A 111,004-nucleotide genomic window follows, 5' to 3' on the forward strand; every position below is an offset into this window, starting at 1 on the left:
GCTACAATAATGGAAGCTCTCTCTTCACAAGAAGACGAAGCGCAACAAGTGTTAAGTTGTACCAGGAGAGCTTTCCTGTTGATATAGGGAACTTTTGCACAGTGACAACAATCAATCACTGCAAAAACCTCTCCTCAGGGAGTTCCCATTGCATGTTTTCAAGATGATTGGACAGGATGTTGGGTCTCACCATGGTTCCCTTTACTATGAAATGTTGGACCAGATGATCTTTCAGCGCCCTTCCATCTGGTGCTGTTCTATGGTTCCATAAAGGTGTGTGCTATATTATGGAGTCTTCAGTAAAACGAAAGCTGGTCAGGAACAGAGAATGCCAGTAGCACTGTTTTACTGTTTTCCATACTATTTATTATAAAAGTGTTAATTATGAATGCTTTGAAAAACTTTCTATATGAAGGAAGGTTGTAGCCAGCTGGGGGTTGGTCTCTTCTCCCAGCCAGCCAGGGAAAGGATGAGAGGACTTAGTCTTAAATCGCACCAGCAGAGCTTTAGGTTACTTTTAGGTTAGGTATCAGGAAGAACTCTTTTTGTTGTTGTTTCACAAAAAGAGTGATTAGACATTGGAATGGACTGCCCAGGGAGGTGGCGGAGTCACCATCCCCGAAGGTGTTTAAGTAAAGGCTGGGCATGGCACTCAGAGCTATGGTCTAGTTTACATCGTGTTCAGTCGTAGGTTGAACTCTGCGATCTCAGGACTTTTCCAACCTAATTGATTCTGTAACAATAAAATGATGATAATGGAATTTAGAGTTGCCTCCCTTGCCATTGTGTCACGTTCTTACACAGCCCAAGCCCGTGTTGCTGCGCACTTCCCCAATGAGACTGTCACTCTGCACCTTTCTCTCGAGGTGCGGCATTCCCGCACCGCAGCATCCCGAGCCGGCAGGGTCACCCGAGGCAGTCTGCAACTTTAAACCACCGCCACACCGGCTTTCTCGCCCTAACATCCCCGCGTTATCCCCCGCCGTCGGTACCGCCCCCGCGGGGCCGACGGCGGCCGAGGACCGTCTGCAGCCGGGCCGGGCGCTGTGGGCGACGACGCCGTGTCACCTCCCCGCCCACCCATGTGACGAGCGCTGCCGGGTCACGCCCGGCCAATGGTTCCCGCCGCTCCGCGAACGTCACCGACAGGGCGCGCGCCCCGCGGCAGAGGCGGAGCGCTGCCGGCACTCCCGCGTACCGCCGGGCCACGCGCGCACTGCTCCTCCGCTCTATGGTCAGCGTAGAGATCCACGGCGGTGGCGGATCAATACTGGGACGGCGGCGGCCGTGGCGCCGTGGGGAACATGGCGACGCTGGTGCTGGATAACGGCGCCTACAACGCCAAGATCGGCTACAGCCACGCGAACGTCAGGTGAGGGGACGGGACAGGGCGGGGCGGACGTTGGGCGTCCCCTCACGACTTCTCAGCCGCCGCCGCTCTCCGCCGGCCCCGCGCCCCTCGGCCGCTCACCGGCGCGCGGGCTCGCAGCGCGCCTGCGCTCGCCGCGGAGAGGCGCGGCCTGACCCCGCCCCGCCCCTGCGGCGGCTGCGGGCCCCGCCCCTGCGGCGCGCGCCGCGCCTGTGTCACACCGTGTCCCACCTTGTAACTCCGTACCCTCCGTGTCACACCGTGCCCTGCCTTGGTCACACTGTGCCCCTCTGTGTCACACCGTGGCCCACCGGCCAGGGTCGGGGGAGAGCCCTTGGCGCTCTCCCTGTTGTGCCGGCGGCAGGCAGTGGAGGTTGTAGCTCAGCGCAGTGTGCGGCGGAGGTGGGGGGTGGTATTTGATTTTCCAAAAGGTGTCTTGTCTGCACTGGAGTTGTCAGAAATTAAAGATTTCCCTCATAACTGGCTCCAGTTAATGGACTAAAGGCAAAATACAGCAGCAAAAATATTACTGAAAGTACACTGTTTATGAAAGTGGCTTAAAGAAAGCGTCTCATAAAGAAAGTGTCTCTTGAGTGTGTCCCACACCATGTTTAATAGGAAACTTCCTAATCTTTTCCAGTGTTATTCCCAACTGTCAGTTCAGGTCAAAGACTGCACGCTTGAAAACCTTTACGGCAAATCAGCTGGATGAAATTAAGGATCCCTCTGGTCTTTTTTATATTCTTCCCTTTCAGAAAGTAAGTAAGATATGTTCAGTTTAACATTAAAGCCAAATTTAAATGGTTCTGAGGAATAGTTTTCATACTGTCTGTCCCAACTGCAGGATTATATGTAGTATCATACAAGAATCAGTGAGCAGCGTGAAGCTTAACAGTCATAGAATTGTTTAGATTGAAAAAAAACCTTTAAGATCATCAAGTCCAACAATTAACCCTGTGCTGTCCAGCCCATCACTTAGCCATGTCCCTGAGTGCCACAACTACAATAGTGACTCAGCTAGTACCCTGGGCAGCCTGTGCCAGTGGGTGACAGCCCTGTTCGTGAGAAAATGTTTCCAATCTAAAATTCTCTGGTGCAACTTAGGGCCATTCCCTCTCATCCTGTCACTTTTTACCTGGGAGAAGAGACCAACCACCACCTCACTACAGTCTCCTTTCAGATCATTGCAGAGAGTGATAAGGTCCCCCTTGAGCCTCCATTTCTCCGGGCTAGACAGCCTCCCTCAGCTGAGTTCTCATAGGATTTGTTCTCTGAACCCTTCACCAGCTTTGTTGCCCTTCTCTGGACTTGCTTCAGTTCCTCAATGTCTTTCTTGTTGAGCATGAGCCAAAACTGAAAGTAAGATTCAAGGGATGGCCTCACCAGTGCCAGGTGCAGGATGGCAATCCCTGCCTTGGTCCAGCTGGCCACACTATGTCTGATACAGGCCAGGATACTGTTGGCCTTCTTAGCCACCTGGGCACGTGCTGGCTCATGCTCAGTGGATGCCAAGCAGCGCCCCCAGGTCAGTTTCTACCTGGCAGCTTCCCAGCCACTCTGCCCCAAGCCCGTAGTGGTGCATGGGGTTGTTGTTACCCAGGTGCAGGGCTCGGCACTTAGCCTTGCTGAACATCATAAGATTGTCCTCAGCCACCGTCAATCCAGCCCATCCAGAAATCTTCACAGAGCTTTTCTACCCTCCAGCAGTCCAACAGTCCTACCCAACTTCATGCATTCTGTGAACTTACTGAGGGTACACCAGATGCCCCTGTCCAGATTGTCGGTAACAGGGACCCCAATACTGAGTCCTGGGGAGCACCACTGGTGACAGGATGCCAACTGGATATAGCACAATTCAGCACCACTCTCTGGCCTGGACATCCAGCTAGTCTTTTACCCAGCAAAGAGTTCACCCATCCAAGGCATGAGCAGCCAGCTCCTCCAGGAGAATGCTGTGGGAAATGGTGTCAAAAACTTTACTGATTGTGGTAAAGTCCAGGTAGACAACATTCACATCCATTCCCTCCTTCACTCAGTGGGTCGCCTTGTCACAGAAGGAGAAAAAGTTAGTCCAGCTTTAATAAACCCATGCTGACTGGACTGATCACTTACTTGTCCTGTACATGCTGGGTGGTGGCACTCCAGGTAATCTGCTCCATAACCTTCCCTGGCACTGAGGAAGACTGACAAGCTTCTGCCAAAAAGAGTAATGTGTACAGAAAACACAATGTACATCGTTTTTGTAGTGCAGTAATCAACGTAATCAATGGGGAATATTTGTAACATACCTTGATCCTATGTAACATTTACTCCTTACCCTAAAAACGTACATTTAGACATTTTAACTCTCAAATTTTTGATATTATCAGTCTCAATTGTTTGTTGTTTGACTTTTTTTTTAAAGTACAATTTTATTTTTTCTACATAGTGTAAATTTGTTTCTAAATTCCTACAGGGTTACTTGGTGAACTGGGATGTTCAGAGACAGGTTTGGGATTATCTCTTTGGAAAAGAAATGTATCAAGTAAGAGCCTTTTCTCGGTTGCATATTTTGTGTAGATTAAATACTGACTAATGGAATTAACAAATATTAAGTAGAATGGGTGATCTTACTGTTCTCTTTGAAAGTGCCTTCAATTAGAAATCACAGAGATTTAAGTTTTGGCCAATGTTTTTGAGTTCTGGTGTAGAATTTTGAAAAATATTTAAATTTTTTAGTTTTGTAGGTATATACTGATACTGAGTGCAGCTCAGCAAAGAAATTCATATCAGTATAATTAAGAGTTCAAGTTAATAAAAAATAATCACAGGCAATGTAGTTAAGAGATCAAGAAATAGTTAATGTGAAAGGAAGGAATGAGCTGGGTCAGTAGGCCAAAGTATATACACATTTAGTAATTTTCTTTGGCTAGCCATTTTCTACCCATTAATAACGTAAATGTATAAAATATAAATATCTGATACTTTATTTTTCATATCCCACGAACTTGATTTATCACAGGAAGTGTATTAAGACTTCCCTTTAATTTTTTTTTTCTTTTAAAAATATTATGTTCTCTGGAAATTCTTGAGTTTCTTCTAACACCTGTGTACTGAGAATGAAATAATGCCTCGAATTAGCTTATTCTCTGTACATTTTTAAATTAAAAATAAAAAGTGCTGGCTTTTGACTCATAAATTTCATTTTAGTTTTGGAACTGTATTTAATGTAGTCATGGTTTTGAGAATATGTTTTTAATTCTTCTTCACAAGTGAAGACTACAGAGAGATACAGCTGGTAATGTTTTTAGGGCCATATCCAGTTATGACTGAAGTAACCCTATGAAGTCCTCTCTAATGGAGTGTTTGAGATGCTGGTAAACGTGAAAAGCCCAGAATCTTTTGCTGGCATCAGCAGAAGTCACAGGGAGTTTTATTATTGATTCTTCACTGTACAGGACTTTGGTTATTAGACAAGGAATTCTGTGGTGCAAGTGCTGAGCTGTCAAGGAGACTTACTTTTCTGTAGTTGACAGGATTAATGGAAAGTATTTTACATTAAAATTGTAGTGTTCCTTTGTGGCTTCTCTTTAAAATGTTGGATTACAATTTGTAAGGATAGGAACAGAATCAGGATATGTATGAAAGTGTTCCCATATATTACGTTTTTTACCCGTTAATTAGATAAATTAGATACATTAAATTTGTATCACTGCCCATGAAGCCTTTAAAAAAAGCTAAAACATTTTAAGTCTAGCTTGTACAAACATATATGGCAAGTGGTAGTCATGTCTTCAGATTTACATTATCTTCCACTGCTGCAAAAGATGGTAAGGGATTAAAAATTTCTACATTTTATGCAATGACAATCTTAATGTGTTTTTCATAGGTGGATTTTGTAGACACCAATATTATTATTACTGAACCTTATTTTAACTTCAGTTCAATCCAAGAATCCATGAATGAAATTCTATTTGAAGAATATCAGTTTCAAGCAGTTCTTAGAGTAAATGGTGAGTATGTCTCCTTCTAGTTTGCATTTATGTATTTTTAAGCTTAACCCATTAAATAAATGAATAAGCTAGCACACATACACACACATATATATATATATATACATAGTAAAAAAATTACTTCAATTGCTTCCTGGCTCTTGAGTAAAGGTGGATTGAACATTTAAAAAATTACTTATTTTACAAATTCCATCTGTACTCTTGTACTATTTCCTAAGTAGTGTCATGGTATATAATTACAGGAAATTTGAGGAGAGTAAGGGTGATAGAAATAACAGATGGATTTTGAAACAGGATAGCATTTAAAGAGTTCTACCAAAAATTTGCATGAGGTCTTTATCTGATAGTTTTCCTTTTTTAAGGGGGTAGGACTGGTTTTTTGTTTGATTTTGTTATGTGTTAGCAAATAAAATGCAGCATTACAATTATGAAATGTATTGTGTCTCACAGGGAATGTGTAAACAACAATACCACCCTTCTGAAAGATAACTGGACATATAATACTCCTTTAGATAAGTTTGATAAGTTTGTAGCATGATCAGTGTGATTAGACTTTAGAGGAAATGGAACATGGACTGGAATTCCTGAAAAAGATTAAATAGGGCCACATATAACACCTAATTTTATCCACTGCCAAAATATATTAATGCTTGGCTGTACTATTATGTATTGAGGTCTTGAAAATCTGTCAAAGGCATTTAAAATATGAAGCAAGTGCACCTTCATATCCCTGTAAATTCTAAATGTTCATATAAAAATGGAATTTAATTTTCTGTATTTCAGCTGGAGCTCTTAGTGCACACAGGTACTTCCGGGATAATCCATCTGAGCTCTGTTGTATCATCGTGGATAGTGGATACTCTTTTACCCACATTGTACCTTATTGCAGAAGTAAAAAGAAGAAAGAGGCAATCATCAGGTATACTGCAGTATATATTTTCTAGAAGAACTGTTTGCTGTGCCTGAAGTTAATAATGACAGAATTTCTCATGTTACTCTTTTTTCTGTAGGATTAATGTTGGAGGGAAACTCTTAACCAACCATCTAAAGGAGATCATCTCTTACAGGTAAAGCATGCTAATTTTCATTCTGAAACTTGATATGAAATGAGCTAGAAGTTTATCGAGTATTCTTACTGGTTCTGTGAAATTTACATTAATTGCTTTTCAAAGGAGGAGGGAATTTTTTGTCTATTATAATCTGCTAGCTACCATCTTGCCCTTAAGATCAAAATGAATAAAGAAGAGTTTAAACCTGTTGAAGAATTAGGCTGTTATTTTTCAAAGTGCCAGTGCTTTTGAAGTTGTTGAGGTCACCTGTGTGTTTACACTTATACAACTCAACATATTTTCTGAAGTGTCTCAGTAGATCGTCAGTTTTCTGACTGATTGTATCAATACTGCAGATAAAATGCAGTAGGATCAACTTTTCATTGGGATCCTTTAGCTTGGAACTTCATCTAGGTAAAGATCTTTACCAAAGAGCTACTGGCAGGATTACAGCTGTGCTTGTTAGCAAGACAATGGGCACATGCATGGGAATGTATTTAGTGAACTGTGAAACAGCACAATACTAACTCCCAGTAGGCCAGGAATGCTTCTCTAAAATGAATACAAGTTTAGATATTGAGACAGTAGCTTCCTGTGACTGAAAAATAATGGTTGCTCAGTTCCAGTGGAAAACTGGACAGGAAATGGAACACTTAATTATTCTCAAACTTCTGTGGTTTTGGTTTTTGTTGTTCATAGGCAGCTACATGTTATGGATGAAACACATGTAATTAATCAAGTGAAAGAAGATGTGTGTTATGTTTCTCAAGACTTTTACAAAGACATGGACATTGCCAAGTATGTATGCAATGGTACTAAATGTAAAAGTTGGTACTTTTGAATAATCTCTTTGTACAAACAAAACTATACTGTTAATCAGAAAATTTTCCAGTTAAGTTAAAGAGGTCTTGTCAGTATAAAATAGTTGGAATTTAGAACTTGTTCTTTATTCTGTTGAATTTTACATTCTTTTTCAGATTGAAAGGAGAGGAAAATACTGTAATGGTAGATTATGTTTTGCCAGACTTCAGCACAATCAAAAAAGGATTTTGTAAGGTAATGATAATTCTGAAGTGTTTTTTGATTGGTCCCTGCACAAGTCTAGTGGAGAGGTTAAAAATACTCCCTTTTTGCTAATGCTGTATTGTAACATCTTTCTGTGCTATGCACTAATTTGGAACATTTTTCCTCTGTAAGTTGGGATGAAAAAAAAATACTGTTTTTCCAGCATAGCATTTTATGTTCTATTATTTAACAGTTTTAGCTTTCTCCGTTTGTGCTCTGTCATATAACTTATCCATGTCATTATTAAGTTTTTTTAACATTAAGTTAGGAAATGTTTTCTCTGCTTTGATTTTTTAACAAGTTTCTCTGAATTACATTTAAACACCCAAATAGGTTGAAAGTTCAAAGTCATGTTACAGAAAAGCCTGAAATACCAGTGAAGATAATTGAACAGTTTCATCTCATTTACTGAGCCAGCCATAGTTTTGAAAGCAGTCCTATATTTTAAGGCCACGCTTGTGAATGCCAGTTTTATTTTGCTTTGGACAAAACTGCACTTGGTAAGAGCAAAGTCAGCTTCAGATTTAACACCAGAGTATGCGTTATTCTTAAAAGATCTGCTGATAGATAATATGACAATGGCAGCATACACTGCCTACCTCTGCAGGACCTGCAATAGATTAGCTGAATATTCTAGGATGTGATTTCTTTTCTTAAGCAGTGGGTGCTATTCATGTCTTTAATTTAGCCAAGGGAAGAGATGGTGTTAAGTGGAAAATACAAGACTGGTGAACAAATACTTCGTCTAACAAATGAAAGATTTGCAGTTCCAGAAATACTTTTCCATCCTTCGGACATTGGTATTCAAGAGATGGGAATTCCTGAAGCCATTGTTTATTCTATTCAGAATTTACCTGAAGGTATATCCTAAAAGTATTTTGAAAAGGACAGGGGGGTGGGAGAAGGAGGGATGTTGTAATGGCTTTGTTTCATTTGGTGTGAAACTGACCAAAAGTCACTAATTTAAGCATCAAACTGTAAAACCTTTGTGACTGCTGTTTGTCAGAAGTAATACTAAGGCTTTCATTTAATAGATTATGTACAGGTAATTATTGTTATTATTACAAAGAAAACTTTCATAGGTTTTATTATGCCATATAAGTATGGCAGCATTTAGGCTATTAATGTACTGTTAAAAAGCTTGTGTCATTTTAAAATCCCTTTTGAAAGGGGAATTGTGTTGGCAAATGTGAAGTTTAATAAATAAAAGAAAACAGTAGTTATCAAAGCCAAATTCTGAAATCAGGGAGAACACAGAGTGATTGATCACCTTCTCATATTTCTGTTTAACTGATCTGCTGATTAGATGATCATAAATTTTTTGTATGCATGTTTCTTATTTCTGTTCAAATTCATAACAAAATTGGAAAAATTCACCACCTTTAATCTGTAGATGTATGTTCTGTCTCTTAACTTCAGATTTACTTAATTATTTTACAGAAATGCAGCCTCATTTCTTCAAGAACATAGTTCTGACTGGGGGAAACACCCTTTTTCCAGGCTTCAGAGATAGGGTTTATTCTGAAGTTCGATGTCTTACTCCAACTGACTACGACGTTTCTGTTGTTCTTCCTGAAAAGTAAGTTCTAAACTACTAAATAGAAGGGGCTTTATCTTTCTAGCAGAACAAACAATAAACTAGTGTTTCTTTTGCTGATTAAGAAGGTAGATTGAGTAAAGGCATTCATTTAAATATTAAGTGAACAAAAATTGTGCAAGAAGGATGTTTTAAATCAGTGTATTTTCAGACAAACCAAAGAAACTAGAGATCACCTGCTTGCTCTGTAATTTAGCTAATAAAGTTAAGGAAGTGTTTTTAGGGTCAGCCTTTTTACTGTAAACAGATAAATAAGACTGTGTTGTCATTAGGTGGGTATGTAAGATTAGAACTTAGTCGCTCACTTAGAATTTTCAGCATCTGAATGCAGCCATATCATTATAAATGTACCACTTCAGGGACTAGGAAGTGGTAACATCTTTGCAGAAGGAGTGGAGACAAAACAAGTATATTTTGAATATATAAAAAAAATCTACTTTTTAAAAAGTACTCTTGTCAGAGTATTTTTAAATACTATTAAAGAACTATTATCTATGCAAAGTAAATACAAAAACTTTTTAAAATACACTGACATGAGGGAACATGTCGTTCCCTCATCACACCTGCCTTCAAAGAGGTCCTTTTTTAAAAACGAAGTCAGCTAGCCCTGCTAAAGTTTCAAACTTCGTCTCATAGCTTCTCTGGAGCTGAATGGTTTAATTTAGTAATCAAAAATGTAGTTTAAATAGGTATGGCTAAATAAAAGACTCATAAATCATCACAGCCTATTTCTATTTTAAATTAATCTATAGAGGAGTAACAATAACTTTGTTCATTTTCCAGCCCTATTACTTATTCTTGGGAAGGTGGGAAGCTCATTTCTGAAAATGATGATTTCGAAGACATGATAGTAACTAGAGAAGACTACGAAGAACATGGACACAATATCTGTGAAGAGAAATTTGATATATAGGTGGCATAGTTGGAACTGTTGTTATTCCACTGATTTACTTAAAATGGAATTCTTTGAACTACAACCACTTTTCCATCAGCTAGGATTGTGTTTTAGCTTTCCTGTATTTAATTGGGTTGAGAAAAAATAATTTCAAGAGTTTAGAAATAAAGTTTTACAAGCGTAATACTGTGAATATGGTCGTTGCAATTTCATTATGTTTGCATCTTTTCTGATGGCTTCATTGTATTTTTATTGCGGAACACCTCAGTGCATGAGGCAATAAAAATATCAAATGCTTGTACGGGTGTGATGCTAATACAATAGTGAGAAGAAGTAGGTTTTTTTCTTCCAAAATGAGTGTTATTCTAACTCACTTATTCCACTAAAAGGACATTAAACAGATCTCAAAAAGGAGCCTTTGATGTTGCCTCTCCTGAAAAGAAATATATGAGTTTTATTTTTGGTTATTTTAGTGAGTAGCTATGAGAGAAATACACTTGAAATGTGACCACTGCTACTGACAGTATGCTTAGGCTTTGAGAAAAGAGTAATTTGAAAAATTCCTTTGTCTAAATGGTTTTTAATTTAGTAGTTTGTGGGGATTTTTGTTTGGTTTTTGTTTTTAACAATGCCTGAGGAAATAAGCTTCCTGCCACTCCCCTCATCTTTCTGAAAAGAAGGTGCCACAAAAGTGAACAAAGCTTGCAGCTGCATTCTGGGTGATGACCCATCTGTTCCTCTCCACGATCAGATAAACACGGATACCCCAGTACTTGGTTCAGGCATCAGAAGCTGTGTTCCTTTGCCATCAGTCTGTGCAGCATGGCATGCAGGAGGGGGAGGAGCCATGAGCCAAGGGCCAGCTAGAAGGCTGGGAGGGCCAGGCTAAATGGGGGTGCCCCAGTTGGGTTGCTTGCTTGCCGAGACAGGCACTCAAACAGGGTGGATAATGGACACTGGAGTACCCTGCTGTGTCTCATATTCCCTCTCTCATCTGCCCTGACATAAAACCGGTAAGTATTTGTAAGCAGTGCACTTACCTGGCTACCTTGCATAAAGAGCAACATCAAAGAGCAGCCAGTGCTTCTGAGTGGGAGATGATCCTTCTTGAATATGATCCTTTTTACTTTGGGCTGCCAGCTCATAATTGCTTTCCTCTACTCCAACCTGCTAAAAGGAATGAAAGGGGTACCTTTCTCCTGTTGTTAGCAGCTTACGTGAGCCACGCAGGAGGCAGCTAGGGTATGAAGGCATGAGACCAGCACCTACAAATTGTTGGGCCCAGACTGTATGACTTTGTATAGGACATGAGTAAGTGTGGTACACTGTCACTTTGATAGCCACATGGAGAAGCCCTTGTGTCCAAGCTCTAGTTTTTTAACTAACTGCTTCATGAAAGTATCAGCATACTTTAGCTGGGACTTAAAGAAACATACATGTTCTTGTGAAAGCACTAATGAAATTTTTTGGTAGGAGCAAACATGAATGCTCTATAAAGAGAAGCAAGCCTCCTTTGATGGTGGCATCACTTGTGCTTTGATAAGACTGTACTGAAAAGTAACTCAACTAAACTCTTCACTCTGAATATTCTCTACTTCAAACAAATACATACTGGCAATTAATTTGATAGCTCTATGCTAGAAATCATAAACAGAAAGGAGGGACAGGTCCCAGGTTTCCCTACCACAATTCTGTGTCAAATACTGTTAAAAACACATGACAGAACTTTCTAAAGTCCAATAAAATTTTTCTAATTTTGGAATTTAACTGAAAAACAGTAGTCTGTAGTTCACCAAACCTGTTCTGTTCAGCGAGCCCTTAAATGTAAAATAACAGGCTTCTGTCAACAGGAGATTAAAGGTGAGTAGATCCTCCTGTCAGGGTATGTAAATAAAACAGGGCTCTTAAGAGCCATTCCTTTCCTTTTCAGAACTAGATCAATCTTAGCTTCTTGTCCCATTAACTAAAGGGAACCACAGGGCAGCTATAAACTGCTGCTTGGAACACTTCCTTACTCTCTAATACCTGGTTCTACACCCCCTGAGCTGCATCTTCCTTATGAACATATTATGAAATGAAAGACTCATCACTTTTTGTACAATTCTTTATTAAATTTAAATTAGCACAAGAAAATTCTAAAGTCACAAAGTGCAAGTTTTTTTCTTAACAACACAGTTTTTTCCCAAAACAATTCCCAGCCCACCCAGTCCACAAATTACCATGTTACCACCTCACCCTGTTACCAGATTTAGTATTTTGAGTAAGACACAGTAAAGGGACTGAAGACAGAGAGAAAGAGATTAAGATAAAAAACCAACAACTAAAATCTCTTGCTTCTACTACTCAACACCAGAAGCACTTAGTCAGGAAATATTTTCCTGTTTACAAGTCTCAATAACCTGCTTCTGTATATGCTCCCTCTTGTGGGAAAATGACCAAAACCCCACACAGGGCTAGAAAAAGAGTACATGGCCCTGTGCTATGGGAATTAGGGCACTCACCTCTGAAAGAAGAAACTTGGACATTTTTCCTCCTCTAGAAATTATTCATGTTACACTGGTGAGTCACAGTGAAACAGCAAGTGCATAAACAGGGATTCATGGACAGATTTCAACTACTTTCCCTGACTTCTAATAGGGCCAGGTAATTTAAATAAGGCTACTTCAAATACCCAAGTTAACTAAGTATACAGGAAACAGGTTGTGTTGTTTATACCTTACAGTGTAACTATTTCAATTTAAAAATAAAACAGCACTTGTCTTAAGAAAGCTTTGGTATTCTGCTGACTTGACTATGTTTGAAGTCTATAGGAGGATGGAAACACGAAAAGCAGCACATTCACCAAAAAAAAAAAAAGAAAAAAAAAAAAAAAAGAAAAAAAAAAAAAAAAAGTCATGCTTAAGAGTGGAGCATGGAGTCCAGCACTGGGGCCAAGAAAATCATAGGGAACTAGAGGATCTATTGTGGGAACTGACAGTGGTCAGAACATGGATTTGAAGCTCCAGGCAGTGGCTTGAAACCTGTGGGAACTTAGTGTTCTCTCAGTCTTGCCTGGGAAATCATAAGGAGGAACCCAAAACAATCTTTGTAGATATCCTCCTCCCAACACCTGTGTTTTCCAACTTGTTTACTGGTAAAGATGTTTACAAGAAGGTGTTGCTCCAAATGACCAATCATATTGATTGTAGCAAGACACTGTATGAAAGAGTCTGTCCTTCAATAAATCTTTGCTATAAGCCCTCCAAAGAAACAGAGTTCTACATGTCATTAATTAAGCCGTAATGATAGAGCTGTCACACAGGGAAGAGGCTGAGAGTGCTGATTGTTTAGCCCTGAGAATGCTCATGGGAGGGAGTGAAGAAGAATAGACTAGACTCTACAGCAGTGACAGTGAAAGGATGGCAGGCAGTGGAAGAAATTCTACCTAAGCATAAGGCAGTTTATTTTAGTTGGTTTTCTTGGTTTTTGTGTGGAGGTAGGGCTTGTTTGCTTGTTTTTAAATACTGTGAGACTGATGAAAGTCTGGACCAGAATCATCCAAGAGGCTGTGGCGTATCTGGTTTTAGAGATATTCTAAACTCAACTGGAAAAGTCCTTGAGCAGCCTGCACTAAACAACTCCACTTCAACCCCTTGGTGGGACTAGAGCAGAGGTCCCTTCCAATACCAAGTCTTTGAGTCTTTGTCCAATACATGACTAAATGTCTGTTGCAAGGATGAAAGAAGCAATGTAACTCCTATCACACTATAGCACATATTTATTTATTATAAAAAAAGGCTGAGACAATTGGGATTATTCAGCCTGGGAAAGAGAAAGCTTTGGGGTGATGTAATTGTTGCCTTCCTGTACCTTAAGGGAGCCTACAAAGAGACCTGGAGAGAGACTTTTCAAAAGGGCATACATAGTGTAGTGACAAGACAAAGGCTCCAAATTGAAAAAGAACAGGTTTAGATTCAATATTAGGAAAAAATTCTTCCCTGTGAGGATGGTGAGGCACTGGAACATGTTGCCCAGAGAAATTGTGGATGCCCCCATCCCTTAAAGTGTTCAAGGCCAGGGTGGATGGGGCTGTGAGCAACCCGGTCTAGTGAAAAGTGTCCCTGCCCATTGCATGGGGTTTGGTAATAGATGACTATTAAGATCCATTCCAACCCAAACCATTCTATGATTCCATAATTTAAATCAACAAATCCTTGTTGATATAGAATTAACCATAAACGCGTCAAGACAGGCCAATATACTTTCTAGCTTTGCCCTATGAATTCATAAATATTACCAAAGTATTTATGATCAATAACTGGACACTATCAAAATATCCTCATGTTAAAATACATTACTTAAGTATACTAAGATCTAAAACAAGATCATTTTTTCTCAAGTTTCTTCAAAATGTAACTTTTTACTTGAATTAGCAGCAGCTCAGTCTGCCAGAGTGGGGAGGCAGTAACAACAGGTTGTAATTACTGACTTCAATCACGCACTACTCCCCTACCTAATAAACCGTTCCTGCTGCAGATTCAAAACCCACTGACCTGCTTCCAAAATTTTATACACACTTTGTACACTTTTACAATACCCATAGGAGCCATAACATACAGTTTAAGATGAGATTAAGTTATTATTAATTAAAGATAGAAAAGATTAAAACCCCACTGATTATCAACCCAAGCATGGCTCAGAACATAGATGTGGCTCACAATAGAAAGCCATGGGGTTGTGGGATAGATGGAAAAAAGTGCCAAACCCTGAACTCAAGGCCGCCCAAGCAATGTGCTGTTATTACTTAGAAGTAATTAAGTGTATTTTGTTGAAAAGATTAATTAGATTTAATGCTTTTTAGCAGCATAGCAATTTTGATAGTTGTAGCTTCCTGAAACTGAAGAAGTAAAGACGTAAGAAAACCCCATTTTTTTTACGAACAAATTTCATATGTCTCCTCTACTCTTTCAAAAAAAAATTAAAAAAGGCTGTATTGAAGTCTAACCATTTGGAGTACAAAATTCACAGGTAGTTTTACATCCACTACAGTAAACAAGAGAGTGGTATTTTTGGAATTCTTTGATTAATTTCTTCTTTTGCTTGGAAGGAACAGTAGGGTCATTGTCCATCTCTTGAATCAGTGCTACAAGATACTGATTGGTTTGTTGCTTTTGATCTTCGTATTCTTTAGCTGTAATGCGCTCACAGAAGGTGAAGCCTTTGCAAGAAATCAGAGGTTCAGGTTAAGTTTCATGCATCATGTAAAAGCCGTGTTAAAAAATATGATAAGAAATATAGGTATGCTGATATTCCAGTTCAGATGTGATTACATCTACAAGCAATGTGAAACATAGAGCTCTCCATTGAGAATGGATGGAAATCTAAACATTAATTGCAAAAATAAAGTTGAAAAGCAGTGTAACAAGTACAGTATCATAGAAGATTCTGGACTGCAAACAGGCCTGCAAGACAAAGAGCAAATATAGTTCTCACACAGAAAACACAATGAAGAACATTACACAATAAGAATGGCACCTTGCATTTGTCAGAATCCAGAGATTCCCTGTGAGTAAATCAGTGTTGCAAGATATTTTTGGCAGCAAGGCCAGAAGAAATGTTAGCTCAAAAGAAGTAAGCTGAAAAGCATTAAATCCAAATACAGAAGGGTAATGTAAGCTAAAAGGAAGGTATTTGACACTTGGTAAGCCCTAAGATCTTAATAAACGTTATGCTTACCGAGAAAAAGGAGAGAGTCCTTCAAAACAATTAACAGTCACAACACTAAACAAAGTCTGTGCTCAAGTCATCTATCAGAACCTTGAACTACTGAGTTCTGTGAGAATTTGTAGGTGCCTTATTGCAAAAACAAAAGAATGCTGTTCCTAAATACAAAGTCCCATCAAAATTCACGAACCAAATTAGAAGCAAATCACTTCAGGAAGCACATTTTGGACTACTATTTCCAGAAGTAATTATTTGGTAAAAAATAAGTAAATAATTATAATGTATCCAAACTCGATTATTAATAGAATCCTCATTTTCCAATATTCACACCAGTTTTGCAGACAGCATTTATTTAAATTATATAATATATATAGTGCATTAGCTACTGATCCCCCTAATGCTTCACTTCTAACGAAGGAAAAGAACAGTCTATGCACAATTATAGTCAACTGATGATAAACCAGTTTGTATACAATAATTTATTTAAAAATTTATTCCATCATCTACCTGAATTGATATCTGGATCTTGCCCTTCTAGCAAACTCTCAAGTCTCCTACTCACTAGTTCCAGAAGAGTTAAAGGAGCCTGAAAACACAACCCAACAAATAAAACATTACAAAGGCAATAGTTCTGTATTTTGATAACCTAAAGCTTTCAGATAACCAATTTAAAAACACACAGTTAAATGCAGAAGAATCTATGCCCAAAACGCATAGTTTTACTAAGATACGTGTGTTTATTTCTGGTATCTCTGGCCAAAGAAATAGGAAGCAAAAAGCTCTAGATGTTGTTTTCCATAGCAAAAACTACAGTGTAAAACAAGCTGATTTCAGCATTTGCACAAGGCTCTCAACTGCAGCTGTCAGAGTGAACCACCATCCACTCACTGTCCCTGCACATAGTTCTGGCCCTAACTCCAGTGGGGAATCAAAGTCCCAACCCTCATGTCAGAACCCTTATACAAATTGAAAAAGGTGGGTTGGCTGTGTACTAACAAATAGAAAACCCTCACTAACCACTTAATGTTTCCAAACTAAACTGGAGCTAATTAAAAAAAAATACATTTCCCATGTCTCAACCTGAAGTCAGAAGTGGAAATTGATGTGTTGTATAAAAATAAAACCCAATATTTTACTGAAACCAAATTTCTGTGAAGCTTATTTTCATAGGGTATGGTCAAGTTTCGTCTTTTCACATGTGACAATATGATGGAGCATAAATTAAGGAGATTATAAAAAGCCTGCATATTTACACAACTCATCAAGTTTAATAGAAAGGCTACTAGCATTTCGTGGTTCTATTTGTTTTCTTAAATTTAGAAGTTAGCATTCCAAAATACTGAAGGATCTTTTAGAGTTGCCATTTTTCTACCACTCAGAGTATGCCAGTGAACTTCTAAAGGAGAAAGACACTAAGATGTCCAAATATTCAGTAGCCATTCATTATCAACAAGGTGCCAAAATGACCCTATAAAAATTATTAATATTTTAAATATTTTCCTAATAAAAATCATGCAAATGAAGAGAGAGGACATAATTTATAAAGGATTGCAAAGCTCTCAAAAATCCGTCCTCCAGAGTCAGGAATAGATTCTCATCCTGTTTGGCTGTACTATTAAACTGTAACAAATGGAACATTAAACACTGTTCCTCAGACTTGTCATACTCCAAAAAAGCCAATTCATTGCATTTAACATTTAAGATGACAAAGCCAATGATGTAAGGAGAATGATACCTTGAAGAGCTCGGAGTGATTGTCCATCAAAAACTGAGTCAGCAGTTCTGCCTGTGGTTTTGACAATGTCCTGTTTTGTAAGATGAACTTTGTACAAGTCTTGATGATCACAAATCTGTTCTCAAACTAGAAAAAGCAGTACCCAGATTTGGCATTAGACTGACTTGCAGTGTGCTAGCAAAGACGAAGTATAACAGGATGCTATCAGTGGGAAACAGATCACACAGAAAGGCAGTAAACAGAATACTCCTAACTGGACAAAAATGTTAGCTTTACAGTGAGAAAGTGCTATTTTTCATATTAAGCAGAACAGATAGTTACCTGTTTTTGCAATCTGTAGCCCTCAGAATCCGATGCAATAGCTAGGAACGTAAGGAGCCTGTGAAGTTCTTCACTAATATTCGGTGCCAGTAATTTAAGATAAAGTTGTAACGCCTCAAGAGCTTGATCTGTTTTTCCTTTTTCTGCCATGGAGTAAAACAGTATATCCAATGTTACTACTCATTTTCAGAGTGATGAATACTTATTTAAATCCCAATAATAATCCCACTTTGAGGGGGGGCGGGTTCCTTCTAGACAAAATTTCATGTTGTTCCAGTTATTAATGGATTCTTTCCTCAACCCACAAATTTTAATTTTCCCTCCCCCACCAGGGGCAGGGTGGCAGCAGGCAGTGAGTGAGCAGCTTTGTAGTACTTAGTTGGCAGCTGGGGTTAAGGCACAGCAACCCAATAGGACTGAAGCAGCAGCAAAAAAAGGCTATTTAACTAGGATTAATCTTAAACTTGTATTTAAATGAAACCCTTCTGGTTTACTTGTATGCATATGATGGGAGGGTTCTCAAGAGTCCCTCTTATAATTTTAATTAACCTCTATTACTAAAAAGGACCCTACATCCCTAACTTTAAAAACCTTATTCTGGTTAACATGAAAAACTTTATAGCAATGATTTTAGTTTTATGTTATTACTGAGTGGTAGCAATAAGGCACAATGATTTTAGTTTTATGTTATTACTTAGTAGTAGCAATAAAGCTAATTCTGACTTGGGATAAGTAACTTTCACAATAAGAGTAGTTACATATTGAAAGAGTTACCCATAGAGGTTGGTGAATCTCTATCCTTCCAGATTTTCAAAATTCAGTTGGACCAGGCCCTAAGGAAATTGATCTAACTTTGAAATTTGTCCTTGTCTTTAGTAGAGGTTCTTAGTAGTGATCTTGAGCATTTCCTTCCAACCTAAAAAAGTGCATTTGCAATGGCATTGCAAATGGTGTCATGATTCAGTCAATTGATGCTTAGTGACATCCTCTACACAGCTTTCATCCATTATTTTGGTCCAGGTTGCTCTTACCTATAAGTTCTATAATTCCTGAATGAATATCAAAATCGTGAGTGGCAAGAAGAGAGTCCTTTTTTTGACTGTAATACTTAATTATAACATCAAAAAGAATCTTCTTGTATGTATTCAGACTGCTGGGGTTGTTAGTGCTTTGAGGTAACTGCTGACTAACCATCACTAGGAACTGGTCAGGAAAATACTCCAAGCATTCGATTGCAGCATAGAGCCATCTGTCAAGCCTGTAGAAGGAAGAGGTAGTTTTAGTGCTTGCTTCAAAATTCTGTACCTATTTTTATTTTCACAGATTCATAGAATATTCTGAGTCAGAAGGGACACACAAGGATTATTGCACCCAACTCCTAAGTAAATGGGATGGAATCCATAACCTTCATGTCATTAGCACCATGCTCTAAACAACTGAGCTATCTCAGGGTCCATTTAATCCTTTAAAGAAAACTAGACAGAAATAACCATGCAGGTATAACGACATATTTGAACCACAATGCTGAACTGGTTTATTAAGCAGTTTGTGTAACTTATTTCACTACAGGAGTTCAAGAACCTGCTCAAAATGAGCAACTCCCATGTTCTTCCTATGCTAAAGGCAATACACCTGAGATAAAGCCAGACCAAAACAATCTGCAATCATGCCAGACTGCCACTGACACCAGGAATTCAGCTAGTATTTAAAAACTAAACATCACCCCACCATTACTCCAACACACACATTGAGAACCCACCAGGGCTAACCAGTGTGAAAAAACATGATCTTTACGGAAGGGGGAAAAAAAAAAAGTTATTTGGAAAAAAGAGAAAAATAAAAGTAGGTTAAATCCCAGAAGACTACAGAAGCAGTTAAATGTATAACCTACTATAAAGGCATGAGTTTTCACAACCATCTGTTGTCTCTATGTCTTAACTAAGGAAAGAAAATGTAACCTAATTATGCATCTAAAATTCGGGTGCATAATTTATTGTTGAAAGAAGCCAGAAGATCAGAGGAAAAATCTCAACCATTTTGTACAGAAGGAATTTAAAATCTTTGAAATGTGTGGGGCAGAGGGACAATCGCTTTTATCTGATTCTGGATGTAAAATAATTCCATCTGAACCAATGACAAGTTGCAAATATTACTTAAGATCCACAGAATCTTATTTTTATCATGGAGAACAGAAACAAAGATTGTCTTAGGAACAACTATTTTTGTCAAATTCATACGGTTTTTAACTACAACTTCACATTCACATGAACCTTGACATACTCATTAGAAGTCTATGCAAGACAGAGATCAGCCTAAGTACACCAAACAGGAACACGACAAAAGTAAGAGAAGATCTAAGGAAAAGAGCACTGACAACATGCAGCCACTTTTACTATTCTCATTATATAGGCATCCTTCAGAGCTACAGCTTAGTTTCTCCTTTTCTCCTGCTAACAGTAGATGCCTTATTGACTTTGTGTCTTCACACCATGGCCACCAGGAACTGTGACAGACAAACAAAAAGCCTCAGAATAAAATTTTTCAAGTTCTGATATCTGTTACACAGACTTAGGAGTAAAGAATCTGGTCTAGAAACCAGGAGTGCTTACAACACTCGAGGTTAAAGTTTTAATGTTTACTTAAAATGCTCAAGTGTCCAACTGTAAACAAACAGTTTTTGTGAAATTACTTACCACTTCTGTAAAGAAGTCAATCACACTAATGCCACCCCGGTCTACAAGTATACAAGCATAATAATGTCTATTTGTTCACTTTACACAAATCTTTGATCAAGAGTAAAATAAAGCCTTTACCAACAAATTCATTTCATAGATACATAACTTACTCGGACAAGTTTAAGCTACACGTAACCTCTCTGTCCAGGAAAGTATTTGAGATAATGATGTCTTCTTCTTTGCCAAAACTGTCTGATTTTGTCTTCACTGAAGACACCAAGATATCTTCTAGAAGGGGAACATCAATTAACTGCAGCAGTCGTAGCAGAGTTTGCTGTTTCCAGACATCTTCTATTACTGATACCATAAACGAACAAAAACCCCTCAGAAACAAGATCTTATGTAAACAACTAAACTTTGTTTTTACTCAATCAAGAATCTTTTAAGTGTTCAAAGAAAACACAATAACAGCATAGTGTGAAGTTGCTGAGCTGGGTAAGAAGGTAACAAAATAGGAACACTAAAAACATGTCTCCCCCATCATATTAGAATCCAGAATAAACTACTCTAATTAGTAGAAGAAAAAAAAAGACAAGTGAAAAGCAAAGGAATCACATAATAAAGATAATCTTAAGACCTACTTCCTTCAGAAGTAGTATTTTCATAAAAACCACCATTATGCAAAAAGAGAACCCTGTTGTGTTTCCTTCTGTTTAGTTACTACACCCTTTAACACTAATTTAGATATTTTGTCATTAGTGACAGGTTAAATTTAGGTCTCTTTGGAGCACTGTTTAACAGAAATGAGGTACTCACTCCAAGATACAGTGAAGAACAATCAAGTTTTAAAAAGAAAAAAGTCAATCCTCACCTTCTTTTGAAAGCAAGTGAACCGGTTCATTAACCATGATCTTTGGAGGTAAAGATGCATGAAGATATATTGATTGAAGAAGCTCCTCAACCTTCTTTTTATCAGCTGCTCCCAGTGCTAAGGGGTTTAAAAGTGTTGTGCCACACTTTGTTCTGCTTAGAGAGAGGAAAAAAATAGATGTATAACAAATACTATTAGAACGTATTTGTCTTTCTGGTACTCACTAAATTGATCTCAAATCAGAACTTTAGGACTTCATTATATCTGGAGTCTATCCTGCTACTAGAATTCCTATCATCCACATCTGGCTTGTGGAAAGGGCAGCAATATTGATTCCAAAAATTGTTTGCTAATTCCACTTCTTTTACCAGTTTTCAGTAACCAGCTCGTTCATGCTAACTCTCAGATTTTAGCACAATTGATAGCAAACCCAAATTATTCCTAGGCTTATGCTACTGTGCCAGACTCTATTCCAAATAACAAAGGGCAGATGAAAACACTTTACCCAAAAATACCTGGTAGCATCTACAATTTAGACATGACATTTCTCGAAACTGGCACAGACTTTTCAGAAGTCTCCAACACCTGGTTTAGTCAGACATAACTTCATTTAAAGGTAACCCTCCTGAACTTACTAAAAAAGAAAGAAAAGAGAAAAACTAAAATAGTTCAGAGTAACTCACTTAGAACATCTTTTTGTTTTCTGTTTGCAGATTTGCTCAGGAGATAAGCTTTCGTTGTCCTTATTCTTTCTTGGAAGAAGAGGATCAAGACTGCTATTTACAAATCTATAGAGACTAGTGTCTGTGTCTTCAAACTCTGTTTCTCTCCCGTTCCTGAATAAGTACAGCTTGGCTCCAACTGGCTCAAACACTTTGTGATCCATCAACGCTTGGCATACACGGACCCCCTTGAGCCGAGAAATATCACTGCAGCTTAGGTACATGCTTTGCATAAGATGGCTCAGTACCACATCAACAGCATTGGAGCCAGTGAAACAGTTTCTGTATGATTTCAAGAGTTGTCTACGTCTTTTGATTTCCACTTGATTGTGAAGGGCATGTATAATACTGTTCCACAGCTGAGTTGCTTGAAAAGGACCATCACAGTCTGCAAAATATTTGTATGAAAGTTTTACAAATTAAGAAACCTTTACCTTAATACTTTAAAAAAAATTACATTGTGATTTTGGTTTAATATCTTTTTAAAAAATATTCAGAAATCAGCTGGATTTTACTAAAAGAAAGATAATGTTTCATGACTCAGTCCTTGTAAGCTGACTCACACCCAATATGGTAGAGTCAAGAGAAGAGAACAAAAATCCACTAAAAACAGGCGAGGAAAGGTTATTTTTTTTGTCACTGTCATGATCACACATATTGTGTATGTGCACTGTGTACATGCACATAAAATTACTAAAGAATTAGAAAACAACCGAGGCTTGCAGGGACCTCTGGGGTCTATCTGGTCCAACCTCCCTGGTCAAGCAAGGCCACCCAGAGCTGGTCGCCCAGAACCCTGTGCAGACAGGTTTTGAATATATCCAGAAGCCGAGATGTCCACACAAGACATCACAACCTCTCTGGGTACCACTGAAGAGTCTGGCTCCATCCTCTTTGCACTCTCTCTTTAGATCCTTGCAGAGACAGCCCCGAGCCTTCTCTTCTCACGGCTAAGCAGCCCCAGTGCTCTCAGCCTCACTAAGGGAGGTGCTCCGAAGCCCCCAGTCAATCTTCACACACCGAGTCCAGCCAAAACAAGTGTTTGCAGTGCATTAACGGCGCCTGCCTCCCGATCGGAACATCCAGCCCAGCTCCACGCCCAGCCCTCCCAGCGGCGCCCCCCGTAAGCTCAGCTCCAGGGGTACGGCCAGGGGAAGCTCCTCTCCCCCGTGTTCAGCTGCCGAGCCTCCCTAGCCCCGTTCTGCCCGCCGCCCGACCATCGGCCCCTCCCGCGGCACGGGCAGCCGGGAGTGCCAACACAAACAGCGGGCAGGCCCCGGCCCCTCGGAGCCCGCTCCGCTCCCCGGCCCCTCCGACACTGCGGGGAAAAGCTGCCCCAGCGGAAAGATGGGGACGAAGCTCTTCGCCCACCTCGGCGCCGCCCGCTCCCCCGCCGCGGCCGCAACTCGCTCTGGCTGCGGATCCTCCTGAAGCGCGGAGTCAAATACCCCGCCATGGCCGCGGCCGGCCCGCTGGCGGAAGCCGCCGGAGCGCATCACTTCCCGCCCGCCGCCCCCGGCCGCGCCCAGCGCCGCCCCTGCGGGTCGGAAGTGAGCCGAGCGCCGGCCGCGGCCGCCCCAGCCCCGCCGCCGAGGCTGCCGCCGTCACTATGGAGTAGCCGCGGCAGGACGGGGCCCGAACGAGACACGGAGCCGGCGTGACAGGACGCCCGCCGGGCCCACAGGGCGACGGGCAGCCGGGCGCTGCGCCGGCAGCTTCCCGCGGGCTCAGGTGAGAGGCCGCGGCCCGGGTCGAGAGCGGCTGCCCGTGGCCTGGTGGCGCTGCGCGGGGAGGGCGAGGCCGGCCGCCTCCTTGGGGGCGGGGGTCTCGGGTCCCGGGTGCCCGGTGCCGAGGGCTGGAGGGGAAGGGCCGCCCCGGAGGCTCGATCGCCGTGCTGGCAGGGTCGGGCGGGGAGCGCTGAGCTGCCCAAGGCGGCGGGTCGGGGTCACCTGCCGCCTGTGGCCGCGGCCGCCGCCCGCCCCCCGGCGCGCTGCTGCCCGCTGCCCCGCGGAGCAGGGAGCGCAGGCACCGGCCCTGCGGAGCGGTGCGAGTCCGCTCTGGCTGTAAAGAACAGTAAATACTTCGTCCGGGAGGACTTGCCCGCAGGACGCTGACTGGGGTTTGCGCAGCGCACAGGCTGAGTTTCACCTGTCACCAGTCGACAGACAGAGCCCTGTTCGTGGGTGTCGTTCCGTAAGGTTTTGGTTGGGGTACCGCTGAAGCTCAGTACCGAAATGGTGTACGAAAGTTAGGAAGGTGACGTGCGGCGCGAGAATCCTTTCTCAGTGCTTCATTGCACTTGACACTCTCGGTGTTTTTGTAACAAATGCAAAAGATTGGTTGTGCCTAAAAAATGCTGGCGTTTTGACCTTTTGTTTGCTGTGACTCGGTTGTTCCAGCACTTAAATCTGTGGATTGATCCTGGTTTGGGGCAGGTGGATAGGATGCGGTCTGTTGGCGTGAAGGAACTGTGCCTTGGTTCCTAGAGGGGAATCCCAGCTTGTTATAGTTCAGAATAGTAGTAGCGTATGTTGTACTGCTGCACAGTGTGCACCCACAGCCGTACATCAGATGAAGCTATGAGTTAGTTTGAGGATAAATTGATGGGTTTGCACGATGCAGTTTGGCTTGGTTTTTTTTCTGTATGAGTGAGAATTGAAAAATGGTGGGCAGTCTTTGTTTTGAATTTCAGCAGCCTGTATTTCAACATTTTGAATGTTTTGCCTCCTTTCTGAGTTCAGTGTTGGTTGTTGCTTACTACCTTGCTAAGTGACTGTTCTCATCATGCTGCCGTATGATTGCTGATGTACATCAGCATAAAAACTATTACTGATTATGAGGGGCATTCATGAAAAAAAACATATTGAACGTTCAGAATTTTTAGGATTAGATCCAGGTTTTATGGACTCAGAATCAGTAGCATTAATATTCCTGATGAAATTCAAACAGGAAGAGTTCTTAAACATTTATTGCATGTCCTGTGTTGCTTGTCCAAACACTGTTACACTTCAGATTTTGCTTTTGTCTCATTTATTACCTTTTAACATGGAATGCAAATATCATTGTGGGTGACTGACCTTATTTCCACTTGGTTATTAATTTTTTTTAGAAATACTCGACCAGTCTTAACTGAACAAACGAGTTTTCCTACAGTTGGGAACTAGACTTGCGTATTTCAGATGTGGTTAACATGTCATGATTTGTGGTATTATAGATACTATCCAAAACAGATATCCTTGGTGGAGCATGGATTTTCTAGGTACATTGTTCCTGTGGATATATATAGATTTTTTACTGAAGTTGATAATAGCAATTGTTTTTATAGAGCAAAATACACTCTTTTAGCTTACATTCAAATGTTGATAAGAGGATTTCTACAAATTTACAGTTAGGTGGATATAAACTTTAAACCCCTTCTGCTTATTGAGAAATAAGTTTCTTGGTACTACTTGCTCAGAAGCTAAATTAAGCTATTGTTTGCCTACTGTCAAGCTGGAGGGTAACAAGTTGGACAGGGTCTACCAGCTTGAATTTTAAATTCTAGCACTTCAGGTACTGGAACGCTGTTGACATACTCACCTCATCTAGTGGCTTTCCCAGGCTACTCACTGCAGTTAGTCTGTCACCCATAGCAGAGGGCACTTCTGATTTAATGAATACTACACCATTTTCCCACCATCTGTGTAGAGAAGCTTCCTTTCAGATTTACACAAAGGAATTTGAACGTGGACGCACATGCATTTTCTTCGTAATATTCTGCAGTTAAATTTGCAAAGTGTTTATTAGTTTTGAGAGTCCTAGCACAGGATGGTGTTGCATTGGTACTAGAGAAGATCTGATGGCTGGTAGTGAACAAAACAGTGGAAAAAGCACATCTAAACCCAAGTAAATTAGATTTGGGATTATCTTAAAATCATTAGGATTGATTTTGTAGTCTTTTAGCCTATAGAGTTTGCCCACAGAAAAGCTGCTGAATAAAATTGCTGAGAGCTGGAAATGCCTAGAGCTCCTTTTTAGAATAATCCATGATCCTTTTTTGTACCTATTTACCAGGTTAGTGAAAAGTTCCTTTTTACAGGAACATTAGCCGGTGTCTTCATAGCAGTTTAATCTAGGCCTGCACAGTTAGGCATGTGTTTTTTCCACATCATGAATCATAAAGTAAAATTAATTTCTTGTAATAATAAAATTTCAAATACCGAAAAAAAATCAATAAAAGAATTCTGTGTTTCCATAATTTATTCACAGGTTTGTTCTTAACAAAACACTAAGTAGATACCAAACAAGTTTGCAGTTAAGATTGTCCTGTTGATTTCAGACACAGCTTCTCATATCTAAAACTCACAGTCCCCATAATTGAGACAAACTTCACCCTTAACATGCTTGTAGTCACATCTGATTCTGCTCCTGAGTTGCCTTGTTGAAGTCATAACTGCTGTGTCTGATTTAGATCTGAGTATTTGCAAGATTGAGATCTGTGCAGCTAAATTCTTGTCTTTTTAAAAATACATTTTCTTATAATTCCTGGTGGGGTTTGTTGTTTAGTTGCATGAAGTTGTGTCACTTCAGCTGACACGGAAATTGGAGAAATAGCTGTGAACCATGGCATTAGTGTGTTCCTGCATTTCCCTAAGGTAGAATTCTGAAAGTGGGTTATAACTGCACCAAGAGTGAGGATAGAGCAGCATCCCTGTTCCGCATGCAGCACTGTGCCAGCCTTTGCTTGGGGCTTGACTGATGCTGTTACATGCAACTGCACTGGAGTGAATTGTTCCATAACACAGGGAACTTTTAAAGAAGTTTTGTTTAGCATATTTGTTACCTCCTTTACATTTACAGACCTCTATTACAGGTCTGTCTTTGGAATTGAAACCTAATCAGATTATTTGTCCTGATTTGTAATGGAATCAAATCTATAATACCAGAGAGAGAAGGAGTGCATGTGTAGGTAACTTCAATGTGATTGATTCTGCTTAAGTTTGACTGAAGCATACAGATGTCTTTACATCTTACTTGAAAGAGAGACTGAAGTTGCTTTTGAGTATACAGCATAGTACTGATTCCAGGAAATAATTTCTTCTTGCATTCATTCTTTTTCTTTAGTTACACAGATAGGGAAGATGAATGTCTATCTCTTTTTTTTTTTCAGTTTGTTTTCTGCCTTCATTCTTTCTTGTGTATACATTATCAGAGAAACAATTGTATAAATGGTGCACAGGATTCAGAAGTTGTATCTGGCAGAATAGGGAAGTCAGATTTATTATAAAAATATAGAAAACTCTGAAATACACACTGTAGGGGAGGATGAAGTGAATTGGAAGCTGCCGCAGTCTTTTAGCTCTAAAATTTGAAAGGTGATGTGTAAAAAGCTTCATTGTACAATTTTGGTAAAGCATAAAAAGATGATTTCTTGTTTCTTTCCCCTGCACTTAATACTTGAGTTCATTAATAGCTGGACCATACAAAAGGTAATGTCGGCAATCTGATGGGCAAAATACTGAATTTTGAGCTTGTAGTTTGAAAAGCACTGTAGGAAAAAATACGTTTGTTTTTAACTTGCTGTCTGTATAATACACATCCATTATTTTGCTGGCCTGGGATCTTAAGCTGTCCTTTGCTTCAGACAAATGAGTAGTTCTGTGAGCACTGAAATTAAAGGAGTCTGTTTTCCTTCAGATTTGTTTCTCTTTTTGTTGGATACTAATACACAAGGTGCGAACCTTTCCTGTCAGGGGACAGTTTATAAATCCTTCACATTATTCGGTTACTGTTTTCAAGAAATGGTTGAATTGAGAGGACTGTGAAGCCTTTCTTTTCTTGTCTTTGTAGGATAAGCTGTTGGTGCAGATTGCAATCATGGAGTCCATGCTGAATAAGCTGAAGAGCACCGTCACGAAGGTGACGGCCGATGTTACCAGTGCAGTCATGGGAAATCCCGTTACCAGGGAGTTCGATGTTGGGCGGCATATTGCCAGTGGAGGTAATGGTCTTGCTTGGAAGATATTTAACGGAACTAAAAAATCAACAAAGCAGGTGAGTTATCAAGTAAAAAAGTGACCTGACAGGAAAGAGGAAGTTTGCTTTAATGTGGATCGGTTCCCCAGTTTGTTGCACCTTGCAACTTTTTTTTGGTAACAATTCTGGCTTTTTACAGTTTAAAATAACCATGAAGTATGTCATCATTTGTTGTCAGAAAAAGACACTGTAGTTTTTTGCTCAGCTACCATACAGAAATTGAGCAGTTAGAAATGTTAAGTTACGAGATACTGTAACAGGAAGGCATGGGATTGAGGAGGAGGTTGTGAAGGAAGTTAGTTATGCTTTCCATATGTTGCTTTCAGCTCAGTATTGTTCCCTTTTAGTTTCCTTAAAGTATTAGGGTTTGGAGCACTAATACTCCAACTTTTGACTTGAAGTCACATGTATAAATGAATATGGGACTGACTTCAGAAGAAGATTTGCCAAAAACAGAGTTTAAGAATTGTTATTACAGAAACTTATTTTGTTACACTGGAGAAATATGAACAGTCTTTTTTCAAATTTGGGAGGGGGAATATAATTTTCAAAGTGTAAATAGAAGTGTTAATAAATTACGGTCTTTAGTTACTCGTAATGCTGTGTGATGTGAAGTCATTTAGACAATGCATCAGCTTGCTGCAGATGTACCAAAAAGAAATGGACACAAAAGAATAACTTTGGAAAATGTTTATACAGTCTGTTAGATCATAGGCAAATAAGCAGTAGCGAATAGATAAATATAATACACAGAATAAATAATCTGCAAAGAATCTGTGGTCTGATTCTGTATGACAGAGTTTGAATAATGCTTAATCAGGTACTTTTGCCACGTTTCCATGCATTTTTTTAGGTGTTGCAGAGCTCTGTGCATCTTTTATTTACTGATTTTACCCAATATACCAGTTGACTTGGGCTTTGTTTTTTGGTTTTACTCAGCTATACAAAGAAGTGATAACATTGGAAGCATGGTAATTTTGATAGGTTTTATACAGTCTATGTGCCCAGTAAGCATTTGACCTGTAGCATGTGTATCCTTAAGGTCTGGAGAGTTGTAGCAAGTTTCTTTCACTGTATAGTTGACAGAATATATGTAACTAGGTTCCTGTTGATCACATTTTTCAAGCCTTGAATGGGTGTTCTAAACAATAATTTTACAGAGTTTTAGTTCAGGTGCTCCATGTTGTAATGCAGTATTTCTGTAAACCCTGACTAACATCTGTGCAGTTGTATGCCATCATAGTAATTAAAAATAGAGCAGCAGTTCAGTTGTACTGCATGGAATTTTAGATGGCTGTTGTTTTGACGTGCAGTTACCATTCATTATTATTATTACCAGTTAGGTAACATCATGTCAACATTCACTCTGCCATTGCAAAACAAAACTCTGCAGCAATAAAGCTTATGGTGTGTTGTATTGCAATATATGTTAACATTGTTTTTTATTTCTCTCCTGTGTATCTTCTGAATGTTCTTTAAGCTGGCTGTCATTTTCCAGGTGATAGCAGTCACTTTTGTGAAGTTGCACATATTTCCTGTATTACAAGTGTGTGTATCTAACTTGAAGCTACATGCTTTTTTTTTCAGTGTGTATTGTAATCAGACAAGCAGGATGTAAGGGTTGAATTACCCCTGTCGTTGTCACTTTACCACAACACAAGAAATAGTTTAAGTCATTGTAGCCAGATAAAACAGCTAAATTTGGAGGTTTTAACATTACAGCAGTAGATCCCATTAGAAATCTTTGGTATTGGGATCATTTTTATTCCTATTTTAAGTCAATTGGCAGTTACAAATATTCCATCTCTGGTGACAATAGATATCTATAACTTTATTTTTCTTTTCCAAGTTCTGCCTGGTTACTGCCTGAATGTTTTATCTGTTACTATTTTTTTAATGTACCTTGTCTTTTCTTGCTTACTGTGTAGGTGACTGAGTAACAACCTAACAGAATGTAAGGAAATTGCTTACCTGTGTGTATGTGTTTGGCTGGTGCTATTTCATGGCTTATTTGCTGCTGTTTGTTTGGAAGATTTATGAGTCACTCTGGTTATAAATAGGTGTATAATTTCACAGTATGTATTTCAGCTCATCTAAGATTTATTAACTTAGACTTTCTGCACTTAAACTTTTTCTGGCATAATTTGGCACTTGTCCTTCTGCTTAGAAAGTGCAATCATAAATAGATAAGGTAAAGTCACAAAGTACTTGCCAGCTCTGATGTAAAGCTAGCAGAAGTCTCAACAACAAGGCTACAGACAGTCAAGAGGGACATAATGGCCTTGAGTCAGCTGGTTAAGGCTCTGGAGTACAAATTGTGTTCTCTTCTCCCCGGTACAGGGGATTATGAGTTTAAACAAACCATGCAGGATTGCAGCAAGCACCTATAGAACTTACTTAGACCCATCACAAAATACTCAAACCATAGCTGATTTAAATACTCACTTTCTGATTCTTTTCACTTGTCATCAAACAAGTTTTTTCAGAAGTGCTGTCTTAGTTTGAAATTTTGTTATTGGTCATGTACTGCTGAGTGCATGTCTTCCATCCCCTGTCACTGCTCTTCTCTGCCTTGTGTTGATGTTTGATCCATCACACTTTAAAGCTGGAGCAGGGAGCCAGTATGGATGGAGGCAGGAAAAGTGTATTTATTTGAGATAGTTACAAGTATTCACCTGCTAATGGTTTAATGAAAATAGCTGAAAAAACATTTTTTTGTGTATTGGGCTGAATTTCATGTTTTGGATAGCATTTTTCTGAAAGTTTATAGTTTGTTTGTGGGTTGGTTTTTTTGGGTTTGTTTGGTTTTTTTTTTTTTTTTTTTTTTTTTTGTAAATTAATAATGTAGCTGTTCCTGTGAGTGTTACTTAGTGTATTGGTTATAAAATGTGCAGTAAAAGAGCAGAGAGTTCCTCCTGGGACTGAAAAACTGTATGTTCATATTATTTTCTACTGCTTTCTAACCTTTATTATTTTTCAAAATGCTGTTGTAGCAGCATATAGAAGTCTGTTTCATGACAAAAGTTTTTAATTCCTTTTTTTATCGGTTGATACATTTCACATTAAGAGCTTCCCAGATGGTTGATGTAATCTAATTTTTTATTTTACATCAACCTCTGTAATTTCAAAGTTTCATAAAAACTTCTTAATTTTCTCCTGCTCCAGTTGCAGAAGTTGTAGATAATTTCTCTGTTTTTGACAATTTTGTGGCTATTTTTGCACACCTTTAAGCATTACAACATTCCTAATGTTTTATCATGTGAATGGTCTGATCAGATTAATAGATTACCGTGACTGTTTTGTCAGGTTGTACTGGTTTGGAGCAGAACACTGAGACAGCACTTGATTTAATAATGCAACACTTGATATATACTCAAAATATTTTAACTGTTCATAGTTGGTAAAAATGCTTTCGTCTACTTAAAATCAAGCTGATTTCTGACTGTGGATTTGATGCTTTGTCACTGTGTAGGTAGGGGTTATAGTTTATACTTTACTGTTTATACAATAAAGGAGCATTAGTACCTTAACTCAAAATGTGTATTTCAGGGTTTATATACAATAACCTCTCCCATGACTGGGACTAAATAAGAACAAGAAGTCTGTTTCTTTGTTTGGTTATTGTATTGGTGGGATTGTACTGTTGATTCAAAAAAACATGTTTGAGTATACTTGTGTATAAGCTTAGATTTTGGCTGTGTTATATATACTGAGTGAATTCTATTGCTTATTTTCAGGAAGTGGCTGTTTTTGTCTTTGATAAGAAGCTAATAGACAAATACCAAAAATTTGAAAAAGATCAGATTATTGATTCCTTAAAACGAGGTGTTCAACAGCTAACTAGGCTTCGGCACCCTAGACTACTCACTGTTCAACATCCATTAGAAGAATCCAGGTAAGCTGTAGTAAAGTAGAGAGCAGCTATTTTTAATCATTGTTTGGTATTGGATATAAACTGTCTGGAACATTCAGTACATACATCTGATGAGATTCAAGTTTAGTGTATTTATTCATATGGCAAGGTATTCACCCCCATATTTCCCCTTACTCCCCCCGCTCCCTCCCGCAGTTCTGGTGTGAATCTAAGTAATAATCTATTGCTTGATTTTGGTCCGGTTGCAGCTGTAAGGCTACACATCACCATTACAGCATGAAAATTTGGTGCTTTAATTAATTTTGCTTTTAAAGAACTGTCTTAAAATGTTTTTCTCTCAAAAACCTACTCATACATTTTGTTCCATGTATGAGATGTATTTAGTACATGTGAGATTAGGGGTTTTTGGTAAATTGTACGTGTTGTAGCTTAGTATCTTGGAAAGGCCCTCAAGTGCCAGTTGAGGGAGACAAATTCAGCATGTTCTTCTAGTGCTTATTTGATTTATAAAAGTTGGTCATTAGGCACAATAACTGGTTAATATTACAGATTGATTGTTCAACTGTAGGGATAATAGCACATTAAAATCTAACAAAAAAAAAATTAAAGTTTCATGTTAAAATAGGAAGCTGATCCTGATACTACCAAAGATGATCACGGAGGTTTTAGGGTTTTTTACCCAAATAGGTCAGGGGTTGGACTAGACGATTTCCGGAAGTGCTTTCTAACCCCAGCCGTTCTGTGATCCTAAATGGTAGCCTGATAAAGATTCATTATATAATGTCCTTCCTTTCTGTGTTCTCTTGAATTTTTCCAAATGGCTTCTAGGAGCCAAGAATACTGTAGGAATGCTTCTTCATCTTTGCAGTGTCTGCTTTGAGACAGGTTTATTTGATTAAATTGCACTTGCATATTCATCTCTATCTTTCCTCCAGTGTTAAACACATTTCACATTAACAGGAGTTCAAAGCTGTCATTGTACCTATGATCTAGTATGTCCTTTACAATGGCCTAAAGAAAATCAGTTAGGTAGTTGAAGACAGTTCTCAGTACTCTACAACAGTAAATAAGCTATTACATGCTAAATGGCCTAGCATCTTCTCAAATTATAGTGTATGCATGTATACCCGGAGTATACCTCAGGCTTCTTCCTAAAACTGTCATAGTTTTCCAGTTGACACAGCAACTGTTCCCCTGAACTTTGCCCTTCAGAAGAAAAGGAAAGCTTTGGTGGTGTTCTTGGGAAGCATTTAAGCTTTTTGAGTAAAATAAACTGTAATTACATCAGAGTTCTTGTTTGTGAGTTTTTGGGAATACCTTACACTTTATTTCTGCTCTTTTCGCTTCCATACTCAGCACACTCAGCTGCTGGTAGAAACACCAGAAGCACAAAATTTGTACAATTGTTTGCTGTGCCAGAAACTGATGTAACAGTTTTTGGAGGACATTAATAAAAAAAGGGTTTATGTAGAATATGTGTGTGTGTAACCTTGTGCAAGCATACTGTAAGATTGCTTTAGGATTTCAGGTCTTTCCAGAGTGCTTATTCTTGAAGAAATATCTCTTGAGCTTCTGGCTAGACTGTAGCTGATCTTTTTTTTCTTTTTTTTTTTCATTTTTGTGTTTCCCCAAAGTAACATACAGTTGTAATGAACTGCTTGCAGGTCAGCCATTATTCCTCCTTTATGAGACAAATAGGTACTTATGTATCTGGAGGGCTGAAGTAGATACAGAAAAAAAGGCCATACCTTTTCCGACCCTGGAGTGTGGATAGTTTTTCCACTATTAATAGAATGTTTCTACTACAAATTATTGGACTCCAACATAGTTATGTTTAATATAAATGTACATAATACATATAATGATGTATACCTCTTAATATGCATTTATATGAGTAACTCCTTATTTATAGTAAATATTTAATATTAGTATATTTATTTACAAATGGTCCTGAATTCCGTTAACAGCACTGGAAAGCAATATTAATTTATATTAAGCTTGTTATTGAAGAAAAGGATAAAAAAAGAAATTGTGGGTTAACTCATACTATCATTCCTACCCTTTAGCGTGAATTGTCCCTGATTGCATTGTTACATTGTTTCCCTGTAGAAAGCATATGTATTTTTTTTTAAATGTTCTTATCTTATTACTCTGAATTTCATGTTGATATTATTCAGAAAACTATTGAAGCATCTGCTGCACTGTGTGGCAGACATCAACTTCTGCAATATTCTATTTTAATTAATTTACTTCATCCCTCTGATACTGTGGGTTCGGCCCTTTTTTTTAATTACCTCCTAAAGTACCAAATAAACAGCCATCTTTTTATTCCCTCAAAACAGCAGTAATCAGAGAGTTTGTTATGAAAGCCACCAAGTAACTGTTCCCTAGGTATTTTGTATCGTCTGTGCCTTAGCCGTAACTAAATGGTTAAGCTCTGTGGTAAAGCTAAAGTCAGACTGAAAATAAAGGACTTTCTGTGTTTTCATTTTGACTTGTGTTTATAACAGAAACAAGTTTCATAGCTCTAGTCATATTAATAGAAACATGAAAGATATGTCATTAACAGAATGGTAGGGAGGAAACCAGGCAAAAAAATAGTGTCAGGTTGGCCGACACTTAGCACTCAATGTATTTTACTTTTCAGCTGTTTTTCTTTTAGAGAGACAGTAGATAAAACTAAAATCTGGATGAATAATAAGAGGTTTGCATATTTCAGCGGTCTAATTTTACCTCAAAGGTCAAGCTTGTTAATTATTGAAATACTTAAAAAAATATGTGGTAGTTTCATGCTGAGATGTGTCTTCTGATGCGTTTATGGAGTGATCGAAAAGACTTTGTCTTCTTGCCTGTACTTTATATTCAAAAATCTATCTTTGTTACTGTTACTCAATTTCTGGTTTCTGTGTTCATACTGATGCGGTATTTAGTGTTCTCATGAATTAATGATCCTTAAAGCAGGTATGTGTGCTACCATCCATGTAGTGCTTTCTCAAAAAAAACCCCTTTAAAACAACTAAGGAGTGAATTGCAGTGGCTGTCCAGGGCCTCCAGCACTGTGCAGAGCAGTATGAAGAATGTGGATGTAAAGAATGACTCTGTCTGTGTTGCATGAAGTTTGTGAAATATATTGGTTTCGAGGCCAATTTTGAAATTTGAAATTTTGACAGTGTTACAGCCAGTTCTTATTTGTGGAAGTTTTCTTCTTCTGTGCTTTTCAAACTCAATTGACACAAAAAAGCATAAGCAAGACCATTAATTTTCATCAAGAAAAAAAAATCAATAAAATAATTTAGAGAACAGTCACTTTACATGCAAACAGCAGTTCGTATAAAAAGTGTGTTTGTGTTTGCAGATTTTCTCTTACCAGTTGTCAAAGTAAAAGAATATTCAGGTGCTCCCTTATATTATATTAATTTAGTTTCTGATCATTGTCTGAGCTCATAAAGTACTGCTTCAGTCAGGGACATGTTGGTTTTCGGCATAGGTAAAAGTCTGATTTTTCAAGTTTTAATAGTAGTAAGAATTATTCGATTAATTTTTCCTGGATCAGGACAAGAAAAGCATGGTTTTTAAAAAAAAATTATGAAGCATTATGTAAATCATTAGTGATTTATGTGAATGTTGGAGAGTAAAAGAACCTAATTCTAGTATTTTTTTAAACTCCAGACATTTATGTATTTCTCTTTGCTATAATATTAAGAGAATTCAAAACCTGAATTATAACATGGCTTTTGGTAGCACCAGGTGCTTTGGCAATGTGTGATATGGTGTTTGTATGGTTCTTTATTTGCAGTCAAGAGATATATTTTATTTTATTTGCAGTCAAGAGATCTATTACGTTTATGTACAAGAAATTTTTTAATGCATTTCCTATACAGGGATTGCTTGGCATTTTGTACAGAACCAGTCTGTGCAAGTTTAGCTAATGTTCTTGGCAGCTGGGACAACCTACCTTCTCCTTTACCATCAGACATTAAAGAATACAAACTTTATGACGTGGAGACCAAATATGGTTTGCTTCAGGTATGGTACAGGTTGTCTTTATAATTTTTTTCTGCTTTTAGTATTTATGATTTTTTTAATGAAGTCAGTGCACTGCCAAAGTTTTGTCTGCCTATAGTAAATCAAATAATAGTGAGGTGAGAGATATTAGTACCCTGATCACTCTAAGTGTAAGAGAGGATAAACACTAGAAGCTCTAGGGTGCTACACTTTTTCTGATTGTTCTGACATGTAAAATAGAAAATTCAATTAATTTTTATTTTCCATGTAAATGTCTATGCTACAGCTGTATCTTCCATATGTGGATCTTTTCTTAATGTTCTGTGAAGAACCACTAGCTCCTAGGTTTTGTTTGGTGGATGTGTTGATCAGCTTCATAAAGTATTTTTTTTCTTCTTAGATGATGTGGCCTGAAGGGAGAGGGCAATGCACCATCACACATGTGCTGTGATAGTTAACTGACATTAGTAATCTCACCTGCTGATTACCCATTTGTGTTTAATTTTCTTCATGCATAATTTTTAAGGCATAGGCTAAAATAGTGATGAAAAATTGTTTCTTAGTTAACATAGGAATTTGACTGTGACCATAACTACAGAACTTTTGGAAATGTCTTATAAGATGTTTGGGGAAATAATTAACCTGAAATAATGATCTTTTATGGACAGGTTTCTGAAGGTTTGTCATTTTTGCATAGCAGTGTCAAAATGGTCCATGGAAATATTACTCCTGAAAATATAATTTTGAATAAGAGTGGAGCATGGAAAATTATGGGCTTTGATTTTTGTATCCAATCAACAAATCCATCCGAACAGGAGGTAATAATCTTTATATTTATCATCATTCAATTCCAGATTCAGGTCTTTGCCTGAAACCAGTTTCATGATCCTCCATTCCAGTATAGAACCACTCAGTTTGATATTCACCTCTGTATTTTGTTAGCCAAAAGTTACAACATGTGGCACAGGTCTGGATTGAAGTGCTGTGTTTGATCGTCTTAGAAAAAGAGTCTGAGAGGGCTCAGTGGGGTCACAGTAGACGAGTGATGGTTTCACACAGAGGCTGGAGCTTGTGCCACTTCTGCCTCACCTCATGTTGGATGACATGCAAGGCTGCCAGACTTAGTGTGTTGCATCTACTTAATGCCTGGTTGCTGCCTCTTAAAATGAATTCCATCGTAGCTCGTGTTTCCCCATTACAGCAGTGCTTTGATTTTACATTACACTTCCCAGCTCTAGTAGTCAGATAAAACTGCGTCAGCTAATCACTCTAAGCTACAGACAGAGATCCTTAACAGTTTTGCCTTATTCTGTTTCTGTTTGATTCATAAATGAATTTGAGTGGTTTAATTATTTTTCTCTGCTTGAGTTTCTTTTTGAAAATGGTCTTTAAAAATCCTTGATAAATGTACTTCCTTTTACTTCTTATACTTCTCTTGTAGCCGAAGTTCCCTTGTAAGGAATGGGATCCAAACTTGCCATCCTTGTGTCTTCCAAATCCTGAGTATCTGGCACCGGAATATATTCTCTCTGTGAGCTGTGAGACAGCCAGTGATATGTACTCCCTGGGAGCTGTTACGTATGCAGTGTTTAATAAAGGGAAACCAATTTTTGAGGTCAACAAGCAAGATATTTATAAAAGCTTTAGTAGACAGCTGGACCAGGTATTTATTCTTTCTATGACTATTGTTTATTGATTTTCATATTTGAAAGTTATTTTTGTATTTTATACATATAATTACTGTAGAAGGTTTAAATATTGAGAGCACTATCAGTGCTCCAACATAAGTCATCTGACAATGGTATCTTATCCTGCATACTGTTGTTATAACAAGAAAAAAAATGGCAGCAAAATTTGAGAAATGCAAATATGTTTAGAGGAGGTTACATGTACCAACTTCATGAACTAAAAATAGCATTTTTCACCTGATTTCTCTGTAAACCTCTTGAATGCTGCTCTTGTGAAATAATGCTTACCTGTGGGCGTGAACAGTATGGAACACCTGGCAGTGAATTACCTATGTAGGACCATTGAAAAGGGCTGGGTTTTGAGTGATTTGTTCACTTGACATGGCAGTTGGTATCCACTTAGCTATCACTGTTTCACACTCTGTGTGGACTGTGAATATTAACAGAAGACAGTGTCACAGTTAATTGGATTAGCTGACATAATGGCTGTTCATATGCAGGTTTCCTTTGTTGTAACTTCTTTGGGTGCCCATTGCCAGACAGTATGTATTGTGTTTTAATGTGTATAGACAACACCTTAGATAATGATATTTGCCTGTTTAAAATACAATGTTTGTATTCTCTGATAACCTGGACTACAATGGGAAGTTGAAAAAACAGGAGTGGGCCCTAAAACAGGTAGGCTTCTGGGAAACGGGAGAAGGCTGTGAGCAGGAAGGGAGGGATATCAAATGCGTGGATAGAGAAACCATCAAGAGAACAAAGTATAGGCCTGTTGTATATTGGAAATAGTTACATGCAGGATTTCCTGACTTGATGGTGTACATGCTTGAATTACTTCCACAGCTGAGCCGTTTAAGTTCCAGTACTCTCCAGAACATACCTGAGGAGGTGCGTGAGCATGTAAAGCTACTCCTAAACGTAGCTCCGGCAGTCAGACCAGACGCAGATCAAATGACTAAGGTCAGTCCAGGGAAAATACGTTAGCCACAGGAAAGAGAGAAATTAGTGTTTGGTTTGTAGAGCTATTTTAAAATCTTTTTGGTTAATCATTTTTGTTGAAATGTTAAATATTTTTTAACCTTTTAGATGTAATGTTAGTTGATGCCGAAAGTTATCCCTATGCTGACATTTATTTTTATGGAAAAAGTGGGTGCTGAGACAGAATTTTGAAAAATTAATAAATTATTCAAAAATTATTCAGTGCAACACTGTTTTATTCCTTTCCATACCGTTGGAAGCTTTTCTGTGCTATGATTTTATACAAGTCAGTCTTTAAAATTGTATTGGAAAGATTTGAAAGTGAGAAAATGATAAAGGGCAATATGCATAAGGATTAACTTTTGGCTTATGATTTTTGATGTATTCTTAAGTATGCCGAATGACAAACTATATTCAGAAATTAATTGCCCAAAAAAAGCAAAATTTAATTGCAAGTAGAATATAATTTTAGGTTTTAATTTGGCAAAACTGTTGCTCCGTTTTTTCTATCTGGAAGTAGAAGTTAAAGCATTGTTCTTCCGTAGTCTTATGTCCCATTTTCTCCAATCTGATAGCCTTTCAGATTCCTGCTTATAGATTTGTTTTTCTAAATGATTTTATTCTTTTGCTGTGATGTAAAAAGATGGTGTGCAGAGATGGAAATCAGTGTTTTAACTGTTGAAAGAAATAGCGGGTGACGAAGGGAGAAGGAGCAGGTGATGGTTTTAGTCCAGCTGTATGCTGAAAGATTAGAGTGAGGGAATTGGCAGATATTTCTCGGGTGCCGACTCATTTGTCTGAAGGAGTACAACAAACAGTCCGTAAATGGTTGTGTTGTAAATGGTTTTATAAAGACATTGAGTCTCTTTTACCATATCTGCACACTGCACGCTGAATCATAGCGTAGAGATATCAGAGCTTCCATGGGTTTCTGGAGTTTCCAGGGTTGGGAGCCAGATGTGGATGACCTAGTAGGTAATCCTTTGTTGTAATATAATACAGCAGAATTATTCCTAGAAGAATGTTTATTTGAAGTTTTTAGTTTTCATTACAATTTTTTTGTAAGTCACTTACTGTATATGAAATAATGTTTTAACTTAGGTACACTTTATATGCATTAGTTTCTGAAAAATGCTAGGAAAATTCTCTCTTAATAACCAACCTGTACCTTAACATTATACCATTTGATATGTGAAAATTTAATTTTCTAATTTTAGTTGCAGACATGTCACTGTAAAGGCTTGCTGTCATGCATTGAAAGGGTAGATAGATGATTATATTTTGGAATTATTGTAGCAGTGTCAGTGTTGTCCTCCTCCAGATCCCAATCTTTTAATCTTATTTTTAGATACCATTCTTCGATGATGTAGGAGCAATGACGCTTCAATATTTTGATTCATTATTCCAAAGGGATAACCTCCAGAAATCACAGTTTTTTAAAGGACTACCGAAAGTTCTGCCAAAACTACCTAAGGTATGTCTGAATGATGATATTTTAATGACTCGAAATAGCAAGTTTGAAAATATATGAACATCTGTAAGCATTTTGACTCTTGGAATGCTGGACTTTCTGTAGCATTGTTCCATAATAGACTGCCATGAGACTGTCAGAATAGAGTAGAAGGAAATAAAGAGAGTTTAGGACATACTTATTCTGGAAGTATTCCTAAGCAGTCAATAATACTTTAAATGGAAAATGGCAAATAAGCCAAATAAAGAAGCATCATTTGCATGTCCTGTTGTAGTTCATCCCAGTTTGAAAGGGAGTTGTCTTCTCTCCATTTAAAAGGCTTTCTGTGTGTTTCCAGATGCCATCATAGCTCTTTGAAGCCATTTTGCCACCTTTTTTTGCTATAAGATTGCTTCAAGATTTTTCATAGCAAGGCAGTACTTTAATGTTGAATGATACAAAGCTTCCTTCCCTCAGTAGACTAAGTGCTGTCTTGTGCTGGCAGTGCTCAGAAATCTCAAAGGCAAATGCCTGTCATTACATATTTCTCCTGTGTAGTGTTAAGCATTATGTCTAGACTTGGCTCCCTTTCCTTTTGTGGTATACCTTAATTTATATAAGCTGTAATGTATATGTGATAGAAAAGTAGTATTAGTTTAATACATAATAGAATAACTGAGCTTCTCAACCAGTGCATGAAATTTCTTTATTTTTAATTCTGTTTTGCTCTACAAAGTGCACCATTTAGACTCCATGTTTGATACTATATTCTTTTTAATTTAGTAATTTTTCCTTTGATCAGAAAAGGTTGCTGGTTTGAATTTGGAAATGGGCGGCATGTATTTCACCTAACTTTAGACAGCCACTGATTGACCAAATCATCTTTAGAGCATTCTTTTTATTTTTTTCTGTCTTGAAAGTATATTTTATGAAGGAAGTGACTGTGCCCTTGAACCAGATATTTCTGTTTATTGACTTCAAAAGCATTTAAGGATGTCCAATGCTGCAGTTGACATCCACAGTTTAAATATCTGTTTCATCAGCAGAATCCTATTTAGGGAGTGTATCTGGAGTTTTACAGAGAGGTATAGTAGAATTATGTGTTTGTTCAGTGCATGGTGGGGTACAGAAAAAACCTACTAATTTGGAGGGTTTATAGGGTATTGTTAAGCATCTCGTTAGGGTCTTTTTAAAGAAGACATGCAGAGTATGGTTTTCATAACTTGTGTGTGGCTTGAAGTCCTATTTTCTGTACAGTTTGTTGCTTTTTGTTGATCTTCACAGTTGTTAAAGTCTTCATTTATGTTTTGAGTGCAAACAGTGAAAATTAAGCAGAGTAGCACAGTGTAATTGAACGACAGTGTACTGTGTAAATAAGAGATCAAAACTGAAAATTATCTGTCTACTTTACTGTCAATATCAGGCTAGTAGAAAAGCTATTGAACTGGCACAATGGTAACTTTCTTCAGTGCAGTACATGATTCGTACTTGGTTTTCTTTTTTTTTTTTCTTTTAGCGTGTTATAATTCAGCGAATTCTGCCTTGCTTGACTTCCGAATTTGTGAATCCTGATATGGTACCCTTTGTCTTGCCGAATGTTCTCTTAATTGCTGAGGAGTGCACCAAAGACGAGTATATCAAACTCATTCTTCCTGATCTTGGTCCTGTTTTTAAGCAGCAAGAACCAATCCAGGTATGTTAATATCATTCATATTACAATTTTTCTCTTTGGGTTTGTTTTCTCTGAAAAAATTACTAATTGTTGTATTTCCCTTTTCTAGCTTCACACACATTGCCCAATCTGCTCTAGAGTTGTCCAGGCAGTCAGTTTTTGATTCATTCAAAATAGATTTTTCCAGGAAATTCTCAAAGCCTCTACCTCTTCTTGTTTAGATGGGTTCTGAGGGTATATTGCATTTATAGATGAAATGAGATTTGCAAGAGAGGTTTAAGTTACCACTTGGTTTTGGTTGATTGTAGAAGATATATTTGTAAGCATTTTAACACTTATCTGGGCAATCTGAGCAAGGTTGAACAGTACAATGTTTGCATATATTCTACCAGTAGATGAACCATGGGTTTTTTCGGTTGGTTTTTTCTTGTATCCAGTTTGCTGACATTGGGATCATGGGGTGGAAAAATTGTAGCTTTGACTCTCTTAAGAAGTGCTATTTATTCATATTAAGAGTAGTATTTATTTGAGGACTGTGCAAAAATTTGTGAAATTTGTTTAATTTTTATTTGACAGATGTAATATGTGTGTAAAATATGCTGTTTTCCCAGCTGTTTAAATGTATTAAAGTATTAAGACATAATCATTACTGTAAAGGAGCAAAAATTTGCATCCTTTTGTCATCACCATGATGATTCCTAGGATACCTGTCACAAAGTGGGGCATTGTGCCTCCACAGATGAGAGACAGGTATGCTTTCCTTCTAGCTCACTCTTGTGCCATTGTTTTTCTGCGGAGCCCTTAAAGGGCAAGGTAAACATAGCAGACCTTTTATTTCTGGGTTTCAGAAAACTGGATCAGAGAACTGTATTATACTGTGGAGGTGGGGAAGGGGACAGTTGTCTAACTGATAATACCTCAGGAAATTTGAACTACTTAATGCTGTTTATACTTGGTACACTGAAGCTTTATGTTAGCTTTTTTGTCTTGAAAAAAGTCAATGTTTAACCAGCCAAAAGCCAGTGAACATCTCATTTGTGCTGTGTCATCCTAAAAGGTAACTCTGTGTTCTGCTGAGTTTAAAATTAGATTTGTGACAAGGATTTGAGACACAATCCTTGCTGCAAAAAGTTTGTAGCAAAGTTACATCTGAAGCATAATGAACACAAAAGCTGGTTTTTATCTTGAGAGATGAAAGAAACAAAATACGGATGGAGTCAACTCATAAGAGACAGAGCTTTGTAAAGTTTTTCTGTGACTATCTAGACACTATTAAATTCTTAAGCTGGTATTTTTAATGCAAAGTACTACATGGCTTATTCAACCATTATTTCTATGGTCTTTTTAGTATGGCAAAGTATAAATAATCTAGGTCATGTTTTCAAAGTTAATATATCAGGAATTCTGGAAAAAAATACAAAGGTTCAGATTTCCAGAGGATAGAATTCCAGGTCTGACTATCTTAGTACAAGGCAGAAATGTGCAGTTTCTTTGTGCTGCTAACTCCCGGAGAGGGGCATTCAGGGAAGATAACCAGTATTTCGTCCAAACTCTCTTTCAAGATGTTACAGATTTGTATGAGGGGCCTGTTGCTTGACTTCAGTAGGATATTCAAATTAGGAAATGAAAGTATCATAGGAAAGCTGCTCTAATTCAATATGAGGAAATTGTTAGCTAGTGCTCACAGTGTCTTTTTTGTGAAAATCGAATATTTAAATAAACTTATTCTTGCGGTTAGTGTGGAGTAACGTGTGCTGTACGTTAACATCCTAGCTTATGCTGACATAGCTTCCCAGACAAACCCTTGATTTGTATCTACAGGATTCCATAGACAGTTAGCATAGGATGTGCTGTAAATTCATCTTCTAATTCACTACACAGATGTGTTCTCTGACAAGTACTGGGCTCTGCATTAATGAATGAAGCATTATTACTTTGAGTGCAGCTGCTGTTAATTGCTTATTAAATGGTGTGTGTAAATATGTGACTGTACCTTCTTAATTTTTTACCTAATTAGATAAAAAGTATCAAGTAGGATCCTAGAAGCTTAAACATAGAAACTGTAATTCCACAATATTACATTATTAGAGTTGCTAGAGAAGAACAAGTGTTTAGAACATGTGTAGGTCTTAAAAACTAAAGTTTAGGACAAGGATTGTATATTGAAGAAAATTATAAAATCTCGCTTTAAAACTGATCTCATCCATTTCACCCTGATTGTCCCAAATACAGGGTTATTGCATCAGAATCAGTGTTCATGGAATGAATGAATGATTTTGTGTGTGTGTGCAATTTGGGAAGTCGTAAATATCCAATAAAAACCCACATATTAGCTGCACTATAAAATTCTATTTTTCTTCTCTGTAAAGAGAAGGGGGAATAAATAGGAGAGGAAAATTTTTAATGGGATCTTGGTGCATTTCTGTTTCTACGCTTCAATACTTGTGTTTATTTGGCATAGAAGTACTGATTGCCATGTATTTTTAGACAAAAATTTAAGTCTTCCTATAAAATACTTTGCTTTTTGTTATCAATGTGATACTTTAAAACATAATTTATCCATCTAGTTTAGCCTATTTTCTGAAAGGAGTACTGGTATCAATGGATAATCACTGTCCCCTCTAGCACCTGTCCAAGCTGTGATATGAATCTTATGAGTTACGTAGTGCTCTGTGTTTGAGACTGAGCTGGGTGAGTGATTTAGTGTTTAACTTTTGGATGGCTAATCTTAAGCAAGATGGTTCCCACTATGCATAGGTGCTATTCTAATGTTAAGTTAATGTGATGTGAATATTTTGTTAGAGATTTTTTCATTTTATGATACACAATTTCCATGTTAAATAGAATAAAGGCATTTTTTGTCCATCTAGTAGCCATAATATTATTTTTTATTATGTCCCTATTTTGATTTTAGGCACGTGGAATACAGCTTGTAAATGCGGAGTTGTGATCAAGTGCTTTGAGGACAGAGTTTGAGTTACAGTTTTTTGGAAGTTTAGCTTTTGCAACAGTGATATGTGTATAAAGATTTTCTGTGGGTGTGTTCTAACAAAAGACCATAAGAGAAACAAGAACTATTTACAAGTTCTTCTAAGTAGAAAAAGGAACTCCTTACTGAGTCATGATGATTTGTTATTTCAGAAGAGTCTGTCTAAAATGTGCATATTTTGTTTGATTTGTATTTGCTGTTTTTAAAATGCAGTAACATGTCAAAGTGTTTTTTGTCTTCCATGCCTTCAGGCAAGCAACATGGTAAGTGATCACATTTACTGAGTTATAAGAAAACTTCTGAAGTTTTTTTGATATGATACAACACACTTTAAATTGTAAATATATCCTTTGCGGTTAAAACTTTTGGCTTCTGAATTGTCTTTCTTTGAATAGATATTGTTAATCTTCCTGCAAAAAATGGACTTGCTTCTAACCAAAACTCCACCAGATGAAATAAAGAACAGTGTTCTACCAATGGTTTATAGAGCCTTGGAAGCACCCTCAATTCAGATCCAGGTATAGTAGTTGCAGCCTTTATTAAAAACTTTCTTTTTTCCTCTTTCAGCTGACATGCCAATTTTTCGTATACTCATGTGTCTGTTGACTATAAAACTGTATAATGTGCCTGAATGTTGAAAGAGATGAATGCTGTAGTAAAGAACGTTTGATTCTGGTAAACTAAAATTTAGTTCCCTTGTTTTCCGGGAGGGTAACAGCTCGATTGTTGGTCTGATACTCTTATCTTAAATTCTTACTCGTCACCATAGCAGAAAGTAGGATGTACATTTATATTTCACTGCCTGTGCAGCAGAAACCATGCAGGCATGCGTGTTCTTACCAGTCAGTGAGAGCTGGCTTATTCTGAGCTCCCACTGCTGAGAACATCTGTGCTGACAGTTACCTCAGGAGACCTGATGTGCTGTAAAATCATATTAATATACATTCTCGTGACATTTTTATGTATCCATAATTTTTTTTTCCTTATGCTTTCTCTACCTTTCTAGGGTTCTTCTGGGGATTTTTTAATCATTCAACTGCAATTAACTTCCAGTTACCCAAAAATGTTCAGGAGTGGAAGATAATGAAACAAAGTATTTCTCAAAGGCAGTTTTGGATAATCAGATGTGACTTCTGCCTTTGCAAAGCGATTGTAATATTAGGGACAAAGGTTTTCATTTCTCAGTACCTGTCATGAGTTTCTTGCTGCATCAGTACTTTGGTTACTGAGGTGTTTATTTGCGACATGTATACTAGTGTCTCTTATTTTTGAGATTGGGCTGAAATAGTGTTTATTTTTTCTCTGTTGCTAAAATATGGTTAATCTTGACATGATATTTTATCATGCAGTCTAAGATTGTACTGCAGTATTATTGGTAGTACTCATTGAAATTTTCTTGATTTATCTAAGTTTAATAGTTTGTAGTAAAAGCTGGCTTTTACATAAAGGTGCCTCGTGAAAATTCAAGATATTCTTGCTGTTTAAATATTATGAATTTATGAATGTTCTTTTTCCTAAAATCCATTTTTGAAGGTTCTATATACATATAATGGTGCTTTATTCTAGCTATTTTTAAGTGAGTCTGATAGATTAAGGGCAGCTTAGTTGAACTTACTTCCTTAAATATTTCCTCAACAGGAAATGTTAGGAAGATATTTCAAACTAACTGGTATTGAGTTATATTAGTACTAATTCTATAATAAATATGCGTGTTTCTTTTTAAACTTGTATGGTTTTTTTTTTAGGAGCTTTGCCTAAACATAATTCCCACGTTTGCCAATTTAATAGATTACCCATCAATGAAAAATTCATTAATTCCAAGAATTAAAAATGCGTGTTTGCAAACTTCGTCTCTTGCTGTGAGTATCATAGTAATGTTGTCTAGTGTTCTAGAGCATGTTCTAGAAAATGCTGTAACCTTTAGTTACTTTGGGTTTACCATGTTGTGTCTTCAAAGGAAAGCCCATCAATGTGTTTGGATTTCTTACTGATTTTTTTTTTCGAAAAACTTCTTAAAAGTGCAAAAGCACCATTTCTTCGTTCTAACATTTTTTTAAGTTGTTAACAACTTACCATGGTAATAGTACTGTAAAAATTACTTAAGTGGGTTCCACAGTAATACACATTTACAATGTTTGTCATGCAGAAATGCCAAGTTTTTGTGAGCATAAAAACAAATGGTTTTCTTTCATGATACAGAAGCATTTTTTACCTTATCTTGAATTTTTCACTACAAAGATTTTCTTATGAGTTTTGTAAAGTTGTTTTGTTTTTCTGCTATAAATAAAGAGTTTGTTTAATTCTTATCATTCTTCACAGGTCCGGGTAAATTCACTAGTGTGCTTGGGCAAGATTTTGGAGTACTTGGATAAATGGTTTGTGCTTGATGATATTTTACCTTTTTTACAACAAATTCCATCAAAGGAACCTGCAGTGCTCATGGGAATTTTAGGTAACTAATACTTCCAACTTTCTATTTTGTGCTTTGATATTATGAATCCAAGAGCTTTCTGTGTTATCACTGAACATGTTTACATAGTGTATCCCTAAAATGACTATTAAAAGCTTTCTGCTTCTTGAGTATGTCCCTGTTCAGTTACCTTATGTATGATATTTGAGCACTAGTACATATATTTTTGGTCTTCAGGGCCTGGTGCAGTTCTCAGTACTCACTGCAGTTCATGGGCTGTGGCACTTATATGGACTGGGTGCTCCACAGAGTCAGTGAGGTAGTTTTCTTCAGATGAATATATGAACTGTCATTTTCAGATGCTGGAGCTTTTGAGATGTTACTGTTGCTGCCTTCTACCAGTCTTGCATAGCAAACAAGCATGCTATAAATGACAGTGTACAAATCTGCTGTTCTTTACTGCAGGTTTTGTTAGACTCATTTTGTTGGATGTTTAGGCACACAGTTGTGCCTGTGTGCAGAAATGGAACACAGTCTGGGTGAGGTCTCACAAAATGTCTGACAAAACCTAATGGTGTGGTACTTCTGGAAGGGGAGACCTCACTCCCACCTGAGCTTACCTACTGCCACTTGGTGCTTGCCTATCTCAGGGTGTGTGATTTTAGCAAATTGAATGGGCTTAAGGAGTCCAGCTGACCAGAGCCACTGCTAAGAAAGAAGTGTGACTGCTTGGCCAAGTCTGGAAGACAGTGACTATTTCTCCTCCTGACACCAAAGTTGTGTAGACTAATTGTAACAGCTGAGCTGCACTGCCTGTAAGCATCATTAAACACTGTACTAAAATGCAATGGCAGAATTATTTTTATTTGCTTAAAAGCAGCAAGAAGGCATCCTATTTGTACCGATTTAAAGCTGCCTGTTTCCCTTAATCCTTGCAGCTTTGACTTTTATTTGCTATCTAAGAATAAGGGATGCTATTTTTTGCTCTAGTTGTGTTAATTCTGAGTTCTACTCAGATACAGTGAGTAAGTGAATCCTAGTTTGGAAATAATGGGCTGAAATCGGTTTTATATACTCAGGCTCTCCTTTCTTCCAGAATCATACTACCATCCTTCATCTTCTTCGTCTTGGTGACAGCTCTGTTCTACTACCATAGAAAGTGAGGAAAGCTGCTGTGTCTTTTATGCTAATATGTTCAGCGTTTGCCACCAGAGCTGGGCTATTTAAGCAGAGGACTCTTCCTGTCAGAAGCACTACAGAACATTTGGGCTTAATGCTGGGTCTCTCATACCTGTCAGGATTCTTTTTTTCGTGGTTTTAAAACAGATAAAGATTATGCATGAGTTCTGATACTATGTGTAACAGCCCAAACCTTCTAGTTAACAGTGTTTGTAAAAAACCCATCAGAGAGCAGGATGATAGTCCTAGTTACTTGTGGTGTGGCGGACGAGAACACATCCTTAGTTGATGCAGCTTGATTTCTCCAGTGGCACTGTGTCAGTTTGTGGCAGATCACTTGCACGTGATCTATTCAAAGATGCATTTTCTCAGATAATTGGCCAGAGCAATACATTGACTAATACCAGGTTTCATAACTGCAAAGTATGACCATGGACATCCTCTTGTTCTGAACTGTAGCAATGCCTCTTCCTGTTCGTTGTGGATCAGTACTTAGCCTTTAAGATTCTCTTGGTCATGTTTGTCCTTGCTTGCACACAAACACAGTGGTTGTTCAGATGATCTATACATATATGAGTGTGCTACTTCAAGTTTGTTCGCAATGTTTATTAAACTTAACAATTTCTGCTATTTTTGTGTTCTGTGTTAGGTATTTACAAATGTACATTTACTCACAAGAAGTTGGGAATTACCAAAGAACAGCTTGCAGGAAAAGTATTGCCCCATCTGATTCCTCTTAGTATTGAGAACAATCTTAATCTCAATCAGGTAGGAACATGACTGTTTTACATGCTTTCCCTTGATAGTTGTCAAAGGACAAATTTAAACAGTTGTCATAAAAAATTCATCTATTACTGCATGTCTGTGTCTATTTTAAAAATAAGCAATACCAAAACCCTTCCCAATTTTACTGTATTTCTGTGTTTGAAGCTTGTTATTTTTCAGTGTGTTTAACTGATCTGGTGTAAAATTTCAAAACTAATACTGTCAACCTTCCAAGTATCCTGCAAAAGCAGTTAGCGACTAACATAATAAGTATTCAAATAAAATGCTATGTTGCTGTGAAATACTGGGAAAGAGAATAATAGGCTGGTTTGTTTGTTTGAAAATGAATCTGGTAATACTTGTATGTGGAGGTTTTGTCTGCAGTGCCCCATTTCAATTTTTTTTAGTGACCTGTATTTTTCCCCTGTTTCAGTGTGCACTCTGCTTGTAATTTGGTATCTAATGCACAATAATGAAAGTGGAGTATAATTGGTTAAAAGTCTGCACTTTATCTGACACTATGTATTGTAGGTTTATGAGGTATTACCTGCTAAGTTAACACCTACCTGAATTCTATCACTGCAAAATCCAAACTTCTTATGTATTTCTTTTTCAGTTCAATTCTTTTATTTGTGTTATAAGAGATATGCTCAATAGATTGGAAGCAGAGCATAAAACAAAACTTGAGCAACTTCATGTCATGCAAGAGCAACAGAAGTAAGTGTTAATGTTTGTGTTGGAGAAGTAGTAATTTTTGGCAGGTGTTAGAGAACTCTAGCCATAGCAATTAAAAAATCAAGTAATTCTAAGTTCAGTAGTTGAGAATTACCTCAAATAAGCACAGTTGTCAGAAGATCTGCTTCTACATGCAAATTACTTTCCTGTAGTTACTGAGAAACAAACCATACCAGAGAAACATAAACAGTGCAGCCTTTTAGAAGGCTGTGATATTTTAAAGTATTTGGAGCTATTTTACGGAGCCTGATAGGAGGTGAGATTTCTGAGACAAAATAATTCGGGATATCTGAAGTCTGGGTTACCCCGCTCAAAGGGTGAAGACCACAGAAAATTGCTAGGAGACGTTTACTGTTTCTCAAAGAATATTTGCCAGTCTCCTGAAGACATTATATAAAATTAGTTGCTCTCATAATGCAATTGTTTGGTATTATTTAAATGCAGAAGAGTGATCTGCATTGCTAGTGTTGTGGATGTGATTGCAAAGTTGTCTTCTTGTAATATACTCTCCACTGCATAGATCCTTGGACATAGCCAACCAAATGAGTGGGTCTGAAGAGGCAAGATCTAGTGGTACAGGCAATCAGGTAAGCAACAATATGTAACTTACACATAGAACACTGAAATTTAAAATCACTTAGTTGATACTGTAATTCAAGGCTATGTAAATATTTCAAATAATGAATGTTTTTTTCTTTGAACTTAAACAGATTGACAAGGTGTTTAATAATGGAACTGACCTTCTAACTAGTGGATCTGATAGTAAAGAGAATGAGATGTCATCAATACAGAGAAAGGTGTGCTTTATTTTATTTTGTAATTCTTCTTTGTCCATCTGTCTAATACAAGGCTGATAGGGTTGCAGAAAACAAGTGTGTGTAAATATGTACCATATTTAAAGCTTTAGTAGAAAAACTAACTGCTTTTATATACAGCACACCACCATACATAGTCACATGAGATGGTCCATGAAAAAAGTTCACACCATATCCTTCAATTTCCATGTAAGCCTTTCCTTGAAAATAGCTTTGTACTAAGTAGGCTGCAATTTGGTTTATAAATCTGTGGTCATTTTCTTACTTCTTAATTATAGATTTAAATGAAACTAAAACTTCACCACTGGATTTAGGTAGGAAAAGCAAAATAGGGATCCTTACGATAAAATGGCAGAGAGAAACGAAGATACAATGAAGAATTTTAACTAGTAGCAGAAACTAACTTTTACTGTACCTTTCAAAGTTAAGTGTAAACAGTCAGTATGTGGTTAAATACAAGACACAAAGGAAAAACATAGCTTAACATAAAATATAAGCAGTAATACGGTAAACATAAGCTTTAAGTATTGTAAAATCATTTTCATACTAATAATTATGGAAATGGCTCCCCAGAATCCATATATTTTATAATTTCTATTTCTGGTTATCTTAAATCCTCGCACTAAGGGGGAATGATTTAATTAATTCCTCCTTCATTATTAACAAAAATGGAGTTAAAATCCTCAAAAGACTCTTGAGCAATTTCAAAATGAAATTCCCTTTTCACCTCCATGGTCATTTGCATTTCTAGATCAAATTAGTAGCCATATAAAAACGAAAACTGTGAAGAACACTTTTTCTTATGCCCAGTTTAAGGAAATTAAATTTTTTATGCCAATAAGGAAACAAAGCTAAAGTGACTTTGTTGATACATCTCTTTTATTTGAGATCTGCCCAAACTTCTCATTATGCTGCTCTTAATATTATATTTATTTGCTTAAAGTACTTTCTAGCAATATAATAAATATTATAATATATTTTGCTTATTGCCTTTCTCTTTTGTGTAAATAATTGTATTGTTTACCACATATTATTGAAATGACAGTGCTAGTATGAAATGAAAATATGAATGTCAGAATAACCATTTTGTGCCACTTATTACCAGTACTTTCCCTTTTAAAGGCCTCACTTACACTGGAAGAGAAGCAAAAGTTAGCTAAAGAACAAGAACAGGCACAGAAACTGAAAAGCCAGCAGCCTCTTAAGCCCCAAGCAACTACAGTAACACCTCCAGTGAAGCAGGTGAGAGGGATCAAACAACTGCACTGTTTCCATTGGAGCTCTGATGCTTTTTCAAGGGCTATATGCCTTTAGCATTTTTTTCCTCCTGTGACTTCTGGTTTTTTTGGTGGTACAGTGGCACAGCTGAGAAAAGTTAAATTAAATTTTCATGTGCCTTACATTTGCATCATTAGCAATATTCCCACTTTTTAAATTGCTGGAGTTGCCAAGGGTATCGTTATTATTGGAAGGTCATTGTTCTAGGTAAGGGGGAAGGACCTATTAAGAAGTTTTTCTCTGAAGAGTTTATTAAGGAAATATATAAAAGTTTTGGGGATAGGAATGGGGCATTTAAGCAAATAGTCACAGTAGTACTTTGTGTGTGGTCTTAGATGTCAAATTAAAGCTGCATAACCATTAGTTCTAAGTAGCAAAGAACACAAATAATTTCTCTTGTGTATTACTACATTTCATGCCCAATTCGGTGCAGTGAATTTTGATTTCTGAAAAATTAATGCCAGGTCTGCAGGGGTAATGATAAAATACTGTTGCCAGAATGTCTGTAGAGGAAAAACATTTGACTGCATTTTATGTGTTTTGCAGACAAAAGACTTGACAGATACCTTGATAGATAATATGCCATCTTTGACCAGCCGTCCTATCAACCAAGCTCAGGTTGCATCTTCAACCAGCTTCTCTTCTGTTCCTTCTATGGGTGTTGGAATGGGATTTTCATCACCCATTGACAGCACAAAGAGAAATATGACAAACGGACTAAATACAAATATGGGGTTTCAAACAGCTGGATTCACTATGGGAGCAGGTCTTGCTACTCAGAATTTCTTCAGTGGTCCAAGTGCAACAGGAGCAACCAAGATGAACATTGTACCACCTGCCAATATGCCAAATTACAGTCCTATGAATGCTGCATCTGCAATCTCTCCACTGACACAACAAAACAGACCCCCAGATATGTCTGCTTTAGATAATCTTTTTGGTCCTCAAAAACCCAAAGTTAGCATGAAGCAGTTGGCTCAACAGAAATCAAGCCAGTGGGTTAATCAGTTTGTGCCACCGTCCGGGTCCCCGAATGCAAGCAATACAGCCTTGGGACCTCAGATGAACATGATAGCACAGCCAGGCTTTGGTATACAGGGTAATCCTTTCTTTTCTCCTCAGAACTTTGCACAACCAGCAAACACAATGACAAACAGCAGCTCAGCTAGCAATGACTTAAAAGATCTTTTTGGGTAAAATGTTTTGTTTTCTTCTTTCAAAGATTGATGAAATTTGGATCATGGGTAAGCTGATTAACATCTTGTTTTGATTAATAAAAACATGACTTGGGGAAACTTTCAACCCAGCAAAATAAAGACTTGGACAGGAAAAAAAGCTTATGTTTGATTCACCTGGTACTGCAGTGGAATTGTGTAAGTGCAAAGTCATCTTACATGCTAAAGGTCTCCTGTCTCTTTACCAACATGAGAGTGCTGAAGGCAGGATGCATATATTCAACTGAAAAAGAAGAAATATATCAAAATTATTTAGAGGTGAACTCAGTCAACTCCTATGAATTTCCTACAAAATTTTGTTTCTTAAGTTCAGCAAAAGTACTTAGGGGATAATGACGCTATTGGATGAAAACCTAGAGAATTACTCATGTTGCCTGAATTTGTCTCAGGCTGTCATTTTGTCCTATGACAGTTTGCAAAAAGAAGATTCTTATGCTGGCCCAAAAATTGATAGTCAAATTATGCAGAGAGGACTCTAACAAATAACTGTGGGCGAGACTAAGAAGACAGCATATTTTGATTTTATTCTCTCACGTAAACTAATGTAATTAATGTGGTAGTAAACTATAAAAAGATTCATCAAGCATAAGAAGTTGTTCTAAAATTTGATTCAAGTTTGGGACAGAGTAAGAACACTGCTTCAAAGGTCATGCTGGTTTACAATCTCTTTTATAATGCCAGATCCTTGTTACAAGCCCCATAGCAAAAGCAACATACCACTTAAGCAGGATTTTAAAATATGTGTGGTGATTTAATCACATTTACTCTATGTTCCATTGTTTTGGCTAATATGATACTGCTTCTAACTTATGTGAAAAAAAATTGAAATTATGGAACCTCACAAAATGAATGTAAATGTAAAATTCACATGTTGACTGCCCCAGCTGTGTAACTAAATGCACATTATGTAGTTACACAGAAATATCTTGAATTAATTAATAATTTTTGGCTCAGTTGAGACAATGAAAAAGGATCGCCTTATACAATTTGCACAGGGTTGGGTGAAAAAGCGGACTGCCATAAATTGCCTTGACTAGAAGGAACTATTTCATTTTAATTTTGGTTTAAATCAAGTCTATATGAAGGATAGATTGACATGAAGTGATTTCTCAAATATGGATTTGTGAGCTCTAGAGTACATGATAAATACACAGGTATTTCAAATCCTTTTTATTGTATTACTCTAAATTCAATAAAGGTCTCCAGAATTCCAAATAGTAGTTTCTTCTACTTCCAGAAGGTGTGTGTTCAGCTTGCCCATGGTGGAATCTCTGCTCTGTCAGATACTACTGTTGGGTTTTAACTTTTTTTTTCCTAAGAATTTCAAGAGCTTTCTTACCTAGTGTTTTGAAGACTGTAAATGGTAATTTTGAGAAGGAAATGACTAGTTACCTTTTTTATGGAAAGCCTACCTGCTTAATTTTTCAAAACCTTTCACTGAAGAAACTCTTATTTCATTTGCTGCTTAAGAAACCAAAGGGCCTTATGCTGTAAATACGACTTGTATTTTGTTATACTTCCACAGTTCTAAGCGGTGATAGCATTAAGCATATTTCTTAGAGTCCTTTATGTATTATAGCTGCTGCGTTCGTCATACTATTTTAAAATACCTGGGACCAATAAATTTGTGGTCTAGAAAACAATACCTAGTACATTGTGATGCTTATGTGCTGTTAATATTCATGGTAAGCATTGTAGGTTATGTTAAAATATCTGTGTAAATTTAGGTACAATACTAGAACTGTTGAACTATTTAAGTTCATTTACAGTTGCTGGCACTCCATACTTTCAATCACACTAATGTCTTCTTTTATGTCAGCTCTTGGAAGCTGTGTTTTATTAGGGTAACCTAAGGCAAGCTTTTGAAGAATTACTTGAATCTATCTGTATTCCTCTAAATTATTTGGAAAGTAAGTTTATATTAAAAACAACATCTCATAGGACTTTACAATGTATTAAATTAATTCATCTATGGCAAAGGCAGTCTTAAAAGTCAGTGTTCTGATCTGGGGTTTCAGTCACTGATCTCTGGACTGGGAGCTTTTCAGAACTGGATTTAGTTTAATCTGTTACAGGGAAAGTTAAGTGAAAAAAAATTGATCTGATTTCATATACTAGACTTCCTCAACTGTGTGGTTTGGGGTATGTGCTTTTGGCATGGGCTATACCAGAACATAATGTATTTTGTAAGAACAAAGTAAAAAAAAATCTTACCGGTTCAAATTCCAAGAGGCTCTTTTATGAAGTGGTGATGCAGTGGAGTAAGGTCTTTATCTGACTCAAGTAATAGGACTTTTTTCCATTTATATTTGAGAACATAACTTTGATTTCTCTTGTTTGCTGCAATTTTCGGAATGTTCGGAGTAGAGGAATAACAAAGAAAACTGAAAAGGGTGCTTATGAAAGCTCTAACAAAACCTTCCATATATTTAAAAATTAAATATATATATATATATACACTGTATTTAAAAGTCGTGAGTCCAATCCCTTTTCCACATAGATGCTTTCTGCTTAGTGTGTGAGGAAACCCAGTGTGTTTGAAGTTCTTGAATTATTTCTTCTTAACTTAAAGGAAAGAGGACTTGCTAGAGGTAAGTCACCATGGCCACATGCCACTTGGCTCCTGCTACAATAATTTTTCTTTAGGAAGCCTTGGCCAACTGGTCACTCCACTTACAAGTCGTTGTTCTGAGGCCCTGCAAGAGGCTGGAAGACTTGTTTTGTGGCCAGAGTGAATTGTTTGAGAGCAGCAATTGTGCTTCACATCCAAGTTGGTTTTTGGGAAAGACAAAGGGGAAGGGATAATATTACAAAATGTGGGTATTCCAGGAGCCTCCTATGGCTGAACTTGAATGGAAGGCAGTGCTACATCTAGCTTGGCCTAAGCAGAGAGTTTACCTAGTCTTCATGTAAAGTAAAACAGAGAACACAGGTTTGAAACTGGTACCTGATTAAGAAACTGCAAATGCTGTTAATGAAATAGTAACCTGATAATAAGTTATTCCTTACAATGCCTTGAGGAAGACTGTAAATTACAGTAAATTTCTGTCTTTCATATTCAACCTAATTTAAAGGAAAAAATGTGAAAGCCTGTCAGGTTATATCATCACAGCACCCACTGTGCACCCACTGTGCTCACCCACTGTGAGCATGTCTTCATTCTGCGGTGGAAATGAGAACAGGGTCTGGGCTGAAGTGTCCAGCCTGTCTAGTTTACATTCATTTGTAAAGGGGAGGAAAGGGAAGGGAGTAAGTTCCTATTCTTTAAGTGATTCATCTATATTTTTTTTACTATTAAAAAGCTAAGTGAAAATAGCTGCACACCTTCCATCAGTTGTGCTTTGGCTGTATGCTAAATGAACGTGACTGCACTAAGACAAGGTTAGAGCTCTTGGTTCCGTTTGGGTTTAAGTATGAAAGTGTTTGAAGCATCCTCTCAAAACTCCGTCATAGAAAGCAAACTAATCCTGGTATAGGGAAGGATTGTATTATAGAGGCTTGAAAAACCTCTGTTTTGGCTGATGGAGAACCTTAAAATACTGAGTTTCAGATTAGCTTAGAAACCCCTAGTTCTGACTCTTAAGAGAAACTGGGAATGAAATGGCACAGGTGTCACTGGAGGAGGAAACCGATCTTCTGTTCCTTTTCATCACACAAGTACTGTGAATAAGGCACAGAACAGCCCTTGGAACTTGCTTATGCAGGAGGGCAGCAGTACCAGAGAAGTCTTTCAAAAGGTTAAGGAGTCCACCAATTATTTGGGAGATGGGGAGAGAAATTTTACTGGGAGCATGGGTACAATACCCTAGTTTGTTTTAATGAAGATACCATGTTCTCCTCACTGTGAATAAGAAATGTTGTGGGGAAGTTGTGGCCTTACACAGGTGTTGAGTACCCCAAGTAAAAGGCTGAATTTTTGTATGTGTAGGTGCACAACATTTCAAGCCTTATTCTTTAAAACTTTCCTTTACTGTTTTGTCTTTTTAGCAACAACTTACAAACTTAACAAATACCCTGATTGCCTTTTAAAGTAAGAAAAATGTATATTGACTTTTGTATTATAACCCCTGTTGTAATGTTATCTGTGTCTGTAGGTAGATAAGTGTGATTATATTCTAAATTACAGGATTTTTGGATTTTTCAGTTCAACTGCACCAAAAAACAGACTAAATGAGAACTTAGATTTGAATATAATTCCATATAGCTTCCATACTGACTAAGAATGACATGATACTTGTGTTATCTGTTATAAATAATACATGCTTAGTTTGCCTACTAAGTCATCTGTGTGACTTGAACAGAAAAGGAAAGTTTTTAAAACATAAGTTTATGAACACTGGATTTTGGATTACTGGATCTTGCATTGCAATTAAGCGTTTGGACTTTGGAGTGACTTTTGCTTATTGATTAGGGTTTTTTATTTGGGTTGGGGGGGATATTGCTGATTTGTGCCATTTCCAATGAAAGAAGCATGGGGGGGGTACAGAAAAAAATTATCCTGTTGTATATGTAACCATTCTTTTTCTTTGTTAAGAGATATGCTGCATTTTATATATTCATTGTGAACTCTTCCTTTGGAAAGCTGTGAGGAAACCCATCTGGAGAATTTCAGATGAGTTAGCTGATTTTCAAGTGAGGTTCTGCCTTGTACCTTACCTTCCATTAGGTTTTGACTGCTTTGCAAGAAAATTACACAAGGCAGTAAAAATACACCAAATCCTCTTGCCTTTCAGGCTTCACCCTTGTATCAACATAACAAATAAGCCCTGCAGTTGTATTGTCTTTAAGTTCTCTGAAACAGGTCTAACTGCTGTACAAATTTCTGAAATGAAGCTGTAAATCAAAAGGTGTTATAGTGAACTCAGGCCTTGTGCAAAATATTTAATACTTGTTTATATGTCTAATTGTACAGTCTATGTATTAGTGACAGTTTTATGTTCTGATTGTAAAACATTAAAATTCTCATGAGATTTATAAAGTGATATTGTTGTTGTGTCAGCCGTGATTCCTAAATAGAACTGTCATAGCATGGCATTAGTGTATATCTGGTTTATTGGACAGCTCTTCAAAACCAAAATTATTCTTGTATCAACTTGTAGATCAGTTACTTTGAAGCTATGTAAAAAGTGCAGTGACAGTTCTGAGAAATACACATCACTTTGTACTCTGAATTAGGTTGCCTATGGAAATAAATGAACTTTTCATATTTTCACATTGGAAGATATTTTTATTGATAATTTTCATTAAATTAACTAATATTAACTTCTGCAGGAAACTTTTTCCTTGTACATTTTGTTTGAAATACATTTTGTCCCATCTACTTTTGAGTTCATTTCTTAGAGATTGCTGCCCAGACGTTTGTAAAATGTCATCACATATTGCCTTCATGCAGTTAAAAGTTCTGGGGAAAAACTGCCACACTAGATGCCTCTAAAATTAGCATTTAGTTTTTCTGATGACACATAATGATCTCAGTTTGCATTTTCACAGCTCACTGACCCAGAAACCAGCCCTTTCTCTAAACCTGAGTTTCAAGGATACCCTGCTTTGTCAGGTTAGAATTTGCCAGCACTCTGAAGGACTGTAGTACTGAGGTTTTTGTATGGTATGAATTGTTCAAGTACAAGGCATCTGACATACAAGACATCTGAGTCTGATCTGATTAGAAGCATAATTGTTGACCAGAGATGGTGTGGGGGAAGAGAATAAAAGAACAAAAAGATAGGTGAACATGGGCAGGTAGCATCAGGTGGCTTCTATTGTCTCTTCATTTTCACTTGGTGAGGATGACAGCAGCCCCTGTCCTTCCACTACTGTATACATCAAGTGAGCACAGTCCTGTCATATGTCAGCCCTTGCTGAGCAAATGCCTGCCTTAATTTGCTCAGCTAATCACTGTCCTGATCTGACTGTTATATCCTTCACCTTGGTAATGTTCTCTTTGTCTCTCCATTTTTGGATATTGGTAGGATCCATAACGCCTACCTGTTTCTTAAGCAAGAAGGTTTCAAGTGCTGAAATCCAGATGTTCTGGATGGGTTTGTTGTGGAGTCAAGTTGACATCTGTATAAACTCTTTCATGAATCCAGATAGCCTAAATCTTCAAACAGGGAAGCTGGAGATGTTCGCAGTCGGTTTTTCTTTGCCTGGAACCCTGTGATATTGGCAGCTAATTGTCTGTATTTCATCACTTAAATATCTCTAGTCCTACCTTTGGATTTGTCATACACCTGAACTTTAGATTAATCTTTTTTATGTCAGCACTTGTAGAGCTGTGTTACCAGCTGGAGACCACTGCAGTTGCTCAGTAGTTTGGAAAATGGTTCATAACAAGGTGGATTCTCATTTCCTGTGCCAAACTGACAAGCAGGAATTCAGTTTATCCTCCTACCCATGCACAAACCCAAGAGCAGCTCAATAAATACTAGTTAGTCAAGCTCTAAAATAATTTACTAAGTATTCTAGACATAAAATTTAAACTCTAGACTTTTAATTTTTTTCCCTATGTAAGACACCTCCCTACACACTGTACTATTACGGTTCTATTGCATTTTCTTCCTGCAAATTAGAGCAGTTGAGGGTATGGAATGATGGGAAACTCAGAAATTGTAGATATTTTAACGGTCTGCCTATATTTACATACCAATTTTTTAAAGGGGGGATTAGTTTCATGATTTTTCTTGTGCCTTAATTATTATTTGGCCTTTTAGGATGGAATTTCTTAAAATGTTTTACCTTTTGCGTAACATCAAAAGCCTAGGTTTTACACTCTCCTGCAATAATTAGCCAAATAATCGAAGAAGAACCTCTGTTTGTAACTACATCAATGAGAACATTGATATCTTTTACTTGAGAGCCAAGGGGTTTGGGAGCTGAACTTATGGCACAGGCAGTCTTTGCTCATGCCAGTCTCTGTCTGCTTGGTGCGACCTAATACTTGTAAGAGTAAACAAAATCAAAACCTTGAAGAACTTGCTTTCCAGCAGGTGACTTTTGAACCGGACACCACACAGAAGTATAACTGCTTATTTTCTGAACAGAAAAGTCAAATATTAGAGCAGAAAACTAAAAAAAACCTAGAATTGCAATTCCTGCTGTCGCCGTGTTGATGAAATAAACATTTACCTAAGGCACAAAAGCTGTGAATAAGCATTTTAGCCAATGTCTTCAATGGCTTCAAATATTGCAAATAAGAAAAATGCTAATGAAGCAACCAGATGCGTCTGTAATTACAGCAGTAAATTTCATTTGAAGAATCAATCCTAACTTGGCACTGATAGATATTTTTATAATCGTGTCTTACAATAACTGTGACTTACAATGATTGTATCTTAGAAAATCAAAGCAGGAGAATCAGGAAAATATAAAATTAAACTAGAATATAGTTTTCATACTTTCGTTCTTAAATGCGAACTTCAATTGTAGACCTTCCTCAAATAGCCTTATGCTACAAACCCTGGCTTTACTTGGCTACAAAATAGAAAAAAAAAAATTTAAATATTTGTAGAACTATATACAATTTTGATGCAAGATGTACTTAAATTCTTGATCTGTTCTATAAAACTAGCAACAGAAGTATTTTCTGTGTGATTTTCTGATTTGATAGATACTAAATGTCATTTCTGCAATTGGAGTGATTTCAATATAACATACAAACATATTTTCATTGTTATTCTGTGCAGGATTAAATTATTGCTTATCTGTTCTTTTTTATTATCTGGCAAACAGGAAACTGTTAAATTAGCTATTTTTTTTTTCCAGTTTGATTGTCATCCTTGGTTTTATGTTTCCTAAAGAATTCATTGCTTGAGTCTTACTGATTTACAACTGTTGCAAGTAAAAGATTTGCAGTGAAATAGCAAATTCCTCTTGCAATATCCTCATGGCCCTAATTTGCAACTAGAGCTATACAGCTGAAATTCTTTGATTCAGGAAACGCTAAATATTTCTAAAGATAACCAGATCATTAACTGGCTGCTGGGTAGGAGGTGTTTCCTTATTCTATTCATGATGTAGATAGGACAAAGCTGTGATTTCCTGCACATTGCAGAAATTAAATAAATGTGTCTTAAATTTTGTGTGTCTCTTCACACATGATTTCCAAGTTAACTGAGCTCAATCCCACTTATAGCACTTCCTTTGTCAGAATTTTCCTTTGGACCGTGTGCCTGCTACTTTTCCAGGCCCTTTCTGCTGAAGCCATTTCTTGCATTTACTTTCTCTTTGATTTTTTCCTGCATCAGTGCTCCCAAGCAGTGCATGGCTGTAGAAGCAGACAGACAAAACAACTCAGGGGCTTCTGACAATTTTTTTTTTCTGGTGATGCTTGGTAAGGGAATGCTGAATTTATGACAGTGACAGTCTCAATTTTGTGCTTGTTGCTTTTCAGCTGGAGATTGTTGCCATGCCATGAGGCTCTGCATCTCAGCTTGATGGTCCAGCTCTGGCAAGCCAATGGAGTGGGCTGATGAGTAGGCATCGGTTTCCCTTGTTACCTATTCTACAGGCAGTGTGAGCCTGAAGTAGAAATGTTAAAAGCAGCTGCAGGTGAGTGATCCAAAGGATTACTGAATTGTGATGCCAGAGTGATAGAGCAACCCTTCAGTGCAGAGAGGCAGAGTTCAGGGAATTGCAGTGGGGGAAAAAAAAAAGAAAAAAAAAAAAAAAAAAGAAAAGAAAAGAAAAAAAAAAAAGGACAGTGGAAACTGTCATTTGCAAAATACCTGAATATCTAGTGCCTGCCCCACAGGGTTGGACCTTTTTTCTTTGAAATTGTATCTCCTGCCCACCTGCTCTTTTCACATTCCCGGGGCCTTTGCAGGGAGTGCTGGTAGATGCTGTTTCATGAAAGAGCCTGACTGGTCCTGACAGCTATTGCCTCTGCTGATAGGCGGCTGTTTGAGCTCTGATTTAATCTAGTCTTAACACTCTTATTGGAATGTTTCATTTCAATGTTTTTTTGTTGGAAATTACTGCTTTGTTAAATTGAATAATTAACAAATTAATAATTAAGAAGTTGAATAACTCACTTTTTTTTTTTCCCCACTCCCTGTTTTGCTGTAGCATACATTTTCTGGTGAAAGGTAGGTCAAATATTTACTGTGTAAATATACATAAAGATCAGAGACATTAGAAAAGAACTTTATTAAATCTGTATGTTTTAAAACAAAATTTATTTGAACAAAAGTAATAGTAATTAAAAGTACTGTCCTGAACTGTGAGTTACTGGTCACCAAGCTACAGTTTTTTTAAGTTCATTTTTCTTCAGTTCTTTTTAATGCAGGCATTGTGAGGGAAGAGATTTTGCTTTCTGCATTGCTCAGTTTCTTAATTTTGAAAAACTAGTGGTTTTAGAACTGATTTCCTTTCCATTCTTTCAAAAGAGATGCAGGTGATGGTAGGTGTTTAATCAGTGATCTCAGCTATTTTAGCAACAGAAATACCTTTAAAAATATGGCAAAAGCATGTGAGTTTTAATTTTTTAATTTATAGATTGTAAGAAATTTGATATATTGAGTCACTGACATCTGTTAAAAATTTGAATATTAATTTTAACAAATACTTTGCTCAAAAAAATGTTTATCATTATAAGCCATCTCTATGTCAATTTTTAAACAAAAAAAGGTTACATGAAAGGTATTCTGGAGCTTATTTTATTCTAACATAACTAAGCCCTAACTGCAGTTCAGCATAAACACAACTCCCCTTTCAAGTCAACTTGAGTATTTGTAGATTTTCATCTCTTTTTTTAAGATTAATGTGACTTCTCCCTTCCTTCACCCTCATTCCTTCTCAGCCCTTTGCAACTTCAAACCTGCTGCCCACTTTCAACCCTTGTTTGATGAAAGCATTATTAAAATACCAAAGATAAAGATGTATGTATAAAGATAAAGATGTATGTTTTTTGGTTACTGTTGCCTCATTGGAGGGACCAACTTTGCACTTCAGGTGAGGGAAGGGCTGTAGGTAGAGATGGCTCTGGTTAGACAGTAGAAAATTCATGTAAGGGAGAATCCCAGGAAGGCAGATTTTATAAATTCTGATCTTCATGTAGAAGTGAGTTTTATTTTCGTGCCCCACAGTTTTGGTTTCCAATAGTATTTAAAAGGAAACATTTTTTTCATTAATTTCTATTATGATGTTTTCTTTTAAAGTGTTCAGATCTAGGATTAGAGAAACACAATGATCTACCTGCTATAATTTAGTGAATCAATCAAGTAAGAGACTATTCACAAATTGGGTATCACCATAGGTAGTTATGAATAGTATGTTGTATGTTATAACTGTACTGACTGGCATAGATTATCTGTTAAATGCGAAAGAAGATAATACCCTTTAAAATGTATTTTTCTAGTAAGAGGAAAAAGGAAAACACAAATTTGAAGAGGTGGAATGATCTTTTAAGTAACTTATAAATAAAAGATTTCTAAAAACATCAAAGCAGTTCCTTAATAATAGTGACAGGCGACAGGCTGTAAAATGTTATGGTAATTTCAAAACGAACTGTAAGATACAATAAAACTGCCATAAGGTGTCACTATAACCCAAGAAACTTTCAAATAAAGTTCAAACATAGAAACGTTCTTGTCCAGGTACAAGATTTTCCTTATACGGCTTTGTGAAAGTATAAAAGAACCTATTTTTAATTAACAAACTGTATTCCTGTATGCACAGGAATCATCATCAAATGTATCTGTATTAGTGCAATGGCGTAGAAACTCTGCCCTTTTTGCTTTTTGCGGGGAAACAGACATACTTCACATAGGAACTTTCCACATAGAAATGCTTTAAAGCCCTCTTACAGTGTAAGGTAAGAAATGAGGACCTAATTAGCAGCTTTCAGTAAGGAAAATTATAAATAAGAATTCTTATTTCCATGGTTGCTTTATGTATTATTAGCATCCCAGGAGCCACTATTTCTATTTTGTGTCCAACTGTGATCAGATGTCTTTCCTACCAGTGATCTGATCGCGAAGCAGAAACTAGAAACTAAAGAGGAATTTTTTTAACCATTTGGAATTAGTGCTGGTTTTGCTGCAGTTATCAGGGAAACAAACATAACATCTGAAAATTTTATTTGGGCTTACTCAACATGGAGCATTTTAATGCGGCAGGAAAGCACTCAGTTCTCATATATGGTAAAATAGAAGTCAGGATTGTGAAGTCTTTGAATCCATCTTTGTTTATGGCAGAAAACTGTAGATGTAAAGCCATAGGTTTCAAAATCTGAAGGACCAGACTGATCATTTACTCTAAACCTTTGTATAACTTGGGATCCCAGGTCACCTCTTTTATTTTTGACATCAGATGCTGTAGATCTTGAAGGGTGAATTCCTATAGTACCCACTCTTTAATGTAACGTTACAATGACTTTTACAGGTGCCAACAGAAATAGCGTCTCTACTACGCCAGACACTGTACAAACACAAAGGAAGAATTCGATTCAGCCCAAAGTTCCATGCCTAAGAATAAAATAGACTTGTCATCTGAGTGGACCTCTTAGGCACCACCTAAGGATATGGTTTAGTGGTGGACTTGCCAGTGATGGGTTAACAGATGAACTCGACGATATTAAAGGTCTTTTCCTGAAAGAATGATTCCATGATTCAACGAAATCTACCAAACAACTCTTACCAAGGCCTTGTTCTTGCGCAAAGCATTGTCAGTCTCATGGGGCTGAAAATACTGAAGCCAATCCTAAGACTTATGTGCAGATGAAACCAAAATTCATTATCTCAGCTTCAATACTTTGCTCCATTTGCAAGAAATGGAGGCATTTAAAACTTTCAAAGAGACTTAGTTTTGAAGCATCAAAATGTTTTATTTCAATTTAATTTTAAGAAATCTTCATTTAGGAAGAGAGGTCACTCAGGACTTTCTAGCTTTTGAGGTCTTGGTGAGAGTTAAAAAGGCAAAGTCATCTCGCCTTAACAAAAGAAGGTTCCTCCAAATAACAATAATAAACTGTGATCCAAAAATCATCTCACAAGCACCATGTGATCACATTGGCCTTGAACTAAAATGAAACTGATTAAAAATTGACAAAGTTATTCTTGTGCATTGCCAATGGAGGAGCCCAGCAACCTTTGGTTATTGTTAAGGTGGATCACTTAGCACAAAGTGTGGCATCTTTATGTTAATTCAGCAGAGACACCAAAAAGTTAAATTTACTGCCTCAGGATGTTAGTGTCAGAGTATCAACTACTGTGATAATTAAATATTTGTAAAGAGATCAAAATTTTATATTTTACAGGCATTGAGAGAAGTGGCTGCTTGCAAGACAACCAGCACATGAAATGTGTATGCTATCCAGTCTGCACTGAAACCAGTAGCAAAAATCACTTTTAAATGTGGCGAAGACTTCACCCCATCCATTAAGTTGAAGAATCATTGGTAAGAGCAGCATAAAGATGGTACTTCAAGGTTTTTCAACAAAAGAAATAACTGTAACAAATTAGATAGCCTCTACGTGTACATTTACTTGTACCTGTAGAAACTACTGTTCCACATAAGTTATGTTTATTGCTAGTTCTGATATTTGCAAGCTTGGTTTTCTTAAGGAGTTGCTATAATTCTGAATCAAGCCCTGTGTCTGCAAGGCACAGCTCTTGTTAGGAAGACACATCTCCTGTATGTGCACTTGACCAGTTTCAAGTTTTCTTGCAGCTCACTTTCCTCTTGAACACCTGACGTAGTGATGGTATATGAGCACGCAGCAGTGGCTGTATCCATGCTGGTTTACGTCTGTATTGGGTCTAAAATATGGTTTTAATACACTTACTAATGGTCTCTGGGGTTAGGAGTCTGTAGTTTCAGTAGTATCTACAAGCTGTGTGAACCATATAGTTTTAATTTTGCAAAAGATTTCCTTGCAAGTGCAGGCAAATGCTATGTCTTGGACTTAACCTCCAGCTTGCAAACAGGAGACTTAAAATGAAATTGTATAATACATTGTGTTTTAAGGAGGTCTGAGATAGCAAAAGGAGAATTACAATGTGGTATAATTTTTGAAAATGAAAATTAGGGCATAGGTGAAAACAGGAAAGAAAAAAGCAGTAACAATGACAGCTGGGTCTATAAGGGCTATCATGTTAGGTCTTATTAAGGAAGACTTCCTCAGCTGATGCTCCGAAACGTGTGCTGGGATTAGTCCTGTAGGTATTGCCATGGCCTCATCCAGCACATTCTTGCTGGGAATTGGGTACTGCCCCTGTAGATGGTGCCCCAGCAGGAGCAGGGCACTGCAAAGCTGCTGTGACAGTCTCTGCAGCAGTGTTTTGGAATCCAGGCAGTTTGCTACTCTGTGAGCCTGAGGAGGAGGAAACAGAGAAGGAAGAGTGAGTAACACACTTTGTTTAGACCTTAGAGAAAGGATCAGTGAATTTCAAAAGGCGCTACTGCTGTAGCACTGCAGAAGTGCAGGCTGTGATGGATTGCAAAGAGTAAAGAGGAGGGAGAAAGGAAACCTGCTGTGAGAAATGTGTAATTTTGTAAATGGTGATGCAAGTGGTATTGCTAGTGAGAGACCCGTACGGCCTTAAGGGGAAGATACCTTGCCAGGGGCCAGCCAGGGTAGATCTCTGAGGGATCCACTTGAATCAGCCCCAAATGCATGGAGGACAGACTTCAAACATCTGTGTTAAATTCAGCTAGAGAAGGTGTGGATACGTGAACAAAACACTACATTTTAAGCATAACTCCTTTCTTGTGTCTGCTCTGTGTTCTCTTTATCCAAACCAGGACGAGAAGACCAGAAAGATGGGCAAGATAAAACCTGTTTTTTCCACAGCTGCTGGCAGGTATGGGTTTTGAACACCACTTTCCAACCTGAGTTCCAGTCTTCCAAAGTGAATTCCTTGCACTGGAATGTGCACTATTTCCAGTTTGGAGCTGGATTCTTCAATGATTTCAGGTGTTCAGCTGCCATAAGAGCATTCAGAATACAATCTCAAATGCCAGCAAATACACGTTTGTTTACAGGGAAGACAGTTTTGTTATGTAGTTTCACATGTATATATTCCCAAACCCATACATACCTCCGGTGTCTGGCCATTGGCCTGCTGGGCTTCATTTTCTGTGTGCCTGGTGAAAATTGGAGAGGCTGCTTTAAGGCACACATGTGATTGTGTTGGGCCTTTCCATTGTGGTGACCTTCCCTCTTGGCCTGTCTGCACACCCCAGTGGTAAACCAGGATTAGAGGTCTGGAGTGAGAAAACAGGAGGAATTTCTTCCTTTTGTTCAGTTTGGATGGGGCCAGATGCAAGCCTGAGCAGTGTAAGGAGGAAGAGGAAGTTGAGGTGCAGCTGCTCCCAGGACAGCAGGATGTGCTGCAGGGAGGGTTACTGGTCAGTCCTTGAGTTGGCAGTGAGAGCAGTTGCTGTTCAACCCAACTAGAGAGAAATACACCCAGAGAAGCCCTGCTGGAGGCATGTGGGTAGGTAGTGCTGAGATCTGGAGGTACCCATGTTCTAAATGCTTGCTATGGAAGGACTGTTCTGCAAGGACAAATGTGCCCAGCCAACACTTCTCTACATCACATGAATTATTGATAGAGGAGAATGAAACTCTAACCCGTGCTGCAACAAAAGAGACTGCAGCAAAGCCAAACTCTCAGCTCCTAAGTATGCTCCCTCTCCCTCTCTTCTTCCCTCCAGGTTCATACTAGGAATAAAAGATTTCAGTGAAAGCTGCTTGCCTGCTTCACATAACCCTGAGAAAATGTATCTTCCAACGTCACCTTCCTCAAAGTGGAGCTGGGATGATCCAGACATTTGATGTTCATATTATGGAGTGTTCTAAAACCGAGATTGGGGGTCCATGCAAGGAGCTAGGAGAGGAATGGAGTGGTGGATGGATAGTCCTTGCACAGCTTTGACCCAGATTTATATCCCACTCAAACCCTCACTCCATTCAAACACCCAAAGAAGGAGTTTTTAAGTGAAAAGAACTCAGATCCAGTTTGTTTCTCTGGAGGAGTCGCTTTCTGCGTCGCTTTTTTTCTCTTCTCTCTCTCTAGACCTTGGATAGACCTTCTGTTCAAAGCTTGGGTAGATCAAGCTCTGAACAGAAGTTAGGGGGAAAGTGTGGCCCGTGAGCCTGGAAGGATAAGGACAGTGTAGGGCAGGAGGGAAGGTTCAGAGCCACAGCCACTGCCTCAGAGACACCAGGTGGCCTGTGGCAGAACAGGAGCTTGGGTTGATGGGTGGGCAGCTGCCTGCCCTCCACATGGCAGCTCTCAACTGGGGACTTCGAGGGAAAACCAGTTCTGGTTGTGATGGTGGCCTGATGAGGTACTGACAGGTTCCTCATTTAACTTTCCTTGTAGGAGTGAGGTAATGTGCCAAACACAAAGATCTCCATTTTTCTAACAATCTACAGAGTTTCTGCCTTCCCCCTCACCTAAAGGGAGGGACTGATAGGGGAGGGAATATATGAAATGGTTTGTGGCTTTGGGTTTCTTTTCTTTCTTTCTTTCTTTCTTTCTTTCTTTCTTTCTTTCTTTCTTTCTTTCTTTCTTTCTTTCTTTCTTTCTTTCTTTCTTTCTTTCTTTCTTTCTTTCTCTCTTTCTTTCTTTCTCTCTTTCTTTCTCTCTTTCTCTCTTTCTCTCTTTCTCTCTTTCTCTCTTTCTCTCTTTCTTTCTTTCTTTCTTTCTTTCTTTCTTTCTTTCTTTCTTTCTTTCTTTCTTTCTTTTTCTTTCTCTCTTTCTCTCTTTCTCTCTTTCTCTCTTTCTCTCTCTCTTTCTCTCTCTCTTTCTCTCTTTCTCTCTTTCTCTTGTCCATAACCCAAATCCAATATCTGAGGCCTTGCCAAAAGCAGAAATTCTTCATTTGACTTCAGCCAATGTGCAGGCATGATGAGTGGAGAGGCAGGGTGCATTTCCACAAGAGTTTTCATTAAGTACTTTCTGCCATGCTAGGAAAAGTGTTTTGTCGTCATGCAGTCACATTGAGTTGGACTGGTTCACTTCTTTGAGCCACTTTGTGTTTCAAAAATGCAATGGATTCAATTTATGGCTGTTCTTCCATTGCTTATTCAAACAGCATTGCACCAATGCCCCTCCATGTCTGTCTGCCCAAGGGCCCAGCAACATCAATAATAAATGACCAGGCACGGGAAGGCAGCTTTGGATTCAAACCAGCAAGTGTGTTGGGGCAGGGGGCCTCTCCTTGGTGGGGGATACACAGTGAATAGGAACTGTAGCTTGCAATAATTCCCTCCCTGCAGAAAGGACTGGTAAATATTTAATTAACTTCTGGCCCTTGCCATAGATGTGGTCTTATTAGCGAACTGGAGTGGCTTGAGGACAGGTATTGTGTCTGTTACTATAGCACCACCTTGCACAGGATCTCAGTGTGAAAGAGGCAGGGGAGGGAGGGAAGAAGGGAGGGAGGGATGCACTGAGGATGAGCCCCAGCAAGCCAGGCTGAGGTTTGCCTGTGGAGCAGGCAGCACGTCCTGCCCAAGGACGCTGGCCCTCGGCAGCACCTGCAGCTCCCAGCTGCAGCCCCCGGACCAGTGCCCCGCGCAGGTACCGACCAAGCGCAGCAGAGCTGCTCCAAGGGCCACGCCAAGTCCCTGAGTGCCTCTGAGGGAGCTTCGCTCCACAGCTTTTTCCCTTCTGGCTTTGCAAGATCTGACTTTTTTTTATTATTATTTTTTTTACCTGCTCCTGTCTTGAGCAACTGGTTGTTGTTGCAGAGGTCACTGAGGACTGGTGGAGGCTTCTGACTCTGGCATTGGGAAATATGACAGCAGAAGTGAATGCTCCTTAACATAAGGGATTTACTGAAGAAGAAAGACAAAATGCCTTTCAAGGGGCTTGGTTCACTGAAAGAAAGATTTTTTAACCCAGGAAAGGAAGAGGTGAAGAACACCATCAGTGACTCGCTGGGGAATCTGAGAAGGTAAAACCCAACAGAAAATTCCCAGACAGGTCCATTGATTTAATTTATTAAGAGAAATGCAGTATAGAAAAAGTGCATAAACATAAAACAGAATATAGAGTTGCAAAATTAATATCCGAGTACAGAGAGTGAGAAAGCTTGCTGTAAGACAGAAGATGTAAAAGGAGCAGTTACAACAGCATATGACTGTAGATCATAGAATATTTATATTAAAAAAAAGGTGAAAATAAATTATGAAATAATGTTCTAATATTTAAAAGAGCTTGGAAAAGTGTTTAATTTAAAACTTTTAAATAATTAAATATGACTAATTTTGTGGTTTAGCTTGCATGAGAAAAAGCAATAATTTAATGGGAACTAACACTCCCAATAATGCCACACTTGAAATTAGACTTAATGTTCCTAAATTACAGGTTTGGGGTGTTTTAAAACATGTTCCAAATCAGAAAGAGAAAATGTATTGAATAGAGATGTTTCTGTGTGAGTTTACTGACACTAGCAAATTAGAGAGAGAATAAGGAGAAGCAGCTGTTTGCTACCAAAAGCAGAAAAAAGATTAAAGATTTTCATCTTAACCTGGTGGTTTTATGAACCAAGAAATGGAGGATTTTTATTTTTAGAGAAATGAAAATCTGATGTAACAAATGACCAGTTTTACAAAGGGAAACGTATTTCTCATTTAAATAGAAGATTATTTCTGTTAGTAATGGCTACTGACAGCACTTATTTGTGTAATCAATAGATGAAAGTCAGAGGGGTTAGTGGCATTTCTTCCATTCTGGATGTTGTGTTTTAAATCTTTGTGTGGATCAGGCCAACATTTTAACTGAAGGTGTTTCTAGTGACTGAATTGTATTTGCTTTTATATCCACCCCTTTGCCTTCTATTGGGATTGCTATTTTGAGACAAGAAATAGTTCTTGGTGTGTCTAAACAAGCCTTTGATCACAAGAAAATGTGTAAGAATTTACATATATCATACTGCAGTTATTCTATTTCTTTATCATGTGAACAAAGTATCTGTTTTCTACACAGTTTCTACTTAGCTTTTTTTAATTTACAGTGTTACAGATGAAACCTGATGTCTTGCTTTTTTACTTTTAAAATACTCTACAGTAATTCCAGGAAATCTGTTTATCTTTTACAACATTGATTCAAGTCATTTATTCAATGATACATTCTCTTTGCTGTGGGCTCTGCTGGCCAATTTGACCAAATTGGATTGTATCTAGTGAATACATGATGTGGCAGTACACTGGGCTCACTTTAGATTATCCAGATTGCTTTCCTCTGGTAGCCATGTATTAAAGACATCACGTTGGTTCCTACACAGTTGATAGTACAGGCAGCCAACTTCAGGAACACTGCTTCTGAATCAAATTAACCTAAATATCACTTAAGGTACAAGAAAGTTTGCTGAACTTAATTGTTTTCTGTTTTAAACATAGGTATCTCAGAGCCTTCCTTAGATGTACCAATCACCAGAGGAAATTATCCAAACTATAAAATCTTTTTACTATGTCTGCAGTCAGATCGAAGTTAGAATTGCTGCAACTTGAGCAGTCTAGTAGGAAATATGCAGTCATATTTGAAAGTTTCCATAAATAAATGAAAAACACAGGTTTTTAATATGAACTTCATTCTCTACAGCTTAGTCTACAAATGAGAGCATACACTTATGTTTTTGTATGGTGGTACATATGCCTATATACCAGCTACAACCTTGATATTGCTCTTCATCCAGTCCAATTGTCTTTAATGCGGGGAAAATCAGCAAAGAATTTGGTTTCTCTTCTAGTATTCATCATAATTTGATGAGTTATCATAATGCACATCCTTGATTAGACCTTTAAGTGTGATTTCACTGACTGTAGTGTGTTGATATCAAAAGCAGCAAAGCAGGTAGAAAAATATGTTTTAGTTTTGGTGAATATGACTGGTCTATGCCTTCCTGCCACATTTGCTCTGTCTTGCAAACAAGAGAGCAGACCTAGAAGCTGATGCCTGGTTCAGCAATTGTCCACAGTCCAGCTCAAGTCCAAAAGCACAAGCAGCATAAAGCAACTTACTGCCTCCTCACAGGTGCGCTTATTTGGTGGGTTCTGCATAATAAGAGTCTGCTCACAGGAGGTGCCTTCAGGGTGTCTGGATCCTGGAAGGGAGGCAGGGGAGACTTAGCTGAGAGACCCACGAGCCATCCTTTATTTAGGCTATTGGCAGCTGTTTAATTTGTGAGATCTTAGAAGATGTTTCAGAAAATGGTGTAAGTGCTTTGTATATATATTTTTTAATGCAAAAGTGTTTTTTTCTTGATTAATTTTATACAGTGGGGCAGTAAAAAAATAATTAGAGAATTCAAGTCTTGGATGAATGAATATCAGAGTTGTGGCTCTGTTATCCTTATGTTCTCAGAAAAGAAAAATTTTATGCAGATCTTCTTGACAGACACAAACACTTTGGTCCTTTTGTGAACTTACTGCAGTCTAGGAGAAAGTCAGAGACTGAAGAAAGATCTTAGGCTCTGCCTACTCTAAGGATTTCAGGGGTCCTGGACCAGCTAAGGGCAACTGTGGGCTTCCTGATGAAAGTGGGAATTGTTTAAGTAGGTTTACATTTCAGTATTGTCTCTTGTAATGTAAAAAGACATGTGGGCCATGCCACTTGGCTGCTGTACGAAGTGCAGCCCTGATAGGTGTAGTTCTGGCTGCTGTAGATGTCCCTTGATGAATTAGCCTAAATTGCTGAAAAATGCATCATGAAGCTGGGTGATAGATGCTTGTGTTGGACAGGGCTGCTCTGACTGTGCTGGATCATGGAGTTATTCCTCTCAGATTTTCCCTCTGCACACAAGCAGGGAGAGCTTAGTGCCTCCCAGACCATGCAGTGCTGTGAACACAGCGTGGGGTATCCAGACCCAGCTGATGTATGAGTTGTGCCTTTGTAGCAGTGTTAGTGCAAGGGCACAATGCACTCATGCAGCACTGCCCCGGAGCACCCCGGGGGCAAACATCCCTCCAGTGCTCTGCAACTGCGCTGAGGAGAGACTGCCCTGCAGCCCAGGAGTGCAGCACCTGGAATATGCAGTCCCTTGGTGTCTGAGACTTGTTGCAGGTTTCATAGAAGTACCATGCAGAAACCAGCAAGAGAGATCCCATGCCCTGAGTAGCTCAAGAGAGTTTGGATATTTGTGCTGGGATCCCGATGCATCAAATACAGGATTTATTATGGAATGTTATCACCTGAACAAATTCCTGAATAATTAATAAGGTCTTAGGAGATTGTATTTGCTTTTGGATTAATGATATTTTTTTATAATTACTGTATAGGTTTCTGAAGTTACACAGGGATCATTGTAGTTACTGGATTTGTAGGTGTGAGCCTTGAACATTGTGTATGATTGTGCTCTAGCTGCCTGAGAAAGACTGCCACAGCTGGTGAAATCCTTGTTAAAACACAACAAATATTAACGTTTGCCTGTTACTGTGGAATCGATGAGATTTTAATGAAATGAAATTAAATTCTAGTACACCTAATTCATCATTTAAAGAAGGAGCTAATTCCTCTGCTAAAGCCCCCTTAAATACAGAATGCTGAATATAAATGTGCTCTAGGGCACATATATTTATTTATTACTGATAGGGATTTTTGAAATTTCTTTGATTCTCTCAAAATTCTGTACATGCCAGAGTAGGCATTGAATTAAAAAAAGAGAAATTTTGCATAAAGTTATTATGACATTTGGGCACAGAATATGGATGCAGATTCAAATAACGTAGCTCTTCTTACTTGCCAAGTGTTGTACGTTTGCTGAAAAAAGGAAAAACAGATCTAAGGAGTGAACATTTCCCATGCAGGAAAATGCATACCTGCATCTCCTGCATGAGGCTGATGATTAGAGGAGAGCACTGGCCCTGAAGCAGTTTTCTTCTAAGTCATCGGTCTACAACTAGTAAAAATTTTCACTGACACTACAAAAATGCATGGATCAATTGAAAGATAAATTTCTTATCATTTAATGGTGTTGCCATATCTTCATTATGTACCTGTTCAATAAAATAAAACAAAAAAACAGTGCAGACACTGGCTGTGTGAATGTCTGCACTGCTCTAATATCTATGTGTTTGGACTGCTACTGAAAAATAGTTTTCTCCAAGACAAACCTGGTATAGAGGCATTGAAATTAATCTCTGGGGGTAGGAAATAAACTGTGTGGATTTGGGGGGATGGATCAGTCCTCAACTTGCTTCTTTTACTTAGTCATTGCAATAGCAGAATAATTAATTTCTCTGCAGGGACAATATTGGTTCATAGTTCTAGTCTTAGGTCACCATTTTTAGCACTGAATTTGGAGCAGAAGGATGTTTTCATCCCAATCTGAATTGACAGCCAGCTGAAAACGTCCAGATGTTTTGGCTTTGCATGAAGTGTCTAATCTTTGCCAGCTGCCCAAAATGATGCATCCACTAAAGTCTAATGTCTCTCTTATAAATAGAACCTGGTAAAGGTACAAATATTTGAAAAATTGTTAATTGATTTATTTCATCAAAATCTTATATTCTGTTAGAGGAAGACAAATTGTTTCTTTTAAGACAGTTTATTTCATTTCTTTTGTTAAGAACACTTTGGAGACGACAACTGTTCTAAAAAATAATTATTAAATTGTTTTTCACTTCCTGAGGTCTTTACTTGTGGTGTCTCATTTTGTTTACACCTACCTCTATTAACACAAAGAGCATGGAATATATGGTGTCTTCTTTTTAAAATGCCTGACCGAATTAGTCTCTGTACTCCTATTTCACTAAAAAATGCTGTTTCCCTGCAGGTGAATCATAAGATCTCAATCACCCCCAATAACACCACAGTAAGATCACGTTTTCTGTGTTACCTTGCTTGGATGCAAAGTCTTTGCTACAGTCTGACAATGAGCTAAGGATCTAACTTTGCAGTGAGCAATGGTTTGAGAAAGGAATTAAATAAAATAACCCCAGGAGTTCCCTTCTGGCCCAAAACACTGTGATTCTAGTGTTTCTTGAAAAAGTGAGCTGTAGCACGCTTGTTTTCTTTTTGCTAAGACTATGGGTGAAATACTGGGTTTATACTGTGATGTAAAAAGGAATCACGTAGTAAATGATGCTCCAGTTATCTCTGGAGCCTAAAAATGATGAGATTTTTAAGTGGAACTTTATATGGAAAGATATATTTAAGTGCACAAGAAGGCATACTTACCACCTATATCTGCAAACAGTCCAGTGTAGAGTACTATCTGTTAGATTATGGATAGTACATTAGACTTACAGCAACTGGGGAAAGCTGTGATTAAATCAACACTGTCCCAAAAAACCCAACCTAGTCAGATGTAGCCCATCCATGTATGCTCTGTCAGCATTTGTTTACAGTTGATTTTCATACTGAAAACTGAGGTTTCAAATACATTTCCAATATGTACATTAGATCTCAAATACACTCAGACAGATGTGTGAAAGAAGGAAATCAGTTATTTCTTATCAGAAAAGAATGAATGAAATAATTTCATCATTTTACATGACAAACTGGGCTTCCTTTAGTTTAATTAGCTGTTCATATTTTCACAGTACTCCATGACAGGCACAAAAAAGAGCTGGATCCTGAGCTCAGTGCTCCAGAGTGATGCCAAAACTAAAAGGCTGCTGATCAAGGCCTCTCTTAGTAAAGGCTCACAGTCAGTGTTCAGTGGGTTAGTCATGTATTCACAGCTAGCCATGTCCTTAAATGTTTCATCATGTCAGAAAAACCATAATCTGCATTTTAAGATAGGCCTGGAAAGGCAATGTTAGAAAAGGAATTACTTAGCTCTGGTCTGGTTGGGTGCGTCTAGTTCTTCCCTACCTCACCTTTCTTACCACAGACTTTGCCTGGTCCTGCAGCACAATGTTAATAGACAGATTAAGAGACCAAATTAAATTTTAATTGCACTGTCATGCAATTCCAGATTGCATGGAAGTGCCATTTTGTTTAATATGAATATCTCAGCTAGATTGCCTGTAGGAAAAGGAAAGGCTGGATATGCAAAGCCTGAGGAGCTGCCCTCTTGTTTTAGTTGGTAGCTGATGGGTAGCCTCTCACAGGCTCATATGACTGGGTACCATTTGCTCCCATTCAGGCCCCATCCCTGGCACCTTCCCTCCCAGTTCTTCCCAATTGCACTGCAGTTGCCACACCAGATTTGATCCCAGACAAAGCCCTTTCAGCCTCCTCTGCTGAGGAATGGGGAATGTACTGCCCAGAAAGCCCCTGTCTGCCTTCAGATCTCATTTCATAGTAGGTATTTTACACAAAGGGCAACACATTCCACAATAGAAGTTGCAGGGGTTTACTTTGGAGCAAATGAAGTCCTTGTCATGGCAGGATATTTCAGAGACGAGGGAACATGTGACTTCAAATGTCTCCAGGCAGAGAAAGTCTAGGCCTATCTCTTTTGCATCTTTAATAGGGGATCTGATGCCAGAGACATTTCTCTTCTGCTGTATAGCCCCAATTTTTGTCTCACAAGAGAAAACAAATTCCAGGGAGTTTGGGGCTCGGTGAAATCATGCTTTGTGTTGTAGTTTCCCTTTTTCTTGAAATGTACTGGGAGCTCTGCTTAGTACATCTAGTTAGAAGTTATGGTTAATTTAATCATCTGTAAATTTTCCTAAGAATCAATGGAATTTATCACAACAGACCTCCAGTTACATCTCATAGTTATGTTCATAATTAGCCTGTGAATGTTTTTGCAACCAGCTGTCTGGCTAGATGGCTCAGATGTGCAAACTTCAGAAGTTATTCAGGAAAAAGTGTAGTCTCTGCTAACCTTTCACAGCCTGTCCAGCATTAACTCACCTCACTACCAGAAGAGAAACACTTCACAACGGGAGTTAGCCTGCAACCGGAGCATGGAACTGTCCATCCACATTTCAGCAAATTTTACTGAGACAACAGGGCACCTTCATTTTTTCTTTCTTCATCTGTTTAGGAAGATCGATGGCACCAGCGTGGAGGAGGAGCCCCTTGAGCTGACAGCGGAGGGGCGGCCTGTGCCGGTGAGCAGCCGCCAGCCGGCGCCGTGCGAGTGCCACTGCTGCGGCCTGCCCAAGCGCTACATCATCGCCATCATGAGTGGCCTGGGCTTCTGCATCTCCTTCGGCATCAGGTGCAACCTGGGCGTGGCCATCGTGGAGATGGTCAACAACAACACTGTCTATGTCGATGGAAAGCCAGAGCTGCAGGTGAGAAAATATCTTCCTTTCACTCCCCTGAGCAGATCCCATTGCAAAATCACCCAAATGCCACATAGCAATGTCCTGTGTGTACACAGATTAAAAAAGCAAGAGGGAGACACGTCAGTCTTGATGCACATACATGTGCAGGCACTTAATTCCTATTTGTGTGATGAAGTGACATTAAAAATCTTCAAGACCTGAGGATTTGCAGTGTCATAGAGAGGATATAAGTACCAGAAATGAGAACTGAATTAGTTTGCATGTCTCCCAGGTCCTTGATCTGTCAGTTGTAGACAGAATTTGCTGTGGTGGCAGAAGCTTTTGTTTTTTACTCTCTCAGGGAAATGTGCTCTGATGCTTCTGCAGAAGGAATTATCAATTATTTTATGTAGGGCTGCAGCCACTACATTCATATCAGTGGATAGTTTTCAAGATCTTAAAACAGTCATTAGCAAAAAGACATCAGGTTTTTGACAATGTGGATTGTTGTCTGGAGCTATTAAGAGCTAGGTGCCAAACTATTTTCAAATTTGCAGTGGATAGCATATGGTCCACAGCAGATCCTACACAGCTTTATCAATGCACCCCAGCAGGTTCAATCCATACCTTAACGTTGCCCGTCCTCCCTCGTCCTCCCTCGTCCTCCCTCGGTATTTGGCTGTGATGTCAAGTGCCCCTTTTTGGATTTTATGAACTTGAATCTCTACATTTGCTCTACTTGTTGACTTATGTTTGGATATCTTTTGAATGTTTTTGTCCTAACAAATTCACAGGAATCTTGACTCTTGAATGAAACACTGTGCAAATATTCTTCAGCTTTTCTCTTACATATTTTAACTTTTGCTAAAGAAGAGTGCAGAAAATGTCTATCATAAATTTCCAGTGTTAAAAGTATTCCTGTCTCCATGACTCATGATCACAGGAGCATGCTTAGACTTCCTTCTGAATTTGTATTTATTCAGTCTAATCCCTGGTCCCCATGGTCCTGCTGGGACTTCCAGGTTCTGTACTTAAGCAAGAGAAAGTATGTGCCTGCATAGGTTGGGAAGCTCAGAAGAGGTAATTTCAGAAAATGGGAGTAAATTCCTTCCACAAATCTAAATTCATAGTGTTTGGGCATGAGCACCTCCTGAATCAGAAGGAACCTTCTTCCTTATCTCATGGTGTTTCTGTCTTCAGAAATTAACACTACCTAGAAACTCAAATGGAAATCGCTAGTAGAAAAATAGGTGTTTAAACAGAAGTGCTTCAGCACAATAAAGTGGGACACGTCAAAATGCATATTGATGGGGAGGGAAACCCTTTAGCCTTCTGTAAACATGTCTGGCTAATTAATGCCATCTTGCTGTAGTTCAAACAAGAAGCTGTTTTTCAGTTTGCTTCTTTGTGAACAAAAACATCAGTGTTGTGGGAAAACCTGTTTTTCCTTTTAACATGCAGAAGGTAATATCAAAAAAAGAGATGTTAAGGCTTATCACTACAGTTGCCAATTCTCTGTGGTATTTTAGCGACAGTTTTAATTTTGAATTTAAAAGATATCTGTGCTGCTTCCTCACAGAATGCTTAACCACCTTTCCCAGACATGTGATTAGCATGAAAATGATAATAAAGCACAACATCGTGGTTTCTTATTGCTCCAAAAGAGATCTTCAGAGCTGAGGGCTCATGAAGAAAAAGTAAACATTGACCTTCCAATAGTGTTTATATTGATTCAGGCCCAGAATGGAGGGCAGAAAGGGCACCCTCTCTTTGCTTTATGTTCTCTATGTTTTGCCCTGGGCATTGACTGTCCCTCTTTCTGAACAAGGTATGTCAAAAAATGTCATCAGAGAATTAAAAAATCCTTGTTCAGGAAGAACCTCAAGAAGACTGAAACCGCTTGGTATTCAAGGATCAGGTACATCTCTTGGCTGCAGGCATTTTTGACTAGGAACCACGTATGACCAGCCTATGGCTGTCCTTCTGTATCCAAGTGCAGCCCTACACCTGTCATCACTTCTCACAAAAGATAAACTAGTCACTGGCTAGTGTTACCTGGTTTTATTTTGAGATTGCTTTGTGTTCAGATGTTCTCCTTGCCCCCAATTCTTTTCTGCTATCATGCCATTTAACACTGACAGTAGATGATCAGAGTTTGACCCTGACAGGGAGAGCCATGAACAAATCTGACCAGGAAGCAAATACACTCAAAGAACTTAAACAACCTTGACAATCTTGGGAAAATGGATGTGTTCACTGAAAGGTATCAGGTCCTTCTTATAACTCGGAGCAGTCTTGAAAGCAAAGGCTTCAAGTTTAGGGAGCCCAGGCGGAAGCAGTGGCAAGTGACAAAGCTGAAGGTCCAGCATTAGCTACTTTATGGCTGAAACCTTTGCTGCTTCTAAGAGCAAAAGCAGTAATTTCACAGGGGAGTTGAACACCTTTTTGCCTTAACTGGGGGCTTTCAAGCTCAGCAACCCTGAGCAGCCAGTGCAAAGACGCTTGACTTGGAGCACAGGGTGACTTCTGTGTGACTTCCAGGCAATAGTTACCTTACAATGAGTGTGCTGTATCTTACAGCACGTGTCCCATTTCCTTTACAGACAGCCCAATTCAACTGGGATCCAGAGACTGTAGGACTCATTCATGGCTCTTTTTTCTGGGGTTACATTGTGACACAAATTCCAGGAGGGTTCATCTCAAACAAATTGGCTGCTAACAGGTAAGAAAACAACAAGCCAATGAAGTAAGCTTTAGAGCCTTACAAATGTTTTACATCGTAAATAAGAATACTAAAATAGCAAATTAATGTGTTTCAGAAATTCACTTCTGAAGCTGAACATTCAGTATTTATATGTGTAATCAAAAATTATTTCAGAGGGCAAGACTTCCAATATGAGTCTATGGCTGATTCTTTCAATTTAACTTGTTCATCTCAAATATTTACACATTTCTTCTCTAAACAATAATGCTTTCTGGATAGTTCAAGGAAAATCACACCTAATGCTTCCAACAGTGGTTGAAGCATTTGTCTTTATGAAGTTGCCTTGATGCTTTTTAGCTCAATTTAACACCAAACAGTAGTTTTCAAACAGTGTTTGTTCTTCCTCCTTTAAAAATTCCCTGTGGACTGAAGCTGGGCTTAAAGGAATTACAGAATAATCTGAAGTCACAAATCTAGCCTCATGCATGCAAATATCCTTGCCATGGCTGGATACAGTATTGACTGTAATTAAGATTGCATAGAACTTCTAATAGAGCCTCCTGATTTCTGCTTGGTGAAGTCTGAGAATCTGACTTTTTAATGATCAATGTGTTTGTCAGCCAATTTTTATTAGGTTATTTGAAATTCAACTACTTTTGAAAATGTGAATAAGTAAAGTGGCTAATTTTGTCAATATTAACTTTGGTTTTGGGCTTTACTTCAAAAGGTCTTCAGAACTTTGAACATGATCACAAGAGAGGGACATTTTCTGAAGACAGCTGGTTGTGAATGAGATCATGAGATGTGCATATTAAGGGTATTTGGGATCTACAGATTAAAATTTAAAAAAAAGATGGCTGGTACTAACTTCATTCTCTGCAAACAAGATGCGACTTACCTACAAATAATGTCAGAATTGGAAAAGGTCTTTAAGACCAATTATATGCTGTACTTTGCCCAAAATCAAAGTACTTTGCATTTTGCATTCTGCAAAAATTTATAGGGTTTACAAGACTGCCTGGGTGTTCTTCCCACCCATATGCCCTTGTGAAAATTTCTCCAGAACACAGTCATCCCATAGAATTGCCCAGGATGTTCAGTCCCACTCTTTTCTGTCCATAACCAAAAGTTACTCAGAGTTTGGTTTGTACTGCTCCTTCAGCACTGTTTGCATCCTCAATTATTCATTTTCGACCACACAACAGTGCCTAGGCAGAATATTTTTCCATCTGCCAAGTAAGCCAAACAAATTAGCTGAGCTTAATCACTTCTCCAGCCTTTCTAGTCTTGCCACCAGCTTTTGCAGCAGAAGGGCTCCAGACCCCAGATGTGCACACTGTTGGCTGAATAATTCAGCATATTATTAGTTTAGCTTTTGTTTCCTTAATTTACTTGCCAGCAGTAAAATCAACCGTGTTTACACTGTAACTTGATGTGTTCTGTCAGCAGTGTTTCCTTAAGTACAGGCTGTGCACAAGCACAGAAAGCTCTGCATTTATCCCCGTGAGAATTTCCAACTCAATCTAATGCTATACTACAACATCACATTTTTGATTTGCCCATCATAACTGGGTTTAGGAGTAGAATTTGCTGAGGAACAAAAATAGCTCAAGAGCTGAGCTCAAAGATAATTTCTATTTGCAGTAATAGGATTCACTAAGTCCATGTTTTTCCTTTGTTCCTTGTTTACCCAACCAATTTCAGCTTAGGTAAGTTCACCAGTGGTGCAAAGTTTTGGTTTCAAAAGGGTTATTTGCTAAGACACAGGGCAGGAAAACAGAGATTCTGTGGCCGATGAACCTACCAGGCCTAGAAAGAGGAAAAACTTTCTTTTGTCCCAGCTGCACTCTGGAAATGAGATTCTATGCTATTACTGACCTTACAGATTTAGGCAAAGACTCCTTTGCCGCTTGTTTAAACTGTGCAACCTTGAACATACGTATGCATGACCCACCCTAGGCACTTCTCTAATGCACATAATTATCTGTAATAGTGTGGGATTCAAATGGATCTCATAATGGCTGAAAATATTGAGTGCTTTATGGGTTTCCACCAAAACCCTCTAACACTATGTAATTTACTCAATACATTCATCCAAATTGATGTAAATCTGCATTCCACCAAAAAGTTCATCAACAATTTACTGACTCCATCCCTTTAACTTGTTGCTTATCCTCAAATACACATCTACATGTGATTTCAGCATTGTTTGGTGGATGCATGAAACATGAGGCACCTCTTGATATCACTTTCCAGTAAGAGCACCCTGCTGGGCAAAGGAGTCTGTAGCTGAAGAACTCTGTTTTGATCCAAAAGTGGCAGCTGCCCAGGGATCGTGGTAGGGAGGACAGAAGAACATGTGAATGAATTGAAAAAACCTGGAATATTTCGTGTCAAAGTGGAGACCAACTTCTTCGGGATAAATGGCAGTGAATTGACGAAAAGATGCTGCCTCTGTGGAAACAATACTCAACCCTTTAAACGGTTGCAGAAGGGTGATTGTATAACTCACTATAAATGATGCATTTACAACCTAGGCATTTTAAGAGTTGGCATTAAAGGAAGTAGCAGAGATTGGAAACTCAGTCTTTAGAGATAGCTGCTTGGATAATTAAACGTGTTTGCTTTGTTACAGTTTCTTCTTTCACATGGTTATTAATTCACATGGTTTGTTGTAGTTCCCTGAGTCAATAGTGTAATGATAACAGCTGATATTTCTATTAGTGGTAAGAAGGCAAAAGGATAAAAGTTTTTTTGTCACAGAGCACAACAGAGAGATAAGTAGTACTTATTTCTCAGTTAAATGTTTATTTGACTTTTAAAGCAGTCTCCTAAATGTCAAGATATGACTGTGGGCTTTGTATTCCAATTCATATTTTCAGACTGTTTTCTATATAAATCAGTTCCTTTGTCACTTCTCTCTGCTAGCCTACTCAGCTTCTTTGCTTTTGTGCTCATCTGTTTAGTGCTTTCTTGTCACTCAGATGATGAACTGTCTAGGCATGGGCTGTCGCTTTTGTCAATAGGTGTAGAGAATTTAGATAAAACAGTGTTGCTCTTTGACTGTAAATTTTTCATGCTCTAACACAATCATGAATCCTACTGTGTATAAGACCAGACACAAAAATGAAGTGACATTTATTTCCTGTGAGCAAGTTTTCAGAGACTGAAATGCAATTTAAAAACGTACTAAAAAAAAAAAATTGTAACAAAATATTTTAAAATAATTTTATAAATATTTTGAAGTGGAACATGCAAACACTTCTGAACAATAGATAATAATTGTATTTCCTTTCATGCTGCTTTTCTCCATAGGGTATTTGGGGCAGCTATCTTTCTAACATCGACACTGAACATGATCATCCCTTCTGCAGCAAGAGTACATTATGGCTGTGTGATGTTTGTAAGGATTCTTCAAGGTTTGGTGGAGGTAGGAGCACACACCATTTTGGTCTTTTCAAATAGTTTGATTTTGAGATTTGGTTCTAGAAGCTGTAAGATCTCTTTCAGTCAGGGTTTCTATATATGATCTATATATGGTTTTACTTGCTACTCATTTTGAGATGATAATTTTTTAATTATGCTGATTTATATTTCTAAATTTAATTAAAGAAAAATGTATATTTCTGGTGCTGCAATTTGAGTTAATTTAGTTTTCTTGTGCCATCAACTGCTTATACTAAACAGCTTTTTACTTCAGAACATATTACTATTCAAGTAATAGGTAATTCAGGTTAGTTTGACATCTTTATACTCAAGCAATTGAGTTTTTCCAGACTTACCTAACCCTTCCTATATCATTCCATGGTGACAAACAGCCAGGCAGTAGGGGTAGTATAAGCAGTGGAATGCAGTGAAAGCAAATCATGTGATGTGTGAAATGTCTGCCAGGGCGTCACGTACCCAGCCTGCCACGGGATGTGGAGTAAGTGGGCCCCACCACTGGAGAGAAGCAGGTTGGCTACCACTTCATTCTGTGGTGAGTTGATGGGCTTCTACAGTTTATGTAAGCACTTATCCCTATTAGATTTATTTTATTAATTTCATTATTTGAAGGAGATGCACAAACCCTCTGCCCTTTGCTACAATCAGCTTGTACCTTAAGCTTAGGAACTTGTGAGTCCTTTTTTGTTTAATATGTCATCATTTTATCATTTAAAGACAACACTCAAAATGGTTCTCATACTAAACTAAAATGGGTCTAGAGGTTTACATGAGACAAACTATATTGTATTTTTTCATTTGCTTCATCCTTAGGAATTCAATTTATTATAAATACTGAATGGATGCTCCTAAACAAGCCCACACTTTAAAATTATCTGAAAAGGGCTTCACTACTTTAAGCTGGCTGCTTAATATACTGCAGCAGAGGTGATGTAACTTCTTGCCAGTAGCTGTTCTGATTCATTCTGTTTTGAGTTATGATCAGTCAGACATGAACTTTGCTCTCTTCTCTGTGTCCCTTTCCAATGCTGACAGCTGAAGATGAATGTCTGTAGAAGAAAATGTTCAGTAAAAATGTAAAAGTCACAGGAAAAAAAATTCTGTCCATCAGCAGTAGAGTTGTATGGCTGGGGAAAAGACAGCACTAAAAAACAAGATAAAAGGAGTGAAGCGAGTGGAAAAAGCCCCATGTTTGTATATTTTGGGAATTTTATTTTTACTACAGGTGGCTTCATGTTTTAATTATTTAGCTGTTTGCACTTCCTTCAGAAGAAAAGATCCAAAGAAAAGTGTCTCAACCCTTAGTGTTCCCTCCCTGAAATTCCTAGCACGGGTTCTTAGAGAAAGCTCCATCCTTCAGCTTGACACCTATTTTAGTGGCTACAAATCACTGATCCTTGCACATGAAAGGTGTATAGGAGCAATGGAAGAATTAGGAAAATCCAGGTTAAGCAAGTTCCTGGTTCTTCTATCTACATTCTGGCTTAGGGCGTTTCTGTAGGCAAGCCATAGGAAAAATGAATTGCATGAAAATGAGGGAGAAGGATCACTGTGAACCATTGCAGTGAAGTATTGGGTATTGAGTAGAGTATTAGCAAATCTTTATTAACAAAACATGTACTACTCTCAAAACCACAAGTATCTCATTTCCTAGAATAATTCAGAGCAACGCTCTTCACATGTGAAGCCATTGGCACTGTCTTGCACTGCTACCTATTGCCTAGATTGCACTTAAATACTCATCTCTTTCCAGAAGACACTTAGAAATATATTTCACCACTATTATGTATTTTCCAATCAGAAACCTTGGCACAGACCATATTTTTATCCTCTTTTTCCCCCCATCAACATTTGCCTGTTTATTCCAGCTGTTTGTTTATGCTGTTGATATGAATTAAACATGTTTACACAGACTCAAGGTTGGTTTGAACACCTTCTCTCCTACCAGTGTTTGTGTGGTCATGGGTCTAGGGCCATGACAAGAGCCTTCTAACATATCTGCAGTCATCAGAATTCCTCCATGAAGCTTCTAAAACTTGGTCTGTTATCTTCTCCAAAACTCACCTCATACACCACAGTGCCAGGTGGGATTTCCCACTCAAGTGCATAGATATAGCTTATGCCTCTGTAGTGGTTTGTCATCAGTCTTGGATTTGCAAATCCTATTTCCCTACAGGGCCCAGCTCTGCAAAATGAGGCTGATGACCCATGAGGGGTCAGTGCTTCTTGATACCCCAGTCAAAATTTTGCAGCTTCCATCCCATTCTCCATGTTCATAAAAAATCAGTTGAACACATTCCTCCAGTTCTGCTCTCATGAGCATCTGTCCGGATCATCTGCTCTGAAAGCTGGGCACACCTACCACAGCTGACATGTTTTACTAATCTGTTTTCTCTTCAGGGTCTTATGCAGGTGCGGTGGTGGCCATGCCCCTGGCAGGTGTGCTGGTACAGTATATAGGATGGTCATCAGTCTTTTATATTTATGGTGAGTTGCCTAACATGAAGGACATCTGCCACTAGATTGGTACTGCCAGTCATTTGCTAAAACCTGTCTAACAAGGATGGATCAAAGTTGTTTTGCTGAATGAAGAGGTTGCAAATGGGTGCTCCAATTTATTCCCTACTTATTGCAGATTCTGAGAGCTTTCGTTTCATAATCATCTGTTACAAAATGTTGTAAAATTGTTATGACCCCATGCTGCCCATCTTTAATAAAGCAGTGCCACCTTTACAAAGTGGTCCCATGGGTATGGCCTTATGGCTGATTCTTCCCCTCACAGTGTATGGCAGAGGTGGCTCCAACCAGCCTTGCACATTAGCAACCCAGTTAAAGTGGGTTTTCTCTGACTTCCCTGGAGATACAGGACACACCAGAAGATTTGCCATGGGCATCTTTTGGTGAAGTCCTTTCATGCAGATTGCAACTACATTATGGCCTGTCTGCTTTTTTCTTTCCCTAGGTTCTACAGCGAGCTTTCCTCCTACCTTTTCTTTGCCCCATGCATAATGTGAATAAATGACAAAATGCTCAAATGCTTTGCAAGCAGGCATACAATATACACAGAGTTAGTTGCCATATTTTGTTATTTGCCTGGGCATAATTTATGCAGGTTTTCTTTACCTGGCACTCGAAACAAACTTCAAGGCTTGGAGATACTGTAGTGTAGCTTTATTGGCTTTGAAAGCCAAGTTGCTTTTCCTGTCTCTTCAGGAATGTTCGGGATTATTTGGTATGTGTTTTGGCTGCTTCATGCCTATGAGAGCCCTGCTGCACATCCAACAATAACCAATGAAGAAAGGATATATATAGAAACAAGTATAGGAGAAGGAGCCAGCCTAGCTAATGCAAGTGTAAGTAAAAAAAGGCTTTCCTTGTTGTCACTTCTGAGCATTTTGCAGAAGATGAGCATATGACTGGATGGATACTGTTAGCTGGGTAACAGTAGCGGAACTAGGGGCTTTTCCTTTCAAGAAAATTACAAAATCGGGCTCTTGCAGCTGGACCGGATGAGTACAGGAAAACACGTAATGCTGTTTAAGCTCTTGGCTTATGGAGCTTCTCTGATCTAAGGAGGGAAGGGGTGCGTTGGGAGGGGGAACGACACATTCTGGTCTACTGCTGTTGAGTAGCTGTCATGCTTGTTCTAAAAAATATTCATGAATTTAACTAAATAAGAATGTGATTGCAGATGTTAAATTATCCAACTGCCTTTTGAACTCCTATTAAGGATGATTGCAAATCTAATAGTTTAAGGACTGGGTTTCTGCCCTGCTCACTCTCACAGCAGCTCAGGTCCTTGAAGACTTTGCATCATCTCTCTGAGAAGATCCTGGAAACTTTTAGTTAAATCCTATTTTCCCATCAAACTTCCTTCCATTCCCTTAGGCAATTTTTTTTGCCAGTAGTGAAAAACAGAGGTGTTTCTTGATAAACTGTTCATTCTTAGCTTTCAGTTTTGAACATTCTGGAAAAAAGTAATCCAATTCTTTCCTCTACATGTTTTGGGTAACAGCCTTGCTAGGAGTGTAAATACCAGACTGTCTTTTTGGTCATGCATCTGAAATTTGGCTGATCAGATCTTGGCTGGAGACACACACACACTTGTTCCAGATCATGGATTTTCCTTGCAGTATGATGATTTTACTGCAGAGGAAACTGGTACTGACTTTATGGGTGCACTCATAACCACAGGCATATGGTGGCCTGTAGAACACAACATTTTTTTCGAAAAAAAAGAATATCAATGTGTATTGCCATAGCTAGAGATTTCAGCTTCTGATTAAAATTCTATTAAAAATCAGTAGGTCTCTGAAGTAGGTTTCCTGCTGTATGGCGTATTGGCAAGAAATTAAATTCTCTACCACGAATTTTTTTTCCTGAATAAAATTAATTAGGTTGAAGCAGGTAGCTGCTTGTTGCTGCACTACTCCATGTGTCTTAGCTTGGGCAACCCTTTTTTCCCACTCCTTTCAATAGAATGACTCAAACTACAACATGGCACAAGGTTTTCTCTAGTTTTCTTTGATTCTTTTACTGATCCTAATTTTCCAATAGCAGGTTTCCAGAAGACCTCATGTAATTTCAGTAAGCAGGGCAAGTGCACCTTAAAAATCCTAACTGTTCTAAGAAAATTTCTCTACCTCTTTTTTTGCAAGTAGTTCAAGAGATGCATTTTACTTGCATTTTATGTGATCTGCAATATAAGTTGTATGCAATGTACCTAGTAGGCTTGATAATAAAACATACTGTTCTTTATTTTGCTTCTGTTTACCCAATTTTGTGGGGTTTTTTCCCTAGAAATTTAGTACTCCCTGGAAGAGATTTTTCACTTCAATGCCAGTTTACGCAATCATCGTGGCAAACTTCTGCAGAAGCTGGACCTTCTATTTGCTCCTTATAAGCCAGCCTGCTTACTTTGAAGAAGTCTTTGGATTTGCAATAAGCAAGGTAAATACCTGAGAATAAGCAGTGACCTGGGAGATGTAGCATGGGAGGTTCAGGCTGAACATCAGGAAGAATTTCTTCACTGAAGGGGTGGTTAAATATTGGAATGGCCTACCCAGAGAGGAGGTGAACATCATACCTGGAGATGTTCAAGAAATAACTGGACATGGCACTTAGTGCTGTGGTTTAGTTGTTTGAGGAGAACCAGATAGACCTGGAATCATTACAGTAGACTATTCCCAGTATTTGGGATGACATACTTCTGCTGACCTGATAGAAATAAAAGTATGGAAGCATCAAATTATTAGAAAAAGGAAAGAATGGAGAAGTTATTTTGGGAAATAATTGCTTTAAAGCTGCCACATATTGTGAAAAACCACTAAGTAAGTAAATAGAAATGCACATTTTGTTTTATGTTCACTATTTAGCATTTAACCAGGTAATTATTATCCTTTTCTTGATTTTTGTGGCTTTTCATTAGCAATGAAGATCAAGTTCTTTATGGATTTATATTCCATGCCATCACCATTTTATTAAAATCAGAATTGTTACACTCCCTCTTCGAAGCATGAATGAGGAATACAGAATAATTGTTTCAGAAAAGTTTTTAAAACTCTTTTGTTTAGCATACATACTTACTATGTGGTAATCATTTTTCAAGCAAGTCTAAGGCTGATAACAAAGAACATCATTATTTATCTATTCTGGGAGCATTGTGTGCCTAGGTTCTGCAAGAGAAGCAATGGTTGTGGCATGGTAGCAATGACACTCTAACTGGGCAAGTACAGCATGGCAATGAAGAAGAGGGATGTTAAGAAAAATTACATCTGTTTATTCTGAGCTACTTTTCATTAATGTTAGAGTTGCATCTCTGTGAACCTCACTAATTTAAAACCAGTGTAAAACCGACTGTCAATGTAATGAGGTTGCTCACCCCAGAAAGTAAGCTCAAACTTCTCACTAAATTACCGCTTCAAATAAAAGATTCTAGAAGATGACATGCTGATCACTAAAACTCTGCCTCAGGAGTCATACTGAATCTGATCCTATTTGACATCTTCATTAATGACCTGGATGATGCAGCAGAGTGTACCCTCAGCAGGTTTGCAGATGACACAAAACTAGGAGCAGTGGCTGATACACTGCAGGGTTGTGCTGCTGTACAGAGGAACCCTGGCAGGCTGACGAAGATGGCTGACAGGAGCTTGATGGAGCCCAATAAGGGAAAGCGTAAAGTCCTGCACCTGGAGAGGAACAAGCCCAGGCACCAATAGGTGTTGGGATCTGCCCAGCTGGAAAGCAGCTTAGCAGGAAAAGGGCCTGGGGGTCTAGCTGAACACCAGGCTGGACGTGAGCCAGCAGTGTGTCCTTGCAGTAAACACTAATGGTATCCTGGGCTGCATCATGCAAAGGCCACCAGGTAAAAGGAGGTGATCTTTCCCCTCTACACAGCACTGGTGAGGGCACACCTCTTGTACTGTGTCCAGTTCTGAGCTCCACAGTACAAGAGAGACATGGACATACTGGAGAGAGTCCAATGAAGCACCATGAAGGAATGAAAATATTTCTGCTATGAGAAAAGGCTGAGAGAGCTGGGACTGTATAGCCTGGAGAAGAGAAGGCTCAGCAGGGTTTTATCCATATGTACAAGTACCTGAAGGGAGAGTGTAACAAAGACAAAAACAGGCTCTTTTCAGTAGTGCCCTGGGCACAAACTGAAATGTGGGAGGTTCCTTCTGAACATGAGGAAACTTTTTTTTACTATGAGGATGGCTGTATACTGGAGCAGGTTTTCCAGAATGGTTGTGGAATATCCATATTTGGAGATACTCAGAAGCTGTCTGAACACATTTCTGGGCAACACTCTCTAGGCAGCCCAGCTTGAGCAGAAGGAGGCTCCTTCCAACCTCAGCCATTTGGGATTCTGTGAAAATGAAAAGAAGCTGAACATCAGTTTGTAGGCTGTAATCTTACAATAATAAAAAATAAATCCAAATTTTTACATATATGATTATTTAATACTTTGTAAAATTATATCATGATGTCAGGTTTTATGCTGTATGGTCTTCAGTCCCTATGCAATGTGCTTCCTTCCTTTACACAGGGGCAGGTAACAGGGATTGATTTGTTGTTCAGGAAGGAGGTCCTTAAGAACATGAATAACAAAAATATATAAACGCAGTTGAAAATCAAGATACAGCACTCCAGTATAAGGACTTTTGATGTCTACGATAGGATTTAATATAAACTGTCTTCCATGCAACTCTTTAGAGTAACCATGAATACTAAGGATACTGCATGGCATTTCTAAGGTGAGATTCTCACTTTTGCTCTGGTTTCTCCTCCTGGGCCACAAGGAGATATTTCTTCCCTCACCCAGTTTTGAGCATCTGCTGTAATCAGGTAAAATGATGCAGGGGAAAAGAGGTGAAGAAACATTATGGTTCCTGTTCTTTTGTCCCTAAATCTTGACGGAGAAATGACAGTTAAGCACTCATTTGTCTAATTGCAGGTTGGCCTTTTGTCGGCAGTTCCTCACATGGTCATGACAATCATTGTGCCCATTGGAGGTCAACTAGCTGACTTCTTACGGAGCAGGAAGATCCTAACCACTACCACTGTAAGGAAGGTCATGAACTGTGGAGGTACTATTGGATTCTGAAAATATGACATTTCAATTACGCACTGCAGTTGATGCAAATATTATAGTTTTGCCCATGTTTAATTGTAACAAGAGACAATTAACTCAAGATTGCATTTATTGGCGATTAATCTGAAGCATTAAGCAGAGAGCTGATGCCTCATGATATAAATCCTAACTCATATGAGCATGCTTTAAAAAAGGGAGGAGACAAGAAGCCTGGTTAATAGTTGAATGGCCAATAGCATAGTGTGATCAAATTGGCCTGATCCTGCGAACTCATACAGACAAAGTTTACCCTGTACCATGGTGCTGGTAACTGGCATGTTCCCATTTGCTACTTCCAGCAGAACCCACCGACCAGTTTAAGCTGAAAGGTTTAGGGTAAGGGGTAAAAAGTGAAGGATTTACAGGATAATTTTAACTCAGCACAAAATAATTTGTTTCCAGTTCAGTCACTGAAATGAAAAATCAGTGACATGTAGGGTTTATATTGAATTAGAGAAAAGATTTCAGGCCAGGCAGTCTGTGGAGTAGTTAGCTGCCCACTGCCAATTGCTGGCTTGCATTATTAATAGATGGCATGGGCTCCTAGAAATAGAGGTGCCTGCAGTCAGTGATACCACATAACTTGGCTATGCATCTTCAGAAAGGATGATCAAATTCATAGTATTTTCAGGGCATACTACTAGTGTCATTACATCAAAACAAAAGAAAACAGAAGGATTGATGTGATGTTTCATATTAGAAAATGTTTATGTCTGGTAATGGAAGTTCCCTGTGATGCTCAGGGATGTTCTGTTGTGTTGGTAGCACAGTTGTATGTAAAACCCTCTTTTGTTCCATTTACTAAGAATATCTTACATCACTACAACCATGAGAAATCAAAGGCGAGTATTTTTCTCCTTTTCCTCTAATGTTTGTGTATTTGTGAATTTTTCTGGCTTTTGCACAGAGTCACTTTCTCATTGTTTTTCTCCATGGCCCAGTGAATTGACTTTACCAACTGCTTGGGTCAATTATACAGCAGTGAATGAGGAGAAAAAAGGAATATATTCTCAAACAATAAATATACAAATATTTCTACAAATGCACAAAGCTCCCAAGTGTGTCCAAGAATAGCTAAAAGATACAAAATAAATTTCTCTCATTTCAAGCTGCTATTCTGGATAGTGCTTATTAGTATTTTCGTGGCAGCTAAAAATTTAAATGTAATTAATTCTCCTGTGTTTCATTTGAAGGCTTTGGAATGGAAGCAACCTTGCTTTTGGTGGTTGGTTATTCTCACACAAAAGGTGTGGCTATTTCCTTTCTGGTGTTAGCTGTAGGCTTCAGTGGCTTTGCAATTTCAGGTAAGAATTAATCTTATTCTTGCTTTTACTATTCATGATACAAGTGATGTTATTGTCCTCACTGTTCTTACTGGCATAATTTCTATTATTTTGTTTGCTCTTAATGTGGCAACTTATGGGTTGTTTGCTATTTCTTCCTATATCAGAACTAATTTACTTCAGTGTCTGTGAAACAAGTTTCACACAGGACATAAAGCTTTGAAAAGAACCTGCTTTTTATTGATTCCAATTTACATCAGCTTTCTGCTGTTATTTTCTAATATATCTTTACACTGTCAGTCACCTTTTCATCCTATTTAACTGTATGCCTAAAAGGAAAAAGAGAGAGAATTACTTTGCAGTCAATAGTTGCACAAGGGCTATCAGTTGCAATCCTGTTCCCAGCTTTAGCACCTGGTTTCTGCTTTCTATGTCAGCCCTCCCTATGTTGCATCCTACAACCAGCGGTTCTCCAAAAGTTGTTTCTAACACTTTCATGAGTCTCTCACCCATATTTTGTAGTCTCAAGCTGTTTTGTGGCACCATCAGTGCCAGCATCACTGAAAAAAACTCCTTTTATCATGAGGATTAAAAATTTTGTTAAGAAGATTGAAGATCTTCCAAGAAGACTTCCAAGAACATGGATCTAGTGAACAAAAATTGACCAGCAGAGTAACTGTTGGTCTTCAGTTATTTCAGGATTCTGCAGATGGGAAGTGGTTTTGCTGCTCAGTTATGAGGTCCTTGCATAGCTGGCCATTTCTGTCAATCAACTTTTATTGCAGGATTTTCCCAGTAGTCTACTTCTTACCTTATTTATTACCGTGCACTTGGAATTCATCGTCACTTCTTGTGATCAACCATAGTTAATATGACTAATTTTCATTACCTAAGAAATGATAATTATCTAAGCTGGTATTTAGTATTTTTTTTTTTTATTTCTTAATAAAATATATGCTCAGAAGACACACTACAGTAAGGGTAATTATTTTTCCTACTGGTTTTTGTTTTATTTTTTAATTATGCTGTTATACTGCTATTTAAAACACCAAAAGAAATGAATTAAAAATGCTACGACATAAATAAATAGATGGAAGGCATTTGACTAATTTGAAGCATTGATTCTTCAATTAAAAATATTTTCCAAGTTCACCATTTCAATATGAGAAAATGGAAAGTACAGACACTTTAAACAGGGCCAAATTGAACTTTATTTTCTATACAGCAAAGTCTTCAGAAGTGTTAGTAGGGAGGTTGCTACCCTTTTCAGTCTTCTTCAGCCAGAATGGCTGTAGAAAGCCCTGTTGGCCTGGTAGTGCAATGCCGTATGGCTGACTGTTTCTCTCATTTTTTGTAGGCTTCAATGTGAACCACTTGGACATAGCTCCTCGTTATGCCAGCATTCTGATGGGGATCTCCAATGGCGTGGGGACGCTGTCGGGAATGGTGTGCCCACTCATTGTTGGTGCAATGACAAAACATAAGGTAACATTTCTCCATGTTTTCTGGGAAATGGAATATGTAATGCAACAAATTTAAGACATTTCAAAGATTCCTGGGGGTGCCATTGGTGTCTGCAGCTGCTTTTTGTTTGTTTTAAACATGCACGTTTTCAATACCACATTGGCCTAATTCTCAGCTATTATAACTAATTATCTGTGTAGGCAGATATTATTTAATAACACCTGAGCCTGAGTCTCTGCAATATCTCCATACAACTGTGCAATGCCTATAGGACTTGGAAAACTCTACAGCGCATCCATACCCCCATGGCAGGGTTCCTAAGCAAACATTGATCTACAATAATATTTATGTAGTTGTTAGAGGAATTCCTGCATTTCCAAATCCATAAATATTTCACATGCAACAGAGAAACGTCTCTGTAAGAAAAAAACCCCAAAAAACAAAAAACAAAGAAACCCAAGTTTTATTATATTTGCTGTAGTTATAAAAAAAAATCATATTTGCAATGATTTTCATAAATTGTTCTATCTTCAGCATCAGAAATCAAACAGTGATCACAGTTATTCCTCAATATGTGCTAATTCATGGTGTAATTCGGAGAGTAATATTTCTTATTACTGGAAACTTAATGAGACCTGCACCATTCTTTCAGACCCGTGAAGAATGGCAGAACGTCTTTCTGATTGCAGCCCTGGTGCATTACACTGGTGTGATATTCTACGCTATCTTTGCTTCTGGGGAGAAGCAGGAATGGGCTGATCCCGAAAACCTCAGTGAAGAGAAATGTGGCATAATTGATCAGGATGAACTGGCTGAAGAAACAGAGATGAACAATGAAACTTTTGTAAGCCCAAAGAAAACGTATGGTGCTACCAGTCAAAATAGTGAAGTACAGAGAAGGGAATGGAGGAAGCAAAAACAAGTAACTCAAGACATGGAGGAACAGATTTCTTACCATTATGAAAATGGAAATTTTCAAGATTTGTCTTAATACTTGAAACTGTAAGATTTGTATAGCTACTCCCATGACTCCTGCCTAGCTGCCCCAAATCAACAGGTATCCATATTTATTGTCTCACTCAATTATGTCACATCTGGCCACGTGGCTAGATTTAAGGGGTGATAGTTCCCTTCCAGTGGTGTGTAAGAAGGCTAACAACAACAGGACTGGGATAAGTGACACTAAATCCTTTCCCAGCCTACATGGGTCAGCCAGCATGACCTTGGGAGACCAGCCCTGGCTGGGCTCCTGTCTGATGCAAGCTATAGAACTGACTGTAGGAGCAAGGAGTTCCCTCATCACCTCATCTGAACAGCGAAAGAACAAGGAATATCAGATGGTGTAATCCCTGGGTCTCCAGTGGTGTCGCAGTCTGTAGTGAGTGGCCCTGCTTTGCCTTTTGAGGATTCCTGTAGGGTGGCATTTGAACTGCTTAATCCATGTCGAACCATAAGCTCATGCTAAAAGATCAGAGCAGAGGGAAAACCAGATTTATGACAGTAGGCTGTAATTAATTGCTAATAGTCACTCAACAAGGGGAAGAGGAACATGTAGCAGAGGTGGCACAGGATTGCTTCAACAGTTCCTACAAATTGATTGGCAGATATCTTTATATGCACACCCCACAGAGTATGGATAAGAGAATAAAATGGATGCTTTTAAAATTTCTCCCCCTCCAAAGAGTTTGCGCTGGCATGGAATAATTTTGAATGCAAAATCATCGTTAGTGACGCAATATTATTAATCCGTATGAAAGGAAATCTTAGCCCTGGTTTGATTAGGATTCTTACTCAATTCATTATTGTGAAGTAATTTGAATATATTTTTCTTGTATTATGCTGATAGAGTTCCTGATCTCAACGGTCCTTGTTTAAGTGAACAAGTTTACTTACAGGATTACAGTATTTAGTTCTGGATCTGTAACTTTTCAATGCCTCAGTATTGTTCTTGCCATGAATGAAGCACTGTACCATTTGAGAGTTAACGGGGTACCTATGTAGTAAAGTAATTATTCTCTGCCATTGGTGTATATTTGACAGTATAAAGTGGCTTTAACCTTTTTCTACTGTTTTTAGAATCAAACAGTGGAGCATGCTGTATCATCTCAAACAGTTAGCTGCAACTCAGAGAGTCACTGTGGCATTAATATTCTTTTCAGAATGGATAATTTCAGTAAACTGTGATTTAATTTGTCTTTCATTATAACTACTGCCTCATTAAATGCAAGTAAAGCTATCTTGTCTAGCCTATGCTGTGCTTTGTGATGTTTCAGTATTATTGTTCTCATGTTCTCATGCAGCCACTGTGATGCACATGAGATTTGAACATTTCTCAGATATGTTTTGCTATCTCATTGAAGTGCAATTGAATACTATGAGTGTGATTACACTTGTACATTCATTTGAATCCATGGATGATTTATCTTCCTTACAAACACATATATTGGGAAGTTAGCTAATTCACTGTTCATGTCCCTTGTTTCTCTTCAACTCAGCAAAATCCAATCTGCAACTATATATAAGTAAGAAGGAAAGTGAGTTGAATGGATACATGCCTAATTTGACTACAGTGAAGACTTTTTAATTGATATGGACAGATAATTTAATGAAAGGGGTAGTTTTGTGGTACTCAATCCTGTTAAATCCTGTTGAAAAGCCCAGTTTATTAATACGCCATTCCAAAAGAACTTGTCACTTTATTCTGTTAAGTCAGAAAATATATATTTTTTTTTTAAATTCAAAACTTCGTTTTAGACAAGAGCTGCTTATTTCACTACTGATATTTAGAACAGGTATAAGAAAATACCTTATTTCTTTCAGGTGATAATTGGCTTTTGGGGATTTAACTGGCAGGAACTTAGGTCAAATATTCTCATCAATCTATCACAACAGCAGGATCAGCTGCTGTCAAACTATTTTGTGACATCCGCCACAATTTACAAAAGAAAGAGGTCCACCGCTTTGCATATGTGCAAAATAAACAGCTTCTTCCTCCCTCTGCAGTAATGTAATATTCATATAGTTGCTACAGGAAGTCTAATAGGGAAAACCATATTATGAAAGGATTCAATATAAGAATCTGTGTAAGTATAATCTGACGATTATAATTATATTATCTTACATATATATATTTATATATATACTTATATACTTTGGAGAAAAGAGAAGAGCAGCCGATGTATTATTCCAGAAACAATACCAGTTGCTTAAAAGCAGCATCATTTTTCCAGTAATGATGAAGGGTAACTTTCCTGTTGTTAAGAGGAATACAAAGAGAGTGAATGTTGTTGTTACGACAAAGAACTACAAACATCCCAAAAGTTTGGGAAATGGCCGCCTGGCCCATGAGAGCATGGTTGCCTCTCTGGTGAGTGTAGCTGCTATTTTTTCCTGTTGCAGATGCACCACAGCTGTCACAAGTGACAAGCCACAACTCAGTTTAGCAGGATCATTTTGTATCCACAGACTGCACTGATTTAGTGCAGTGGAAGTTGACTTCAGTGGACATTTGAACATTATTTAATACATTGAAAAAAATATCTTTAAAGCATCTGGATAAGCTTTTGCATTTAAAAAACCCCTTGCTTTCTTTCTTTCCTAAACTGAACTGTTTCCACTAACCCAATATATCAACTCTTACCAGTTGAAGTTACATACATGCCACAGTGCTTTTCCAGGCACTCAGAGTGAGATGTTTGGGCTTTCTCCCTTTCATTTTCATTTGTTTAAATATTTCAGGTGAGTTGTTTGAAGTGTAAACATCAGCACTGGTTGGAAACTATTTTTTTCCTGGAAATCTCTCTACTTAATCAACTCTTTGATATATACAGTGGCTTCCACAATCCTGTATGACAAAGAACAAAGACAACCTATTGAGAACAAACTGACTTTGTAGGTCCAGATTTGCTGTATGTTTCTGTCTGCAACATGCTCCAATGAAATTTTCTTGTGGAGTCTAAGGAAATACAGTCACTGAGGGTGTTTTTCCTACAAAACAACTTCTTGAAATACGTCAGAACTTGGAACATTTAAACAATCAGGGAAACTGGCATATGCCACTCAGACTTCTAAAAACTCATGTCTTGAATGGTAGTGGATGTGAATAATTCAAATGAAATTTTCTTTGAAGGTATAGTAACTCGATTACACTTCCTTTATCACATTTGAATATTTTTCTGTCCCCATGCCCAAAATAATTTTGCATATTTTCAAATATGGCAGTGCTCACACAAGTCAGAATTTGATTTGGAAATGGCTTTCTGATTGCAGAGGGAAGCAAAATTTACTTTACACTGGAATTAAGATCTTAAGTAAGCCAGAGGATGATTCAGCTCTCCATAAATTGAAATGGTAGGATAGTCCACATGAATGAATTCAAGTCTGAGAAGAAAAAAAGCAGTACATTAAGTCCCAGGAATATATTGTTCAGTGTTGTTACCTACTGATCTTTCTTAACAAAGAAAGCTGTATCTTTTATTTTTTATGACAGCTTATATTTTTAGGCACTACTGGTAGACAATGATAATTAATATTCCCCTCATATTTTTGTAAGAGTTAAAATGCTCCTTGTGGTGAGAAAGGACAAACTAATGACAGAAATTATGAAAAATTCACTCAAGTGGAAATTTCTTCAGGGAAATAATCATTTAGTCCAAAAGAATGTACAGACTTTGGGGTATAATATATAGCAAGGGCATCCAGATGTTAACAAAGCACCAGGAGGAATCTCATGTGTAACATAATTAACTGAAAACAGGATGGTAAAAATTAACTCAAGGTCATGCAAAATGTGTTAAGGCTTCACATGTATGTTTCCAACTGACTTCTTCTGACAGTTACAGAGATCTGTAAGTTTAGTCATTATTTAAAAAAGAAAAATTGTAAAACACCAGATTTGTTATCTTATTTTTCTTTTTGTTTTCCATTGAAGATCTTAATTTTAGACTGTTATTTAATTATTCCTACTTTCAGAGAGAGGAGTATTTCCTGTGATTTAAAGAGTAGAAAGGGGATAGAGAAAAAGAGAAAGCAAATTGCAGCCACAAGACCATGCAGGCAGAGGGCTGAGGATGGATAAGAAATCAACTTTAAAATCCTGGAAACAGAACTTGGAGTTCTCTAGATTTTTGAGTTAAAAACCTACAGGACATGCTAAGATCTAATATTCTGCATCATCCTAGGGTCCAGGGAATTGAGGTCTCATGTCAAAGCTTAAGTCTCATGAAATCAGGAATAAAGGAGAGATTAAAAACTCCTCATTCCTATGTCTTCCAAATGCTTATGTTGGATTAGGTAATACTGCTGGAAAGGTAACACTGCTAATGCTATTGCAGCTCTATATGTCCATGCAGAAGACAGGCTTCCTAGTAAAAATGCTTTCAACTACTTACATGCTGGTATCAGTTATTTCTTAACTTCCATTTGATAACAGTATTTAGATGTGACAGAAAAAAATGTCCCTTTTCCATCTCAACATTTTTGGTTTTGCATTTATACAGATTAACATTTTTACTGCTTATCCTTTATTTCTGCATGCAAAATTACATAAGTAAAGAAGGAAATTTATGTAAGAAATGTAGTAAGATTGTACTACTTCATGCTGAACTATCTATAGCGTAATAAGAGCCAATACATTTTTACAACAAAAAAGTTGAGTATTTTAAGTCTTGATCACAATAAAATCTTGACCCATTTATTTTGTTGTCTTCATCCCATGTTGTTGTGTACTGCCCCTCAATTTAATACTGTATTGGATATTTATAGCAGCTAACAGACTACATTTGTTTATGTATAACCTTATTTATCTGTTCAATAAAGTCAGTCCTCAGATACTTGCTGCACAAAGTTTTTGACAACTATTTCACTCATTTTTTAGACTTAGTTCTGTCTGCACAACAAATTCAGAACTCCTCTGAGCAGGTCATGGCTGTTTTGTTAAATATGTGTCATGAAAACACTGGAACTCATGAAAAATACATCACCATTGGCTCAGAGTTTTGGTTGCCCAGAGGTGTCTGACAAATGTTTGAAGCACCAACCAGGAAGACCAGGTTTGTAAACCAGGAAGTATTTGAGTACCCCCAATAAAGATACCTCTCCTCTCTGAAGCTGGAAATCATCACCAGAAGCAACATGCCAGGTGCTTTCTCTTGTCTGGGAATAACTGTAATGAACAGCAGTAGAATTAATGGGAGAAAGTTGCTGATACAGTGCTTTAGATAAGGAAAATGGGACTTTCTCTTCTTCTAGGGAGGGGACGTTGTTCCCATCTGTTTGTTCCCTGCTCCTTCTCTGATGTGTAATCAAAAGAAAACTGTCTGCAGGTCCCGAGAGACTCCATTTATTTCTTGGCAATAATAAGTTGTGTAGTTTGTACTGGTACAAATCTGCAGGGGGCTGGAAGTGGCTTATGGGCCCTTGCTGATTTATGTTGGGCAAGGGGAAATTATAGCACAAACATGAAACTTGAATTTAGATGTGAAAGAGATTAATATTAAGGACAAACAAGTGAAGGAAAATCAGTGTGAATGGATGTAATATTACTTTTTTGGAATAATGCTGCTGTGTGGGGCAGACACAGGCAACTGGGAGTAACTCCAGCAGGAAGGTTTTCCCTCAGCAAGGGAGTATAATGGAATTACCTCTGTCCTGCACTCTTCACTTTCCATTTCCCAGAGCCTGATATTGTCTGCAGATTTACCTGTTACAATGCTTGGACGGAGTGTAGAAAAGTGTTGAAGTCACACCAGACCCCTGTCTTTACCTTGTCTTTTCTTGTTTTCATGAGTGGCTTCCCTTGACCCTTGCTAACTGATGGAATGGAGCACAAGACACCAGGGCAACCCAAAGTCAAAATTAGCCAGGGTTTACTTTTTAGCATATTCCTTATTTTATTTTATTTTATTTTATTTTATTTTATTTTATTTTATTTTATTTTATCATTTTGTTTCATTCCATTCCATTCCATTTTTGCTAGGAGGAGGCAAATTTTGAGCCAAGGTTCCTGGCAGCAGAGGCTGGAACCGTTGATCCTTGGTGGGCAGCTGAAATGTTACCCTGGCTGGTCAAAGGTCAAGGCCACGCTGGCCTGTCCTGCTCCCTCTGCTCTGCCAGAGCACACAGCAAACTGTCACGCTTGTAGGGGGCTGAAGGGCAAAGTTGCTGACAAAGCTGGGAGGGGAACTGCAGTCAGAATCTTTGTCCCTACCCTTGCTGGCTGCCTGGGTAAAGGAAATGTCAGACCATGAGAAACATCTGGTGTTTCCAAGAATTTTTCTGCATTCCTCATCCACAGTCTTACCATGGTCAAGGAACCACCCCTATTCCAATTTAATGGAAAATTGTGAGCAGCTTAAAATACCCCTTGTCAACTGGCATCTTCTGCTGTTGTATTTATCGGAGACAAGAGTAACCCCACAGCTAATTCCTTCCCTCTCCCAAGTATCCCAAGCCTGGAGCTCATTATGCAGCAGTGCTCCCAGTCCAAACCTCCTTCACTGCCCTTGAGCTGTACCTTTGGTCCATGCACTGCTCTTGCTCCCTCCCTCTTCCCCAGAGTGGCGGTAGGTGCCCCAGCCTGGGAAACATTCAAGGTCAGGGTGGATGGGGCTCTGAGAAACCTGGCCTAGTTGAATATGTCCCTGCTCATAGCAGTGGGGGTGGACTAGATTACCTTTTAAAGGTCCATTCCAACCCAAACTCTTCTATGATTCTTGGGCAATCTTATATCTTTCAGAGAAGATATGGTGATGACTCATTCCAGTTATTAGGAAAGACTTACCCCAAAAAGATCTGCCTCTTCAGATAAGCACATAGGAGAAGTTTGCTAACAGGCTGTTCTCTGTTTGTGTCAATGGCTAGAATTGGTTTCAGAGGACACAGACACATATTAGTTTGAAAAAAAAATCACAAGATGTTTTTTTGAGCCATCGATTTATTGCAAGAGCTGAAGGTCAGCAAGGCTTCCAGCCCAACACACCACACATGCAGATTTCCTCATAAGGAATGCCTGGTACAAACCCTACTAGGAAACAAAGCATTTCCTTTGGTAATATTTTAGTTAGTGCTTCCCCCAAGAAACTATGAAATATCTAAGAAGGAGCAACTAATGTCCACCAAACTAGCACAGAGTTTGACTTTCCCCACCAAGTGTTTTCCCCAGATTGTGGCTTAACATTTTAATTTATTTAGTGATGCTATATTTTCTTTGGAGAGATAGGTTTCTGGAGATAGGTTTCTGTAGCTGGTGTCTTAGTGAAAGATGCCCAGGTCAATTTGGCTATTCTGCAGGGCTATTCCTCCTCAGCTGCAGTACTTGAAATTTCCTTTGTTGAAGTTTGTAGGACATCTGTCAGGCCATTTCTACAACCTGCTGAGGCCCCTCTGAGTGGCAGCATGATGAGCTATAGTACCAACCACTCCTGCCAGTTTTGCATCATTTGCAAAGCTGTTGAGGGTATGCACTGTCCCATCATACAAGTCATTACTGACTGTATAGTGGTCTTAGTATTCAGGCCTGGGATATGCCACAAATCACTGCCTCTGGCTGGGCTTCCTGCTGCTGATCCCAGACCTCTAAGACAAACAGTTTAGCCAGTTTCAAATTGAACTCACTGTGTACTTATCTATTATGTGCTTTATGATTTTGTCAATGAAGACAGTGCTGAAAGCCTTGTTAAATTCAAGCTCTGCCCTTGTTCACTGTGCCTGTCTTCTCTTCACAGAAGGCTATCAGGTTCCTTCCCTCCTTCTTAAAGACCAGGGTGATGTTTGATTTTTTCCCAGTCATCACAAATATCTCCCGGTAGTTACAACCCTTCAAAGGCAATTGAAAGTGGCCTTACTCTGCCATCAGCAGCTTCCTCAACAGCCTTAGTACATTCTATCAGAACCAATAGACATATGCATGTCCAGTCTGTGTAGATGCTCCTTAAACTGATTCTGCTCCATGGAGGGTAAGTCTTTCTTATTCTGGATTTTTATAAAGGTTTCAGGTACCTCGAATTCTTGAAGGCTGCTCTTATCAGTGAAGACTGAGGCAAAGGTAGCATTGAATACCTTGCTTTTCTCTTATGTTTGTCAGCCTAGTCCCCTATCCCATTCAGCAGCAAAACCAAATTTTCCTTCTGCTGCATATACAACTCTATATTATACAACTTTCTTGTTGCCCTGCACATCTCTTGCCATATGCAATGTGGTGGGCTTTAACTTTGCCAACACTATCTCTCCATGCGTTGCATGCTCTGTACTCCTCCTGGATCATATAACACAGCTTCTACCATTTCCATGCTGCTTTTCTATGTCTGATTTTAGTTAGGAACTCCTTGTTCATCCATGTGGGACACCTGACAACTTCGCTTGATTCGTGCTCTAAGGATGTAATGCTCTTTAACTTGAAGAAGATTTTTGAATGAGAACCAGCTCTTCTGGACCTCTCTTCTCTCCAGGGCCATGATATTCTTCCAAATAAGTCCTCAACATGCTGAAGTATGCAGAGTTATGATCTACCATCTAAAGGCAAAGAATGGAGACACCCCAAATATTTAATTAATTTCTAAAACTCTGGACTGGGAAGTAGATTGCTATAATACTGTTGAATTGTGAAATTAAGTGGAGAGATCAAGCACAGGTACAGGAAGAGAGTGTTTTTCCACACCTCAATTATTGCCTTGAAATGATCCAAGGTCAAGTGTAAAGGCAGTCAAGGTCTCATTTCATTTTAGCACCTGCTGGATGACATTCTGATTAGAGAAATCGTGTGCCTCTACCCACTTTCACTGGTAATCTCAAAAAATTGTGTCCCGGCCATTATGGATCAAGATTTTCCACCTGAAGAAGCAAGAAAAAGTATATTAACAGAACAGAGATTTATTACATTCAAGAAGCCTAAAACATCTGGTTAATTATAGTTAATTCCTGGAATGAATTGATGGTATTCCAAACAAGATTTTATCAGCTTCTTTGCAATACAGTCCATTTTACTGGCATGCTGTTCAAAGGTTTCTATTGCAACTCATACTTAGGAGAGTTACATAAAACTTGATGTAGGAATAAGTGACAAAGGTTTTGTTTATTTCATATTATTATCTGTTGACTTTAAAAGGCCTAGGTAACAAGACAAGTTAAGCAACAAGTCAATGATTAAACGGATAAAATGGGTATCAACTCTGCTAGTTCAAAGCGACATTTAGAAAGCATGAAGAAAATAGCCCAGTTCTCTGAGTTGTAAGAAATTTGAAGTACGAAAAATTTTCCACTGTGCTTATTTAAAGTCTCTGATATATATTAATTATTCTCTTTCTCAGGAAATTTATTTTTGTATAATATTTAAAGTTTAAGGAGAGGCATATTTTTGGCAAATTACATTTATAGATCAACTTTACAATACAGCAAGGTTATGCTTTGTCAGTTTTCCAAAAAGATTTAAGACTTGATGTTTCTTCAGAGCAAATATCTTGGAATAGAGACAATATCATGCAATAGCAGTGACATAAAGGTCTTGCATAGTTTAAGGTTACAGTTCATCACCTATTTGAACAGAAGTTCTGTCATTAGGAAAATAGCAGTTCCCTCACGTTTTTTAACTTTGACTTATCACCCTTGAACTAAATTGAAAATGGTAAGAGCTAGGTATATTCTTCCTCTGCTCTCTCTGGAATGAACTGGATGTGGAGAAAAAAAGAATGCAGTTTCAGGGTTTATGTACATTTCCAGATTGATATCACATATCCAGGAGAAAAATGTTTTCTGTTTTGAAAAACTAACGTTGCTACATGCAATTTTTTTCCTCCTCTATTAATCTTTTATTTGGCAGCATGCATGTTCAGTGACTGCACATTAGCAAGACAAAATCTGAAACAGAATCATTTGCCTGTAGCTGAGTAATTTTCATGCATACAGGAAGGAATCCCTTTTGTTGTTGTGCTTATATGGGGATGACTACCTGGTGGTATACATTACATACTGGAAGCAATCAGTTTATTAATACTGGAACAAGATTAGTTGCATCTAATAATCAGAGTCTTATTCCAGTATTTGGTACCATTGATGTTTCCATCAACTTCTGCTGCTGAGTTTATCAGCAGCAGTTATTATGGGGAGAGACAACTGAAAAAAGAATAGGGTATGACTTTTGCCCCTCAGTTGTTGGTGATGCCAATTTGATCACATGTAGATATTCTCTTTGCTTTAAGTAGAAATAGCAAACTTACACATGGACAATATATGTGCTTCATCCCCAAAATAATTAATGTGTAATTTTTCTGCAGCTGAGACTTAGCTGTAGTCCTCATGATAACCAGAACAGCAGCTCTGATTATTGGTTCTGTCTTGTTTTAATTTTTCACTCAAATTTAATAAATCAGCTACTGGAACTGTACTCTGCATACTACGTGATGGCTGCTTCCGTGTGGACTGGGGATGTTTTTGTTAAGCAGTTCTGTACATCAAAGAGTTTGGTGGAAAGACTCCTGAATCTTACTGGAGCCCAGTTCTTAGTTAGTTCCTGCCGGACAAAAGAGTTATCACCAGGGCTGGTGCTCAATCCAGTCACTTCTCTGAAGAACTTCTTAGCTGATATTTCTGTAATGATAACAACTTCCTTTCCCATTTTCTATTGTGGTAACAAATTTCTATGTCCAAGAAATACAAATATGGCAGCAATTGGCTGTGACACATAGGAATGAATCCCACAGGCTTGTGAGGACTTATTTCACCATGGATTAGCAGCTGAGAAAGGGCCATCTCCTTATGAACACAGCACACTTTCTGGGTAGGCAATTGCATTGACCAAGGGAAATACAAGTTTTGGTGGAAGGCTTGTAAATTCAGAGAGCTGTAGGCCCAGTCCCCCACTAACTTGAGGCAATTTTGAGAAAACCTCAAGGGAAATGATAGAAACCTCTAATTTGGCTCCATATTTGTGAGAAGCCAGTGCATAGGGAGGAACAATAGCTTTAGTTGCTGATTAAGTTGCTGAGTAGGTGAGCTGCCATGCTTTGAATTGTTTTTTTCTCCTTTTCCTCATAAATTTTCTTATCTTACACACCTATTTAGAGAATGAGTTAATGCCTAAAATTCACAGATTTGTAAGGTTCTCTTCCTTGAGAAGGTTTTGCAGGAGGGGGTCACAAAAGACGAGAAACAAAACCAGACAAACTTACCATGCATGCAATCTACTCTAGATAACCTGGTTTTGTTATGTGTTTTGTATTTCAGGATGAGATGGGGGGATGAAATACATCAGCCAAGTGAGATTTGACATAAATGAGGGATCTGCCAATTGAAATGATCCCATATTATGGGATGAGACCCAATTTTGGAAAAAAATGGTATTCAGATTAGATATTGATAAATGAAGCTTTTGTTCAGCTTGAGCCCAAGCTAATACTGGTATGAGATAAGTAACCTCTCCATTTCCTGATATGCATTATTTAAATTTAATAAGCTTTATACCACATTTAGTTTCTTTCTTCTAAAAAAGGAAGTTATTTGTTTTCAGAATGCAATGATCTCAGCTGAAGATTAGGAAAGAAAGGAAAATAAACGAATTTTTCCATGATCTATTGTTCAATATCCCTGTAACTTTCCCTTCAATGACCACACTTTTCCTTGATCTTCAAATCCCTTTCTTTCCTTAGTGCCAACTCTTTACTAGGCAGAAACTAAAAGCACGATCAGATTGACCTGGGCCCTGGTACATGAAACTAGTTTTCTGAGTTTGGAAACATCTCAGCTATATCCAGGACCCCATGTTATTTAATTTCCAGTCCCTTTTATCTCTTCTAAGCTGTGTGGAGTCATGAGTACTCTTCAGCCAAACTTGTGAAATACCTCGGATATTGAAGATTTAGTCCTGCTGCTACTCCTCTTGCCTGCCACGAGTGATCATAACTACATTCATTGTTTGTCTAAATTCTCTTAGGGAGCAAGGAAGAGTCAACAAAAGCTTTGAGAGCTGCTCTACATTAGGGTCCTGAGGTACTAATAGGCTTTAAAACACCTAATCAGTCTCATTGGAGCCTCTCACATGCCTTGCCTGTGGGTTGAGGATGATGTTTAAGCTGAAACCTGGCCTTCTAGTCGTGGTATGTGTTAAGTTTCTGGAAGCATATTTGGTATTGTCTCCTCATGCCCCAGCTAATGAGTGGATTTTAGGCTGTAGCCTACAATATCTGCAGTCCTGCATCTGCTCTACCTCCTGGAAAGACCCTGGGCTGATGCTGCAAGTAGTGTGTTTCCAGGCCTGCATCTGGCCCTACCTCTTCCTGCTGCTCTTGGTTGATCCCTGGATGGCCCCTCATCCTAATTTAGCATGTTGCCTCCCCTGGGCCTGTTGCTATCAGCACCCTTGCCCCTCAGGTACTGTGGAGCTCTCCTTAGCTCCAGTTTATCCCCTCAGAAAACAGCCCTGCTCCTGCTCCTGCTCCTGCTCCTGCTCCTGCTCCTGCTCCTTCCTGATGTACAAGTCCCTGCCTTGCCAAAGGAAGAAGGCAACTTATCCCAAACTGAGCACTGCAGATTACTTCTAGTGGAATCTGATGTTCGCTTTTGTCTTAGATGTGAAGGCAGATGTCATGACATCTCCATCAGCTGCCGAGTGTGCAATATTCCCATTTTCCCCTGGCTGGTCATGGAGTTCTTGAGACAGGATAGGGAGATTCCCCCAGGCTTTGCCCTGGGTACCTCTTGGGCATCTGATCCCAGCTCTGCAGCCCTCCCTCTCAATGAATAATGAGAGCAGTCATCTGCCTGCAATGCTTCAGGACATGGTAGAGCCTCCTCTAAAACAGTAAATTATAGAACTGAGGGTTTAAGGGGTTAATGGTGTCTCTGCCTTGCCAGACTGCATTTAGCAGAGCTTGTTCTGCACCTCCTATGCTTTACACTCTCCATTCATATGAGGTCTAGTCTACACTTCCTCTCTCCTCCTGAAAGAAATTGTTTCTTGGTAGCGACTGAACTAGTCCTTTTAAACATCTGTCTTTCCCTTGATACCAGACAAAGAATGAGAAAAAAGTAGACGTTTAAAAGTCTTCAGAATGAATTTACTCAGTATGATTATTTTAACAATTTAAAAACCCATCTAGAAATCTTCTAATATTTATTTATTAATAATAATTCACTTGTTACCTTTGACTTCTTTTTAAAGAGAACTACTTATTAATGAAAGGACAGTGCATTCATTTACTGGAATAGATCTACATTTCTTAACAATTTTATCTCTCCAAATATTTACCTAGATGAAAGCTAATGCTTATTGAACTCAATCACTATTACACTGTAAAACATCAAAATTTCAAAAGAAAAAAAAATTGTAAGAATAAAGCATATAATTATTCTGAGGCCTCTAGGAAAACTTCTTATCAGCTAATACTGTACTAACATGTTTAATTTAAAGCTCTGATTTCTTCAGGAACTTGTAAACTTGTAACCTCTAGGAGGGGGTAAGGGTTGGTAAGAACATGTAATATCAGTGTCTTAATTAAAATTTAAAATAATGAGAGATAATCTAATGTGGAATACCAGAACTTATTAATAGAAAAACACATCTGAAATTTCAGTTAAGTCATCTACAGGGATGTAGACCAAGTTTCCTCTATTGAAACTTAACTTTTTATGCTGTAGCTGATTCCACATATAGTCAGCTCCCCTCTTGCACCCAAGCAGCTGTATGATGGTATCTTACATATATGATCTCACTAGAACATGCTGGCTAACAATTAACTCCCTGTCACCAGGGAGGAATTCCCCCTATTAGGACATCTGGTTTGTGGTCATTTTACCCTTCATCACATTCCACTTAAAATATGCGAGTGACAAAGATTGTTTCATCAGGGCAAAATATAAGATTATTGAATAAATTTTACCCTGCTCAGAAACTGAAAAATCAGAAAGTGACCTATAATGAAGAGGCTCTGATTAATGAAAGTCTTATTCAACAAACTAAACGAATCTTAAAAGCAGTTATTCCTCCACTTCTGAAATGCAGGAGATAAAAAAAAAAAGATTAACAGACATTTGAGTTAACCTATCAAAACTTTGCACCCATTCCTTACCAATTTTTAAATTTATACAGAAACACCCTATCTATTAAGATTGCTTAATTATCTTCAGATGATCAAATTTATTGTAAGCTTGTGATAATCTTGGACATCTTTCCAGAAATGAAAAAGTGAAGGTGCCTGAGAGTAATAAAGAGCTCATTTGAGGAGACAGACCACGGCCCAAAGTGGTGTAGAGGATGTGTATGTAGAGGATGTAATGATAAATAAGGCGTGCCACAGGGATCAAAGAAGAGCTGAGAGTGACTGCTGTTCAGTGGCAACTGTTTATGGTCATGTTGGGAACACTTTCTGAGCTGAAACTGATGTTTTGTGCTGAGGCACCATTTAGTCCATGTGATCTCACAGGTGTCTGTAGTACCATTCATTCCAGGAGCTGTAAGAATAAGGAAAAAGGAGTCATTGAGCACAAGTAGATCTTGGTCAAGACACCTGTCCCTTGGCCTATGAAACAAACACAGATCCAAGGTATCTCACTCGTGACTGCTGCAAATTGAATCTTTTGTCAGAAATGCCCAGGTGTTTTCAGGGTATTGACAGCTCCAGGTGCCAGTTGGAAAAGCTGATTTATCTTTCAGCCAAACCAGATCTACTCCTTCCAATTCTAATCTTCCCCAGGTTGATGTTCTCAGGAATCCCTAGGTCAAGAAGAAATGTATTCCCACTGAAGGGTGGTTTCTCCCTTTGCATTTTGGGGCATAGAGAAATTAATCCATTGGCAGAGATCTATCTGGCTTTCACTCCTTGTCCTCACCTTCCCTGTGGTAATGACTGTCTAATGCAGGAAAGAAACTGCCTCCAGTTGTGCCAGGGGTGGTTGAGATTGAATATTTTGAAAACTTTCTTCACCAGTAGGGTTGTCAAGCATTGGAACAATCTGCCCAGGGAAGTGGTTGAGTCACCAGCCCTGGAGGTATTCAAAAGTTGGGTAGATGTGGCACTTGTTGACACGGTTTACTGGTGCACTTGGTGGTGCTGGGTTCATGGTTAGACTCAATGACCTTAGAGATCTTCTTCAATGTGTACAATGTTGTTGACGCTCCAGGAAATTGGCTGGGAGCAGTCAGTAAGCTGCTGGAAGAAAATTCTGAGCAAAAAGGAGCAGGTACTGGTTATTTGTGGGTGTATTATTTTTGTATTTTTATTTTTTTAATGCGTGATGATGCATTCATTTGGATGTGGAGAGAAGGAAATGTTGAAGGTGAACACCCAGGCTATTTTTTTCTTCTTTTTCCCTTATCTCTTTCTGTACTAGATTTTTCCCATCCACTCTTTTAATGGAAAACTACTTTGTTGCCAGGATGATTTGTCTTGCCTCCCCATGAGGTACCTTTTCAGTCAAAGTGTGGAATGGCATTTATTTCAGTGGAGAAAAGAGAGAGTAGCAGGAGGAGGAGCAAATAAGCTATGGCAAATATCCCCATTCTTTCATGGAGTGTGAAGTTTATGTAGTGGTATTTTCTAGGCACACAAATCTCTAGCTCTGAATGTTATCTATATCACTGGTTTTGTTGCTGAACCTGTATTTGAACTGGTAATGGCGTACATGTAGTGTAGAACACATGCTCTTTGTCAATCACAGAAGTAATGTTACCACTATGTCAAAAAGCTTCAGGATGTCAGATAATATTCTGAAAATTTAAAAATTATAGAATGCAATGCTATCTTAGAGAAGATATTCCATTTATAAGTATCTGTGTTTGAATATCTCCTCATTCTATTCCCTTCCCTGATGCTGTGTGGTGCTATGTAATCTCTTGAAACACCATAGAAGATGCATTTGATTTGCTCCAATTCCTTTCTCTTCAATTCTCATTTGTACATGAACCACAGTAAACATGAACACCTGGATTTAACCAGCAATGACACTTGTCAGTGCTACAGGCAACTTCTCCTCTTTTGATGATGTGAATTATTTCTTTGCTTTTTCCAATAATATCTTGAACGTATTGGTTAGTGTACAAAGCACAACTTTGGCACTTGCCTCTTTATTATTGTAAGGAAAGGAAAAATGCTTTAATGCAACAAATGTGTTGGTGAATAGGGGCATTAAATTCCATTTCCTTTGTGCTAAACTCTTAGCTGTCTGACAAACACCATCCACACAGAGGAAAATACTTTTTGCAAAAGAACATTTATTGAAAGTTAGTCTCTAGAGACTTCTAAAAAGCAATTGCTCTGTGCCACCAGCTATATCAGACTGAG

At 38.2% G+C, this 111,004-nt stretch overlaps 4 protein-coding genes across 8 annotated transcripts; 3 read left to right on the top strand and 1 right to left on the bottom strand.

Moving 5' to 3' along the window:
- The first annotated feature begins 1,162 nt into the window (after positions 1-1,162).
- On the top strand, positions 1,163-10,264 carry ACTR6 (actin related protein 6). The gene is made up of 11 exons (XM_066183445.1): positions 1,163-1,372; positions 2,010-2,127; positions 3,825-3,893; positions 5,238-5,361; positions 6,145-6,280; positions 6,372-6,428; positions 7,110-7,208; positions 7,388-7,466; positions 8,164-8,335; positions 8,916-9,054; positions 9,856-10,264. Exons 1-11 carry the CDS (start codon positions 1,305-1,307, stop codon positions 9,983-9,985), a joined length of 1,191 nt encoding a protein of 396 aa, XP_066039542.1. The 5' UTR covers positions 1,163-1,304; the 3' UTR covers positions 9,986-10,264.
- A 1,810-nt stretch (positions 10,265-12,074) lies between these two features.
- Positions 12,075-23,450, bottom strand: DEPDC4 (DEP domain containing 4). 4 transcript variants are annotated; one of them, XM_066183446.1, is made up of 9 exons: positions 23,366-23,450; positions 21,956-22,382; positions 21,273-21,427; positions 20,572-20,758; positions 18,758-18,984; positions 17,727-17,869; positions 17,406-17,531; positions 16,178-16,256; positions 12,075-15,164 (listed from the first exon to the last, which is right to left on the bottom strand). In XM_066183446.1, exons 1-9 carry the CDS (start codon positions 23,448-23,450, stop codon positions 14,947-14,949), a joined length of 1,647 nt encoding a protein of 548 aa, XP_066039543.1. In that variant the 3' UTR covers positions 12,075-14,946. The 4 variants fall into 4 exon arrangements, with proteins under 4 accessions (XP_066039543.1, XP_066039544.1, XP_066039546.1 ...); XM_066183447.1 differs by lacking the exon at positions 23,366-23,450 and having other exon boundaries at positions 21,273-21,424; positions 21,956-22,309; XM_066183449.1 differs by lacking the exon at positions 23,366-23,450 and having other exon boundaries at positions 20,572-20,686; positions 21,956-22,309.
- A 106-nt stretch (positions 23,451-23,556) lies between these two features.
- Positions 23,557-58,297, top strand: SCYL2 (SCY1 like pseudokinase 2). Of its 2 annotated transcripts, XM_066183450.1 has the most exons (18): positions 23,557-23,725; positions 27,824-28,027; positions 31,747-31,904; positions 35,765-35,909; positions 36,557-36,706; positions 37,330-37,551; positions 38,423-38,539; positions 39,906-40,031; positions 41,524-41,700; positions 45,064-45,186; positions 46,414-46,527; positions 46,988-47,120; positions 48,907-49,025; positions 49,639-49,739; positions 50,278-50,344; positions 50,468-50,554; positions 51,695-51,814; positions 52,397-58,297. In XM_066183450.1, exons 2-18 carry the CDS (start codon positions 27,851-27,853, stop codon positions 53,045-53,047), a joined length of 2,787 nt encoding a protein of 928 aa, XP_066039547.1. In that variant the 5' UTR covers positions 23,557-23,725; positions 27,824-27,850; the 3' UTR covers positions 53,048-58,297. The 2 variants fall into 2 exon arrangements, with proteins under 2 accessions (XP_066039547.1, XP_066039548.1); XM_066183451.1 differs by lacking the exons at positions 23,557-23,725; positions 27,824-28,027; positions 35,765-35,909 and having other exon boundaries at positions 31,857-31,904.
- Positions 58,298-69,860: 11,563 nt separating this feature from the next.
- Positions 69,861-94,728, top strand: SLC17A8 (solute carrier family 17 member 8). Its single transcript, XM_066184605.1, has 12 exons — positions 69,861-69,990; positions 76,981-77,233; positions 79,810-79,928; positions 83,226-83,340; positions 83,802-83,889; positions 85,755-85,841; positions 86,568-86,707; positions 88,155-88,304; positions 90,814-90,946; positions 92,184-92,294; positions 93,631-93,758; positions 94,390-94,728. The coding sequence occupies exons 1-12, from the start codon at positions 69,890-69,892 to the stop codon at positions 94,726-94,728; spliced, it is 1,764 nt and encodes a 587-aa protein (XP_066040702.1). The 5' UTR covers positions 69,861-69,889.
- Positions 94,729-111,004: the final 16,276 nt, after the last annotated feature.

The sequence above is a fragment of the Chamaea fasciata genome, unplaced genomic scaffold, assembly GCF_029207755.1.
Source record: "Chamaea fasciata isolate MVZ Bird 193981 ecotype frontalis unplaced genomic scaffold, bChaFas1.0.hap1 SCAF_5, whole genome shotgun sequence".
Taxonomy (NCBI): Eukaryota; Metazoa; Chordata; class Aves; order Passeriformes; family Sylviidae; genus Chamaea; species Chamaea fasciata.

Coding starts and splice junctions, on each gene's coding strand:
- ACTR6 (XM_066183445.1), top strand. CDS start 1,305: ATGGCGACGCTGGTGCTGGATAACGGCGCCTACAACGCCAAGATCGGC. Junction 2,128..3,824: donor ATATTCTTCCCTTTCAGAAA/GTAAGTAAGATA, acceptor AAATTCCTACAG/GGTTACTTGGTGAACTGGGA. Junction 6,429..7,109: donor AAGGAGATCATCTCTTACAG/GTAAAGCATGCT, acceptor TGTTGTTCATAG/GCAGCTACATGTTATGGATG.
- DEPDC4 (XM_066183446.1), bottom strand. CDS start 23,450: ATGGCGGGGTATTTGACTCCGCGCTTCAGGAGGATCCGCAGCCAGAGC. Junction 22,383..23,365: donor GGGGAGCGGGCGGCGCCGAG/GTGGGCGAAGAG, acceptor AATATTTTGCAG/ACTGTGATGGTCCTTTTCAA. Junction 16,257..17,405: donor ATCACTCCGAGCTCTTCAAG/GTATCATTCTCC, acceptor TTGTGTTTTCAG/GCTCCTTTAACTCTTCTGGA.
- SLC17A8 (XM_066184605.1), top strand. CDS start 69,890: ATGCCTTTCAAGGGGCTTGGTTCACTGAAAGAAAGATTTTTTAACCCA. Junction 77,234..79,809: donor ATGGAAAGCCAGAGCTGCAG/GTGAGAAAATAT, acceptor TTTCCTTTACAG/ACAGCCCAATTCAACTGGGA. Junction 83,890..85,754: donor GGCTACCACTTCATTCTGTG/GTGAGTTGATGG, acceptor TTTTCTCTTCAG/GGTCTTATGCAGGTGCGGTG.
- SCYL2 (XM_066183450.1), top strand. CDS start 27,851: ATGGAGTCCATGCTGAATAAGCTGAAGAGCACCGTCACGAAGGTGACG. Junction 31,905..35,764: donor CATCCATTAGAAGAATCCAG/GTAAGCTGTAGT, acceptor TTTCCTATACAG/GGATTGCTTGGCATTTTGTA. Junction 49,740..50,277: donor GTCATGCAAGAGCAACAGAA/GTAAGTGTTAAT, acceptor TCCACTGCATAG/ATCCTTGGACATAGCCAACC.